Source organism: Mytilus californianus, unplaced genomic scaffold (assembly GCF_021869535.1).
Source record: "Mytilus californianus isolate M0D057914Y unplaced genomic scaffold, xbMytCali1.0.p SCAF_4, whole genome shotgun sequence".
NCBI classification, from domain to species: domain Eukaryota; kingdom Metazoa; phylum Mollusca; class Bivalvia; order Mytilida; family Mytilidae; genus Mytilus; species Mytilus californianus.
In genome coordinates, this window is record NW_026262690.1 from 122,217,990 (window position 1) to 122,341,098 (window position 123,109).

Here is a 123,109-nt window from a genome sequence, read left to right on the forward strand (position 1 = left end):
TGTGTTTATTCAACAAGGGTTTAGTTAAAATAACTTTTTTTCTGATAAGGTTTTTTACCATTTTGTGTCCGTTTATTGACCTCCTTTTTTTTATACTTTTTCTGTTTTTATTGTGATTTTTTTTTGAACAATTTTGTTGTTGGCACATTCCTTAATCAGAGATGCTGAAAACGTATCCACTCAAACGATTCTGTAATATTAATGATAAATCCTGCTACCCTTTTATGTATCATTATTTATTTAGCTCACCTGGACAAAAGGATCAATTTGAGCTTTTCCCATCACTTGGCATCCGTCCGTTGTTCGTCAGTATGACTAAAGCCAGCCCCCACTACCCACTTGCGTTGATATTTACTTCAAAACTGTGAGACGACTGTTATAGGAATTATTACTATTAAATAACGAGTTTTACCAATTTTTTGTGTTTTTGCATATTATCTTGAGAACTATAATAGATAGATAGAAACTATGGAAAAGCAAAACTGCAAAATAGGAGCAGTAAGACAAAATCTACCAATAAGTCAAATTGTTGAAATCATCATGTTACTCCTTATTAGAGTTATTGGCCTTGAATGACAATTTTTACCAATTTTTTGAGGGGTATTTATATGTATCTATCATCTTGAAAACTTTAATGGATATATAACAACTTTCAAAAATAAGAATGATCAGCAGGACAAGATCTTCCAGTAAGGCAATATAGCTGAAATCGCGAGTTGACTTCTAATAAGAGTTATTGCATTAAATGACAATTTTTACTTTTGTTTTGCGTTTTTCCCTTTTACCCAGAACGATAGAATCTTTAAAAAGCAAATAAGATCAGCAAGACAAGATCTGCAAAAAGGTCAGCATAGACGAAAATGTCAGTATAGACAATAGAGAGAAACTAATAACAGAAAAAATAGAGAATGTGTCCATGGGACACAGATGATGCCCCCGCTCGCATATAACGTTATAAAGAGGCATTAATCTAGAACATCAAAAGTGACGCCACCCAAAATCGAACTTGATCTGTGTTTTGTGGTAATAAGCATTGTGTATAAGTTTCATATCATTTGGTTGAGACAAACTAAAGTTAGAGAACAAAATCCAATTTAGGGACATATGTACAAGGGTAACATTTAATGCCCCCTTCGGTGACGGCAGGGTCATAAAAATTATCAGCAATACAAGATCAACAAAAAAGAGATTTTAGTCAGGACTCAAATTATAATCTACAATGTTGGAGAGTGTCCATTGTATGTATTGCACATAAACCTAGGTGAGTGACACAGCCGGGCTCTCTGGAGCCTCTCGTATTATAAAACTCGTACAAGTAAAATGATACACTGTACAATCTATTATGTGAGTTGAAATAAGATTTGTAAATTTTGCTATGTTTATAACTTCGACGAGAAAGTAAGGCCAGATAAATCTGAATGTTAACCTAGATGGAATGCATATGACTAATATGAAAGTTGAGGTAAAAATCATTGGAATAAGTCCGCTTGATCTTTGTTGCAGTTTAATATTTAAACTTTTCTGACAAAAAAATGGAAAACAATAAACATATCGACTAAAATATTTATTGTCTTGAATAGCAATATTATATTGGTATCAAAGTGTGTTCTGCAATACAGTTTTTCAGTCCATTCTATGAAATTATACGTATATATAATTGCAGCTTTTTATAACCATTGGCTGTTCGCTCGTTTCGATAAGCCTGGCGATCATAAAAGACATTTTCTTAAAATAAAATACATTAAAAGAGTTTTTTTAATTTATCTAATATATTTAATGACTCTACCGTTCATAACTTTATCAATACCTATTTTGATAATATAGAGTTAATTCCTGTTATTTCGTATACGTGTAAACAAAATACCAGTATAAGTTTAATTTTAATTACACGTTAGTAACATCAGATGTCAATGTAGAAAATAAAAGCTCCTTCAACACGAGACTGTGCAACATTTAAAAGAGAGGCGAAAGATACCAAAGGGACATTCAAACTCATAAGTCGAAAATAAACTGACACCACCATGGCTAAAAAAGAAAAAGACCAACAAACAATAGTACACAAAACACAACATAGAAAACTAAACTCTTGGTTTAATAGCTTCCTTGTGAGCAGCAGCTAGCCCTCTATCAAGGAAATCATGATAGGTTATACAAGCCCTGGAATATCGTATCAACTGAGAGATATATACTCCGTATGCAGGCGCTGTTGGAATATTGCTGCATAGAAATGGAAAGTGCACAATTGGGAAGCTGAAATCATCTCTTTTTTGTCGTAAAGTTTTGTTTTCAACCGACCCTCATTGTCTATTTCTAGATGTAAGTCAAGATATGGGGCAGACTTAACTGTATCTGTTGTATCCTTTATCTCAAGTTCGATGGGATAGATGCGTTCAACATAGTCACCAAATTTTGAATTATTTACTGAGAGATCATCATCTATATAGCGGAAAGTAAAGTTAAAGGATACTGCTAACTTCTTTTCTTTCTTCCTAAGAAGTTTCTGTATGAATTCAGCCTCATATGAATATAGGAACAAGTCGGCAAGAAGAGGGACATAGTTGGTTCCCATGGGAATGCCGATTGTTTTTTTGAAAAACACGTCCTCCAAGCGTAACAAATATGTTGTCAATCAAGAAATCAAGCATCTTGATAAAGTCAGTATCAGAGAATTTTTTTATTGAATCAGAGTGATTTATTTTTTACAAAGTAGGATTTATCCCTCCCTAAGAAAAGATACTTGTATCTACGTTGGCCGTTCTTTTTTATGAAACAAAGCAGGACCAACTCTTTCGATTTGTGTTTTAATTTGGAATGGAGAATACTTGTGTAAAGTGTAGAAAAGTCAAATGTTTTAATACTAAATGCAAGATGAAAGAGTCTTAGATTGTATGTACTCTAAAAAATCTTTGGAATTTTTCAGTATCCACATCTGATCCACGCCACCTCTAGAATAGGCAGTTTCACAATAGCTTTGAAGCCCGGCTTTGATTGCTGATAAAATTGATGTTAATAATTTAGAAAGAGGTTTCGTGGATATTTAAGTTTAGATATGACCCTTTTGACCATGTTATTACAGCACACCTCAACATCGTTCAAAGCTCGTTCATCCTATAGTGGTGTAAACGGAGAAAATCCGATAAAAAAACTGTTGACACAGAGATATACCTCGCCTGTCGGCAGACAATAAAAAAAAAAGACAATGGATAGCAAAACTGCTAATCAGTTCAAAGTAGCTGGACCATGACCTGGGGACAAGGTCGGCCTCAAAATAGTCGTAAAACTGACGTGTACTGATAGCAATACGACTTTATAGAAAATATCATTGATCTATCACAAGTAGTTCCTATCAAACTGGCTTAATGAGAAAACTTAACATTGAAATTTCTAATCAATTCAAACTGACCTAGGGGACAGGGCCTAAAAATACTAGTAATCGCTAAACTGATATGTACTGATCGTAATGCAACTTTATAGAACATATCATTGATCTATCACAAGCACTTCCTATCAAACATACTTAAGCAAAAATCTTAACATTGAAAATTGTTAATTAATTGAAAGCCGCTGCACCATGACCTAGGGGACAGGGACTCGAAATAGTCGTCAAACTGATATATATTAATAGTAATGCAACTTTTTACAAAATATCATTGATCTATCACAAATAGTTCCTATAAAACTGACTTAAGCAGAAAACTTAACAATTGTTGACGCCTCCGCCTCCGCCGTCGCCGACAACGCCAACGCCGCCGGACAAGCAACATCTATGTCTCGCTTTCCACGACTTTCGTCTTTTTTTAATTCAATGTATGAATATTTGGAATTTCACTTATATTTCATTCCGACAGCAAATTTAGAATCTGTGAGTATTGCCTGGCAATACATAGTCCCCTACCGGCTAAAATTCTTGTACTGGAAAAAAATGCTAACTTGATCTATAACTTGTCATGGTGTAAACTATATAACAAATATCAAGTCAATATCTTCAAGCATGACGAAAAAAAATGTGGAAAATTGATTATTTGAGTGAATTTTCTACGTCCAAGGACCATGACTCTGCACAAAATATACAGACTGGAACAAAATTTAAACTTGATCTGTAACTTGTCATGATAAAACTATATACCAATCATCAAATCAATATCTTCCAACATGACGAAAAGAAGTGAGGAAAACTGATTATTTGAGTGAATTTTCTATGTCCAAGGACCATAACTCTGCACAAGATCATTAGACCGGACCGAAATTCGAACTTGATTTGTAACTTGTCATGGTAAAACTATATACCAATCATCAAATCAATATCTTCAAGCATGACGAAAAAAAAGTGTGGAAAACTGATTATTTGAGTGAATTTTATAAGTACAAGGACCATAACTCTGCACAAAATCGTCAGACCGGAACAAAATTTGAACTTGATCTGTAACATGTCGTGATAAAACAATACACCAAATATCAAATTAATATCTTCAAGCACGAAGAAAAATGTGTGGAAAACTGATTTGCCGGACTGACGGACAGACAGACAGACAGACAGACTCTGGGACCAGAAACAAATTTCAAGTACTCTCAAAGCGTTTTGTGTTCATACTGATCGACAACGCAGTCAATAATGTGGTATGACAGAAGTTTTTCATAATGAAATTATACATTCCTCTACATTTAAGGTCGTGCGATGTACTTAGAATCAAATAGTATGCAATCCCATCATTACCATCATTTCAACTTTAAAGGGCCCCCTTTGAACATTTGAAGGTCAATGCTATTTGTATTGGCTACCTAAACTATACAACAACAAAAATCCGTCAAGTATCGTTTCATATCGGATTTTAGAAAGTGTCCTGTCTTTTTTAACATGTCCCCTTACTACAATTGAAAAACTTATCGCTAACTTTTGTAATAAAGCATATGGGAGTAGTGGAATAAACTTCTTTGTAGTGTAAAAATCTCTGGAAATTTTAATAATGGTCATTTCAAGATTGGCAGTTATGACTTTTCGACTTTATACACTACCCTTCCACACAATCTGATCAAACGGAAGATTTATTATTAAAAAAATGATCCTTTGAAAAATCATTTGCTGTACCTCATATAAACCCTTCTAATGTAATGAAAAGAGTTAAATACATGCATGCCAGATATATATTTACTTAAACTGCGATGAAATCATTAAAATTGCTCCTTGGTGATATCTATGTACAATTTGACATTCAAGTTTATCGTGTATTCTTATGGACACTTATTGCGCTACTTTATTAGAAGATGAGTTCCAGCATTTTATAGCCAAACTCACCCCTTTGGTGCCACATGTGGAAAAATAAATAAAATCTTCACCTGCGATCTTTAAATGCATAACAATATTATTGTATGTCAAAGAAAACACACATAATAGAATATTGAAATAGACTGCTAAGTGGTGTTTTTCATGGTACAAAAGTAAAATTAATGATTGTCATATATAAAGTGACAATGTGACAATTAACCTGTCATTTCATCCGTCAAGTCATAATTAGGAGACGTAAACGTCACCCGGTCTGTTGCTCACGTCACACGCTTATAACACGACACTTAATGACAATAATAACAAAGTCATTATTTACTAACTAGACCCTGTTATACTTATTTTGAACCTTTAAACAAACAAGACGCCACAAAATCTATTTAACGTCAAAAGTTGGTGCGATATGACGTGTATTATCTCAATAAAGTGTCCATTGTTAGTATGGTATTTAATCAGAAAAATAATGTTCTCATAAAATATATATATAGTGAATACAACATTAAATTAAGTCTGCATTACAAAAAGAGTGTTCGAAGACAAAAACTAGTTCTGAAAATATAAAATAGTGTAACATGACCTTAGCAAATTACATTCAGCGGCAAAATGATTCTACAACACTCTCCAAAAATTAAGAAAACAAAGGAGGGGGTGCGGGTAGTTATATGTTAAATAGAGATCAATACTGGAAATATAGATTCCACCACTGCATCAAGTGTGTTACGGTATTTTTCCACTCGAGACAGTTCAAAACTTTTAAAGCTCGAGGCTTGCCGAGCTTTTTAAATAATTAAAATGCAGCTGTTGAGAGCGGAGAAATATCGTAATACACGACTTATAGAACACGTGTTGTGCACAATTTGGAAACAAATCAAACGATTCTATCAAATCGTGCTTTTTCAGTTATATAAAGGTTAATTCCAGTAGGTTCGGTTGTTCATCGTTGATGCCATATTGTCACATAGGAAAGTCATTTTGCTGAATTTGTGTGTCAATAGATATAAGAAGATGTGGTATGAGTGCCAATGAGACAACTCTCCATCTAAGTCACAATTTGTAAAAGTAAACCATTATAGGTCAAAGTACGGCCTTCAACACGGAGCCTTGGCTCACACCGAACAGGAAGCTATAAAGGGCACCCAAAATGACTAGTGTAAAACCATTCAAACAGGAAAACCAACGGTCTAATCTTTATAAAAAACGAGAAACGAGTAACACTTATGAACCACATCAACAAACGACAACCACTGAACATCAGGTTACTGGCTTAGGACAGGTGCAAACAAATGAAGCGGGTTTAAACGTTTTAATAGGCGCAAACTTTCACCCTACAAGTTTGGATTGCGGTCTCATTAACGCAGCCTGTCAGTAAATCCACTGAAAAAAATGGCTGCTGCAGCTTCCTAACGAGAGCTCAGACAATGACCAGAAAACGGCGATGAAATGGTGGATGGTATGTTTAGACTCCTACACTTTATATAACAAATGAAATGTTAAGCATGGACAAATATGTTCAAATTAAGACCGTAAATCTACCCTCCTTATACACGACCTTCATATGAACCGCAGTGCAAAAGAAAATGCTGAAATCATGGTAGAAATGATTTATCGTTATATAAACGGAAACTATACATCACAATCACTCATATAGCTAATTAATACAATAACTAAGATAATTTGTAGTATGTTTACCAAGATTTTTGTAAGATTTTGACACATTTTATGAGAATCACTTATCTGTATTGGACTACATCGTGTTCTATAATTCTGCTGTTTCTGCATTAGTATGATAAAGAGATATAAAACCTGCGCAAAATAAAAAGTTTGGAAACATGATAGCAAGTTCATTCCACACGACACATATGTGTGTATGTTTCTTTTCTTTTAGGTATTAATCATAATTGTTGTTATTGAAAAAAATTCTTATGTTAATGATGCATGTAAACAGTGATTTTTATAACAAAGTAGACAGCTTATAATTCTACATTTATCTATTTAATTTTGATGTCAATTGATCGGTGGAGAAATCAAATTGAGACAATATCTATATCAATTGCTTAATTTTTCCCCTTTTCTACTTTTCATTTTTATGTAGCAACATTCGAGTAACATCTATATTTTAGAATTATATCTAGGTGAGCTTGTATTTCCAAGTAGGGCTTCCTTGATATAGGAGAAAGCTAATGGAAGAACTAAGGGTTGTTACTAGCAAGAATAAATCCATCCCATTGAACGGTTTATGAACACTATAATGACTTAACGATGGTCTGCATTGGTGGGGTTTACAGAAAAAAGAAATGGAAAAAAACAAGAGAAATGTTGGCACTGCCTACAGATACTCCTCAAACTGTTAGCTTTTTTTTAAATCAGTTTTTTTTATAGAAAGCATCCTTGAAACAACCTTCTGACACAAAAATCAATAGGCGTCTTCCTTTTTGCTATGTCTTTCATTTGCATAAGTTTCTATTCAAATGAGAAATGAGAAACTTAAGTTACCATCCAAAAACTATTTTCCACAAAAATTATATTGTACGGAAAAGCAACCTTGAATTTGGTCCTGTTTACCCCAAAATTATTAATTAACCCCTTCCCTGTACTATAAGTTTCTGTCCAAACAAACAAGAACATTTTGATTATAAGTTCAGCGTTTTAATGTATCGGAAAAAAATCGTCAAAAGACACGAACCATTGAGCCCAAGCACTTTACCGTTAGTCTTCAAAATCGGTTAAAGTTAACATCTGTTCCTCAGTGGTCGTGAATCAACAACAATCTGTCAATCTTGCTGGTTTATAACATCGGTTAGACCGTCCTGTCATTCAGCTATTATAAACTATATTTCAAAAAAATTACAAAAAGACAGAAATAAGATTTATGCAAAAATCCACATGATCGTTAATACATCGGTTTTAGGTAGCGCTGCACGGATGTCGTTCCTGCCACCGAAATTGTATTTTATTTTTTTAACAGATACTTTATAAGTCACACAGGTGACAAAATTAGCCTTCACCCAAACATTTTCAATGGTCGGTGTATTTTAATTCACTCCCCAAGAAAAAAACATTCATTTCGTTGACGTACATGAAGCAAAACGTTTCCTAAAAGTTCCCATCTATAGGAACACTGTTGTTTACGAGAGCTTAGACTTTTCAGTCAAACTTTGACCTTAACAGCCAGTATCGTCTTACATTTGATTGGTCATTCTGTCAGATAGCAGACGATCTCTTACTATTTTAATCACACCTGTCGACAGATAGTCATTACAAGTGATTACTGACAAGAATAAAATATTTAAGGATAATTTACTCTGCAATTAGTAAATTATCCACCAAAAGAAGTATTCTAATTGATTGTAGACTGCATGTCGGCTAATTGTCAGTTGTACGTTCTTTGACATCGCTATAGTGCAAGTATTTCCATACCTTCAACTGATTATTAATTCTGTGATAAATAGATATACAAACTAACCTTGTGTACAACGAAAGGTCATCAGTTTAACTCAAAAATCCAAAAAAAAATTGAATAAAAGTACAACATATGGCAAACAATTTTGCCAGGAGTGATGTATGACCAGTTAGCGAACTCAGAAGTGCAAAATCGAAGAGTTGTTGTTACTTAGTGCAATAAAAGTCCAAATGTTATACATGTTAGAACTACAATAGAATTTTCATATTTAACATATATTCATAAGATGAAAAAGCTTGATCATTTGGCTGTTGAAGACAATTTGGATAAAATAGTGTAATCCTTACATGTTTTTATTTTGTAAAACACCCGATACCAAAAAGATATTTTTGTGTATCTGAATGTTTTTAATATGCAAATATTGGTTTTAGTGTTAAAATTGTCCTCTTTTTTTAAATCAAATAAAATTGCAGTTTTAAACCATCTTTAGTGCTTTATAATTTTGTCATGTATTCCGAATATACAAGATTGTCGATCGCAACGTACCTACAAGAAGCTGTTATGCTGTAATTTTAATAAAGTTTAAAAAAAAAGACTTTCGCAAGAGGGTCTGGAGTTGGAAAGTGGGGAGGGTTGACTCTCGGGCCCATTTTTTCGTCGGAACCCCTCCGGGCCGTGGATCAGCCATTGACTTTTTGAAGATTGCCCTGGGAATCAAGCTTTTTTCGTTTGAAGGATGAACACAAATCGATTCTTTCACCGTTTGTTTAACCGATAAAGGAATTAAGAATGGTTGATCATGATTGATAGATTTTTGGTGTTTTGGTAGAGGAAGCCGGAGTGTTCGGAGAGAACTACCGACCTTTGGCAGGAACACTGACAATCCTAGTCAATTAAGATTGGAGTTGAACGCACCGGCAACATGCGGGGCTCGAACGCGCAGCCTCAGTGTGGACAGGCTATTGGTACAGTAGTAGAACTACTTAGACCAGTCGGCCACCGAGGCCCCGACAAAGGATGAAAAATAAGTCACTTAAAACTAACGTCTATATTAGAACAACAGAAAATCGGACTGTATGTTACACATCATTCCGCTATCGTAAAATTGAAGGCGTGCATTGACATAAAGTCTCAATGGAGGAAAGGGATGCCCAAGAGGTTTTCTGAAAGCAGCCAATAACTGTCGTTGATACGCTTAAAACAGAATCGTCACAATGAAAATTTGCGTCTAGATCATGGATGTCATGATTTTTTTACATGGTTGAGGTTTTTTTTTAAGTCAGGGAGCGTTTTACCTGATAGAAAATACTTGGCGATTGAGGATGTAACATCGTTTAAGTGGTCATCCAAAAGTTTGTTTGGATTTCATGCCATTCTGAAAAAAAAAAACCGTAAAAAACCAAAAGGGTTTTCATTGTTCCATCGTGTGTATTTCCGCTTTAAGGGGGTTTAAAAATCAGAATATATATTTTTTTTTCATTTTTCGTCATGTAGCCTTGAAACTGGCATACAAGGAGGGACAATTGCATTGCGAGAAGAAGGTGTTATGTTGAGGGCTTGTGTAAGCATGAATATTTTTGGTCGCAATAAGTATATAAACTGTTACACAGAGATACGTCTCGCCTGTATGTAAGTTTGCTAGTATAATGCTAAAAGCTTACTTTTATATCATTTGATGTATGGTGTAGAGTCAGATGCTAACCCAGGATTTTGAAAAAGAAGGGGAGGGGCAAAACTAGACACAGTTTGGAGTGGAACAGGTAAGAATTCTGAATTAACCATAAATGTAGCTCCAGAAGGGTGTGGGTACCCTGTCCCCCTGAATCCGCCTCATTGGCAATCATATACTCCATCTTATTTTTATAATGTTGAAAAAATGGTAATACTTTAACATGTATATAGTGAAAAACATACAAAGTCAGTGAATCACGATGGAAGGTGCAGGGCCAAATAATCTCCATGGAAATAAGAACTGGCAGTGCTAATACAGCTGCATACCAAATACCATTGACTCACCATGATTAGTTTTTTATCGTAAACTGACCTTATCACAAACATTAACGTGTAAACTATGCAAAAACGATTCACCTGAGTCAATAGACAGAGGGAGCGGGCCGAAATATCTCTAAGGAAATGGGTCGTACAAAATAAACCGACCGTGCGAGGGCTTTATAGCCATTCAAGGTCGTTAAAAAAACCATAAGTACAAAAAAATGCTAATAAAACTGCACACCAAATACCATTTTCTTACCGTTTAAGTTTCACTTGAATTGACCATATCATAAACTTTAACATGTAAACTAAGAAAAAGTTTCAAAGTCAATAGACCATCACTGAGGAGGGGACAAATGTAGTTCATGAAAATGATGAGATGTGCCAATGGTAATACAACTACATACTAAATATCACTGACCAACTGGTTCCCCTTTAACTGACATTATCACTACTTGACCTAATACATTGTTTCTGTCGCTGATGGAAACAGTACGCCTTAGTCTCGCCTCCGAGCGCCGACTACGTTAAGGCGAGATAAAATGTGTTGCAAACATGTATTGTTCAACCAAGTTCAGCATACTAAGTACACTAGGTTCTTTGTTGTTTATATCAGGGCGTGTAATAAAGTTTGTTGCTTCCTCCTCTTTTTATTTCCCAAACAAAATATATTGGTCTTACATTTTTTTTACATCTCGTACAAAATTTTTTTTTAAAATTTTTATCAAATGTACAAGAGCGTTCGATCCAATGAGAGAGGTCGTTAGTTCGATCTTGGGATGATCTCTGGTCAAATCAATGACTTAAATTTGGCTAACTAAACTCAAAGAATAGACTCATACTCATGCGTTTTGGTTGAGTTACAACTGCCAAATGAGCTAGCTAGCCTCATGGTAAGCTACAACTAAGCGCGTCAAAACTAGCACATAACAGGGTTCATAAGTCGAAATACATCACACTGGATTCAAATTACCCATCCATTTTGAATCTTCTGAGAATATATTAAACCAATTTAAATGTGATTGATTCAAGATAAATTTTAGCAATGTGATTAGTTTGTCATTTCCAATTTATATTTCAGACAAACTCTGTTTCCGAAGCAAAATCGTTGAAGAAATATTTTTGGTTTGAAAAAAATCTTTTATTAATTAACGTAATCACTCAACGCTCTTTCTCTCTTTCTGAAGAATTCATCACTAATCTATTCAATATGTGCAAAATTGTTTGGTATATGTATAAAATGTATCCAATTAAGAAAGCTGCATAGTTTCTACTTGAAAAAAGTATCTATTAAAAGATTTTTTGACCTAAGATCTTACTGTGTTAATGCTTTTCGATTATAAACATTCAAAAGTGATGTGTAATGCTTTCATTATTATCTGTTTTCAATACAATGTTGATTCACATGTTTTTGTCAATGGTCCAAAAAGCTCCGCCCCTTACAATAGAAAGCCAATGAAATCCTGTGAAGATAAATGTTACAACCCATCTTACATATATGGAAGAAATAATGAATGAAAGTTAGAGTGGGTTGTCCCGGAAAGTTATAAACATTTTGTCTGTTTATTGCGTGACCTCCGCATTCTTAGCGAAGTAAAAAAATATGTGCGTAATGTTAGGACGTATATAAATAACTGCACCGAAAAAATCTGCCAATGTTGACGAAAAATGTTCACAAGAATGGATGTTATTCAGTCTGTATTGGGAATTTATTCTTTAACAGTGAGTACATTATTTTACACATAACAAAATTATAGTAAACAAATAAATTTCTAAAATAACTAAGCATAAAAATTTATTGAAATCTGTATTGATTTAAAATTTTCGCACAACTGGCTTATATGTATTAAATATTTTTCCTGTAGAATTATTCAATTAAAAGGAATTCATGTATTACGTAATAGTACATTAGTTAAAATAATAAAATTCTTTGATTGTTTTTCGCTACAACACCCAGGGTGGACACTTAATGTTGGACTGTTATTCTCGTTTTGTAAATAAAAACAAGATTAAACTGTGTGGGGAACATTGACACTTCTGACACCTTTTAAGTTTTATCAAAACTTTCTCCCAAATAAATGAATGTTTTCTTTGTACAGTTACTGATAAGAGGTTGTGCGAGTTCTCTGGTGATTGATATTAGACCTAAAAATGGAATCTGGGACACTGCAGAAAGACCTTGTGCAAAGAAATGTAAATACGGTTACGAAGCTGATGTAGAGGGAAACACTATGTGTCAATGTTTAGACCCGTGCGCGGTAAGTCCTTGACCTCATGTTAACAGGCTTTAGAATCAACAGTTTCATCAATTCTTATAAACCCTTGTCACCAAACAGATGGAGAGAAAGTAGATATGTCATTTAAACCATATGAAATGGACATAATGGACATTCTGGATGAAAATAAACAAAAAAATGTCAGTTTGCACTGTATCAACCAATGGCCTTGATTTTTTTTAAAGGCCTTGACCTTACTTTGTTTGAATCACATGTTTTCGCTGGATACTTTCCAATCACTACACCCACACTTTATTACTCTGTCAAATTTAGCTATTATGTCAAGGAAAATTAAAATTGTTTACAAAATATTGGTCTGGGTTAATGATGGGATTAGCATCTTACCTGTAAAATACGTCGAATACTTTTATCAATTCGCCCAGGAATGTTTATATTAATTGATAATTACAGCTATTCTATTTCACATAAAATAGCTTTAATAGGATAATTATGACACTGGCGGCATTTGGCAGTGATTTTTATGTAGAATTGTAATTATCTGGCAGGTGTGTAGGAAAACGATATCAAGTTTTAACTCACTTAACACGTAAATTGTCGATCAATTTTCAAATCAGAAATGATGACGAGTTAATCTTTAGGAACTTTATGTCAAGTCATATCTGTCTATGTCTTACTATCTTCTTTATTTCTCTTCAGCATATTTATTGCCCGTTTGAAGGAACAAAATGTGTCGTACGTAGGACAGACCAATTTTGTGTCCATGGTCAATGTAAATACGAGGCAACGTGCAGAACAGGTAACTTTAGTCTCAGGAGAGGATATTTCTGTTTTTTTATATTTTCAAATTTAAAAATGTTTTTCATATATTATTGAAGCCTATAACATTAACAAGCTCGTCGAGCTTTCCATTATTTCGTAATAACTTTCATTATGTGTAAAACTGTGACATTGCTTAACGTCCAGTGGTAAATATTTGGGATATACGTCAGTTCACGTTAATACGGGCCATGAGAGAAAACGTTAGGAATGTCAAAAATAGAAAATCAGAAAAATTTAGAATGATTATCTACAAAGTTCTGATATCAATTTTATTGTTGTAATATCTATTGATTAGCGTAAAAAAGGCGTTGGTCTCGTTTCTTCTAAGTAAAGAAATGGACTGCTTGAAAATCTATTTTATTTCACATTGATTAATAGTATTACGTACTAGGTCCATGGTACATTAAGGCGTCAGTTCTACTATGGTTGCTAAGACACCAAAGGAAAATGTTTATCGATCATCAATTGGTAACTACTACATTTAATGTGAAAAACTAATTTATTTGGATTGATGCTTATAAAGAAAACTTTCCCATAAACTCCGTAGGAATCAGTACATCAGTACATTGACCCATAGATGGGTTTATACATCTATGATTGACCTTAGTTTATTTTTAAAGTCCATATTGACACTAGTTTCCAGCGCACAGATACCGATTACTATTAACGAAGCATCTACTAAAATCTCACGACAACAACAGAGAGTTATAGTCTCCGTTAGGGTACAACATTTTGACAATAATCTGTCGTATAATAATATAAAGTCACAAGACAACAACAGAGAGTTATAGTCTCCGTTAGGGTACAACATTTCGACTTTAATCTGTCGTATAATAATACAAAGTCACAATTTTGTCACTTTCAGTGATGTATCAAATAATCTTAAAACTCATTTGAAATGAAATACATAACGTATAAAATTACAATTGAAACGAGTGGTTTTCTCGCTCTCGTTTATATTGTTTCACGTTTTGTCATCTCAGAGCATTTTATAACTTACTATACGGTATGGGTTTTGCTCATTGTTGAAGGGCATTTCACAAATACATGAGCTAGCTCCATAAGACAACTGTCGGTCAATATGGACTATTCTATGGACCAAAAAACTGTTAAATCTCATCCAGCAGAGAGTACATTGTTATGATATTTTATTACATTCAGATCGTCAATCGGCAACGGTATCTTTAAATTAAGTGTAACAATAATAAAGTGTTCCAAACATACTTTATTTACTTACGTCACTAATATTATTACATAATTTATTTCAGTTTCCAATCAAAGACGGAAGAAGCTACAAAAACTGAACAGATATAGATTAAACAAATACAAAAATGAAGTGTATTACGAACTACAGAGGGATAGCAGTGACACAAGTGTGACAAATTTATGTTCCCGACAGCCTTCCATAAACAGTAGATATAGCTGTGATCGTAAACAAAAGGGATATTATTATGATGGTTTAAAAGACGCTTGTGTTCGTTTTAAAGGGTGTCACCAAACAGGTGACTTCTTCGGCAGAAGAAAAGATTGTAAAAGATCATGTATGAAAAAAGACAATTCCATAGGTATGCATAATATTACTGTACATTGGATTTTACACAATTCCTTTATTTATAGTCATGGTTGCCTCAGTATTGCCTTCAAGACATTTGGAAGCTCCTTTTCAGAGTCATCTCTATAGACACAAAGTTTTGGGTTTTGGAGAAAAAGTTGAGTCTAAGGTTCAATTCCGCCCCATAAACCAGATAATGCTTTTTTTTACTAGTATGCCGATTGCAAATTCAATAGGTGGTCATTTAAAACCCTTTTAGACCGTAAGTGACATAATTTACACATTCTGGCTCCTTAGGAACGCCGGGTTGTGGAGGGCAGCCGTAGCCACAGGCTTTTCCGATTTTGACAAGTTTCAGTATTCCATACAATGAGCCGTACCTTCTGCGTCATATCAATTACAATATTCAAATTCGTATGCTAATAGGAAGTTATTTAGTCTTGTAAATGTTGTTTAACACTAATGTTTGGGGAAGCTCTTTGTCATTTTTTATCAAAAGTACAAAGAAACTTGCGTGGGAAGTGTGTCATGTCAGGAATATAATAGTATGAATGAGTAGTCTATGATATCATGTACATGATGTAGTGAACATCGAGCATGACATGTATGCAGATCTTCACTTCTAAAATGCAAGATAGTGGGTTGAAATTACTTGTGCGATTGACACAAAGAAAAATACATAGGGCAAAAAAGAAGAAGAATTTCCGTTACTCATACGAGATAACATTTTGTTTAGACCTTTGATGGGTTAACGTTTGCATTGTCGCATTGCAATCTCGTCAGTCTATTCTGTGTGCCCAGTGTTGCGGATCCAGGACTTTCAAAATGGGGGAAGGGATCCTTGAGGAGCCCACTGTAAAAGATATGTTCCGGCCTCGTCCCCAGTCCACTTTTGGGTCCGCTTATGAATTGCTATATAAATCCAGTCGTGAGAAAATACGCCATTTGGAACTTTATATCGCTATTTCTTTAAAAGTAATTAGAAATTTCCATACAAAATGTTATAAGAAAAAAGGTTCGTCCTGAATATGCATGAAATATTTGCGTCTAGACGCAAATCAAACAAAATTAGATCAACTAACTTGTCTGTGTTAAAAATATGTAAAGGTATGTAGATATATTTTTACCAGAGACAAGTGACACCGTACCAACTGCCTTAAAAGGGAACCAGAAACAGGAATCCAGGGGACATGTACATATATGATTAGTGATGGGGAGGGGATGGTAATCTATCACTTGAAAGCTGATCGGTGTATTGACAAACGAGGAAAGAATGCAAATTACACCCCCTTTTAATCATTTGATAAACATATACGATAGAATGACAAATCAATTCTGACCCAGTGCTTCGTCATTTATGTTTATACAACTGTTGAGATGGAGTTATCATCCGTAAACATGATAAACATTGCCCTTGTATAGAAATAAACACCCTAGGCCAAACTAGGAACGTAACAATTTAATGAAATATTTGTTTTCAACAACTCTTGACAGATGTTTCTATTTACTTATAAGATAGTTCACACCTTTTTAGACCAGTGGTCAACAAAAACAACCATTTAATGCACTCTCATATATAATATGACTGTTTTTATCTCTCGAATGATCACACAAATACTATATTGGATACCAATCATTATATGAGTAGATTTAGATAGCAATAAACACTATCACCATCACCTTTTTCGCTCATATAAGGATCGAGAGACAGAAAAATAAAGACATTTTATTACACATGCTTTAAAAACTAAATAAATGTTTAATATTGTAATTACCAGTATGCATATGAAAAGCACGATATATTTATTATCCTCAGAATTACACAGTCTAAAAATACGGAATAAAATATGTACACTTACGCCACCTGACAGTACACAGTGCACGAGACAAAGACGAGTGTGGCATTTTGATAGTCGAAAAGGACGCTGTGTTAAGTCAAGAGGTTGTCATTACACAGGAAACAGTTTTAAGAGGAGAAGTCAATGTAAAAATACTTGTAATAGAAGAAAATCAAAGAAGCAGCAAAGAAAACAGAGAATAAGATTTGTAAGTTAGGTGAGTTTAGTTTTTAGATCATGTAAAAAAAAAGTACATAAATAAATAAAAAAAAAACACACACACACACACAACCCGCCCCCCCTCCCCCCCCCCCCAAAAAAAAAAAACAAGGCAAGGGGACATCGCACACAGTTCGAGTCGTCAATTACTTGATAAAGTTAAATATCCCATATACCATATTAGGAATATGTATTTTACAGAAGTTATAAATGGCACATAGCTGAGAGGGTGATAGTTCTAATGAGTAAATGGGTGATGGCTCGAGAAAAAAACATTGTTAACCGAGACAGAGATATTAATCTGATCTATCATCGTTTCAGTTATGTGTTACTTCACGGTCTTTGCATTTCTTTTACCGCAGCTGAGACCGTCAAATTCCTAATTGACGAAGGAATCTATTAACACAGTACTATTATTATTAATTATTAATTTTCTCAATTTCAAGACGTCCTTCTGCAACTCGTTATATCAATGTTTTTATATTTTCGTTTTTTTTTTTGCAGAATACACAAACTAGATGAACAGGTTAAATTTCATGACATTGACCATTGTCCGACTTGATGTCACACAAACCAAAATGTACATTTGAAATGTACGACGACGAACGTCATCATGGCGGAATATAAAACGGACACGGAGTCCATTTGATTCTATGAATCGGAGACAGGAGCAGGGATCCTGCATTTACGAGAGCAGCTACTGTGAAATTCCACATAAACAATGAAGGGCGTACTTCAGTGATAGTTTTTTTACTCCATTGTTATTTTTGACTTATTTATTTACTGTATTTTTGTAATAAAATGTGATAATTATTGTTTGATATATATGTTAAACACTGCAAAATACTTAATCAATTTAAACATAGATTTCTGACAACTATCCAAGCTATTTTTAATTTCTTGGCACTCCCCCTTTATCTATTATAGTTATTCATTCTGTGTGTACACTTAGGAACTTGCTTTACATGATAGAAATGTATGAACACACAAATGACATTTCGTACTAGAAAAAAAAATGATATATCAGCTTCGAGAATATAACAAATGAACATAATATGTTGCGATAATAGATTTTCCAATTATACATTGCGTCTAAAAATACCACTGGAAATTTATTTTAGGAATAACAGTACCGTATTTGAAAAGTTCCAATTAGTTGACGATTACAAATGATGTTTTACTAGGACCACATGTAAAACGAATATGTACGACCATCAAATCCAAAAATTGATAGTGACATTTTTTTAAATACAGTAATGTTATTCCAACTAACAAATGTTCATTATTTTACATTTGAAATATTTCGAAAACGTCCCTGATTACGCAGCGTTGTTGACAAGGACTCCGTCGGTCAATGATATGATTGACGACAGACGTCATCCAATAAGATATGACATTACATGTCGCATTGCATTGCGATTTAAATCGTCAATTATATTGTTTATTTTGCCACTCATCTCAAGGTAACATTGAACGAGGTTCTAATTTTTACTGTTCATAAATGATTAGAAGATATTTCACTCAGTGAAACCGATCTCGGAAGATGAATAAATGATGGGTAATAGGACACAAATAACGAAAGGTTCAACAACGCGCAATGATCTGTAATTATTTACCTTCGATATTTTGTAAACATAGGGTCATTTGACAAAGGGTTATTATATAAATATAAGATGTGGTATAATTGCCAATAAGACAACTATCCACCCAAAGAGCAAACGTTAAAGATGTGAAAAACTTCTGGACACCATACGACCTTCAACAATGAGCAAAACCAATACCGTTTATTACAGCTATAAAAATGTCCAGGATGACAAAATGTAAACTGTTCAAACGAGTAAACCAACAACTTGATGTATGCTGAAATCAATTATATGGCAGATAGTATGCAGCAAAGGACAGCCAGTGTATCACAGGCTTTTGATTTATACATATAAAAGCATGAGAACATGGAGTAGATAATAGTTTGGTGGTGCTTATCGCCACTTTTATATTTTTGTTACTGGGTGAAGAATATGAAAGTACCCGGATTTAATCGCCTACCTGCGGCGTACAATTATCAAACCAACAAAACCAAGCTTCTTGTTTATGCAAATGACCTTTACAAACTAAACAAAATGGTAGACTGAGCGTACGACTCTATCTGTTTGTGCAAATGACTGTACAAACTAAACAAAATGGTAGACTGAGCGTACGACTCTATCTGTTTATGCAAATGACTGTACAAACTAAACAAAATGGTAGACTGAGCGTACGACTCTATCTGTTTATGCAAATGACTGTACAAACTAAACAAAATGGTAGACTGAGCGTACGACTCTATCTTTTTATGAAATGAATTCAGCTAGCATGTTCGTCTTTAGGGAATGAACTTAATTGTTCCAAAACAACCTCTTGTTGGTGAAAAAAATATCGTTAACCTATATATAAACCATTACAAAGTTCTTTAAAAATTAAAACAGCCTGTTTGTGTCAAATAAAACAAACGGTATACCAGTCAAATAACGCCTGAACAGTGTATATATATATATACATATGTTTACAACAATTTCTAATAAGAAGACTCCAGTTTGATTGATTAAAACGTTTCCAGTGACGACTTTTTTGAAAGGTTCTTTCTTGAATAGTCCATTTCCGTAACCGATGGTGTTAGGCACGGGTAGTCCATTTCCGTAACCGATGGTGTTGTGTCAATTCTAGGCACGGAATAGTCCATTTCCGTAACCGATGGTGTTGTGTCAATTCTAGGCACGGAATAGTCCATTTCCGTAACCGATGGTGTTGTGTCAATTCTAGGCACGGAATAGTCCATTTCCGTAACCGATGGTGTTGTGTCAATTCTATGCACGATACAAATCAATGGAATGTACAACACTCGGTTGTTGTTCGATATTAAGCGTAAAAAAAAAGAAATACTATCTGATGCTTGGTATCTCAAAAACCGAAATGTCTCAAATTGACCAACACACCTAACTCCTTGCAGCAGAGTAAATGTAGATTCTATAACTTAAAATTGAACAGAGCGATCAGTGCATGAATCGCTCGTTGTCATCATTTCGAGAAAAAAAGATTGAAGTCCTATTTGAGGTTTCGTTCTCTCGCATAATCATTCACAAATGTCATGGTATTTTGGGAAATTGTTCTGGATTTTGCATGAATTTCATATCAAAATAGTCCCTTTTTTAATATAATAAGTCTTGCAATTTACAGGATCGTCGAGCCTTCTTTCTTCGGTATATAACTGTGTATAACTTTCATTTACAATCAATTTACGAACGGTATACCGCTCTCGGTTTTATACATTGACACTAGGGCATTGACAAAATAATCCATATCAACTTTGTTTTTCATGATTTTTTTTGTACATAAATCAGGCCTTTGTTTTCACGTTTCATTGTTCATTTGGTCATGTCGGGACCTTTTATAGCTTGCTCTGCGGTATGGGATTTGCTCATTGTCGAAGGCCGTACGGTGATGTATGGTTGCCCAAATCTACGTCATTTGGTCTTTGGTGGATAATTGTCTCTGGTGAATAGTTGTCTCAACGGCATTCATACCACATCTTTTTTTAATTTTTATATAAGAAGGTACAATAAAAAAATAAAAGTATAATCCTCTCCGATAGATATTAAATATTGCTTACACGGTACAACTCAAAGCATAAAGTTCCAGACCAAATACCAAGTTTTTCCTAATACAGGCACTGAAGAATATTTAACAATACGGTTACGGACGGACGAACAAGGTGATTGTAGTTTACCACTCACTCCCAGTGGATAAAAAAAACCTAAAAAGTAACGTTATCATATCAACAAACTATAATGAATGAAAGGATGCCATCAAGTCAAGTATACCTAAAAGATTGCTTAAATGTGTTGTAATTTTATAGTAGATTAAGCATGAAATTTCTATCCTTCAAACATTTCTGTACACATTTTACGCTGTAATTACTTGAAATAGCGGGAGATTTTGTATGAGGGTCATATATCCAACCTTCGTTTGTTTTAAGCACCCAGAAACTAAAATTTTTTTTTGGTATATTTACTTTCTGCTGGTGTTTTGTTGTAAAGACTGTACACTTTGTCAAAAGCGCATTCGAAATTGAGCAAAGCTGTGACATCTGCATAAAACATACACTATATTTGACGAATTGTGGCATGAACAATTTCACGTAACGTCAACATCATTAAGATAATAAACTAAATGCATTTTTAAATTAAGATCGTAGGGGAAATACTTGCACTTGACTCTATCAAGTTAAATGAAGTTCTTATCATTCATCAGTACCTACGCCTCCACAAAGATCACTTGTACCGACTTGAAATATTTGAAGGGTGTAGGGGTCAGTATACCCTGGTATCCTGTTCCGCTCGCACCTGTTCACAGTTATCTGAACTTAAAAGTACGTTTATTTTTTTAATCTGATTTACCGTGATGGGTTGTGGAGTCAAAACAATTAGCGATACTGAAGTCCATGACATCGGGGTGAACTAAAATAACATGTTTTTTTCTTGTTGACCAAGACCTTCACACTTGAACGCCAAATTCGTAAACAAAATAATTTCATAGAACTTCGCGTTACGATTTTGAATAATCTTGGCATGTATATCCTAGAGTTTAATTTGATGTAATTCTCATTAAAACCTCCCCTTCATTGCACTTAAAATTGTTTAATATATAAACATCCGCTCTTGATACTATCATAATCCGGCATATGAAAAATACTACAAAATTCTTTTTGTATAAAAGCCTATTATAATTACCATGTCGGCAAATTTATAGATCAAAAGAGAGACAAAGTAAGCATTAAATAAGACAATTCGGAGTTCAGCGCTGCTTGAATCTTCAGACGAATTCTGTCCGCCTACAGAACTATGTTTGACATTAGATTTTGGATTACGGTTAAATGGAAAATATGACAAATTTGCCAGTGCAATTAAGAGGCAGAGCCAATTTCCGAATTTCTTTCATTTGTTGAACAACACCCGACATTTGTTAAGAACTAATGGAATTTGAACAAGAATGCACGCGTTGTCGTAATAAGCATACATCCACTCATAATCTAAAGTATCGGAAAACTGGAACTATGTGTCTAGCAGATCCGAAAATCGAAAGCACACTACAACTGATCTCTGTTGAACTTCAGATCAAATATTAAATCATTTTGTTCAATGGTATTGGGGAAATATGTGATATCAATTTTTAAGTTCATTCTACATATTGAAGATTTTAAAGTCAGACAAACACGGAGTAGGTATCTAAAGTGATCACACGTTGCAACTCATCACTGTCAAGCTGCAGACTAAGTCATTCTGTGGAGATTTTTCTGAGAAAAATACGGACGAAAAAAATTGTTGGACAAACGTACGGACAAGATGATTGCAAGTTAGCCCCAACTATAGAGCCCCATAATATAATATTTAGGAGTCTAAATAATGAACATTTAATATTTTGCAATAATTTTACAGATATCTATATATACTCAAAAACTCATTCAGTGCTAAACTTTATTGTCAAAGACAGTTTTGTACGTATACTTACTATATAACGGTTTTGTAAAAAAATATTAAAGGGCATATTTAACAAAAAAGAATTGATTTGTATCTGAAAAAGTTTTGGTTAGGGTAAAGTATATCCTTCTAATGGATTTTGCGATAATAAGTAAAACTCAAAGTTGGCAAACATTTACCAAAATTGAAGCTTTTTAAGCCATCTTTATGCGTTTGAAATTTGTTGACATGATATTCTGAATATTTCAGGACTTCCTCAATTCATTTCAGGGTATCACTTAATCGAATTATGGAGGTCCTGAAATATTGAAGAGGCCCTCAATGATTTTTGGGTATCCTGAACTTGAATAAAGGAGGTGTTCGGATATTCGAGGAGCTCCATAAGTTCAATATTTTTTTTTACTAAATCGGCGCCTCATAATATGTACATGTACGTTCTGTCATTTTAAAATAATTCGCTATAGACAGTTACAAAAAAATTATCTGTCCAATCAACATTTCTATCAGATGGTATCACATCCCAAGATATCAATGCTACATGATCAGATAGAACTTCACAAAGTTGAGGTTTTTGTTTAGATTTTGTGGTTAATAAAGAATTCTATCAATTTTTACATTAACTTTATAGAGGATAGGATCTCCAATAAATTACGGATTAAGAATAACCTTTGATTGAATATCTTAAATTTTCTAAATTCCACGAAGTTAATATTCAATTAAATTTCCCAAAGCAGTTAATAAAACTGCCATATTTTTATGGCAATTAATTACATGGAAAAAGATAGAGTATCGCACGCGTAATAACTCTTTGATTTATAGCCATTAAAGTACTATACATGACTATGGTTTATTATGTATACACACTAAACAACAACGTGTAGTTCAACAACAAGATAAGGAATGTACGATTATGTTTTCATCAAAATTTAATTCAAAAATATCATTAAATTTTTCTTAAAGTTATATCGGGAAATGAATATTAGAATTGGTACGTTTCTTTTGTTCCTAGACATACTAAACCAGTGATCAAGATTATTGTGCAGAATTGGAGGCCTGGGAACAAATTGTATACAGTTGAAAGAATCAGAGTGTATATACTTAGAAACTCTTTTTTTATAAATTACAATAAAAATGAAGTCAAATAACCTACTGTTGCCAATGAATTTGAAAAGCATTTTTATGGTCTAACTTACATAAAGCGACTGATTAATTGATTGTTGTTTGCGAAAAATCCAGTGGCAAATATTTCAAGCATCTTCAGGACAAGAACAGATTAACAATAACTATAATAAATAATATAGTGGGCGATCCGGATGAAAGGATTCCATTTTTACTGAAACTGGAAAATGAGGGTATGTTGTATAATCCATATGTGGCAGAAAATGTCGCAAGGGTTCTTTAATGTGCAGAAAGCGTGTATAGCAACTTACAAACTTTCAAACGTGTGACAATATAATTATATACCTATAAAGGTTTAAACTACACGATGTGTTAAAATGGTAGGTTTTTGCCTCATCGCTATTTACACATAGTAGCTTCCATCACATATATACAACACAATTTATACTAACCTTGATATCTAACTATTAATATGTTAATATCTTTATTAATTGAAAGTAAAAATGTTATGTTTCAACCTCGTATTAATCATAACTGACTTTCCTACATATACAAGTCTGAAGGCCATGTTGTAACCCTAGTAACACTGACATGGATGGATCTATGGGATACATTAGTGTTTTATGTCCAGTGGCATGTATAAAATGCATACGCAGGACAAAAACATGTTGATGTGATATAATTTTAAATCCCGAATTGTACTTGACCATTAAACTGAGCCAGATTTTAATGTGCTAATGATAGTTCAGAGCAATACATGTTATCCTACTTGAAAATTTTATTCTGGTTCAGACCAAACCAGTCTTTGCTTTTTTTAATGATGCATGCTTAGTGGAGTAGCAACAATTATTAAATTTTAAATATAAAAATAAGGAGATGTGGTATGATTGCCAATGAGACAACTATCCACCAAAGTTCAAATGAAGTGGATGTAAGCATTTCAAGTCTTATTTTACCTAGCCAGGGATAAAATTCACAACCGCCCACGTGAACTTATACGATGTTGTTCACAATGACATGGAAAAGATATACTACATTTTTGTTCAGTCATATTGTGAACATTTAACAGCCAACGATAAACAAATCTTAAAACTTTTGGACAAATTCAGTGGACATGTTCGTATTACCATTGCCACAACTCCTTCTTGTTCTGGAGTATGATCAAAGAACACTCATCACTAAATTTTTACTTGTAATGAGTAACATGAGAGATGATACTTGTGGAGCAGAAACTACTTACCCTTCCAGAATACCTGATCTCACTCCGGATTTTTGATGGGTTTTATGTCACTTTTCTAGCAATAATCATAAGAAAATCAGTTGTGGAAAAGCAGTCGACGATAAAACGTGTTACAAAAAAACACTAATAAAAGTAAAATAATACTTGACAATATAGTATCAAAGAATGCATGCAATTACTGTCACTATCCTTAAAGTCTGTCAATAAAGATTTTGCACCTTTCTTTGCTCTAATATTGGCTGCTGTACTTCCAAAAAGAGTTTATGTAGTAATGTCATGTACAGTTTTAGCAAAATCCAACTAGAGGCTCTCAAGAGCCTGTGTCGCTCACCTGACTCTACTTTGATTTTAGAAATCATGTAAAGATAGATAAAAATCATAACAGATACCCAAATAATGATTGAGGCCAAATTTTGATTAATATTGGTCCCGTTATTTAATAAGATATCCTGGTGGCCATCTTGAACAGTAAATCGGCAACAAAGTAGCAACACTTGGTCAGCACTTCATAAGGAACATTCATGCCATGTTTGGTTTCATTCCATTCAGTGGTACTCTAAAAGAAGACATTTGTATGTATTTCCCATAGGGTCCTATGTTAAACTAAGCCCCCCCCCCCCCCCCCCCCCCCCCCTAGCAGCCATCTTGGATGATGGATCGACTGCAAAGTAACAACACTTGGTCAGCAACTCATAAGGAACATTCATGCCATGTTTGGTTCAATTCCATTCAGTGGTTCTCTAAAAGAAGACAATTGTATGTATTTCCCATAGGGTCCTATGTTAAAATAAGTCCCCCGCTGTCGGCCATCTTGGATGATGGATCGGCTACAAAGTAACAACACTTGGTCAGCATCTCATAAGGAAGATTCATGCCATGTTTGGTTTCATTCCATTCAGTGGTTCTCTAAAAGATGACATTTGTATGTATTTCCCATAGGTCCTTTGTTAAACTAAGTCCCCTGCTGTCGGCTATCTTGGATGATGGACCGACTGCAAAGTAACAACACTTGGTCAGTACCTCATGAGGAACATTCATGCCATGTTTGGTTCCATTCCATTCAGTGGTTCGCTAAAAGAAGACATTTGTATGTATTTCCCATAGGTCCTTTGTTAAACTAAGTCCCCTGCTGTCGGCCATCTTGGATGATGGACCGACTGCAAAGTAACAACACTTGGTCAGCACCTCATAAGGAACATTCATGCCATGTTTGGTTTCATTCCATTCAGTGGTTCTCTAAAAGAAGACATTTGTATGTATTTCCCATAGGGTCCTATGTTAAACTAAGTCCCCCGCTGGCGGCCATCTTGGATGATGGATCGGCTACAAAGTAACAACACTTGGTCAGCACCTCATAAGGAACATTCATGCCATGTTTGGTTTCATTCCATTCAGTGGTTCTCTAAAAGAAGACATTTGTATGTATTTCCCATAGGGTCCTATGTTAAACTAAGTTCCCCGATGGCGGCCATCTTGGATGATGGATCGGCTACAAAGTAACAACACATGGTCAGCACCTCATAAGGAACATTCATGCCATGTTTGGTTTTATTCCATTCAGTGGTTCTCTAAAAGAAGTCATTTGTATGCATTTCCCATAGGGTCCTATGTTAAACTAAGTCCCCCGCTGGCGGCCATCTTGGATGATGGATTGGCTACAAAGTAACAACACTTGGTCAGCACCTCATAAGGAACATTCATGCAATGTTTGGTTTCATTCCATTCAGTGGTTCTCTAGAAGAAGTTCAAAATGTAAAAAGTTAACGCCGACGACGGACGACACCGGACGCCAAGTGATGAGAAAAGCTCACTTGGCCCTTCGGGCCAGGTGAGCTAAAAAGGAAAGTGAACAGTCTTAATTATCTATTCAAATAAAAGGGGATGACAGGCTTTAAATCAATGAACACAGTAACACAACAACAAGAAAACAAACCAAAAGTCCAATAGGAATAAAAGGGGATGATGGGCTTTAAAACGATGAACACAACAACAAGAAAACAAACCAAAAGTCCAATAGGAATAAAAGGGGATGATGGGCTTTAAATCGATGAACACAACAACAAGAAAACAAACCAAAAGTCCAATAGGAATAAAAGGGGATGATGGGATTTAAATCGATGAACACAACAACAAGAAAACAAACCAAAAGTCCAATAGGAATAAAAGGGGATGATGGGCTTTAAATCGATGAACACAACAACAAGAAAACAAACCAAAAGTCCAATAGGAATAAAAGGGGATGATGGGATTTAAATCGATGAACACAACAACAAGAAAACAAACCAAAAGTCCAATAGGAATAAAAGGGGATGATGGGCTTTAAATCGATGAACACAACAACAAGAAAACAAACCAAAAGTCCAATAGGAATAAAAGGGGATGATGGGCTTTAAATCGATGAACACAACAACAAGAAAACAAACCAAAAGTCCAATAGGAATAAAAGGGGATGATGGGCTTTAAATCGATGAACACAACAACAAGAAAACAAACCAAAAGTCCAATAGGAATAAAAGGGGATGATGGGATTTAAATCGATGAACACAACAACAAGAAAACAAACCAAAAGTCCAATAGGAATAAAAGGGGATGATGGGATTTAAATCGATGAACACAACAACAAGAAAACAAACCAAAAGTCCAATAGGAATAAAAGGGGATGATGGGCTTTAAATCGATGAACACAACAACAAGAAAACAAACCAAAAGTCCAATAGGAATAAAAGGGGATGATGGGATTTAAATCGATGAACACAACAACAAGAAAACAAACCAAAAGTCCAATAGGAATAAAAGGGGATGATGGGATTTAAATCGATGAACACAACAACAAGAAAACAAACCAAAAGTCCAATAGGAATAAAAGGGGATGATGGGATTTAAATCGATGAACACAACAACAAGAAAACAAACCAAAAGTCCAATAGGAATAAAAGGGGATGATGGGATTCAAATCAATAAACACTGTAACCCAATAACAAAAATAATAAAAAGAAGCATCAGGATTTCTAGAATAGTTTAATCATCATAAATGACTGTTTCATAATCCCTGTATTCTGTTCCATTTTTAAGTAATTATCTTGGATAATTTGACAATTGGTTCGACTGTTTTTGACTTTTTTTGCTGGAATGTCTATATTTGGTCTACACAACACTCAGTCACATTTTAAGTGGTGAAAAATTGCTGATCTTTTTCCATTAATTCCTTAAGAATGTCATCCACTTCTGATGTAGGAAATCTGTCAATAAACGACTGTACCAGTCCATCTGCAGAAGATTCGTAACTTTGTAACTTCACTGTAGGTCCTGGAATATAAAATCATAACATAACAAAATTAGTCATAATCACTATATGCACATATTAAAAAAAACTGAAAAATATAAATTAGGTGTATAAATAAATAAGAGGCCTCCATATGGGAATAAAGCAGTATTTCAGAAATACACTGATAAAGCAATGGCACATCTTAATAACCTGTTAAATTTATTTAACACTCCTAGAATCAGTTGATATAGAGATTGACAAATTGAATAGGTACTTGTCTATTGTTGTATACTGTATGTTGATCTTTATAATTGTTTTGTCAATTTGTTGCTGTTTTATTAATGCAGGTATATCCCACATCTCCTTTTCTTCATTAACGCAGGTATATCCCACATCTCCTTTTCTTCATTAATGCAGGTATATATCCCACACCTTCTTTTCTTCATTAATACAGGTATATCCCACACCTCCTTTTCTTCATTAATGCAGGTATATCCCACATCTCCTTTTCTTCATATCAACAAGGGTAAACATTTTGTGGAATATGCAAAATTTGTAGTCAGTTTATAGGTGAATAATATAGGGAGGGCTCAAGTGACTTTACCTTATATTTACACCTGAAATTCACCTAAGAAAAATTTTGTTCTCTACACTTAAATGTTGTATAAATCAGGTCTTCAGTAAATTAAATAGAATTGACCTTTTGACATTAAATTTGGTTAACACTTTTATGATGTCAGTTGTAATTGTTAAAGAACAACTATTATAATTTTTTACTGTACAACAGAATTAACTTCAACTAGTCTGATTGTAGGATTCTGGCAAGTCGAACTAATTACTTTCACCTCTGATTAGATGATTTGTGAATAACATGATAATGAGATCATTTTTATCTTTGGAAATTGCAGACATTTGGAGAATGTCTATGAATAAAAAGCAGATTCTATTTTAAAACTTATGAATAATATGATCTATATTTACAGGAAAGACCAACCCTTTAGTAATGTAAATACTTTGTACTTATGTAATACTTTGTAAACCTACTGTGTACATCAGAACTTGATTAATAAAAAATGTGGCTATCTAATCTATAGTGACAAGACATAATAAGGAAATCCATGTTTGTTTGAGTGGCACTTATGACAACTTGTACTGCTAAATATACCAGCTACTTATACCGCTGAATCACGGAAAAACTTCCTCAATTTCTCACACCTAAATATCTTTGAAGTAAAGAGTAGGAAAAAAAACTGCAGTTACACCTAAATATATTTGCAGTATAAAAGGATAAAAAAAAATCTGAAAAACTATAGCAATCATGTTTTCCTGTTATGCAGGAATTTGTCAATACTACTGCTGCTTTTTTTTTAATTACCGTATATCAAAATTTATATCTGATGATTAAGTTACTGTGAGTTCAGAAATTTTATATTGCGAGGTTTTTATTAATGCGAATAATGTGACTCTTTGAGTATCATATAATAAGAACTTGCAAACTGATATCTTGTATATATATCCATAGGTAGCTTTTCCTAAAATCGCCATGATAAAATTGGCATTTTAGTTCATTCTTCAAAAATCGCAATAATAAATGCATGCAATAATTTCTGCTTTTACAGTATACCATATATCAAAACTGAAAATTGCTTAGAGTTTCAAAGTTGTGGATAAATTTAACAGAGAGTATTTAAGATCTGCATTTGAAAAGATGAAGACTAGGGAACGGAATTAAAAAAAAACTCTAACAAAATCCAGCTTGGTCAGCATATCTTACTAGGGAACAAAAATGCGCTCCTGGAGCAGCTGGATACAACCGCAGAGGTCGAACTCTGAACAGTTGGGGCAAGTATGGACACAACATTCAAGCTTGATACAGCTCTGAATTTGGATAGTGATTTAATATTTGACACATTATAGATTTCTGACACAGAATAAATGTGGTCAGATAACTTAAAAATTTGAAATGGGACATTTAATCTACTTAATGGTCCAATATCCAAAATCTAATTCCATGATTAGATTCAGCATATGAAAAAAAACCATGAATTCAAACAAAGTTTAATTTTGGACCCTTTGGACCTTAATATGAACTAATTTGAAAACAAGGCCCAAAATTAAAAATCTGAATGCACAGTTAGATTCAGCATATCATAGAACCACAAGAATTCAGTTTTTGATGAAATCAAACAAAGTCTAATTTTGGACCCTTTGGACCTCAATGTAGATCTATTTAAAAATGTCCAAGTATCCAATATAGTAATACATGGTAAAAACCTCAAACAATTCAAGACTTTAAATTAATCCTCATTGAAATTGGTTAAAAGATTTGTATTTATTTTCAATTGAAGGTTTCTTGCTGTTGTGCAATACTTTGCTGTTGCGCAATACTTAGTAAATCTGTTTACAAACTAAATATAATAATTTACACACCCTATTTGGTGTATCTCCTGCCATATCAGTATTTGTTGTTTCTTTAAATAGATCAGAAATAATTTATGTTAGAACCAGCTTAGTCAGTATTAGAAAAGTCTTGTTTTTGGCCCCTATTTGGCCTCTAGTTTCTTAACGATTAAAGCCATAACCCACAAAATCGACCCAAACCTTCTGTGTGTGGTATGGAACCTTGTGGTACAATTTCATAGAGATCCATTGACTAATACTTAAGTATTATTCCGGAAACCAGAAAAACCTTTTTGATGTTAAAATTGCTTAGACTAAACTCAACATTATCAAGCTGTAGACCAAATATAAATGCACTCCCCCACAGAAGCCAGGAAAAGTCTGATGGAAGTTTTCTTCCTTTGGTCTTTCCCATGGATGGATGGATGGATGGACAGACGGATGGAGTGGAGCGATTACCAGACCTGCATTCGCCTTTGTTGATACAGGTAAAAACATAAAAACTTTGGAGAAAGCATTTAAACAAACAAAATAAAAATTTCCAGTAATGGACATATCAATGTTTGAACAGGTAAAAAAAATTTTATAAAGTACATAAAAATTAGAGTCAGATCTGCTAAATAGAGAGATACAAAAAAGTTGAATTAAAGGGCAAGTAAATAACAGAAAAATTTTCATGCATAAAAAAAGAATAATACCTAAAAGTTTGGTAAAAGGTCTAGTATAAAACAGGAAAATCTCTACTGATAAGCTTTGCTTATTGTTGAAGGCCTTACGGTGACCTATTGTTGTTAATTTCTGTGTCATTTGGTCTCTTGTGGAGAGTTGTCTCTTTGGCAATCATACCACATCTTAATTCATTTTTTGTAATTCCATATTTTAAAATACTGCCCTTGTTTCAGAGGGCGCACCACGGATATAAACAAGAAAAACTTGTGATATATCATTTTTTAGTTTATAACAATATCAACTTTCCCTCAAGGTCAGATAAAAATAAACCATATATATAAAGAAATGTTGTTTATATTTTCTACTTTTCTAATTTATTAACATGTTGTTATAACTTGCTAAATAAAAATATGGTAAAACATGAGAGGCTTAAATTATAAACACATGTTTTTGAAAGGATGTTGTTGTAGTAAAGTTAACCTTGACCAAGATATGGAAAAGCAAGCCAAAACTATACATACATATCACCTTTGATATCGTAATCAAACAAATTGCCCAATTGGGGTCATTTATTTCATTGATATCAGAGAATTAAATGTAAAAATAATCACTGTTAAAAGTGCACATCACCTTTTGGAAACGTAAGGATATGTAACCAGTTGAAACAGAGAAAAGTGAAAGTGCTGGTTTATATTAGTTTTATTATTTTATGGTCTTATATAAAGTATAAATATAGCTCTGTATCAGTCTGAATTCAAGAATCTAGTGAGTGGTTGTTTTTATTTATCTATAAATTTTATATATCACTCAGTGAGATATCTGACAGTCCTTTCTCATTTCTTTTTTCACAGTGATGAATTCGTTCCTATTTTAGAGTATTTTTTTTTTAACAGAATCTGAGTTGGTGAATCGATTGCTCAAATGAAACAATTTGATGAGGATTAATACAAAAAAAGTTTACCCAAGAACCACATAAACAAATATGGAGGATTTATTTCTATTCATAAAAGGGAGACTAAATTTCATGGACAAGAACCATCAACAAAATGCAAATTTCTCTGTAGTCTTTATACTAAGAATTTATCATAATCATGAACTCAAGTTATCATGAGAATACATTTTTCATGAAGCCAAGAAAATTGGTTTCCATGAAAATACAATATAATTTGTATAACTTAAAGTTTGTTGTATAGCTTCTGTGATCATCTAAACAAGAACTCACAGTTACTAGTAAATTGACTAATAGAATAGAATAGAATAGAAAAGAATAGAATAGAATAGAATATTTTTATTTCCCAAATTACAGGGCCCATAAAGGGCATAAAATCAGTTACAATTGATTGACATAATTCATATAATATATTTGATGGTTATCTCAAATATGGCCTGTTGTCACTTTCAAAGTTTTCTTTGACCAATAAAAGTTGGTCAATCTTTTTAAAGGATTTTTAATAGTGACAACCATCAAAGAAAGCTTTGATCAAAAACAATGACAGACCTTGATAGAATAGAACCTCATCCTATTTTTTTGAAACTTGGATGGGCTATGATGAGAGAACTAGCCAATCATAGAGCAGTTTAGGAATGATGCAATTTTTGTTTGCAAAACAAGAGCACATGGCAAAATTGGCGGATGAGTTCAAGCATGAGTAAAGTTTTATTGAATTTATTATGATCAGTGGTTCAAATTTACAAAGAAGCAGATTGAATGTTGCTTTGAACATTCCAAAATAATTCCTAAATTTGACCTCACTGTAAAGTTGTTAAAGGAGAGTGTTGAAAGTACTTCTTTGTCATCTTCTTAGCAAACAGTTTCTTGTCCCCTTTCTCCTCATTTTTGAACGATTTCTAATTCGCCTGCTCAAAATGGTAATACACGGAATACACAGTGAAAGTGCAATGCAGTTCATTGGAGCCATTTTTCTCTGTGAAAACATGGAACTCCTGCCTTTTCTATGACCAAGTTTTTGATGGAAAACTGATAGTGACAACAAGGTTTTAATAAAGAGCTGCCCCACAAGTGCATGATAGGCCCGTCGGCCTTTTAGCTCGTGTTTATGCTTTAAAAGAATTCATATGACCAACTAGAAATACTGTGAGCACTGCTCAAATAGACTCCCGAAAAAAATAAATGGGGAATGTGTCCATGGGACACAGATGATGCCCCCGCTTGCATATAACGTTATAAAGGGCCATAACTCAAGAACTGTAAAAGTAACACTACCCAAATTTGAACTTGATCTGAGTTTTGTGGTAATAAGCATTGTTTAGAAGTTTCATAACATTTAGTTGACGTAAACTTAAATTATTGAACAGAAACAAAAAATTCAGCAATTTTTCCATTTTTAAAGGGGCATAACTCTAGAACAGTAAAAGTGACGCCAACAAAATTCCATCTTTATCTGTGTTTTGTGGTAGTAATCATTGTGCATAAGTTTCATAACATTTGGTTGAGGCAAACTAAAGTTGGAGAACAGAAACAAATTTTCAGCAATTTTGAAATTTGTAAAGGGGCATAACTCTAGAACGGTAAAAGTGACGCCAACAAAATTCAAACATGATCTGTGTATTGTGGTAATTAGCATTGTGCATAAATTTCATAACATTTGGTTGAGGCAAACTAAAGTTAGAGAACAAAAACTAATATTTCAGCAATTTTTCCATTTGTAAAGGTGCATAACTGTAGAAAGGTGAAAGTGACACCACCAAAATTTAAACTTGATCTGTGTTTTGTGGTAATAAACATTGCGGATAAGTTTCATAACATTTGGTTGAGGCAAACTCAAGTTAGAGAACAGAAACCAATTTTGGGACGTACAGACGTACAGACGGACAAGGGTAAAACTTAATGCCCCCTCCGCTACGGCGGGGGCATAAAAAACCAACATGTATACACATTAGTACCCATTGACACAAAACATGAATAAGTTGGCACTAATAAGGCTACCTCAAGTTTAACTAAGTTTGTGGTCTTGATTTTTGAAGACTTTAGATTTGGCATTTGCTGCTCCTCCACCAATCAAGGGACATTTAACAAGTCTAATTAGTGACATGTCTTCTTGCAAACTGATACCTTTTCAGCTATCATTTTTAAAGTGTTCCAGACTTTACACACTGTACAAGGCAGGTAAACTTGATGCTGGATGTTAACCATCCATCAGTCAATATATCTATTCCCTCTCCCCCCCTCCCATCAACTAATATGTATAGCACATTCAAAATTTTTGGTCAATGCATTTGCTATTTATAACAATGTTTCCATATTCCTTTGTGTAAATTACTTTATAGTTTAGTCAATTTCTTATATCCCATTCTTACCATCCAGTAAAGGGGTGATTATCTAAATTTAGATTGGAAAAAAATGAGGACAGAGCACTTTAAGGACAAGGAGAACTTATAGGAGTGAATATAGACATAATTAATATAGTCATTATGAAACACAAATTTTTTTTTTTTTATTCCTAATAGTTCGTTGAAAAAATGAAATCAACTCTAAAACAGCTTATTATATCACCACTATCGGTACTGCAATAAATTACCCTAATGATTTCATTAATATCTGAACATATTGTGTAAATTGTAATTCATCAACAGATATTTTAAGTACTTGAGATGTTTAATATAGTTTTTCCACATGTAGTTAATCTATTTCATAATTCTTATATCAAATTGTCAGAAAAAAACATTTCTAGAAATAAGGTTAGGCCATTGAAGTTGATTTTTTCAGAAATGATTTCTTTTGACATGTGTTTCAATAGGAAGTAGGTTTTTATTTCTTTTCATCTTTTGATGATTGATAATTTAGAATTCTTATATTAAACATGCTAGAACAAAACAAAATATTTCAGGAAACAGGGTTAGGCCATTGGACATTAATTTTAGATAATTAAGAATTCTTTATTTAACATGCTAGAATAAAACAAAGTATTTCAGGAAACAGGGTTAGGCCATTGGACATTAATTTTTCTGAATTTAAAAATTCAACAAGTTTATGAGATATAAGAGATTTTTTTTTACTAGTTTATGGGATATTAGACATATAGATTCCACCACTGCATCAAGTGTGTTACAATATTTCTCCACTCAAGACAGTTAAATTTTAATATTTAAAGCTTAGGCTTGCCAAGTTTTTTAAATAATTAAAATTAAACTGTTGAGAGTGGAGCAATATCGTAATACACGAGTTATAGTGGTGGAATCTGTTTCTATAATGATTTTTAGACGATATCTAAACAAAGTTTATCCTTCCTTTTCAAAGATTTGCTTATGTTCTTTTTATGTGACGTCATCAAGCATGGTCGCCTTTTTTCATGACGTCAAAATAGAAAATTCAGAAGAAACCAAGACAATTTGATGTCATAATTGAATTTCGACCAATCATTTGCCGAGAACAAAGTTTTCCCTAGAGATGAGAAATATTTTTCTCACACCGATCAAGAAATGTGAAAAAAGCATGAAAATTAGTAACCTGAATAATTCAGTCCCTCCCCGTGATCGACTCTCCAACTCGCGAGGGCCTGAATTCTTTATACAATAAAAACGCGTCACGAATCCAGGATTTTGATTGGTACTCTCTGTGAGAAAGAGCCAATCAGCTAATAGCTTAATGTTATCGAGATAGGTAAATCCCGAGCTAATTCCGAATGATTATTTGACGATTTTGTATTGACAAGGCCTTCAGGCGTTAATGTAGCCATCGTAGAGCAGTGGAATATAAAGACTGAATTATTAGGGTTAGAAAATTAGAGAAATAAGATTTTTATCTTCAATTCACTTCTAATGACGACTGTTGAATTTTCAAAGGCATAATTTAATCAGTCTAAAATATTTCACACCTTCTGTACTAATAAGCTGATGACCGATTATATTGATATATTTTCTAATCCTTGAAATTAAATGCATTATAAAAATTATGCATATTTATATGATTTGATTCAACGTCATAGTAAGTTACATGTTTATGTGGGTTTTACATTTCCTATTTTACAATTTCAAAATAAGTCTTAAAGGAACCTTACTCAGTGAATTTTAGAATAAATAATTCAAGAATTCAACATTAAAAAGTCCATTTATAATGGAATAAAAGGAATAACTAATCCAAGATTTCAAATATTCAATGAGTGACCATATTTATTCACGAATGCATGTATCATATGAGTTAATTATTAGTGTTGTTCAGTCGTAAGTTGAAAATTATTCAATATTTAAATTCTTGGATTAGTTCTTCCATTTATATCATTAAAAATTAACTTTTAATGGAAATAAAGTTGAAAATTTTGGAACTATATCTTTTTCTTAACATTCTCAATTTAACTTGTTTTGATGCAAGGCCTTCAACAATGTCTTGACAACACCCAAAGTGAGGAGTGAAATTATCTGACTGATTTCACAGGTGTTAGTCTAAAGGCCTGTTTTGTTATTTCAAAGGACCAAAAAGTTGAAATATCAATATTTAGATGAAAAAGATGCTATAAAAATTTTGCTACCACTGTTTTAAGCTTTACTATTATTTTAACTAAGGGCAAGAGTATTTGTAATATTCAATTTCCTATAATTTAATCGGCCATCTGTCCATCAACTAACTTGTTCAGTCTCATCATGGATGTGTGACCAAAAGTAAATCAAATAATTCCCTTGCAATGGTATTTTTTTACTAAGTGTAGGCATCAATGCATGAACTTAGAACAACTTTGCTTCTAAAGGAGCAGGTTAACAAAGGGCTAAAATTGACCCTAAGATTTTGATGCTTTTTTCTAAATCAGGCCAAAATATGTCAAATTTAACATCGATGCAGTGGTGATCCTACTATTAGTACAAAATAAGTTATTTTTGGCACCTGACATTGTAAAATATGAAGTTACGACCCTTTAATTATGCATTATTTGTAAAGTTACATCAATTTTGGCCCATAATTTATGACAGTATTTAGCATAGCCCCCATCCCTAATCCAGAATTCTTTTGTTTCTAGGAATTCAATATTAACATAGGCACCTTTTATTGCAGAACATTTTGGATTGTGGGTAGCGGGTAGTGTTTTTCTAAAGCTTTTATGTCCTTAACATGCAAAAAAACATCGTATATTAACAACTTCTCCAAAATGTGCTGACTTTGGAGCCTATTTTATCGGCATTAAGGCTATTGAAATGGTCCCATTTAAGAACCAAATTGTGATCTTTGTGATAGGTTATGATGAAGTTGAAATTCAATGGCATATTTTGCCAAAAGCGAACCTTTTAACTTTCAGTACTCTTAGGATGCCAAGTGATTAAAAACATAAAAAAAAATTAGCAAAGGGTTCCACAAAACGTAACAAGTGAGAAATCTGAAGGGTAGAAAATGGTTCATGACTTTACTTTGTTACACATGTTACATTATAATTGAAACTATTCAATCATTGAAGATGGGAGATAACTCTGATTGAATCTTGTGCTAGTTCATAAAATTAGGAATTCTGGTCATTTATTTTCATTTGAATTAAGAAATTGCAATGTCAATAGTTAAAACAGAAAGATGGCCATATATTTCCTATTGAATTTGAAGAGTGTAATGAATAGAAAAAATTATAAATGTTGGACAATAACGGTTATATATCAAAATGTGAGAACCAACCAAAAGAAAATATTTGAAAACATTGAAACATATTGTAAATCAATTTTACTGTAGAGGTATCCTAATTTCTCATCCAAAATTGATTGGTTAGTTTTCTATCCATTAACAATCATGTCAAAAACTTTCTGTTAATATTTTGGCTGATTCTAGCTTAATCGAGTAAATGTTTACTTACCCTCTACTGTGGTATTATGCTGAACCATCATTTTTCTGGGAGTTTTACGAGCCAGAACTACACTTCTCAAACTGAGGAAATGTGGTTCTTCATCATCATGTACTTCAGAGTAATGACCGTACATAGCTGTAGCTGCCTCTACATCACCTGTAGACTTGTATACCTGTAAACAAAGGAAGCTAGAATTAGTGATCTAGTGATCACAGATACACCTCCACATCACCTGTAGACTTGTTTCTCCGAAAAGGGCATAACTCTAAAAGTAGATAGGTTTCGATTGACACAATTTGAGCAAGTGTTTCTTCCCTTTTGTTTCCATTATGAAGGTCTAAGAGTGCAAATTTCTTCATAAATCAGTGGAATACAACTTATTATACAGACTTAAGAAAAAGGGTTTCCCTGAACAATTTTTTATTTCTTTTAGCCTTGCTTAATTCATCACTACAATCTAGTAAGGACCTGTCATCAGACTTGTATGTATAGCATGTTTCAATTTGGTTAGTCCATTAAGAAAATCAACCCATTATCCATCTAAAATGGCGGACAAGGAAAAAATAACATAAACTCAAATTACGTCATTCAAAACCTATCTATAGTATATGTACATAAGACCTAAAGCCCTATCCACTGCTAACACATTGCTTAATTTTTCAAGGAAATTCCCATTTATGATCATCCAAAAACATAAATAAAGGGGTGCCACACAAAATTTTAGTTCTGAGATAGTCAATTTTTTCCATGTCTGCTTTAATTTTCACCTACAAAAGTCATGTATTAACATCAGGAATATACCGGTATGCAGTATTGGGATCAGTACAACATTGCCTGCATGCAAACATCAACTTATGGATGATATCATCTCACAGTAGGTTTAAATCAGAGTGAGTAAAAATAGAAAAGTGACATCAAATTTTTAAGTAAGAATTTATATCAATCATTCTTTTTCTCTATTCATCTGTGTAAAAAAATAAGTGGATACATTGAAAAAAAATTATGCGATAAATCTTTTTTACAACCTCTGCATTGAAAAAACAACTTTTTATGAACTCCATTAATTGTAAATTTAAATCTATAAAAACTGAACTTTACAAATATTCTAAAGTCATTGGCATACAATTTTCAAAGATTTGGCCAAGTATTACTTTAACTCCATTGAAACAACCCACAAAATAGTCTTATTTGTCAGACGATAAAGGAACCTTGTTCTTTAACAGTAAATGTCAAAATCAATGTTCAAAATAATCTGCATTTGAATTTTTTAAAAATTGGTTATCTTTTAATATGTTCTAGAAGTGTGACAGATATAAGAATCATATCCTAGTTCTGCTGAATAATGGGAAGAGTATACATAGCAGTTTTTGTAAAAAGTAATTGATACCATAATATCATGATACTTCCTTTTAAAACATTTTACCTGGAGTTTTCGTAGGAAATTTCCAATGGCTGGTTTTCCGACAGGTAAAATCTTAGTACGATCCAGTTTTAAATGTATATCTTCTTTTCCATCATCTCCTGTTGTCTTGGTGATTGTTATCAGACCTTGTCCAGCTTCTATCATTACTCGTAATATAACATATCTGCCATTCATATGAGCCTACAACAGAGAGGTTAAAGGTCATTTGTATCCATCATTATCAATTGTCTTTGAGACTGTGCCGATCAAATGATACGTTGATTTTATCATCATTATAAAAATAAAAAGGTGTGGTATGATTGCCAAAGACCAAAGGACAAGAATATAAATAAACTGCTTTGCTAAGCGCAGCTGGATACGCCTGCAGAGGTCCAACCCTGAACAGTTAGTGCAAAAATGGACACAATATTCAAGCTTGATACAGGTCTGAATTTGGATTGTAATTAAATATTTGACATATCAAAGGTTTCTGAATAAATGTAGTCAAAGAACTTGAAATTGGTTATATGAATTGAATTTATATTCAATTAAAGATTTCTTGCTGTTGTGAATACACTGTGCTGTTGCGCAATACTAAGTAAATCTGTTGTCAAATAAAGTTCAATTTCTTCTAAATGACATATTTGAAATTTATGAAAATCAATAGGGAGATTACATCAATAGCTATAAATAATTCACCAAAGTTTCATGAGAACTGATGAAAGCATTTTTGAGTTATTGTCGAAAAACTGGAAAATCCCCCCTTTTTTAATGAATAAAACCCTATAACTCAGAAATGTAAAATGTAAAATTTATAAAATTCTAAAGGGAGCTTACATCAACAGATATAAACAATTCATCAAAGTTTCATGAGAATTGCTGAAAGCATTTTTTAGTTATTGTCAGAAAACTGGAAAATCCCCCTTTTTTTATGAATAAAACCCTGTAACTCGGAAACGTAAAATCTAAAATTCATGAAGATCGAAAGGGAGCTCATGTAAATAGATATAAACAATTCACCAAAATTTCTTACAAGTTGGTGAAAGCATTCTTGAGTTATTGTCGGAAAACTGGAAAATCCCCCCTTTTTTAATGAATAAAACCCCAAAACTCGAAAACGGTAAATCTGAAATTTATAAAAAACGAAAGGGAACTCACGTCAATATATATAAACAATTCATTAAAGTTTCATGCATATTAGTTAAAAGTTTTTTTGAGTTAATGTCCGGCATGTTGACGACAGATGGACAGACGGACGGACAGACGGACGAAAAGACAGTCAACGGTATACCGTAATACGTCCCGTAAACGGGTGTATAAAAACTAAAGATAATCCATGAAACAATACCCCTCTTGTAGATGTACCTCATAACTGGTGATTTCCACTCTTTAATTTAGCCATAGAAATGGTCTTACATTTACAACCTTTTTCCGTTTAGACATATAAATTGCAGCGATATACTAAGCTTTCATTGGTTTTCAATATAGTGATATCAAATAAGCATACCTGTCTCCAAGATCCAGTATCTGGGGAATAGAAATATAATACCAGTAAACCAGCTCTAGCCATGATTAACTAGTTAACATACCTGTCTCCTAGATCCAGTATTTGGGGAGTAGAAATCTAATACCAGTAAACCAGCTCTAGCCATGATTAACTAGTAAACATACCTGTCTCCAAGATCCAGTATCTGGGGAGTAGAAATCTAATACCAGTAAACCAGCTCTAGCCATGATTAACTAGTTAACATACCTGTCTCCAAAATCCAGTATCTGGGGAGTAGAAATCTAATACCATTAAACCAGCTCTAGACATGATTAACTAGTTAACATACCTGTCTCCAAGATCCAGTATCTGGGGAGTAGAAATCTAATACCAGTAAACCAGCTCTAGCCATGATTAACTAGTTAACATACCTGTCTCCAAGATCCAGTATCTGGGGAGTAGAAATCTAATACCAGTAAACCAGCTCTAGCCATGATTAACTAGTTAACATACCTGTCTCCAAGATCCAGTATCTGGGGAGTAGAAATCTAATACCAGTAAACCAGCTCTAGCCATGATTAACTAGTTAACATACCTGTCTCCAAGATCCAGTATCTGGGGAGTAGAAATCTAATACCAGTAAACCAGCTCTAGCCATGATTAACTAGTTAACATACCTGTCTCCAATATCCAGTATCTGGGGAGTAGAAATCTAATACCAGTAAACCAGCTCTAGCCATGATAAACTAGTTAACATACCTGTCTCCAAGATCCAGTATCTGGGGAGTAGAAATCTAATACCAGTAAACCAGCTCTAGCCATGATTAACTAGTTAACATACCTGTCTCCAAGATCCAGAATCTGGGGAGTCGAAATCTAATACCCGTAAACCAGCTCTAGCCATGATTAACTAGTTAACATACCTGTCTCCAAGATCCAGTATCTGGGGTGTCGAAATCTAATACCAGTAAACCAGCTCTAGCCATGATTAACTAGTTAACATACCTGTCTCCAAGATCCAGTATCTGGGGTGTCGAAATCTAATACCCGTAAACCAGCTCTAGCCATGATTAACTAGTTAACATACCTGTCTCTAAGATCCAGTATCTGGGGAGTAGAAATCTAATACCATTAAACCAGCTCTAGCCATGATTAACTAGTTAACATACCTGTCTCAAAGATCCAGTATCTGGGGAGTCGAAATCTAATACCAGTAAACCAGCTCTAGCCATGATTAACTAGTTAACATACCTGTCTCCAAGATCCAGTATCTGGGGAGTCGAAATCTAATACCAGTAAACCAGCTCTAGACATGATTAACTAGTTAACATACCTGTCTCCAAGATCCAGTATCTGGGGAGTAGAAATCTAATACCAGTAAACCAGCTCTAGACATGATTAACTAGTTAACATACCTGTCTCCAAGATCCAGTATCTGGGGAGTAGAAATCTAATGCCAGTAAACTAGCTCTAGACATGATTAACTAGTTAACATACCTGTCTCCAAGATCCAGTATCTGGGGAGTAGAATTCAAATGCCAGTAAACCAGCTCTAGCCATGATTAACTAGTTAACATACCTGTCTCCAAGATCCAGTATCTGGGGAGCAGAATTCTAATGCCAGTAAACCAGCTCTAGCCATGATTAACTAGTTAACATACCTTTCTCCAAGATCCAGTATCTGGGGAGTAGAAATCTTATACCAGTAAACCAGCTCTAGACATGATTAACTAGTTAACATACCTGTCTCCAAGATCCAGTATCTGGGGAGTAGAAATCTAATACCAGTAAACCAGCTCTAGACATAATTAACTGGTTAACACACTGTCTCCAAGATCCAGTATCTGGGGAGTAGAAATCTAATACCAGTAAACCAGCTCTAGCCATGATTAACTAGTTAACATACCTGTCTCCAAGATCCAGTATCTGGGGAGTAGAAATCTAATACCAGTAAACCAGCTCTAGCCATGATTAACTAGTTAACATACCTGTCTCCAAGATCCAGTATCTGGGGAGTAGAAATCTAATACCCGTAAACCAGCTCTAGCCATGATTAACTAGTTAACATACCTGTCTCCAAGATCCAGTATCTGGGGAGTAGAAATCTAATACCAGTAAACCAACTCTAGCCATGATTAATTAGTTTACATACCTGTCTCCAAGATCCAGTATCTGGGGAGTAGAAATCTAATACCAGTAAACCAGCTCTAGCCATGATTAATTAGTTAACATACCTGTCTCCAAGATCCAGTATCTGGGGAGTAGAAATCTAATACCAGTAAACCAGCTCTAGCCATGATTAATTAGTTAACATACCTGTCTCCAAGATCCAGTATCTGGGGAGTAGAATTCTAATGCTAGTAAACCAGCTCTAGCCATGTTTAACCAGTTAATATAGATTAAATCATCAGCAGTGTCTTCTTTGTGCCCAAATATTCTGAAATGGTCAGATAAATGTATATTAATTTAATTTTGCTAACTTAGTTGTATAGTATCATTGCCTTGAAATACTAAAATAAGCAATAAACATCTTTAAAATAACAATAATTTCAAAAGGTCAATAGCAAATAATGGCAAATAATATCATCTACTTTTAAACCAAGAAACCTTGAGGTAAATTTTTATAGAGTTTGGTTTCCTAAAAAAAGTAATCACGTGGTTTCTTAAAAATGCCTGCATAAATTAGTAGTTTCAACCAAGTTTAAATTTCCTTGACATACAAGTATTTGCCCACATTCAATTGTACTAAAACATTATAGTTGTCAAAATAAACTGTTATCACAGAGATCTGTCTTTTCTGTGTGACCTAATCACAAACTAAACAAGAATGACATCGCCGCTGATTATGATGCATGAAACAGCACAACTTAGTTTGGATTCAATGATTTTTTGTCACAGACAAGACAAAATAAGAAACGTCTAACAGTTAATAATATTTACTTTCAAAAAACAAAATTCCCTCTCTAATATCTCACATAAAATACAATGGGCCTCACTTCCTGTATGATTTGTTTTCTTCAGGTAAAAACTGCTTTTTGTGGATTCAATATTCATGATATTATTAGTAGGATACCAACTTTCAAGGATTTCGTGGGTAAAGGTGATCCACGAATTTAAATGTTCAACAAAGTACACATTTTCTATAGGCTTGTATGCAGATGTTGGCTAAATAAAAAATCCACGAAAACTCAATTTTGCTTCCATCAACGAAAACTGGTACCAACGATTATAAATGAATCTACAGTACTTCATAGGTTGAGGCTAAGGTTGTAAACTTACAGGTAAAACAATGGCCTTACCTGAGGGCATCAGCAAAATTTACAGGTAAAAACAATGGTCTTACCTGAGGGCATCAGCAAAATTTACAGGTAAAAACAATGGCCTTACCTGAGGGCATCAGCAAAATTTACTGGTAAAAACAATGGTCTTACCTGAGGGCATCAGCAGACAAACACAGATAGATGCCAACACATTCAGCTCTACATTCTTCGTAGGTCGAGGCTAAAGTTGTAAACTTGCTGTCCCACGTCTCATTTTGATTGTACCATTTGGTAATCTAAATATAATTAAACATTGTTACTAAAAACAATATACCAATTTCATGCTTCAAGATTTTATCTTATTTAATCATTTAAAGTTTGGTCTTATATTCTATATTTAGATCAGTTTCCTTTTTAAATCATCAATTTTAAGTCAATCTGTTGATACCATCACACTAGAAAATAACTCATTTTCATCCTCTTTGAGATTTGGTCTCATTGGTTGAGGGACTATATTACTGATATGAAAGAGACTTTAGATATGCTAACATATAGACCAAATTTATCAAGATAAATGTTTAGAGAAAAAAAGTATAAATAAGGAGTGTAAAAAATACTGTACTACTTTATATTAGACAATATTTAAAAAAGCAATCATCATAATAACTAAATATATACTGACTTTATCTTTAGTTTCTGTATGTTCTACGGTGTCTATATCAAAGTTAAACTTTCCATCTTCTCCCTAAAATATTTTTTTTTAAAAAACATGTTTTTTGTTATTAGTTTAGTGGCAAATTGAATGAATATTCAGGACGAGAAATACCACTGCAAATTGGGGCGGAAATATAGAATATGTAAAAGGCAACCTATAAACCCCTAAAAAAAGTTGTTGAATGTGTTATTTGGAGTAAATTGTTTTTTATTGAATATGTTTTTCTTTGTCCCTTTTGTTTTTCCACTGATCGAGATTACTTAGGGGAATGTTCAGTGTTCAAAAACTAGTTCAACCCTGTCTATGTTAATGTGCCTGTCCAAAGAATCTCATCAGTAGTTGTCTTAAATTATATCTTAATATAGTGTTTTTGTTGTCCTTTAAAAAATTTAGAGTTAATGGCAGATCTTTGTTAACCTTCTGTGAAATTGATTTTTTTTTCTAGACCTGAGGAGATTTAGAGCTAGCCATATGTCACCAAACATTTGTCTATTGTTGGATACTGAATGATTTTCAGTGGAATTCAGTCAAGATTTGTGCAGAGCATAGTATCTAGAGTGAACTCTTATCTAGCACTGATGATCATATAGTGACCATTGGATGTTATTTTTTGAAAAATTGTGTTGTTAGGTTGCTGTCATATTTCCATGAATTCATATTTAGAGGAAATACAAGTTCAATCAATGATATTTACAGGAAACCTGCAAACTCTTTGAAAATTTATAAAAAAAGCAGTTACAATTATTGTGTAACTTATACTCATCACATTTTTCGACACAATTCGAACTGTGGGCTAATGCTCACAAATGCCTGCTACAAGTATTTGGTAAACAGGAAATGGAAGAGCAATGAATGTGAAAACTCATGACACAGTAAAGCAATCTCAAATTAATGTTGAAGCCAAATTTTAGGGTGCTCTGATATAGTTCCTCAAAATTGTGATGACATTTCATGAGATGGACAAACACAATTTTGGAAGGATAGACAGACAGGGGTAACAAAAATTCACACCCTCCTCAATTGTAGTAGGGATTCTAAAAGTATCAAAAAATTACTACAAATAAAGTATTTTATGTTTATCAATATTTACCTTTATGAATAACTTCCCACTGCCATGGCCAAGAAGTTCATGTAGACCAACTTGAACTTCAAAAGATGGTATCTTTAACTTAATAAACAGTTCCTAAAATGGAAGGAAACATTTCTTTACATTCATACTTTAAACTGACCAAAAGTATGCTCAACATCAACATATTTTCATAAAGTATGATCTCTGTGTTGATAGAGCTGTGTTGTTGGGTTGCTGTTGGTATAAGTTAATAGATAATATTATTGCAATGTGTAAATTAATATCAAATTTTGATGCTTCTTAAATAAGAAATCTAATAACATTGTTCTGTGACTGATCCTATATAAAGAAATTCAACTGGTATTTCTTTATCACATATTTCTAATGAGAATTTTTAATCATTTTTATTGAAATTTTTGAAAATATATCATAGTTTCAGACTTCATAATTAAATAAATCTCCTATTTAGCCAAGGTAGATAACATAACATTATTTTTCAAATTGGGGAGAAATATTTCCAGATGAACGAAAAACCCAGAAAAGTACTTTGAAGAAATGACATTTCTTTTATTTTGCCATGAAAGTGTTTTATCAAAATAATCCACAAAAATATATTATTGTCTATCACTTCTATAAATTTCATAAAACCTGTTTTGTAGTATTAAATGTCTTTCTATCTTAGGTTTACTTACAGTATCTTCATCATCAAGGAAACTGACTTTAGTATCTTGATATGCAGCAATTAATACATTCCCTAATGACACATTCTTAAAACCTTCTGACTGTCTGATGTCATCATCTGTATAATACAAGTTTGGCAATGTAATAAAATCTCATGGTTGTCAAATAATCAAATTTTAATATCATGAGAAAGTGAGAGGGGTTTTCCAAAAAATGAATAAATTATTTCTCAATTATGATAAAAAATAAGACTTGCTATATGTCATTGAAACACACAAGAAACAAGAATCTATTGTAAAAATCACATCTTGACATCTAGATGTATATTAATTTTTTGTGTCATTAAGTAGCTTTCTCAATCATGTAAACAAACATCACTTTTTATTGTTCATTCAATTTTCTTAATTCAATGTTCTTATACATGTATTATATATATATGTACTTCATATTTTTTATTTGGTCCTTTTTAGATTGATTGATTTTTGATTTTTGGTGTTTTAACGCCACTTTTAAGCACCGCTTTTGGGCTATTTCGTGGCGGCCAGTTTTTATTGGTGGAGGAAGCCGGAGTGCCCGGAGAAAACCATGACCTTCGATAGGAAAACTGACAATCCTAGTCAATTAAGACTGGAGTCGAGTGCACCCGCACGAGCGGGGTTCGAACTCACAACCTCAGTGTTGACTGGCTAGTGATTACAGTAGTAACTACTTAGACCACTCGGCCACCGAGGCCCCGTCCTTTTTAGAAAGGATGAACATAGAATATATATAACTCTCAGGGGTAAATATTTCAGTCATACCCAGGAGAACATGTTTTATTATAAGAATATAAACCCTGCTTAGTTGTAGACAGACACTCAGAAGTGTTTTGCAAAACTATATTTGTTTCCATTTGTTTATGCTTACAGTTAGGAATATTAATTCCAGCGGGAATTCCTGATCCTCCGAATGCTAAAACATCCAATGATGTGAAATCGGGTTTCAAAAATTTATCTTTCTCATATGCTGCCGGCCATGGAAGTAATGCCAACAAGTGTTCAGCATTGTTCACTAACTCAGCAAACTGTTTACTCATTTCCTTGTTAACAACTGCTGCAAAACCTGTCAAAAGAAAACAAGAGTGGACACACTAAAATGTCTTGCCTGCTAAAAAAAAAGCATTAAGTCCTTTATAGTATTAGATACTTACCGTAGGCATTGCAACCCCCAGTCTTCCAATTATTTTTTTATGTAATTCATTCATTGGTTCACCATGAATATTACCAAACTTGAACATACATTATTGATAATAGAGTTGTTTTGATTTCACTCATAATTAAATGATTATTTCTTTTTACATTTCTATTTCTTTGAAGGAAATATTGGGTATATATGTCTAAAATAGTGAAAACATAATTTTGAACTAGTGCTGTCATTAAAATTTGTGCTGATGTCAAAACAACAAACTCTATTTTGAGAAAGACAAGTTGTAATAAAAAACAATAAAAGTTTCCTTGAAACCCTGTATCTTGCCTGTCATCGACACAATGTAGAATTGCTATGTCTAGCTTCCATGACAAAACGTTGCAGGCTCGACAAAATGGTTTACATATTTTCCTATGATATGAAATTGGATTAGAACTTGATGTAAATTAAAGATACAGTACTATATATGCATGTTTGGTGCAAGTGCAGAAAATTAAAAAAAGAACCACTTTGCAGGATGTAGGACAAACAGTAGTTTGTTTACTGAGGGCAAACAATATAGAAAAACACAACCAAACTTAATGCAAATGTACTACAGAATTCAGTCTTGTATTGTCTGCTGTTTTTTACTTTATGATTAAGATTGCCAGGCAGGGATGCAGATTATAGAGTACTATAAGCAAGAAATAGGAGAAAAACTTGATTCCGCGATGTTTGTTATTCAAATTGTAGAGGGAGCCCTTATTTCTTTTCAAAGCTATTAATTTACCTTATCCATATTAATATGCAATTTATATTTCAAATCCAATATTAACTGATATGTATCAAAATCAAATGCTTCTTTACAAATTTCTCATTTCATAGCATTGCATAATTTTAACTGGAATCCACTAATTAACCATGCTACGAAGAAAGTAAAGAAGTCAGCCGGGAACCAGCTAAACATAACGATGTATAAACTACAAAACGTAATTTGTTATTCGTTCAGTTTTGGTGTTTCATACTGCTGCATGTGTTTAATTTTTAGTTATAAAAGGTCCTTTAAACATTAATGTGATAAATATATCTGACAGTAATTCACTAAAGTACGGAACTGTTTTAGTTTCAAAGTTGTATTCTTTAGTGATATCTATTAAGTACAGATTTTCTACACACTCTCACTGTATTTGTTTGCCATTTACAGGTCCAATCCCACGATATCCGGTTTGGCTTATTTTAAGACTCGTGAAGTGATCTAGAATCATTTTCAAGCATCGTCTAATTGATATGGAAACAGTGTTTTCCGTGAAAATACAGCAAACGATCACACACGCTTTGAAATTACTGGAGTTACCATAGACGTTTTCAACAAGTAAAAAAAGTTTTTTTCCTGAATTCCCGGTGGCGAAAAGGGGGTTGCAGACAATGTAACAGTGCGGACTTTACAAGGCCGATTACGGTATGTTTTATTCTTTGCCTTTACTTAACAATTGGAAAGAGATTATAATATACCTTCAAATTCTCCTCTAACACCAAAAGGATCTCTGTAGGATTCTATAAAACCTATATATCTGTAATATAAAACAAAATCTATGTGTAGATTAGACGTAAGTAAATTAAATAAGTGGAAGATCAACTTATTTTTTTTTTTTAAAGATTTATTATAATGTCATATTTTAATGAGTAGGTCTTCAAATAATATGAAAAACATTGAAAATGATTTTCTTTCTTTGAATCAACATTTGCACTCAACTGTAGAGCTGATATGACCCAGTTATTTAACTTACGTTTCTACAATTGGACCGATATTTTTAATCCAGTGCCTAGACCCATCTTTATGAGCTGGGATAGACCCTGTAGTAAAACTTTTGATATATTCTGTCAACATCTGTTTTTCCAAGTCATTTGCCACATGTTCCTAAAAATTACAAGTAAAATATAGGTAAAATAAAGGTAAAATATAGGTAAAATATAGGTAACATATAGGTAAAATATAGGTAAAATATAGGTAAAAAATAGATAAAATAAAGGTAAAATATCAATATAGGTAAAATATAGGTAAAATATAGATAAAATAAAGGTAAAATATAGGTAGAATATAGATAAAATAAAGGTAAAATATAGGTAGAATATAGATAAAATAAAGGTAAAATATAGGTAGAATATAGGTAAAATATAGGTAAAATATAGGTAAAAAATAGATAAAATAAAGGTAAAATATCAATATAGGTAAAATATAGGTAAAATATAGATAAAATATAGGTAGAATATAGATAAAATAAAGGTAAAATATAGGTAGAATATAGGTAAAATATAGATAAAATAAAGGTAAAATATAGGTAAAATATAGGTAAAATATAGATAAAATATAGATAAAATAAAGGTAAAATATCAATATAGGTAAAATATAGGTAAAATATAGGTAAAATAAAGGTAAAATATAGGTAAAATATAGGTAAAATATAGGTAAAATAAAGGTAAAATATAGGTAAAATATAGGTAAAATATAGATAAAATAAAGGTATAATATAGGTAAAATATAGGTAAAATATAGATAAAATATAGGTAAATTATAGGTAAAATATAGGTAGAGATATCATTTTTTCTGTTTACTTATAAGAGAGAAATGAAATGATATCAAAATTATCAGTACACTAGAGCTCGCTTAGATTTTGTCATTTCCACTTACTCACCATGGACTGTCCACTCTTGCCCATTCAAATTAAATCTCAGATTTTGTAAAAAAAATTGAATAGAAATTTTTCTACAGTTTTGTATTTTTAATTCTTATGATGAAATAAAAAAATAGTATGTGTACTCCAGGGGACTTTCTAGAAGTTTGGTCACTCTATGCCCACTCCCACCCTGGACAGATGGACAGGACAAAATCATTCTGTGCTATATATATATCTTTACAATAAATTAATCCTATGAATTCAATCATTTTGGAATTTACTTGCCATTCTAAATTAAACTTTCTAGGATACATTTGATGCCAATTTTTAAATTTTCATGATTGAGTGTTGACACATCAGACTTCACAACTAAGTTAAATGTAGCTTTTATATCAATTGATGACAAGTATTAACACTACCACAAGCCAGCAAGATTTTAAGACAAGACTAGACAATAGAAACAAGGATTCTGAATAAGTGTTCAACATCCAGTGACCTGCATATAAGGACAAGAATGTATGAACTTTGCTTTGTTCTATACCAACATACTGAGCTGGATTTTAACGTATAGTTCACGGGGTAAAATTCCACTGGAAGACAAGTTTGGAACTATGTAACAATAATGAAACTACAAGTGATTTCAAGTACAGAAAAAACATACCTTGGCCTTTCCGAGATTCTCTGCAACCTTAGCCATTAGTTTAGAGTAATCTCCCCTGGTTACTGTAAATGAGCAGGACTTTGATGTTGATGATGTGAACTGGTGTGTACCTAATATTCCTTCAGGGCAACCCTCAATGGAACCTCCTATCAAAAATAATGTTAATTGTACAAAATTACATGTTGAAACTTACAATTGAACCTCTTTAATTAATGAAACTAATCCATATCTACTTTTCTAATCTTTTGACAACTTTAGTCAATAAAAACTCATTTACATGTCTATTGCAATTTGTTCTGTTGTGCTGTTTATCCTTAGGTTTACCCTACATTTTTAAATAATAAATCATAATTAAAACTTCTTGGAATTAAGGATTCTTTTGACAACCTTTGATAGATCTTCATGTCAAAATTAAATCTACTTCAATTACTTAATTCAATCTCAATTTAACCTTCAGAAGAAAAAAAAATAAAATCAGTGGAAATTTCCTATGCATTAAATTGATTTATTCAACGAGAAATACTGTTTGTATACAGAAAAAATTTGTAAGGGTTCCACGGAACCCAGTGTCTCGCCTACTTTTGCTGTTAATCGCAGGCTCAACAAAAATGAGGAAAAAAATTAATAAAAATATTCCTCTCTATACTATCTTTTGATTGTAAGTAGCTTCTGTCCAAGTTTGGTAAAAATCCAGGATGGTTTATGAATCTAATAAATGTTTTAAAAACTTAAACTGCAGACTAGTATGTAATGCTGGCTGGAAGAAAAACTAAGTCCATTTATAAGTAAACTACGGAAAAAATGGAACAAAATTTTATCAAAATTTCCTTCTAGATACTAGCTTTTGATCATAAACAAGCTTCTGTCCAAGTGTGGTACAAATCCAGGATAGTTTAAGAAAGTTGTTAAAATTTTAAAAACTTTTAACCACAGAGTGAATGTAATGTTAACTGGCAGAAAAACTAAGTCCATTTGTAAGTAAAATACGGAAAAAATGGAATTTATTTTTTACAAAATTTACTTCTGGATACTATCTTACGATCATAAACAAGCTTCTTTCCAAGTTTGGTAGAAATCCAGGATAGTTTAAGAAAGTTATTAAAATTTCAAAAACTTTGTAATGTTTTCTGGCAGAAAAACTAAGTCCATTTATAAGTAAAATACGGAAAAAATGGATTTTTTTTTTTACAAAATTTACTTTTGAATATAATCTTATGATCATAACCAAGCTTCTGTCCAAGTTTGGTAGAAATCCAGGATAGTTTTAGAAAGTTATAAAAATTTCAAAAACTTTAACCACAGAGTGAATATTTGTGGACGCCGCCGCCGCCGACGGAATGTAGGATCGCTATGTCTCGCTTTTTCGACAAAAGTCGAAGGCTCGACAAAAATGAGATGAAGGTATAAATTCATGACATATCAACCCAACAACTACTGGTAATATTTATTATTCTATGGAAACAATTTTATATGTAAAATTCATGAGTAAAGATTTACCACTTATTCAAGTGTTCAACAAAGTAAAAATTTCCTGCAGGATTGTTTGCATAATTTGTTATAACATCAAAAACAAGTATTCATGAAAAAAAATTTTTCCTCAATCCACAAAATTAAATGAATCAAACAATTACCAAAACTAAAATAGCGTTACCTTCAGTTAATGCACTGGCTAGACGAACTTCATAACAGGTTTGTCCATTCTTTTCTGTCTTAAATAATCTGGTATTATATGCACTTAGATCCTGTAAAAATATGAACTTAGCATTTGCACTTGAATATCAAATTAAAATCATGCAACTTAATGTCTACAATGAAATGTTAAGATTTTATAATTTTATTTTACACAATGTAAGCAGGAGATGAGGAGGAGATATTTGTAAAGTATCAGTTTATTTATACACCTTTGATTTGCATGAATGAGTCATAACGATGAAAAATAATCCAATATAGCAAATATTTTTTAGTTTAAATTAATCAAATAGTAAAATAATACCAATTTTATTAAAAATGTGCATTTGAGTATAAACTGAATTCATTTTTTTTTCTCCAGTTAACAATTCTAGAGTTGCTTATTAATATTTATCTTAACTTTATAGGATCAGGCAAATTTTCAAATATCATTTCTTCTCAAATGTAAATAAGATGTGATGTTTCACCAACCTGTGTGCAGGATATGGTGAAATTACTTTTTCTTTAAAACCTTTTTGTGAAAGGTAGACCAAACAACTAAAATAAAGGTAGTGTGGTTTAAAGGAACGACCGCAAGTCCAGTTATCCAGAAGTTAAACGAAAGCCTGTTGATGGAAAGTATAGTGTAATTCAAATACAAAGTATAAAGTACTTACTTTGCTATCAATAAATTCTTGAGCAAGCTTCGCATCATCTAGATTGCAGTTACTTGAATAATAGGTTGTGGTTCCCTACAATAAAAAACAGGTGTGTCAGAAGGTAATACTTAAAAAGCTATAGCTAGAAAATATCTCATTAAAATTATGATTTTAAAAATGATCTTTGAATGTTGTTTGGTAACCTGACATTAAAAAAATCAATTGTTTCATCAAATCTTTCATTTATTTCTGCACTGTACATCTCATTTATTCACACTGAAATACTTTTCCAAAGGCAATTATAACACAAGACTTTCAGAAAAGCATAAATACCTTAAAGCCGATCATACTGACCTTTTCTCCCAAACCTAATTCTTTTTGTCTAGTAACCAATGAAAACATTCTGTCTGACACGCTATCCCATAATGCCTTTATGCCTTTTGGATCATCAACTGCTGCTTTACAGCATAATACCAAGGATTCAAATTTGTCCTGTAAAGAGATAATTACAAATAAAATATTGATCTCACACATTATCCCATAATGCTTAGGGCTGTTGCCATGGCTGCAGATTTAAATGTACGGATGGGAAAGAGAGAGAGATGGGAGGCACTCAAATCAATTAAGTGTGGGTGTTGCATTTTCTTAAGAATTTTGTAAGAATTATAAGTAAAATGAAAATTTTATATTATAGGTGATTAGGGTCTGAAAAAGTGCCTCTCATCTCCTATGTGTTAAAATCGGGAACAGCATTTAGATATGAGAAGTATCATTAACTGCTGTCTTGATACTAAGGATTAAATTACCATTTTTTGTGAATTGAGGGAAAACATTTTTTGGGAGGATATTTGATTTTGTGTTTTGACAAATTCTGCATACAATATTAAAATGAGGAGATGTGATATGATTTCCAATGAGGCAACTATCTACATATAAATCCAAATGATGTGGATGTTAGCAAATATAGATCACCTTACAGTCTTCAACAATGAGCAAAACTAATACAGAAGTTGTGGTTTATCTGAAAAATATGTATTCACTAAATCCATGAAAAAAGTGATGATATTTAACCTTCTACATAATAAACAAAATTTACACGGCTTTTTATACTTTTAGAAGGTATCAAATTTTGACTCATCCAAATTGGATTCAAACAGAGTAAGTTTATATAACTTGCTGTATTACAACTTTGTGATAGCACTTTCAAGTCAACCTAGCTTTGAAACAAAGAAAGACAACTGAATTTAGAATACTAACCTTAGGCACATTGGGAATAAATTTAGTATCTCCAAATGCTTTGTAGTTTCCTGAATTGGCATAGAAAGCAGCACAGTAGATCATTATGGCCTGAAATAAAACAGCATTGCTATCCTTAATTGTTTTAATGGGTTATAAACAGTATGGATATCTAATCAAAGCTTTCAGTATTCAAAAAGTATTATTTATTATTTCATATCGGTTAAGAATTAGCTTCTCTAATTGGATAACAAGGGGCCACATGACATTCTTCATTCTTTAGTAAAAAAATTCCATCGGTCTTTAACAGAATAAAACGGACCAGAAAACCGGTCGTTAAGAGACTTTTACATGTTAATGACCATTGTGGCGTGGTTTCTCTGTTTAGAGTGATGTCAATTTTATATTGAAGTTGTTGAATTGTTTACCATATGTTTTTCGTTAATTATAAAATTATAGAAAACTTTATTTTGTATTCATAAACTGAAAAATTGCACTTAAATGAATGGCAGTGACTTATAGTTAGATACGAAGATGTGGTATGATTGCCAATGAGACAACTCTCCACAGAAATTAAAAACTATAGGTCACTGTACAGCCTTCAACAATGAGCAAAGCCCATACCGCATAGTCAGCATTTAGATGTGTAATTAGTTTTGTAATTTGAATTTCCCAAATAATCTGAAATGGAGTTTTCAATTTCAAAATTCTTGTATTACATACATGACATATATTATTATTCTACAATTCAATACTGGTAACGCGATCATTTCAACTAGACCAATATGGCAACTAGATGTAAATATACAAATGTCTTCTCTTGGATGTAGAAAATTATATAAGACCTTCAGAATTGCTACTAGTCTGGTTGTTCAAAACTTCAAAATCTCAATTTTTACTTGAATAAAAACCCAAATAATATGGAAAAGTCATTAAATCGAACTAATAGATCCATGAATCAATTAATCCCTGATAGGTTTATACCTGCCATTCCTCCTCTGTTATCCCTTGTTTAATTGCAAGAGATTTCACTTCACTGATTGGCTGTGTTCTAAATATCTTCTGCAGTAAAATAAAGATGCCAGGAGATTCTGGAGATGTCTGTTAAATAAAAAGATAAAGATGGTAGGCTGAAGACAGATGAATTAATTGGCAATTATGAATAGCAAGCAATGTTCTATATCATATTTGAATTGCATTTTTTTATGCATGTTATATGAGGATATTTGTAATATATCGTGGTTCTTTGTTTCTGTCGTCTTCTAAATAAGAAGTCAGCATTTTAGCAGTATGAAAACTGACAAAACATATTCCTGGCTTTTACTTGAGTCATCACATAACAATATCTAATGCATAACACCTTTTTATTTTGGACTTGTGTTATCAGTTCATCTGGTGCCAAAGTTTCACAATGAGGAAAGTCCCCTTTCTGGCAGACCCGTGTTGACAGATTATTATATATGGACCAGGAAATTTAAATATCAGTTCATCCAACAACGGAGCGGAAGTTATACAATGAACTAAGTAACTTTTAATGTAAAACCATGGTAACAGTTTACTATACCTGGACCAGAACTATGAGTCCACCATACCATGATGCCTGTGCTATGTAATGAGCATACAGTCTTTCTTTTGGTGTCAGACCCTCAAAGGCTGTGATACAATCCAAAAGACAGACCCCTGTGTCATTTGGGATAATATACTGAGATATGTCTGTACTCATTCTACTGCTGAAAAAAGAAAAAAAGTCATCTTGTATCTAAAACAGTTAAAATGTGTTTACACTTCACAAAAAATTTAATGCGGTAAAACATGTATAAACTGTATCATTATGAAAGACAAGCCTTTAAAATGTTTACCAATTAATTACCAAGGTTGATATAACAGCTATAAATGTATCATCTTAGATCAGTATATTTGGGAAATATCTGCAATATACAAAACCTTTATATATTTAGTTAACTTCTATGTCATTTGGTCTCTGGTGGAGAGTTGTCTCATTGGCAATCACACCACATCTTCTTATTTTTAGATGTATTCTTTCAGACTGCCTGACTGAAAAGAAAATGGCAACAGTCATATTCCATGGTCTTCTATCAGTCTATTTTGTCATTTTGTGGGAGTTGGCACAGTGCCAACCGTATGGAGTAGAAAAGAGGCAGAAGATATACCAAAGGGATATTATAACTCATTAGTTGTTCCAAACTGACAATGCCATGGCGAAAAATAAAAATCGACCAAAATACAAACCCCACCAGTATACATGTATTTCATGCACAGATAAAAATTGGATATCATCATTATGTTAAATGTAGGTAAATGTTGTAGGGTTTCCCTTGACCTGGATTTGGCTGGAAGATTTATAAGGTCCTTCCATTTTTCTTTGGTGCAATAGTAAATATAACTCCAGATCAGTTGGTAAAGTGGTGGCATATTTTTCTAAAAGTATATATATCAGAGGGATACATTGGGATACATGACTTCTTTTCATTAGTGGGGCGAGTTGGTGGGTATTGATACAGCAGGATTAAAACCCATGTTAATTAATGGGATGAAATGCCTTTATCCAGTAGGGTTTAACTTCTTTTCATTAGTGGGGCGAGTGTAAAGGCCTTATTCAGAGGGATTAAACTCGTCTAATAAGTGGAGCCAGTTGGTAGAAAGAAGAGACAATTTGGACTTGGGCGATTTGACATGGATTCAGACAAACTCAATAGTACAGAGAGAAATTAACATTCAAGATGTACATTTGTGTTGAATATTTCAAACATAGAGATGTTCTCTTATAACAATTCAGCTACAAAGTAGAAAGCATTGAAAACAAGCATTCTGAGAGTATTGCATGGCAATACATAGACCCCTACCAGTTAAAAATTCAATGTACTGGAACAAAATGCTCAATCTATAACTTTTCATGGTAAAACTATATATACAAAATATCAATTCAATATCTTCAAGCATAAAAAGAAAGTGCGGAAAACTGATTATTTGCATGAATTTTCTAAGTCCGAAGACCATAACTCTACACAAAATTATCGAACCAGAATAAAAATTCAAACTTGATTTGAAACTGGTCATGATAAAACTATATACTAAATATGAAACCAATATCTTAAAGCAAGAAGAAAAAAGTGTGGAAAATTGATTTGCGGCATTGACAGACAGACAGAAGGACGGATGCAAACCTAAAGTCCCCTTCGACTTCATCAGTAGGGGGGACTAAAAATAAAATTAAATATATATTCAGGACAAGAACATGTTAATGTAGGATGAATATTATTAAACACTGCTTTGGACAAAATGTTGGACTAGACCAACATGCTGAGCCAAATTTTTTAAGCACTAGTCCACAAGGTAACAGTCTGCAGAAAGACCCTACATGGACACATAACTCCGACTCCCACTCAGAACCAGTCTTTGCTTTTACCCTTTTAAATGCTGATTGATTAGTGCCAATATAATAATAATAGTGGGACTTGACAGATATATAGCCCGTTAATAGTCTATGTGCAATTAAAAAAAAAAAATTTATACCCCTACTATCCAAAAACATTCGTAGACGATTAACACCTGGCTATATATCTGACCTGTAGTCAAGCCCCTATGGAAGAAGCAGCAAATACCAATATTTAAAGTCTGTGGTTTGACCTGGTGTGGGTTCAAACCCACAACCTCCCTTAGTTGAGGCCAACTAGCTGCCGAAACAAGCACATATGGTCCACAAATTTTCAAAAATATCACAAGAACCTATGACCCATACAGATAAAATGATAGGATGGCCAACTGCATGCATTGCTCAACTGGCCGCCAGTTGAGCAAACAGTTAAGGGCCAGTTGAGGGCTAGCTGGCCGTCAGTTGAGCATATAGTTGAGGGCTACCTGGATTTTTGCCATGCAAATTAGGTAGCCCTCAACTACCAATTGCTCAACTTTATTCAAATTAGTTGAGAAAGGTTGAGCTCAACTACAAAAAAATCAAAGTTTGAATGCTCAACTTTTGCTCAACTACATGAAAACCAAAGATCAATTGCTCAACTTTTCCTCAACTTAATGGCCAGCTTCAGTTGAGGGTCAGTTGAGCGACATCTATCCAACATACAGTGCTTGGCCAGGTTTGAGTTGAGCTAAATTGCTCAACACCTAGCCCTCAACTATTTTGCTTAAAACAGCTAGCCCTCAACTGTCCGCCACATGGCCCTCAACTTTTTTTCTGTAGGGGAGCTACAGTTCCGCAGCTAGAGGCGAACACACTACCAATGTACCATGATCGAGATCACTGATTTGGTCCACCTAAGATTGAAGATAACTCAAATGACCTCCATGACAATGCCAATGGTCCATGACCATGTAGTAATGTTTTTTTGCATATCTTATTTGACTTAATGTAAATTGGTTTCACTTGGAAATTATGTAGGTATTGAAAAACGGGATTTACAGAGAGAAAAAACGGGATGCTGGTCGACTGACAGACTGACATAAAAAAAAGTCACTTCTTCTTCTTTCGTTAATCAGCAACGGAAAAATACCATCACGCTGATGCTGTGTCATCAAGTGCAGGTGCTGACATATTCGGACCCCTCTACAGATCTTTAGAGGATTTGTAACAGCATACATTTAACTTCTAGTATAGCTATTACAATGAAATATAAGCTAACCACGAGAAAACTTTGTAGACTTTCACTTTAGGTAGGCACTTGCAACAAAGTCCCGGAAGTAAAATAAGTTGAAGAGGGGAAACAACTCTGTACAAACTGTTGGATGACAACAGGATGAATGTCAACTGAAAAAAATACTTATAATAAGCATGTAACATCAAGTTTTATTATAAAAAGTGAGAAGATACACCATGATCTAACAAGTAACAAAAGGTGATAATCGAAGCTTATGGTTTTGTGACCATAATTTATGTATTGAACCCCTCCCCCTTTTATAAATATTTTGCTAATATTATTATTATAAAATGTTATTTTTCGCGTGTCAACTATGACATATTGGAAAAGGATGCATTTTTCAACTCATTTTTATCATTAGCTTGAAAACGAGAGCAATCTACCCCAATTTTATTACAATTTGGCTTGATTATGGATCATTAAGACATTATGACGTATGAAGATTAAATTTACTATTAGTACCAATACACCTTATCGCTATTTATTCCTATCTGGATAAGTTCTAAAATTACACAACTTTTCAAACCAGTTGAAGCTATCTGGGGCCTAAAAATTTTCAAAGAGACATGTTTAAACCATCTTAAGCACATCAAACAAAGCATTTTCATTGACATGATTTCAATTTTTCTTTTAAAATTTGCTTCTTAAACTATCAAAATTTTGAAATGTCCGCTTTCCAAACATTTTTTCCCTCAGCTCATTGTTGATAAGTTTTGTTTTGTTTCGCTTGACCTCAACAGGAAGTTGTCTAAATAACTGTTTTCCCGGATGGAATTTCTTTACATTGATAAATATACCACAAAAGTGCTGTTTTTTATCTAAAATTATAAAAAGTTAATAAAAATTAAATTATTTTCAAAGAATTGTTGCACTTATTTAGAGCATAATTATAGAAATAAGATACTCCGAATGTTTTTTCATAAGTCCTTTTGTATTTATCTATTAGAACAAAAAAGTTAGCTTGTCTATCAAATGAAAAGAAATATCTGAGAAAACGAAATTTTTAGTTAATGTCTAAAATTTCCACCCCATTTATCTCTATAAGAAGCACATACAGGTATATTTTTTATTGCATATTTGAATTGACTACATTGTAGGTGATAAATAGCTTGTATGCAACTTTTCGTGAAAAAATCACAATGGGATCTAAACTGTATTGTATGCCCTGAAAGAGGGTAACCCAATTAGTTTTCACTAATCTTACTTGTGGGCCCTCATGAAGTAAGTACAAAATGATTTAGAACATACAAATAAACTGAAGCAGGAGCAATTCTGCTGGAGATTCGGGGATGCAGACCACAGCTTATACTAGCTTATTGACTGATTGAAACGGAGACGATGAATAGCGACCAAGAATAAAAAAATGAGCCAATGTGGAGATTTAATTTTGATTAGATTGATGAGGGGCCTGATGGGTTATTTTTGTTCTTCGTGATCGGCGCATTTTCGCTATCGTGATCCGTTTTTTCTACAGATTTATTTTTTTTTATATATTTTCGTGATCCGTGATCATGGAAATTTATTTTCTGTGAATCGTGATTGACAAAAAAATCAACTTGTGAATCATGATGAGATCCCCCCCCCCATCAGGCCCCTCATTGATTCCAAATCGGTTATATGAAATGTTTAAGTTTTTCGAAGAAGTTTATAAATGATTTGCAACGATGAAAATTCTAAACTTAAGAATATAAATTAATATCTTTAACTAATGAATTCAAAATACCAATATCTATTCAATTTAACAAATATGTACTGAATAAGCATCATGTAAATTATAAAATAAAGAAATATGAAATTTGGAGTTTATACAAGGGAGATAACAATTACATTATAATGCTGTCTGCCACATTTTCATTTTCATTAGAAATCATGTAAACTGTAAAAAATGCCAATATCTGCATCATATGCCCAGATATGGTCAATATGTCTTATTTTGATAAATTTTTTGTAATTTCTGTTTTTCTTTCTTGAAAAGTAATCTGACAAATATCGTTTTGTACCTGTAAGACCTTTTATTCACAATAATTGTGTTTTGTCCAAACTCATCTCCTAGGCCTCAGACCACAATTATTCTTTCCATTGGTTATAAAAAAGAAGATGTGGTATGATTGCCAATGAGACAACTCCCCACAAGAGACCAAATGACACAGAAATTAACAACTATAGGTCACTGTACGGCCTTCAACAATGAGCAAAGCCCATACCGCACAGTCAGCTATAAAAGGCCCCTAAATGACAATGTAAAACAATTCAAACGAGAAAACTAACGGCCTAATTTATGTACAAAAAATGAACGAAAAACAATGCATTTCTTTGTAAAAGTCAAATTGAATTAAAAAATTTGCACCGCATCAAACATGAAATAAATTTAACTGCTGATTATGGCAAGCCGTTTTACAATTTATTCGAATTTCAAGATATCTCATATAATATATAAGATATCTTATATAATATATAAGACATCTCATTTAATATATAAGATATCTTATATAATTTCATTTAATAAGATATCTTAAAAACTATATAAGATATCTTATAAACTATATCAGATATCTTATGAACTTTATAAGATATCATAAACTATATAAGATATCTCATATAATATATACGATATCTCATATAATATATAAGATATCTTATATAATCTGTTTTTTATAAGATATCTTATATAATATGGAAGATATCTTATATAGTATAAGATATCTTATATACTTTATAAGATATCTTATATACTTTATAAGATATCTTATATATTTTATAAGATATCTTCTAAAGTTTATAAGATATCTTATATAGTTTATAAGATATCTTATATAGTTTATAAGATATCTCATATAGTTTATAAGATATCTTATATAGTTTATAAGATATCTTATATAATTTATAAGATATCTTTAAAAAAAATTATATGAGATATCTTATAAACTATATAAGATATTTCATAAAGTTTATAAGATATCTCATAAACTGTAAAAGATATCTTATAAACTATATGAGATATCTTATAAAGTTTATGAGATATCTTGAAGTTAGAATAAATAGCAAAACGGCTTGCCATAGCTTATAGACGATTATTATTCTAATAAAATATGCTTATCCCAGGACAATCCATCAGTGCTTTTTCTTTTGAGAGCCCTATTAACATGCCAATGGTAGGATTTGAATCTTGAATAAATGACGAAGGCTAATTTCTTCCCTACTTCCATTTTGGCCAAATCACTACTTTCACTTTCAACAATAAATTTTTTCCACATGTTTTACTTATTTCAATATATATGCAACTGATAGGACCACTTAAATAGTAAACATTTCAAAGAAAACAGTAGTCAGAATATTCAGGAAGAAATACCCCATATAATAATTTGGAACTATATTCCTAGACCACGAACATTTAGGGAATTAATTGTGGTCTGAAGCCTTAAGACAAATGATAAATTTCATAAATAAAGTCTGAAACTTAAATGTCTATCAAATTTATGTACATGTATCTGCAACAATAAGCACACAAAATGCAAATGTCATAATAAATAAAAATGAATAATTTGTAATGACTAAACATTAAATCAAATATATATCTGTAAAAGTTAAATAATGAGACTGTTCAAGGGAGACCACAATGTTCATCAATCTGCTACAAAACAATTAAAAACAAACAAGCAGTTTATATACATAAGATTAATATGATTCATAGTCCTCAAAAGCTTATTATAAATTGCAGAAAGATTTTTTATCACTAAATCCTAACATCAAAACAAGTATTCTTCATGTTTTTGATCACACAATGAAACATATTTTATTACATGGTAATGAAGTATGGAGAATGTTTAATTCTCTTTCCTCCAAATGTAAGAAGGAATATGCATCTTTTGAAAAATTATATTCAGGTTTACCCTGTGAGAAACTTCACATTAAATTTAGCAAATTTATACTTGGTGTGCACAAAAAAACAACAAATGTGCAGTGTTATCTGAACTTGGTAGATTTCCAATTTATTTTAATATTATTAAAGGGATGCTATTGTATTGGTATCCATTAGAGAATTTAGGAGTAATTTTCCTCTATTGAATAAAAAATCATGGTATGGTTCAATAAATGTTTGTATTGAAGTTAGTTGGAATTAATTGTACAAATGCTTGAAATATTCCAATTTATGAATCTAATTACAAATTTAAGAAGTATATACAAACCAAGCTATCAACTGTGTTCATTAGCTACTTGAAAAAAACAGTTAGATAAATGTTATGACGGTAAACTGAAAATATAATATCATATACATGTTTAAATCAAATTTTGGTTTTGAGAAATATCTCACACTGATTAAGAATTTTTACAAGGTTACATATTTCTTCACATAGGTTACAAATAAAACTGGGTAGATATCAAGGTATTCCCTGCCACAGCAGAAAATATAATAAATGTACTTCCAGCACTGTGGAAGATGAGGCTCATTTTCTTTTTGATTGTACAAATTTTAAGGATAAAAGAGATGATTTGTTGACATTTCCACATATATATATATTTAGCATGCCAGTTAGTCTTTAAGGTATCATCCCCTGGTGTCAACTGCATTCAAGTTACCTATGTTGCTACCTTTTATGCTTTTGATATAGGTAGGATAAAGACATTTTCCACATATATATTTAGTATGCCAGTTAGTCTTTAAGGAATCATCCCCTGGTGTCAACTGCATTCAAGTTACCTAAGTTGCTACCTTTTATGCTTTTGATACAGGTAGGATAATTAGATATAGGAAGATGTGGTATGAGTGCCAATGAGACAACTCTCCATCCAAGTTACAATTTATAAAAGTAAACCATTATAGGTCAAGGTACGGCCTTCAACACGGAGCATTGGCTCACACCGAACAGCAAGATATTTTCCACATATATATTTAGCATGCCAGTTAGCCTTTAAGGTATCATCCCCTGGTGTCAGCTGTATTTACAATGTAGGATCCCACACTGCTATCTTACTTGTTGCTGACACGGGAAGTGCTGTAAACATGCTGAATCTTTTGGGCTTGACAACTTTATGTATATCTTTTATTTAACTATGTATTTTTTTTTTCTCAATATATATTATCAAAAACCTAATAGCAACCACATTTGCATTGTGTATTATAAAAGCTTAAGCTGCTTAAATATTTACTTAAGAAAATATATTGATCACTTGATTTTACTGAATGTTATTTGTGTTATTCTCAAATTATAAAGTTATTGTCATGTCAAATGAGGGTGGTAAAGGGTTATTTTCGTGCAACATGTTTTGCCATTTTTATTTCACGTGCAGCCGTGAAAAAGGTTCGTTATTAACCGTGTTTCGTGAAATCAGTAAAAAGATCAATGTGCAAGAAATTTTTAATTGTTCGTTCATCGTGAAATGGCAATTTTATTTCACGTTCTTCCGTGCGGATACCACCCTTTACGCCCCTCTCAAATGTGTATGCCCTTTGGGGTCCTTTATAATTATTGGAATTAAATATTCTTCTTCTTCTTCATAGTGTACATTTTAATTAATAATCTACATTTGTATATATCTCTGTGTGACTTGATGAAGATGTTTGAAGCATTTAGATTTAAATAAACATTAAGATTTTGATTTTTTTATGTTCTTTAGTAAGCTATTCAATAGAATTGCAGAACTGTATGCAAAAGATTTTTTCATTTTATTCCTGTTTGGCTGAATAACTACCAAATTGTTTTTTCAGACGGATCTTAAATTTCTTTCATAAATTTCAGATTTCTGAGCACACAACTTTTTCATAAAATCGGGAGTTTTATCGTGCAAGATATTATATAATGATATGAAATTCTGTCTCAGAAACTTAACCAATTTAATCTGTCAAAAAGTTCTCTCGATGGTGTAAAGAAAGGGGCATCTAAAATTATTCTTGCTGCTCTTTTTTGAAGTTTTATTAATGTCTGGAGGTATTCTTCATTACAATTACCCCATACTGTGCAATAGTGGTCAAATATTGGTAGAATATAAGAATTCTATAATAAAATTTTACTTTTGTGGTCTAAGTATTTCTTGATTTTTGCAAAAATGAATAACCTTGAGCTAATGGTTTTAGAAATTTAATTGATTTGCTCTTTCCAAGTAAGGTGGTGATCTATTTTAATTCCTAATACCTTTTATAAAATTGAGAATGGAAATGGGGAATATGTCAAAGAGACAACAACCCGACCAAAGAGTATTCTCCCGGACGTTTTAATAATTTTATTATCTATACAATTATAATGAATTATATTTATTTGCTTGTCCAATATATTTTTCCTCTGGGGAGAGAAGTAATTGTAATATCTGCCTCAGATTGTTTAATAATAGTAGTACATGTAGATACTTAGCCAGCCGTAATCGGTTGAGCTAGGGAAGTATTTATATAACTCAGTCTGTTAAAGCGCTGACTTTGAACACAGAGGTCACAGGTTTGAGTCCTGGAGGAGACCATGTGATTTTCTAGTTAAAGTTATACTCCCCAGTTTACTAGTTATAAAATAGGTGCGGATCCAGCCATTTTGTAAAGGGAGTGTTCCGACCCCAGTAACACCATGAAACGTTCACTAAATTAAGAAAAAAATCAAATGAAAGGGGGTTCTAACCCCTGGAACACCCACTGTATCTGCTAATGATATGATAAATATACTAAAAAATTGGCTAAGTGAAAAAAGTATAAAAAGGGACAATATACACAAAATATGCTTGAGAGATTTGATATGACTTCAAAAAATAACCTAGAAAAGCTTATTAGTGGGAACACGCAGATAACAGTGAATAGCAGTGATGATAGTGATAGCAGTGATGAGCATTGTGAAATAGTGTCTCGGGGGACAATAAACTTGCTTTTGTCCTAATAGCCAGTAAATAAGTGTATAATATTTGTGGGATATGACATAATAATATCTGCCTCAGGTTGTTTAATAATGACACAAAAACAGGTTTATATAATGAAGCATCATAAGCATATCAACTGGTTAAAAATGTGACATCTTTAAATCAACCAATTAAAACTTGTTTACATGTTTTCCATCATATTCTAAAACCCATTATATTAAACGGAAACACCCTTAAATACTATTCAAATAGCTTAAATAATTTTTGGTTGGTAAGGGTTCCTCCCCTTGGCCCTCAGCTAAGGATTTGCATTGGGCCTAGACCACATGCTAATTGTTCTGGAAAATTTCCATAATATATATGTTGGCAAGTATGAAATATATTTTCAAAATGTATTTGTTTATCTATGGATGAAAAGTTTTTTAACACGTAATATCTTTAATTTGAAAGAATTTGAAAGGTTGTAAATAAATTAGTTTCTTTTATATTTCAGAATAAGAAGATGAATATCTATAGAAATTAGGATCAAACAGGCATGAGATAGTTGAACATCATGGATACCAGTATCAGTGGTCACTCTTCCACCTCTGAAAGGGATGACATTGAATGTCAGCTACAATATGAAAATGTAGGATCTGTAATGTTCCAAAATGAAATGCATGCTGGGAATTTTCTGAAGGAAATGAACTTACTGTATGAAGATGATTTGCTGAAGGATATCACTCTTTGTGTTCAAGGTCAATCATTGTCTTGTCACAAGGTCGTCTTGGCTGCTGCAAGTCCTTATTTCAAGGCCATGTTTACATTAGATTTAAACGAAAGTAAACAATCACTTATTGAGCTACATGAAATAGATTTTGAATCTGTTAGTTTTATTGTTGACTATTCTTATACTGGTTCCATAAATATTCACCAGGAAAATGTACAGAATCTATTAGGAGCTGCTTCCCTGTTTCAGATTTTACCAGTGCAAAAAGCTTGTGCCAAATTTTTAGAAACACAAGTTGATAATTCTAACTGTATAGGTATATTCAATTTTGCACATATTCATAATTGTGATAGTCTAAGACTAAAGGCTAGAGAACATATTGAGAAAAATTTTACAGAAGTTTGTCGAGGAGAAGAATTTTTATGTCTGTCATTAGATAAAGTAGAAGATTTGATATCAAGTGATGAATTGAATGTTGATCGTGAAGAGATTGTTTTTGAAGCAGTTATGACATGGATTTCAGAGAAAGAAGAAGATAGACGATCTTTTATTGGTGGTTTGCTGCCCCATATTAGACTTGGACTTCTATCTGTCAAATATCTGAAAGACAATGTCATGAACAATAAATATATTCAGGATTCTGATACTTGTATTAATCTTCTAGAGAGTTTGATTAAATTAGAAAGTAATCCTGAACTTTATTGTGGCAAACACAATTTCAGTCTGGCCTTGAGGTCTGGAATGATTAAACCAGAACATTGTATTCTTTTTGTAGGAGGGACTGATCATGGTCGACGGAACACTTCTATCAATTGTTACAATCCATTAACTAGAGAAACATTTTATATGGAAGATTATCCAACTGCCAAACGCTTAGGAGATTATGAAGTAGAAGATTTATCGTGTGTTGTTACCGAACAAGGAATGTTATACTCAGGGGGTGGTAACTACATTTATCATGACTTTCCTTCGGAACATTTCGATTCTGACGATTCTTTTGATGATTTAGAGGAGAGAATTGTTAGAAAAGACTTCTACTGCTATGACAATGATCACAACAAGTGGCTATCCATGGCACCAATGCTGTTCCCAAAGTCAAACTTTACTTTGGCAAGCTTGGGCAAGAAAATTTACTGTTTTGGTGGAGTTACCGAGAACCAACATCCAACAGAAATTATTGAAGTTTACGACATCGAGAAGAACCGATGGAGTTATCAGGGTATGTTACCTACAACACTTGTAGACTTATGTTCAGTTGTATATGATGAATATATATTTCTGTTAGGTGGTAGAACAGGTGTTGGTGCTCATAATCTTGTCGTAATGTACCACCCAACAAAAGGAAACTGGATTTCCAGAGCAGGGATGCCAACTCCACGATTTAAATTTGGTGCATGTTTGGTGCATGGTGAGATTTACGTAGCTGGAGGCCAGATTTACTCGCATGCCTCCCAGACAATAAGTAGAGAAGCTCTGAAATCAGTAGAAATATTTAATATATCAGACAATCAGTGGCGACAGGGTCCAGATTTACCAGACGAAATGTACAATGTAGGACTAAGCATGGTGAATGGTGCTCTATATTGTTGTGGGACGGTAGAATATAGAAGATTAACCAGAATATGTCGTTATAACATTGTGTGTAAACTTGACTTTGCGACAAATCGTTGGACCATTATAGAACAATTGCTGAGTACTTGTCAGAACTTCCATTGTATATCAGCAAGACTCCACACACGGAAACTATCACAAGTCTTCCGACCTGATGTTGATACATAGCCTCAAATATACATTAGGAAGAATTTTTTATTTTTCAATATGTACAACAAACTCTGTTCTTAAATAGTTTTCATTTAAGCTGTTTCTGTATAAACAATGATAAAAAATCTATGTATTCCTTGCACATTTTTACATCTACATCAAGAAAAGGTATAAAAAGTTAAATACATTTCTTGCATTTTTAACAGTCATAACAAAGTTATGCAGCTCTTGATTATTTTTACCCGTTTAAGACGATTACTTTTACTCGTTTAAGACAAATTAAGGTTAAAATGTAATCCTAATAGAAGATTTAACATACATGAGATATATATTGAAGTCAAAAAAATTTTAAAACATGACTCATAGAACTTACAAAATGTACATGTACCTGTTTTATTTTTCAAATTTCATTTGAAATTGATTGTAAATCGGTAGAATTTGATGGTAAGAATTTTTATTTTTCTGCACTTATTTCAACATAACCATGATAACTAGAACTTTTTCTTTTTGCAATTGCTGGAATTTTTTCCCAGTTGCTTATTTGGAAAGAAATAATTCAAATTGTGACTTGAAAATGTTTTTTTTTCTTTCTTAAAGTCGGATGATTTATCTTGTATGACTAGATACATTTGAATTTGATCTAGTCATGGTAGTCTTTTTTCATGTTTATTGGAGAATTTGAAACTATAACAAAACTAAGGTGCCAAATGTGTAATTAATCTTGTGAATGACTTTAATTTGAAAAGAATTGGATAATGACCATTAGGAATGTACTGGTACAAGGTATTCAGTGGTATTGATTATCTATTTAACATGTTTAAATTATAGGCCAAGTAAAAAGATATGTCTGTTTAGGGTAAGTTAAGTTGGTACATGTAGGTAAATAAATACTTATATATATAATATAGGTTGATTGATTGATTTATTATAGTTCAACACCAGGTCAGCTCACATATAGACTGTAAACGGGATCAATTTGGAATTAAAGCAAGCACAAACATACCACATCTCCTTATTTTATATTAAATGACCTCCTGATGGAACAGCCTGTTGAATAAATTGTTAATTTCCTATTGTTTTGAATATGCATGAAATATTTGCCACTGAACAAACGATCAATGAATGAATCAATTTATATTTGACTTAACCTGTACTTGTTTTTTAGAATCTTTGTAAGTTGTACATGTCTGTTTTACTTGGTCTAGCTGATATTGGCCTCACTTTCATGGTTTATCAATCAAAATTTGTTCAGTTTCTTAATTTAATTAAGTTTTGAATAAGACTTAGAAAAACTGTAATATTTCATTTATTGTCTGTTAAATGTATCTGTGGTAGTTTTTTGTCTTCTGTAATTCTTAAAGGATTGATACTTTCTCGGACTGATTGATAATTATATTTTAATCAACATGTGGCTTGTTTGATCTCAGTTGTTGATTGGTCAAAATTCAATTATGACGTCAAATTTCTTGATTTACTCTGAATTAACTATTGTGATATATCATGAAAAAAGCCACCATGCCTGATGACGTCAATTAAATAGAACACATCTTTTTGAAGATCATTGAAAAAGAAAGAAAAAGTGTGCATACATATTTTCTAAAAATCATTTAAGAAACAGACACCACCATGGAATCTTATGCAATATGATAATGACATGTATGATATTTCTACACTCTTGACAGTTAAATTCCAAAGACATTATATTAGAAATAATCAGCAAGCCTCTCATTTCAAATTTGAAAATTGAACTCTCTTGAGTTGAGAAATATAGTATCAATCTCAATGCAGTGGTAGAATCTATATTTCATTTAAATTGGATTCATGTTAATCTGACTTTTATCCTATAGATTTTTATGATATTCAGTCGTGATGATTAATTATGCGGGCAAGACATTACTATGCATCCACTGTTGTTTATTTTGACATATTATTTCCTTTACTGTCACTGCCTAAGACTTAATTGTCTTTTTGGGAGATGCATTTTTTTTATTGCATTTAAGAATAAATATCAGAGTGTATTTTAGAATAATTAGGCTATAATAATACTGTAAATTAGATGTGGCTTGTTGATATAAATGTAAATTGTGTGGCCTAAATACAATTTTTTTTATCAGACTTTCCATTTATATAACTAGATTCATATGATTTTATTGTATTGCAGTACATTTTTCACAAAACTATTCTGATTGATTCAAAATTTATAAAACGTTGCTTTATAATGGGAGATAACTCAGTTGATTGAGTTTTTATAAAAGACTGTATTGAAAAATTATCTAATTTATAATGTTGTGGGAAAACACGTTTTCATTCTACTAACATGAGTGCTGTCTTGTGTATAATAATTACATAATATGAGAAATTTTGTATAGCTTTTACTAGCCCGAAAACAAGCATGGTGACCTATACTTTTTTTTTATTGTACCTGTATCTAAAAAAAAAATATATAACTACATTTTGTAAAGCATACACAAATTTGAATCCAATAAAACTTAAATTAAGTCATTAGGTAAAATTCAGTAATTTTTTTGTTTACCTAGAATGCAATAGAGAATTTTTACCTACAGAATTTGATTCTCAAAGAAGCTGCCTTTCACAGATGGAAATATTAGGACCTTACGATCTTCCTCACTGTTTATACAGGGTGCATATGTCTCATGAAAAGATTTGTAGTATCATCAATACTTAAGCAGATTCAGACTGGCTCTAGTCAAGGTGCACTTTATAATAAGTGTTGTAATTGCCACAAGATTTTGTAGTTAGCCCCTGACATTCTGGCTTATAACACCTATAAAACTGACCACTATGAAATTGTACAAATTATTATATAAATGGTATTTACCTCTAACAACAAACAAACAATTATCTCTCTAGGGATAAGCTTTGGGTGTTTCTAAACAATTCAATGGTTTATAGTGTGCTATTTTTTTCATTTTCCCTAGTGCTTCCATAATCATATTGTTGTTATAAAAAATTTTTGCCAAATTTTTATGTCTGATATTTTATGCGTTATAAAAAAAAGTTTGCATCCTCTACTTTTAACTGGATAAAATGATTGCACATGTATGGTAATTAGGTGGAGATTCCCTTAACATTGATTTCCTTTATAATCCTTACAAACAATGATAATTTTGCACAGCTAGTTATAGCTAGAAAACAAGCATGGTGACCTATACTTTAAATGACACCTTTATTTTTGAAAATAAATATGTAGACCTTACTGAGAAGTCAGAATGATATGGTTTGATTTACATTTGTATTTGTTGTTGTTTGTCAACCTGTTAGTGTATCTGCTTTATCTCCATGTGTACACACTGTTTACTTCTAAGAATAATGTCAACTTAGTAAATAATATTTCTGTGGATTTGATATTATTCCAGAGGAACTAATTTTGAGAATTTCTTTAGTAAAGGTGAACCAGATGTTAGCAATTTCAACATTCTACAAAATTCAAATTGGATTGCATGCATGAAAATACATTTTCTCCTTAATCCATGAAAGTTGCCCAGACCCATATTGAACCTCTAAGGCAACACTCATCATAAAAAAAAAAAATTATATAAAGTGTTCAGCCTTTTGATATTATGGAAGCCTTACTAAGAACTTAATTCTAAAATGATTAAAAATACAAGTATAAATTGAAGTTCTTTTGGTGATTTTTTAGCTGAAATGTCATTTTGCTGTGAGAAGAATTAAGATCTATGAGGGTCTGAATGGGGTTTACAGAATAGAGATTAATTGTCCAATCGAATAAAAATAAAAATAGAGAATACTGGGTAAACAAATAAAGAGTATTGAAAAATAGCTTAAAATATCAAGAATACAGAAATCAAGACCCCATCCAGACCCTCCTCTATTATTCAAAATAACATTACAATAGCATTCCAAAATATAACAGATGTCTGTCCTCTTAGTCTTTCATTAAAAAGAAGCAAAATCTTGCTGACACATTTTCAAAATGATTTTAGTGAAGAATGTTGCAAGTCTTCAGGTTGTCAGCTTATCAATTGTAAACCTACTTTGGTAATGTATTTTATTTTTTTCATGCTGTCAAACATTTTAGACATATGTTATATTTGTAATACATGTACCATCAAACAAAACATTAAATGAGAAAAATTAAAGAACTGTGTTTATATTTTGTAATAACTTTTATATGATTCGCATGACTGATTGATTGAAATATCAATCAGTAGACATCAAACGGATTTAGTATAAAGACTTCATAAATCATCTGAGAAATGCTCTACTTTGTGCAATGCCAAAGTATAAGTAATACAAGTTTGGTTATCTCCTGTTTAACATGTAAGACCAGGACTGTATTCCTTAAAACAAAATCTTCAGGTAGTACTCCATAACTGTAAAGCTTCATCAATATATCCATCTAGTCATTTATGATCAGTGCTTACATGAGCCTATTAAATAAATGAAAACATATCACTTTTTAAATTTCATACATCCCAAGACGCACTTTTCTGGATTTACCTTCATCAGCAACACTCAAACCTGAATATTTGAAAGCAAAGGATGTATAAGAACCCAAAAAAGTGAAGAGCTAACGTAAACCAAGAAGAACCAGCTAAGGTCAACTTTGCGAGAGGGAGGTAAAACATTATTTCTTTATAATTTTTAAATGACCAAATTTAGAAAGCTTAAAATGAATTTCTATTATAATTGAAGTTAGTAAGCTTGTTTCTATCCCCTTTAACATGTAGAATCAAACAATATTCCTATATCCACATCCTCAGGTTGTGTTCTACAACTGTTTAAGTTTCATCAATACCTGTTCAGCCTTACAAGAGGTGAATTGCTTATAAGATGCAAGGACAGACAGACATACTTCATCTGCTCCACCTGCAGCTTAATTGTTAGTTGTACATTTCTGCATGGGACTTGAAAGGTGAGGTGTACCATAAACATACACTGGCAACACTGTGTTCATTATAAATAATGCAATACCAGTCTCACAAAATGATTCTTTTAAAAATAAAAAGCCAGTAGTATCCTCAGGCAAACCTATTTAACCTGCCACATTCTCTATGTGCCTGTCCCAAGTCAAGAGACTGCAATTCAGTGGTTGTTGTTTGTTGATGTATATCATATTTGTTTTTTTCCTTGTTTTGTACATAAATGTGGCCGTTAGTTTTTTCGTTTCAATTGTTTTACATTTGTTATTTCGGGCCTTTCATAGCTTGCTATGGGGTATGGGTTTTGCTCATTTGTTGAATGTCGTACAGAGAGCTAGTTGCTAACTTCTACATCATTAGGTCTCAGGTAGAGAGTTGTCTTATTGGCAATCATACAAAATCATCTTGATTTTATAAGAATGTCATACTTTATGATTTCCACAAAAATTTCTGAAAGCAAAAGTTAGATGTCCGACAAGTGTACAACACCAGAAATAAATTCAAATAAAGTAACTGAAAAAATACAAAATACATCTGCAAATCATCATTATACATATTACACTTACTTATGCAACTCTAATTGTTAACGTAATGTATTGTAACGTCATATCATTATTACACTTATTGTAGGCATAATGTTTCTAGTCAGTATAGTAAACAGGGTTTGAAATATACACACGTCTTTCTATAATTCACACAAGCGAAGTACTACCACTAAACCCAGACAATACACAAATGTACCAAAACTCAACTCTTTCCTACAGACATGATTTCCACCAAAAATGAGGAAGAGCCATATCATTTAGCTGACAAATCAAATGTTGACCACAAGATATGAATACAAACTTAAATTCTGTGTAATAGTGAGGCGCAAGATACCAAGGGATAGTAAAATTAATAAGTGGAAAACTAAATTGACAATGCTGTGGCAAGAAAACTAAAAACAACTTTAAGTCTCAGCCTACAAAACACAACATAGATAACTAATTTAACTGACTTACTCTTATCACATGCTGACAGAATCTTTAACACCAACGTAGTTGTGTTGAGATTGCATGCACATTACCATTTGTGCAAATAAACATTTAAATCTTGAACCATGTCCTAGTTGTGTTAGATTAAAGTCATCTGTTTAGTCTAGGACAACACTTGTTTATCAAATCAAAATTACAAATAGACTGATCCCATTGATCTAGGTCCAATGAAATCAAAAGACTCTTTGCTCTTATTCCAATTAAATCAAAAGACTATTAGATCAATGATTTTTAGTGTACTTTTACTTCTTTGTCTTATTTTTCGAAACTAACTTTACTTTATAACTATATATTTAACTATATAACTATACTATATAAAAGGTGGTGTGGTTTAGATGCCATTGACAGCAACTCAATCAAACAAATGTCCAAATGTTTCTTTCTAAAGGTCTGCGGATCTCTTTTGGGACTCCGGTTCCTACAACTAAAATGATTGGCCATTAGGATATAGCCATGAGTGCTGAAAGTGGCGTTAACACACCAACAATAACTCAACCAATCAAACAACCAAAGATATTTTTTTTGTTTAACCTTTTTATTTCAATTTTTGTTTATCACAGTTCTTCGATATAAATACAAATAATGATTATACACCAATCTGTATTAATCCATATTAGCTACGTGGTAACAGAATTATACATGTTTGTGTAGCAACAATGCACAGATGTTAATGAAATACTATATTCACAGTTCCCATATAAAAAAATCCCACAAGTTTATCAAATATTCCACATGAGATTATCAATTCTTCACATTATCTAACATCTGTTTATCAATTCTTCACATTATCTAACATCTGTTTATCAAATCTTCACATTATCTAACATAAGTTTATCAAATATTCACATTATCTAACACTTGTTTATCTAATCTTCACATTATCTAACATTTGTCTGTCAAATCTTCACAGATTCCACATGATTTTTTCATATCATAGTTATGTTTTTCACAATATAAACCCACATGAGTTCATAAAATTTTATTCTAAATGAGTGTATAAGGTTGGACGAGGTTTTCAATATAGGTACACATGAAATAAATCCTTATAAAAAAGGTATAAGCTCATTTAATATAGACAAACTCAAAAATAACGTTCAAAGCTTGAGATTTTCATCTCAGCATAATTTATATTTTCTAACTATTGTATCTAACTTCAGTATAAACTCAAACGATAGTAAAGAACCTATTATAGAACTCTGCTGTAGGTTGTTCTCTTGGTGTTTGTCTTTTATGTTCTATTGTATCTTGTAAATATTCAGGATCAAAGTTCAGATCTATCATAAAAAATATGGAGAGATGTGTCCATAGAAATAATCAACTAATTAGAAATATTGAATAGTAAATATTCTTACAATATTCATTGATATCTGAATAACGTTGGTAGAATATAGGTTTTTAAAATGATATAAAACCTAACAATTTAATAACATTTGGAATCAAATAAACTACTTAAAAGAATATACCCAGTACAAGTACGTGTATTAATGTCAGATGTGATATGGCACAACAAACTGTCAAGTTTATAAACAATAATTTTACTGTTGTGAGATCCAGGGTGCATATCAGTGAACAAGTACTACAGGTAATTTCACACATAGATTGCAATAGCATTTTTCCTTACTGTGCTATCAGCACATAGCAGGATATTGAGGGAGAATTTAGGGATTGGAACCATTTTATCCAATATAATCAGTCAGGGGACTTACTTAAATGAGTGATTTTCTAAATCACTGATTCAAGTAACATTATGTCCATAAAGGTTGGAAGTAAGAGTTGTCTTTCTTTAGTAATCACCTATTTAAGTAGTACAAATTAATCACTAGACTAAGTGATTTAATTTTATTGTAGCTTTTAATATAGAATACTAATGATCCAGGGACTAATTATGTTGCTAAAATTATCAGAACCAACATTTGTGTTGATAGGATGACCGGGTCATGTCAGGTGATGACCTTGTACTAAATCTAGGATAATGACATAAAAATCACTTGTTTAAGTATCATACCTCAATTTCCTTCCAAAAAATCACTTCTTTAAGTATCATTATTTTAATAACCCCCACTAATTTCAACACCCCCGAACAGTGAAATTTTGATCGCGAACAGTAGAATTTTATTACATAATCTATAAGATGAAACCTTGAATTTTACAGGAAAAATACTCCCACTGCTGGGAAAAATCTGTCAAGAAAGTATCAGTTCATTATGTAAAGCCATTTTTATAGCATTTTTTCAAATAAAATAGAATTTGCAGCTAAATGATTGCATCAAAGGTATAAACCTTGCTGCTTAAAAGAAGCAAATTTTTTTTTTTTTTTCAATTTTACTAATGAAAAAATATTATCTAAACCTATGTGTTTAAAATTTTGGTAAAACTACAAAATCACAATTTGTGACAAAACTTCGAATTTGCTACTTAAATTAGTGATTTAAAAATCACTTATTTCAATAAGTCCCCTGACTGATAATTAAAATTAGTTCTCCCAACTTGCTCCTCATTTTCGTTCAGTTGTTTATATAAACAAATGAAAGAAAATGAGGAGAAATGCAACCAACTGAATAAAAATAAGGAGCAAGTGAGGAGAACTAGATTGCATTTTATCCCCTATTCTTTGAAATTATATTTAAAAGCATAAAATTAACCAAAATTATGCTGGAACAACTCTTTTCTTCAAATTCCCAACCTTTAAAAAACAGTTCTTGATCCAGATCTGCAGCATTAACACAGTTGGAAATCTAATGATCCATACTGTTTGTAATACTATGCCCCTGTGTACAATGACAAAAAATAAATATATAACAGAAATACAGGATACAATAACAAAGGTCTTTTATGTTGAAGTTCTTGAACACATAATAATGATCCTGCACTGTATGCTGCCCACATTACACCAAGAAGCTGAAATTATAAAATATACACATCACAAGCGGAAGATTCAGAGAGGGCAGGGTTGCAAAATTATTTATTTTGAGGCTTATCTAAAGTAGAACCTATTGAATTCTATTTTTTTATGTGTTCTAGCTATTACGTTTACCTCAGTCAGCTATGAAATGTAAAACATCATAGTTCTTTAACAGTCAGTAAATAACACTGCTGTATATATACTACACAAAATTAATATTTGTATTACTTATAGAAGATTATTGGCAAACTATATAGACTGGATCAAGGGTAAATATGGTACTATGGTGATCAGAGGCAAAGCAGATATTTTGAGGCATGGTGACTTATACCTACTTTTATAAGAATTCCAACATAGTACATAGAACGGAACAAAGGTAAAGCTGATGCTGTGATGACCAAAGGTAATACTGAGTAACCAATCACACCAAGGCACTGGGAATATGATACCTGAAATAAACCATCATCTGTTATAATAAAGTGTGGATACACACAAATATCTTGCCAGTATATTAGATGTGAATACTACTGGCAATGATGAAAAGGTTAAAAAGTGTACATCTTATAGCCTACACTAGTTACATGCACTATGGATTTTGTCATTTTCACCAATCTATGGTGGGAGTCGGCAGATTAGTGGACAAAACTTGTAGGTGTGAACTACTGTAAACCAACTTATTTTCGCGGATACTTTATTTTGCGTTTCACCCTTTCTAACACACTTAGCGGCAATTAAAGTTCGCGATTCTCAAATATTCTTGATGTAGTTGAATAAGGAAAGATCCAAAGTTTTACATATTCGCGACGATTTATATTCACGTTATTTTTCTACTCGCGAAAGTAGCAAAAATAATTCGCTCGCGAAAATTAGTTGGTTTACAGTATGTAGTGAACTTGTCATTTCATTTTAAGACTGGCACATACAATATCTTTGAGTTAGGTTTTTTTATTTACATGTATTCAATTTTAACAAAATCTGAAATCTAATTTGAGTGAATAGGAATGGCTATCCACATTTGAAGGTTCAAACTCTTTACAAATTGGGATTTTCAGTCATAACCAACTTTGTTTACGTTTTAACAGTGTTCCTATAGAATTTTATTTATGATCTAAGAAGAAGAGTTTGTCAACAAGACGAAAGATCTCGTAGTTTTGGTGACTGCATACGGGACAATATCAGTGAATTAGTGTACAGGAAGACAATAATTCAATAGCAGTACATTTATGAAGATTTTGATAATATAAAGGATTTTCTTTTACAATACTTGTTTTATCATTAAACTTAGCCATTCAGGTATGTAAAACATATTCAACTTCTTTTTTAAATTTGAAGTTTCATACGACTTTAACATTTCTGCAAATAGATTTTTTCCGTCAATGGATATATAAAAAAGAAGATGTGGTATGATTGCCAACGAGACAACTTTCCACAAGAGACCAAATGACACAGAAATTATCAACTATAGGTCACCGTACGGCCTTCAACAATGAGCAAAGCCCATACCGCACAGTCAGCTATAAAAGGCCCTGAAATGACAATGTAAAACAATTCAAACGAGAAAACTAAATAGTTCATTTTTCCTTAGTAAAACCAATTAACATTTGTAAAAAAATGATTTGTTTGGTATTCAGAAAACCTGAAAAAAAGTGTCAAAACTGTTACGTTCTTTCTATCTATTGAGGCATATCTGTCTATCCTTAATCTTACCTCTCCACCAAGAGCTCTTGCTAACAGGAAGATAATTAATGATCCAAATATCCATATAGTTATAATCCATGATATAACCTGAAAAATAAATAAACATTCTAATGGCAGATCTTTAATAGATTTAAGAAATAATTCATGGGGGCTTGAATTTATCGTGATTTTACCACCGGTTAGCCCTTTATGCTTAATATTTTACCACGAGCAACGAGTGACATGAATTATTCTATTCTAATAGGACAAAGACAGCAATTCTTTTGGATCGAAGCAATCTATGTAAAGGAAATTTTTGCTGTTCCTGTAATTGAACACACTTTTAATATTGACGTAAACGACGAAGAAAATTGAATAAGTGAAATTCTTAAAAGATATACAATAACATACAAAGACAGATTTGAATGAATTTAATTGATCATCTTACTTTCATTTATTAAGAAGATATGGACATATACAAATTCATACCATTGTTTGTTTATGTTTTGACAACTTTCAGTTTCCCATTTGTGCATTTCCCTTTAAATCCTTACATTCTTACGACATCGTACAATGACATCATTTACACCATATGACGTGAGATAAATCATTCATAAAAAGCATACAATGTGGTAGTAGGATTGGAACATCCAGAGGCATAGAGTCCCATTATTTTTAATGATAAAATATAGAAGATATAAGTACAGGAATATTACAATATTCTCTGACATGTTTTTACCATATAATACCAAATAGATGTATAGTCCTTTGGGAAAAGTTTCTGCAAATGAAATAAATATGTGCTCATTTGTATCTCTTGAAAAGTACCCTTCATAAAAGGGATAGTCATTACATTGAGAGGTTACCCCCTCATTTGAGGGGTTGTTCCCAAGCTGAGAAATATGAACAGGACTTTAAATGGCTAATCATCACAGAAGAAGGATATTACTGTTCTGTGTGCCAAAAATACAGCACTAAAGCTAAGAACAGGACAGAAACTTGGATCAATAATTCATGCATTTGCAGACTTCGCAGGAGGAGGGAGTCCTGCATAAGCCATCTGCTATCCGAGATGTGCAAAACTAATTTGTCAAATGAAAGGTTTAGGCAGTGATAGCAGAAGAACGATTCAATTCCATTAAATGTGAATATAATACTAATCATTCTTTTTGTGACCCCCACCCACAGTGAAAAAAAAGCGGTTGAAAATGTAAAAAAAAAAAAAAAACCAACACCCGGTTGAAAGATATTTTTTCAAAACACCCACCTTATCTTAGTGGAAAATGGTTAACACTGGCAAACTTAAGTTAGAGAACGGAAACTAAAAATTCAAACTTGATCTGTGTTTTGTGGTAATAAGCATTGTGTATAAGTTTCATTACTTTTGGTTGAGGCAAACTCAAGTTAGAGAATGGAAACCAATTTTGGGACGTACGTTCGTATGTACGTAGGTATGTACAGACGGACGAGGGTAAAACTTAATGCCCCCACCGCTACGGCGGGGGCATAAAAACACACTGGAGTTTTCCTCGTCATGTTACATATGACAGGTGCCATTTGTGGAGCTGGAACTGCCTACTCATTATTCAATTAGTTCACTTACCAGTTTTGTTCTATTTCATCGTTATATTGTTTGTGTGTAGGGTTTTGTGGATCGTTGTTTGTTTTCCTTTTTGGCCATTTTGTTTTTTGTGACAAGTTTTTTCTTCTTTGACTTATAACTAAGACTGATTGCCAGCTTGGTATCTGTTTTTTTTTCACTAAAGTTATCTAATTCTAAGTTTCATGATGGTCATGCAGTTTAAATAAACTCATCATAGATACCAGGACTAAATTTTGTATATACGCCAGACGCGCGTTTCGTCTACAAGACTCATCAGTGATGCTCGAATCCAAAAAAGTTAAAAAGGCTAAATAAAGTACGATGTTGAAGAGCATCAAGGACCAAAATTTCTAAAAGTTTTGCCAAATACAGCTAAGGTTATCTATTCCTGAGGTAGAAAAGCCTTTGTATTTCAAACATTCAAAAGTTTTGTAAACAGTTAATTTATAAATATGACCATATCAATGATAATTCATGTCAGCACAAAAGTGCTGACTACTGGGCTGGTGATACCCTCGGGGAATTAAAACTCCACCAGCAGTGGCATCGACCCAGTGTTTGTAAATAAACTCATCATAGATACCAGGACTAAATTTTGTATATACGCCAGATGCACGTTTTGTCTTCAAAAGACTCGTCAGTGACGCTCGAAAGAAGAATTACAGCATTTGTTGAAAGGCCTCAACAGTTTTTTTTTTTTTTTATAAAATTCATTGATGATTCCCACATGTTCCTTGAAAATTTGTAGTGGTTTTTGAGCATAGTCCTTGAAGGATCTCCAGTAACTCTCAAGATGATGAACCACAATAAAAAAAAAAACGTTCACTTAATGTATCAATATTTTCCAGAATGGTGCTCATAACATTCAACCCATAACATTTTTTTTCTGACACACATTCATGTTACAAGAAAGAATTACAAATCTGAATAAAGAGCTGCGCCATGAGCGCATAATATGTCTGTCAACCTTTTTAGTGGGTTTTTGAGTTATTGCCTGAAAACTGGAAAATCCAAACTTTTTTATGAATAAAGTCCCAATACTCCAAAACGTAAAGTTAGAAATTTTTAAAAATCGAAAAGGGATCTCATGTCAATATATTTAAACAATTCACCAAAGTTTCATGAATATTGCTTATAGTCAGAAAACAGGAAAATCTCCCTTTTTTTATGAATAAATTCCCATAACTCCAAACTAAAAATCTAAAATTTATAAAAATCGAAAGGGAGCTTTGAGTTTTGAGTTATTGCCCAAAGTGTTGATGACAGACGGACAGACAATGGTTTTTCCATAATAAGTGCTGTAAACGGGTGTATAAAAAGTATTTGTTCAGTTAAAACAGACAATTTGATTTAATCTTTCCAAATTCAATGTTGTATATTGAAATTAACCCAAAACAATTTATAACATGTACACATTTTAGTGATGATATAAAGCAACAATGAAGTACCAGTAGTCGAAGTCAAACCATGTTTTTATTAACATTGTAGATGTGAACCCAATAATAAAATCACTTTGCATTATTTCATAATTTAATAGCTGATAAGCTTTTTAAAGAACCTCTTCAGTGTTCTGAGTTCATTATTGTTTATAGGATGCACTTTATGAGACTTTTGGTTCTTTTTTTCTAAATTATAAACTTACTCTGAACTGTCCATATAATGATACAAGAGAATATAACAATATAACCACAAGAGGTCCCCAGAAATCTGGACTCTCTCTGACCACATGTCTGTTGAATCCTAGTTGTGGTAATGGAAACAAAACACACCTCAGTTTGTAGTAAATGTCCTTCAAGTCAATGTCAAGTTCTTCTCTGTAAAACGAATCAAACAGTTAATGACTCCCTAAAGCTTGGAAGCTATGTGTTTTTGTGTGTCTATCCTTATTCAAGATTATCATTTTAAGTTTTCATGGTGTAGTCTACATAAAAAGAAATGTAGGGTAAATGAAGACAGCAAGCGAACAGGAAAACTAAAGAAAAACATGCAATTTTACCCAGCTACATATTTATGACAAGTTTATGACCCAAAGCTAATCAACGGGCACAACCGATGTAATAATTTGTTGTTACAGGTAATCAACGGGCACAACCGGTGTAATAATTTGTTGTTACAAAAAATCTGCTTATATGTCAGGTCATAATGATCCTCAAAATTAATCAATTTGTAGAATCTGTTTGTTGGCATTTTAATTTTAATAAATTTATCATACTGTCACAATTTCCAAAGTTTACCATAGTTTCACTGAAAGGCAAATTGTAATGAAGTCATTATGAAACATTGCTTATCTTGAAATCAGTTAAAACAAAGGCCTTGTAATATAATCCTTCCAAAAAGTGGTATTTTTTTCGCAACCTGTAACTTGAAAACGAAGCTAGGTGTCTTAGAATGACTATTGTATTGTAAAAATTGCATGATGCAAAATATATTTTGGCAAATTATGACTAAATGCTGTCTGTTTGGTTTATTACTCAAATACTACCTTATAGAATCACAACTCTGGATTAACTATTTTGAAAATACTCAAAAATGCAGGTAATTGTAAAAATTTTACAGGAATTAGTGAATTGCCTAGATTTTTATGATAAAAGTCACAAGAACCTTCTAAGATACCTTATCTAAAATCATCAAAATATATTTGATAATTTGATTTTTTATAGTGCCAATTTTTTAGAAGAACTTATTTGATGAACCTGTCTAAGTAGGAGCAGGTATACATGTACACATTTTTATTCATTTATATAATTAGAACATACAAAAGTGGTTTCAGATCATCTTCATCCACATCATCATCTTCTTCTAAAAGCCAACCAAATCCTCTGTTTTCTAGAAATGCTGATGCTGGGCCTCTTTTTCTGACACCATAAATATCTTGTGATGGAGTAGTTTCTGTAGGTTCTATAGAACCCTCTATTTCTGCTGTGCCTGCAATAGTAAATGTGTAAAATAAGCTATACTGTACGAGTACATATATAGGATACAGGTAAACAGTCTTACACTTAAATTGCAAATCTGTCTCAAAATTTGAAGATTTAGGCAAAGAACTAGACCGATTGTGTACTGTTATTGTACAATCCAAGATGGCAGTATACAGTGAATCTACCTTAATATTTTTATTCTGTACATTCATTGACATATATAACATGCATAAAACAATATAGATGTCAAATACAATTTGCATCAAAAACAGGACGTATTCTTCTCTATACTATTGCCGATTAAAAGTGCTTGTATGTCATTGCTTTTATTCAAGAAAATTTTTATTTAACAGATACTTTTCTTTAACATAAAAAAAACCTCAAAACTTTCTTCTCTAATAAAAACATAAATTTGAATACATGTCAAAACAAGCATTCTGAGAGTATTGCATTGCAATACATAGTCCCCTACCGGGTAAAAATTCATTATACTGGAACAAAATGCTAACTTGTTCTATAACTTGTCATGGTGTAAACAAAAAGAAAATATCATGTCAATATCTTCAAGGATGACTAAAAACAGTGTGGAAAACTGAATATATGAGTGAATTTTTTCAAGTCCAAGGACCATAACTCTGCATAAAATTATCAGACCGAAACAAAAATTTGAACTTAATCTGTAACTTGTCATGATAAAACAATATACCAATTGTCAACCAATATCTTCAAGCATGATGAAAAAAAGTGTGGAAAACCTATAACATTCTAACATTAGTTATGATTAATAGTTCGCTAAAATTAGATATGATGTAATATAATGTATATCTATTTTCAAATTACAATCAAATATAATTAATAGTTCCAAATATTTTTTCTTTCATTTGTCACAAACTAATATAGATTTGTAATTTATCTATAAAATGTCAACAACTTTTATCTACACAATGTTATTTAATGAAATATATACCTTAATAAAAATAGATTATTATCTAATTAAAGGATTTCCATGACTTAATAAAAAAAATATATATATATATACATGTAGCATTCAGAAAATTAGTTCATACAAAATAACATATAAACCTGCCACAAAATTCCTCAAACAATTTACCAAAGAATGTCTTTTAAAAAATGAGTTATCTCCCTTTGTACAGATATATGTTTAACATAGTACTCTAAAATTAGTTATGGAGTTTTTTTATGGACCATTACTCTGGACTAAATCATCAGACCGGAACAAAATTCGAACTTGATCTATAACTTGTCATGATAAAACTATATACCAAATATCAAATCAATATCTTCAAGAACGAAGAAAAAAGTGTGGAAAACTGAGTTGCCGGACTGACGGATGGACAGACAGACAGACAGACAGAGTGCAAACCTAAAGTCCCCTTTGACTTTGTCGGTAGGGGACTAAAAAGCATACTACTTTGTGACATGTTTTTTTGCCAGCTTGCATTGTGTGTTTAATACACAAGAATCCCTTGTCAACACCACAGAATAGCAATAGGGAAAACTTCATCTTGCCCCCTTTGTCGTGTTTGAGGAGTTTTTTCATAATTAATCCTTTTGGTCTCATTTACAGCAGCTTAGACATCTATAGCCAACATAAAATTGAGAATGGAAAGGGGAATGTGTCAAAGTGACAACAACCCGACCAAAGAGCAGAAAACAGCCCAAGGCCACCAATGGCTCTTCAACACAGCGAAAGGCATGCTTTAGCTGGTCCCTAGATAAAAATGTATACTAGTTCAACGTCACACTAAATTCCCAAACATATAAATGTACCAAAATTAAAAAAACATACAAGACCAACATTATTTATCTCTGTTCCACCGCCAAAATTGTGAAGAAATAATTTTGAGTCGCAGTGTCTTCGCTTATTAACATTTAATATTTCGTTTAGCAGATTTTGTTGTTGTTGATGAAATGCTTGACACTTATCAAAACAACCCCACTTGCAAGGGCATGCTGATCCGGCAGTAGAAATGTATTCTAAAATCGGCTAACAGGATCAGCCTCAAAACATTTTTTTACAGTTGCCAGGTTAAAAAAATTTATGTTTGACAATTGGCCACCAACAGTGAAATTTAGGTCTCCTGTGGACTTTTTAGGTTGCCCAGGCAACTGTTTCAGAAGTCTTAATTAAGGGCTGTAATATCACAGATCTCGTATTATAGATGTTTTTGGGGCGGAAATATGAAACTAGAAGAATTCTAGTCAAATCGGCACCTGGTTAAATCGGCACCTGGTCAAATCGGTACCCGGTATAGTCAAATTGGCGCCTAGTAAATTTGGCAACTGGTTAAATCGGCACCCGATGAAGTCATTTCGGCACCCATGTTAGATATGTTTAATATACGTTTTTTTTCAGTATTTTAAGCAAAAAGATTAAAATAAAGAAGGGGTTAAACAAGTATTGACTTATTTACATTTTTAGGGGATTTCTGTATGTATTTTTTTTTTGTCAACTTAATGTGTATTCAAGGTTTGGATATTTTTTATGCATGTTTTAACTAGTTGAGCATTTTGCATGATTGTTGGTTTAATGCTGTTTAAAGTTTCCTGAAAAACCACCTTAATTGCTAATTATTTTGATGCAAGTTTGATTAGTGATAGTAATGAAAGGAACTCATAGTTTTCCCTTTTATTGCATCTAATTTTCTCATAACTAAACAACAGCTTGGGTAATGGCTTCATTGTTTATTAAGTTTTTGAAGAAAAAACAGCAATAACTACCTGTATATAGTTAAAACAACAAACATGTTAATTATGTAATTGATAAAGGTTATTAATTAATTAATTGAAAAGAAAACTAATCAAAACATCAGTCATAGAATGTTGAGAAAACTTTAAACAATAAATTTTTTTATTTATTTTTAAAGATGTAATGAATGATAAAATCCAACCCCAAAAATAATCATAAATAGAAAGATCATTTATACATTTTTAGAATTATTTATATATATATATTATATCAAATATTATTGGATGCCGAATTGACTTTAAATAGGTGCCGATTTGACTAAATGCCGATTTCACCAGGTGCCAATTTGACTTTTTCTATGGGTGCCGATTTAACCAGGTGCCGATTTGACTTGTACCCCGGAAATATATGCCAGTCGACTGGTATGCATTCTACATTGTGTTTATGAAGAATGCATATCAGTCGACTGTCGACTGGCATATATTCCCCCCCTCCCCAACAAAAACCCAAAACATCTATGATACGAGCCCCTGTGTTTAGATCGACAAACATTTCCATGATTCATTAAATTTGTGAAACTTTATATATTATATGTGAACAAATATTTCACTATGTATTGCTTGTACAATGATTATTTCTGATAGTATCAGAATCTCCAGAGACAAGATTAACTGAAAAATTATGTGACAATGTGTTCTAAACCACTTTTCTCAATATTTGAATCATTTATAAATAGGTAAAAAAAAAAAAAAAAAAAATCTTGTATATAAACATTTTGATGGGGGACATTAAACAATTACCGCCAGTTTTGGATGAATGTACAAATTGAAATTCTTCAGATGAACTTTGACTCCCTTGATTTGGTGTGTAAGTGTAAGAATTTTCCATATCGACGGAATAATTTTCGGCACTCGAAAAATTTCCCCCACTGGCGGCCATGTTAGATTTAAATATTCAGTTTCGTACTTGACACGTCAAAATAAAGAATTTTGTTTCAAATATTGTAAACAGCTAGTAAATTTATTAAAATAATCTTATTTTTCGATTTCTTTCGGGTGAAAACATGTTGTTCCTGACTAATTAACACCTCATTTTATACGAAAATAAGATTATAAATACAGCGGGAATCATGAAATTGAAATGAAAATCCAAATAAGATTTTTCTAAAAATAACTCACTTGTCAACAGTTATTCTACTTTAATTTTAAGCAGGTTAATCAGGGTATTATATTATAATCTTTACACTTTGTTTGCGGCATTCAAACTAGCAGGTCATGCTTCTTTTTTGTACAAAAAGGGGGAGATCTAAGTCATTGGCCATTCCCTTGTTACCTTGTCAAAGACACCCCATAGAAAAATTTTCAGGCAAATTTCAATCCCTCAGATGCTCAGGTTAAACCCCTCAGATGCCAAATTGTATAATGCATAATTTGTGACGTTACAATTTCCATTGAAAAAGCATGCATAGTACAAATATTCATATGACGTACGAAAACATATCACTACAAACCAGTAAAGTCTGAAATGGCCTATATCTGTACTCGACTGTACTGATTTTTACTCTACCAGTCTGAATTGGTCTGAATTTTACTCGACATTACTCGACCCCAGTCTTAACCATACTCGACCGTACTGATTTGTACTTGACCCTTATCTTTGCCATTGAAAATAGTCTGAACTATTACTCGACCAGTCTGAAACAGTCTTAACCCATTCTCGACCTGTACTCCACCAATTTTTTCAGTCTAAACCATACTCGACCAAAGGTCTGAACAATACTCGACCAGTCTGAACCATACTTGACCAAAAAACCTATATTTTTTTTAAATGTTAGCTGTTAAAATTAATTTCTTTTTTTCTGACAATGAAAACAGCCACAATAAAATAAAGATATATATAAAAATATATTTTTACATCCTTACATGATTCTCAGATTTATCAAATAGAGATAGTTAAATTAAATTATCTTATATAATAATTTAATTATATTAATTTTAAAGTTTTAGAGTTTTGTTAAACAAAAAATTTTCTTTTAACTAAAAACCACACCTTTACTGAGAGTAATAAAACCTTAATAAGGTGCTTCTTGTTTGGCATGTGTGTTTTTTTTTTTAAACTTAATTTTCCTAAATTCCTAAAGAAAAACTATATAGTGGTTTCATGGTTATATACAATAGTTATATAATTATCTTTTTAATGAGGTAACAACAGCCAAAAAATCACTGAAATTGTTTAACCTTATATTAGAAATATATCCATTTTTGTTATAATTTGGGATATATTATATATAATATATATCAAAAGGGGATAAAAAAATTAAAGAAATAGATAAATTTTTTCTTCTGATTTATAAAGTAATACCTCCTGCTTGGGGCAAACTCATTAAAAGATCACACCTGGTCAGAGAGTATTAATTTCTAATTAACATTCATTAAAAATTGCAACATCCTGTAAAACTTAAATCGCAAGGCCTTTTGAATTCACTAGATAAGTAATACACGAGTTTAAGAAAAAAAGGGCTTTCTTTTTACCTGTAAAACACACATGTACTGAGATAAATAAACCTTATTAAAGTGCTTCTTGTATGCCATGTCTTTAATTTTGACAAAAGTTATTTAAATTTAATTGAAATAAATTTTTTCTGCAGCTTTGGAACACATTTCCTTTTTTAAATGGTTATCAAGGATTGCTATGGAAGTTCTATTATCATGATTATCTTAAATTCTTGGTTTTACAAAACAAAGGTGTTATTTTTAAAATTTATTAAGTTGCTTTATATACTATTTTAAATATATTTTAATAAAAAAAATGTTCACTGCATTATTAACTAAACTCAACTGACACCATAAATCTATACAAGGCTTAAGCAGTCAGGGGTACTACTTAAACAAGTGATTTCAGAATCACTTCCTCGAGGGATTTTGGCTGTGAAATATTAAAAATTTTCACACAGACTTTTTAAAATCACTGAAACAAGTAATTTTAGAAGTTAAATTGTAATCACTTTAATAAGTGTTTATAACATTTTCTTGATATTTTTCCCACAAGCTTGATTTTTTTATTGGTAAAAAGACAACAATTCCATTGAAAAAACAACTATGTACATGCAGAAATTTTCTTTTGCTTGATAAGCCTGACACTTTTACAGTTTTTTTAAAATATGCAAAAACTGGAATAGTTTGTAGATCAGGTCATAACCTTGAAGTAGATCATTCTAACTTTAAAGAAAACCAATCAGGTTACCTAATATTGTTGATCTTTGTCTTATAGTAAAAGTAGTTAATGAATATTTGATTACAGAAAAATTCCCAAGGGTACTTTTAAAAGCTTTAGCGCACTAACTTACTGCCCAAGCGCACTGGTGAAATTAATATACAAAGAAAAAGGGATAATTGATTTATGTAGGAAAATTATAGAAAAGATTGTGAAAATATGGAAAATCAATGAAATTAGCATTTGAAGATCAAAGAAAACACTAAAATCACTTAAATAGGTGATAACTGAATTTATCAAATCACTGAAATAAGTGATGATGAAATCACTTGTTTAAGTAGCACCCCTGACTGTTAAGTAAATGGTGAAAATTGTCCAGTAACCATAAAATATATCTGAAACATTCAAAAAAATTTGAATAACATTGAAAATGTTAGTCCCAATTCGGTTTGAGATTATTTGATCAGTTTGTTTTATTTTTATTTTAAAGGTGATATATATATGTAAGTGTTGATAAATATGGTGTTGAATTTATATTATGTTTATTGTGAAATTTTGGTTTCAATATGCCATATTGAATACATTTTGAATTTCAAATTGTTGTTCAAATTTCTAGCCAGGGGAAATAGCTGTTAAAAACAGTTCCTAAATTGATGAAATACAATAGATAGATACAAAAATTAGGTCTAGGTTGGTTAAGACTTAGTCGAGTATGGTTCAGACTAGGTCGAGTATGGTTCAGACTAGGTCGAGTATGGTTCAGACTAGGTCGAGTATGGTTCACTCATATAAAATGGTTAAGTACTGGTCGAGTACAAGTTCAGACTGTTAAGTATGGTTCAGACTACAGTCGAGTATTATCAAGTAAATTTCAGACCAATTCAGACTGGTCGAGTAAAAATCAGTACAGTCGAGTACAAATATAGGCCATTTCAGACTTTTACTGGTTTGTAGTGTATGATCTGAAGATATGAACCAATTTTGTGCCATATAGTTATATGAATCGGTACCCCTTAGAAATGACTTGATACCCCTCAGAAGAAACCATCAACCCCCCTTTTAAGATATGGAATTAAATGGTCCATTGCTATATATTAAGTTTTATATTTCCAGTTGGTCTTTTCACCACCAAACACCACCGCACACTGCCGAACACCACCGAACACCCCAAAAATTTATATTTTTTGAACTCTTATTGTTATAAATGTGACCTAAATATAATATTTAAGTTATTAATATTCAACAAATAATAAGGTTAAGAGAACAAATATCTACATCGAACAGAAAAGGAGAGTCTATAACACTACAACTCAGCAAACCACCACTGGACACCTCAAATAATTTTTTTTCTTCATTTTTTTTCTTCTTTTATAAAATAGTTGTACAAATAACAAGAAAAGAGACATGAACAAATGTTAAATATTTCAGGTAACTAATATCCTTCATCAGTAATTGATGTCAAATGATTCTTATACACACACAATGTAATCCGGAAAAATAGTGATGAATCAGGAGACGTTTTTCTTTATATGGATTATATTAATAATCTACTTTAACAGAAAAATGATGCATATAAACATCTAAAAAATTGTTAAATTAGACGTAATTTAATTGATTTTACCGTTTTATTGTATAAAATCACTGATTTTCTCAGTGGTTGATGGGTTTTTTGGGTGTTCGGCGTTTTCGGTGGTGTTCGGTGGTGAAAAGACTCTCCCTTATATTTCAGCGGGTAGAAGACCTGGGGCTTTATAGAAGTTGTATACAGAATCCTTATGTTATGAAGTTAACTTGCTTTCATATGTCTATGTCCTTGACCTCATTTTCACGGTTTAGGGACTGCTTAAAAAATTATAGTTTTATCGTGTGATTTTCTTACTTATTATTATAAGTAATAGGATAACTATATTTGGTTTATGGTTTACTTGCAAGGTCTTCATTATAAATATAAGGAGATGTGGCATGACAGTCATCATTGCCAATGAGACAACCATCCATCAAAGTTCAAATAAAGTGGATGACATTGTCTGTCGGACAGGTTTTACTTGACCTTGACCTCATTTCATGGTTCATTGATGAAGTTACAGTAACATTATTAGGGCTGTTTCTCAGATTCTTATAATATTAAGTTTTTGGGTTTTTTGGTCTGTCAAATACTATATTCAAAAGGTCAAGAATATTTGGTAGCAAGTCATTTTGTACCTTGACCATTTCTTACTTCTGCCATTTCGTACCCAAAATTACCATTTCGTATTCACTATTTCGTGTCATATATTTGTAAAAGTTCTCATTTTTTTAAAATATATCGATATAAAACATTTTGAGATGATTTTAATTTTTTTATATTATATTACATGAATAAAGTGCATACTTATACATCCCGTCATTGTGGTATTGTGCTATGGTAAATTTTTGTATTCTTGTCTTTCGCTTTTGCTTATGTGCTTTGTCTATATGCCTTTTTGGGTTTTTTTTATTGACATACATGTATTTGTTTGTTTTAATAGTGATTAAGATTATAACACAATGTTGACTGCTGTACCCCTATTTTTGAATTTTTTACCTATTAAGTCTGTTTGTTTTGTTCACACATTGTTGTCAATATAATGGAATTTTATGCGACTGTCATACAAGTGAGAGGTTTAGCGAGCTATAAAACCAGGTTTAATCCACCATTTTCTTCATAAGAAAATGCCTGTACCAAGTCAGGAATATTCATGACAGTTGTTATCCATTCGTTTGATGTGTTTGAGCTTTTGATTTTGCCATTTGATTAGTGACTTTCCGTTTTGAATTTTCCTCAGAGTTTAAAAAACATATAAACTTCCATGAGGTACGAAATGGTATGCATTTAAATTTTCCATGAGGTACGAAATGGTATACATATAAGTTATCCATGAGGTATGAAATGGTCAAGGTACGAAATGGTCAGGGTATGAAATGGTTTTTGCCAGGGTATGAAATGGGGGGTACAAAATGGTTAGGGTACGAAATGACTATAATTCGTATATTTAGTGTATTGAATGAATGTGCAAAGTAAAGTCTGTCTGGCGAGTATCATTGACCTCATTTTAATGGTTCATTGGTCAGTGTTTAGTTCAGAAGCTTGGTCCTCTTTTAAGATACTATAAGCAATAGGTCAACTGTATTTGGTGTATGAAAGGATTGTAAGGTGTACATGTCTGTCTGGCAGGGTTCATCTGACCTTGACCTCATTTTCATGGTACATTGGTCATTGCAAGTTTTCTGTTTCTTAGGTACTATAAGCAATAGGTCAACAATATTTGGTGCATTGAAGATTGTAAGATTTACATGTCTGTCTGGCAAATATTGTCTGACCTTGTCTTCATTTTCATGGTTCATTGGTATATTTACGCTTTCATGGTTTGGTCTGTTTCTTGTATACTTTAAGCAATAGATCAACTATATTTGGTGTATGGAATGATTGCAATATGTACATAAATTTGAGAATGGAAACGGAATGTGTCAAAGAGACAACAACCCGACCAAAGAGCAGAAAAAGCCCAAGGCCACCAATGGGTCTTCAACACAGCGAGAAAATCCCGCACCAGGCAGGGTTTGACACTAACTAAATATATGTACTAGCCTGCAGGGCTAGTGAATTTATTATTCTACTAGTCCTCTTGTCAATTCACTAGCCCTCCAAGTGACGAAGGCACTTGGATGGTCGTGCCACCGGCACGACCCTATCTAGGAGGGTATGGGGGCATGCCCCCCAGAAAATTTTGATACAAATGAAGCTAAATCCTGTGTTCTGGAGCATTTCCAGAGGGTTTTGAACATGTTTTGTTTCATGAAATTTCACTGGTTTGCTAATAAGAAATACAAAAAAAAAAAAAAAAAAAAATCATATTTTAATCATCTATATTAAGAATGTGTTCGACTTATTTTGAAGACCCCTTTAGATCATTACTTCATCATCATCCTCATTTTACTTATCATTATTACTAGTGTTTTTAATGAAGATGGATAAGTTAAGGATTTAAAATGCACCCACAAAAGAGGAAAGGTTTGCCCTTGCTGTTTTTGTCATAATTCTTCATGTACTCCTTCTTTTCCCTTGTTGTTTCAGTTATTTTTTTTTTGCAGGACAAGATTTTATTCCTAAAAATCTGTATATTTTTTACCAGAGACCAAGGAATTGTATAGTATACAAATCCTTGCAGAGACCTATAATTTTGTTTTTATGACAATAATTCAATGATATTGTTTGCCTCAAATTACATTCGAAATACAGTTTTTTCCCCTAGAGAAAATTCCCAATTACTAAAAAAAATGGCTTAAAATTCCTCCCAATAAGTTGTACATTTTCCCCAAACAGTGATGTTATCGGTAGTAATGTATGTAAATTTCGTATTCATGTTATTATTTTGATATTATGAAAGCACTTTTGAGATCCAGGTTTCTGATTAGAATCATCACGGCGTTTGTAACACACGTGGTTTTCAATGTATTAAGTACCATCATTGTTTCCCTTTCTTTCCCCTCCCCAAAAAGTACCTTTCATGTTAAAAATGTCTGACAATCATATTAACGTGAATAAACTGTACAATAAAGACAGCAAAGGTCAGCAACAAATCCCAGAGCAACAAATTGAAAATTAGAATTTTGTGAAATTCCTAGTTTTAAACAAAATTTTGACTAGCCCGTCGGACTACTGTGATGGAAACTTTACTAGCCCTCCCTAATTTTTACTAGCCTCGGGCTAGCGGACTAGCGTTAGTGTCGAACCCTGCCAGGAGGCAGGCTTCAGCTAGCCCCTAAACAATAATGTGTACTAGTTCAGCGAAAATGGACGTCACACTAAACTCTGAAACATATTAACAAACTAAAATTAAAAAACATACAATACTACCAAAGGCCAGAGGTTCCTGACTTGTGACAGGCGCAAAAATGGGGCAGGGTTAAACATGTTTTGTGAGATCTCAACCCTCCCCCTATACCTCTAGCCAATGTAGGATAAACAAACACACAGCAATACGCACAGTAAAATTCAGTTTTAAAAGAAGTCTGAGTCTGATGTTAGAATAGGTAACAGAAGAAACAAAGCAAAATGACAATAATCAACATAAATTAACAAAGGACTACTAGCAGTTACTGACATGCCAGTTCCAGACCTCAAATAAACTGATTGAAAGATTATGTCTTCATCATATGAAAATCAAGTAAAAATGTCTGTCTGTCTGTCTTAGTTTATTTGAACTTGACCTCATTGTCATGGATCATTGATAATGTTGAATTTATTTGATACTTGTAGACAATTTTTGTCTTCAAGACTATCAATACAAAATCAATCCTGCTCAGTAAAGCAGGTAAGACCTTTCAACGTGTGCACTCTTGTTATATACATAAATAATTATATTTTTTGCACCTTTTGACAAGGAATTTTATTAGTAACAATGACTGAAATCTCTGGGTATCCCACCTATCATTAGATCTTTATTTATGATTCAACAACTTTTGTATACATCTAATTGTCACAGAATAGAAGTTCCTTCATAATATAAGTTCCAAATTGAAACAATATTCTGGAATATTATTTCCACTGGAATAAATATTACAGTAAATGTTCCTAACAGAATAAATATATCAGTAAATGTTCCTAAGGGCTATTCCAGAAAAAAATGTATGGGGGGGTTGGAAGGCACTTTTTTTTAATGCCCATGACCCATACAATTTGATTTTTTTGGCGACCCATAACCCAAACAATTAAATAGAGGTTTGATACCACCACCCATCTAATTCAAACAAAAAATAAAGAAAGTCAATACAGCAGTGTAAGAAATTGATATGGTCTACTTAAAAACTAGTATATTTTTTAAGTATGTATGTCTTAATGACTTTCAACACAACCATTGTAGAATTAGGATACTAAGGCTGAAAAATTTCAATCTTCAGATCTCCTTTTGTTCTTTTATATAATCTATATCAAAATATAAAGGGTAGATTCCAACTGTGGTATGGCTTTTTCAACTGTAAAAAGGGTTAGGAGTTTCTAAGTCAAAAATCCAGAAATCACCACTTTTGTGTAAAAATTCCCCTCCACCAAATTAACAAAAATTCCATGAAATAATTTACAAAGGCATTGCGGGAATAGTATGTCAAATATTTTCAGCAAGTTGGTATATTTCTTATAATTACAATATTCAAATCTAAAATAGTGGTCTATTATGAAATTTTTTTTCTTCAATAAAATGAACTTTTTTTAAAACAAAAAATTCAAAGCTGGAATCCTTTTCATTAAAACATCATTCTCTTGCAGTTGAAAAGTAAAATAAATTTTTTGTGTATTTCAATAATCAGTAAAACGGATTTTAAAGAAAATCCATTTTAAGGGGAAATAACTCCACATAAAAAATAAAAAAACATAAAAATTTTCCGAGATTCATTACTGTTTCATCACCTTTTATAAAGCTATATTTTATTTTATTTATATACAAAAGCTTCCAAATCTTAATAAGTTAATGTACAACCACCCATCTAATTAAATTGTGGAGAAGAACAACTACCCACAGAATTACATTTGCTCCAACCACCACAACCCATGCAAAAAAAGATAAACTGCCGTCCAACCCTCCCATACATTTTTTTCTGGAATAGCCCTAACGGAATAAATGGTATAGAAAATTTGTTCCAACAGGAACAGATATTATGACATTGTTTATAACAAAGTTTCTAGTTGAACTTCTGTTAGGCGGAACAAATATACGTTGACAAGACAAACCCAGCACATATAGGGAAGCTGGTTTTAGGTTCAAATGCTGTGCATTATTATTATGTGAACTGTTATTTTGAATTAAAGCTTTGTAAATCTTACACATAAAAGTATCGTGTCATGTTTATAATATGTTTCATTTGACACACAAAATGCAGACTTAAATTTGGAAGTGAGAACATTTTCGTCATTAAATATAGGCAAGCCAAACAATGGATGAATTCATTACAGAAGTGATTCATAAAGATCTCTCTACCACACAACATATTTCAGCACAGTGTAATGTATGCAAAATGTCCAGGAGATTCTAGAATCCTTCTTAAACATCTAACGACTTGACAGATCAGCATTTAATTTGAAAAAGTCAATAAAACTGACATGACTGATAGCATCACATTTTATCTTTATTTTTTAGGAAGTAATTGGATTTGTTGTCATGGGAATTCAAGGACTTTTACCGTTTCTAAAGAAGATACATGACCATGTGAACATTGCCAAGTTTTCTGGTTGTACAGTGGCTATAGATGCTTATTGTTGGCTACACAAGGGAGCTTTTTCATGTGCTGAGAAATTGGCCCTTGGAGAAAAAACAGACCAGTATGTATATGATTCAATTACCATTGTTTTTTATAAATTTTATATGATTTATCAGTCATACATTTTTGTCGAGCCTGCAAAATTTATTTCTTTGAAGCGAGACATAGCGATCCTAGATTCTGTTGTCGGCGGCGTCAATATTTAGGTTCAGTCTGTGGTTCAAGTCGTTTTAGACATCAATAACTTTGTCAAACCTACATGGAATTTTATGTAATTTGGACAGAAGCTTGTTTATGACCAAAAGACAGTATTCAGGGCAAAATTTTGAAATTATTTATTTTCATTTTTCTCTTTTTTACAGTTAACAAGTAGATACAGTCTGAGGTTAAAAATTTTCAGTCATCAATAACTTTGTCAAACCTTCATGGAATTTTAGGAAATTTGGATAGAAGCTTAATTATGACAAAAATACAGTATTCAGAGCAAAATTTTGAAAATAATTATTTTCATTTTTCCATATTTAATTGATAAATGGACTTAATTTTTTTTTTACAGTTAACAAATAGATATAGTCTATAGTTAAAGTTTGTTACACATCAATTACTTTATCAAACCTTCATAGAATTTTATGAAACTTTTGCACAAGCTTTTTTTATGATTAAGAGATAATGTCCAAGGCAAACTTAAATGTTTTTTTTTCATTTTCAATATTTTTCTGATAGATGGACTTAGTTTTTTACACATTTACAGATAGTCTGGGATTAAATTTTTTTTACATGATAAATTTTAAAACCTTCATGGATTGCTATGAAATTTGAATAGAAGCTAATCTTCAAGACCATGAAATAGCATCTAAAGGAAAAGTTTGATTTTTTTGGATTCTGTATTTTACTGATAAATCAATGTAAATGGACTCACTTTTTAAGTCAACATTACACTTTTACACTGATAGCAGCAATCGCAGGCGAGACACAGGGTTCCACGGAACCCCATACAAATTTTTCTCAATAATTAACATAATTAAGCACATTTGGGTTTTTTCCATGGCTTTAATTGTTTGCAAAAGTATTTCTATCAAAGTTATGCTGCTGATTTTGCATTGACTACAATGTCAGTGTTTCAAATCTTCAGAAAATAAGCTGTTAAAATGATTAAAGATATTTAAGAAATTATTCTTTCATGCATTCTTCTATGCTCATTTTAACATGGGTAGGCATTATATATGTCAATGTCTTATCAATACCTAGTGCAAGCGAGATGTAAAATGTTGACATGTTATAATGAGCACAGAGCTTGTTATGATAGAATTATTTCAATTCTAATATGAAAAGTAAGAACTTTTTGGATATGAAGCAGACCTACAAGGCAGCCAATTTGATTTTGTAAGGCAAACATTCTAGTAGAAAAACCAACAATTTCCCGATAACAAAACTGATCAGATATTTGTAAACTTACTTTTAGAATGTTTTGTTTAATTTACTAACCAGCAACACCAACAATAATGTCCATTTGGATATCTGGCTTTTTATGTGCACTTCATGTTCTATTGGAATTAGAACATGGCTTTGTTTACAAAGCGAAAAGAGCCATGGCATTAATTGCATATGGAAGTTTTACTATGAGTTTGAAAACAACAGCATTAGTTTTGAAAAAAAATAATTGTTACCATGACCATGTTTACCATGTTTTGTTATTACAGTATTTATCCCGAATATTATGTTACATACTGTAGATACATTAATTTTCAAGGGGTTAAAATTTCGTGGTTTTGTCTCTATATAAAATTTCATGGGGATTTAATTTCGTGGTTTCCATTAAATGGAAGTGATATTATATGTAGGTTAAATTTTCGTTGGGGTTTTAATTTCGTGGATATATTCTTTCCACGAAATAAACGAAATTAAATCCTCCACGAAAATTTCTGCTTTTACAGTAGTTCAAAAACTTTGATTACAGATATGTGTACTATTGTATGAAATACTTGGAGTATATGTTAAAGAACAATCTGAAGCCTATCATGGTGTTTGATGGATGTCATCTGCCCTCAAAGAAAGACGTAGAAAAGACAAGAAGAGAGTAAGTCTAATATCATATATCATTCTGGTAGACAGGGAATTTTGAAATACCATCTTGTTTTTAGAAATTATTGCATCATATCCATAAACACAATCTATAAGAAAACCATTTTAGATGGTATCAACTTAAAGCAATATTGCATCACATTATCATGATTATAAAAGGCCCTGGAGAGAACACTAACGAAAGTACAGTACATACTTTTGATTGAAAAAGAAAAGATGCAAAAAATGTCGGGGAAATTAGACTAGCTTTTGGGCATTTCTTGCTTGCTCAAATTGTGGAAATTGCATACCTGTTTAAAATGGTATTTATCATTGACTTGTTATTTGCCTTGTTAGAAAACACAAACTCATTTACCAATATATCCAGACTGTTAACTAAAGCCATGAAATCATACATGAGAAATTAGACAAAATAAGAATTAAATAGATTTGGTCAAGATATATACCAACTGCAAAACACAGTGTAGTCAGAGATTATAACATGTCCAGTAGATATGAATACTTGTAAAAGAAGATAAGAGTTTGGTGTGGAAATATTAAAATTCTTCACTTGTCCAAGGCAAATGCTTAACAAAAATCTACTTGCCTGAAAATTTTTGTTCTTATCCCTACTGGTTGTGCTATTAATGAAATAACTTGTCTGGGACTACAGTGTTCTCCCCAGGATTTTTTGATAGCGCTGGGGTAAGCGCGCGACATTAGATTAATATACCATTTTTACATGATGTTACATTTATTTATAACTACCATGCTGGTTATATTATATTAAATAGACAAAGACCTGCATTATTTTTATACATATGCTTTCACAGAAATAATTAGCAACATTTTAATTATTAAATTTTAAAAAATAAAATGCCCAGGTAATTTATATAATTTTATTTCAATACCACCCCTCCCCCATTTTTTTTGTAAGAGTAAGTATGCACTTTTAGTTGTTTGACTTATAAACTAGTTATAATATATTCTTTACAATTTCATAATTTACTGACACACATTTACAGAAAGTTTTCAATGACAAGATTGGAATTTTTTCATTAACTTTTTTTTACATCTATAATCAAATTACAATTTGGCAATAAAAAATCAGTATATTAATTATTATTGAATATCAAAGGAAGAAATGGAATTACCCTGTCCATAATATTTAAATATTATTAAAGAAATATTTATAAAAGGTTAACATAATAATAATAATAATAATAAATTCTTTATTTAAAGAGGGTAAACTCAGTTAGTTACAATAAACTAATCTTCCCTGAGGCCCTCACATACAAATTACAATACAATCAAAAACAGATATTTACACATAGTTAATTTACAGTCAATTAGTTCAATGTAATATTACTAACATGATAAGATATAAGGCTGTTCAAGATGCACATGTAGTCAAAAAATCAAATAAAAATAAAAATAAAAGAATATACAAATACATTGTAGAAAACATAATCTTATCAGGACTGTGTTAAGTACTTCTTGATACTTTGTTTAAAAGTATAAGTGTTTTGAGCTTTACGCATTTTGTGTGGTAGTCCATTCCATAACACTGATCCAGAGAAAACAAAAGATTTCTTAAATAGCTCAGCTTTTGGCTTAGGAACTATCAGATTACCTTGAGTGACACCTCTAAAGGAGTAAGGATTATTATCTGATTTCAGTTTAAACTTTTGAACTAGGTACATTGGTGCTTCCATATGCATACATTTATATAGAAGTAAATATTTGTGGTATTTGATTCTACTGTCAACTGTCATCCACCCAAGTTCTTTAAATAAGGGGGCTGAGGGGGATAAAGGATCTGCATCTAGAATTAATCTTGCTGCCCTTTTTTTATCTCACCTTGACGGAGTCAAAAAGCGAGACATAGGTATGCTGTTTCCGGCGACGGCGTCAACAATGTATTAGTTTGTGATTAGGTCTAGTTCATGGTGAACCACTAGTGGTAGGTCAATGATATTTGGTATGCAGTTGTATTAGCATTGGCACATCTCATTACCATGGAGATTATTTGGCCCCGCCCCCTCAGTCAAGGTCTATTGACTTTGAAACTTTTCATAGTTTACATGTATTAGTTTGTGATTAGGTCAATTTATGGGGAACCACTAGTGGTAGGTCAATAATATTTGGTATGCAGTTGTATAAGCATTGGCATATCTCATTTCCATGGAGATTATTTGGCTCCGCCCCCTTAGTCATGGTCTATAGACTTTGAAAATTTTGCTTAGTTAACATGTATTAGTTTGTGATTAGATCAGTTTAAGATGAACTGCTAATGTAAAGACAATGATATTTGGTATGCAAATTTATTGGCATTTGCAAGTATTGTTTCCATGGAGATTATATAGCCCCACCCCTGATCATGGTTCCTTGACTTTTAAACTTTTACATAGTTTACAAGTTAATGTTTGTGTTGAGGTTCGTTTAAAGGGAACGACTTATAATAAGTCAATGGTATTTGGTATGCAGTTGTATTAGCATTGGCACATCTCATTCCATGGAGATTGATTAGCCATGTACCTTCAGTCATGGTTCATCGACTTTGAATATTTGCATAACTTACATGTTAAAGTATTGCAATTTTAATTTCAACATTTGCATTATCAAAATTACAAAAAAAGCGAGACATATCTCTGTGATAACAGTTTATGGAGTTTTAAAATTCCAAGATGAATATGTAGATAGAAATCCTAGATATATTTTTTTAAAGATTTTTTTTTATTAAAGGTGGATTATCAATAAAATTAAATTATATTTGCCAATTGAAACATTACTACCACCTCCAAAGGTTGTGTTTGATAATTTTATAAACATTTGAATTCTTGCCACCAGAAATATTTGACAAGATATGACAATACTTGTTTTAGAACTTTCCCTACAAAATTGTCTCCCTTACACAGAACTTCCTGTTAACACTTATGGCTTATAGGTTACAAGAGCGCAATTATTCGTAATGCATTTTCCATAGGGTACCAGTGGTGTTCCATATTTTTTTTCTCGAAGACTACACAAATTAGGGAAAAACGGGTAGCAGTTCCTGTTACTAGAAATGCCAGTGTTGCATTACAACTAAAAAAATATATATGGTCATGTGTCAAAAATTGACTTAAAATGCAGTTGAAAAAGATCGTCTATTTTTTCTTGCTTAATGAAAAAGGCATATTTTTAATGGCCCCCACGTGCAGAAATGGAAGATATTTTCTATACTTTGCAAAATGTGAATTTGATTTTCTGGATTTTTAAAAACTAATTGGATAAGCTTTCTATTAAAAGTAATTCCAATTCTGTATCATCCAATCAGAAGCCGTACAGGATTCTATTCTGAATACCATCTTGGGGTAAAATACTTGCCGGTAAAATGTAAACAAATAATTGCGCTCTTGTAACCTTATGGCTTCAGACCACAATTAATTCCCTTTGTTCGTGGTCTAGGAATATAGTTCCCAATTATTATATGGGGTATTTCTTCCTAAGTATTCTGACTACTGTTTTCTTTGAAATGTTTACTATATTAGTGGTCCTATCAGTTGCATATATATTGAAATAAGTAAAACATGTGGACAAAATTTATTGTTGAAAGTGAAAGTAGTGATTCAGCCAAAATGAAAGTAGGGTAGAAATTAGCCTTCGTCATTTATTCAAGATTCAAATCCTACCATTGGCATGTTAATATGGCTCTCAAAAGAAAAAGCACTGATGGATTGTCCTGGGACAAGCATATTTTATTCAAATAATAATGGTCTATAAGCAGGTAAATTTATTTCATGTTTGAAGCGGTGCAATTTTTTTAATTCAATTTGACTTTTACCAAAAAATGCATTGTAACCAATGGGAAGAATAATTGTGGTCTGAGGCCTTATGGATCATTAAATACCATTCCTTATCCAAGCCATCCTCTGTTTACATTAATTTTAAAACAATATTTAGTTAATATATATTGACAAGTGGATGACAAATATCGATATTTTATATATATTTACACGATTTTTTCATTTTGTTTAATTCTCTATTCGATTTTGAAACGAGCGATGAAAGGACAAGTAATCGTAAAATACGGGCTTGTTAAGAATCGCAGGACAACAGGAATGCTTTCCTTAAAGCCATACAGATTCAACAGTGCAGTTGTAAACGCAAAAAAATAATGAAATAATCCTGGGAACAGTATATATGTTCCTGAATAATCTTAGATGGTTCAAAAGATGGTCAAGACCACTTTGTCAGAGAAGGGTGTAAAACTTCCCATAAATAATTTAGGAATGATTTTTAGTACTATCCACCCCTTTCATGAAGCTTCTGCTTCTTTTTAAAGCGAAAAACTCCAGAGAGAAAAGTTTTTTTGACAGTAAAAGTATTGCAAATGGCGCCATTTTGTTCTTTTATTGAACTGGCCCCTCCGATATTTGACTTCGTTAGGTGAATAAACGATCTTTCAGACAAATGAACCAGTCGACCACGTGATCGGATTTGTACAGAATAATACCGGAAGTTTGAAAATTCAAAAACAATAGCGCTGACATTTGATTGGATAGCGCTGCGGTCTGCCCAATAGCACAGTGCTGAATACCGCAGCGCTAAAATGGCCTGGGGAGAACACTGGACTAGTGGTTAAAACATATTTGATTGTCCAGGAGATTTTGGGACAAGTCAGGCAAGGTGTTATCATAACCCTGCCAGGTATATATATATGCTAATGAAACAGCAATCAAACACACAAAAACAGGTATCTGGATATCTGCAGTTTACTCACATAAAGACAAAGATAAAAATTTCCTGAAAAGGATAAGTACAAAATAGTAGTTGAGATAAGATTAGAAATTATTGTTTGCTATGAAACTTGTGTATTTCAGAAAGAGAAATATGTATAAGAAAAAAGCAGCTCAGTTGTTAAGAGAAGGAAATCGAGCGGAAGCTAGAGAATGTTTACAGAGATGTATAGATATAAGTCCAGAAATGGCTCTCAGATTAATGGAGGTATACATATTGCCATTAAACCAGACTAGATTTTCACCTTTTGTTACCACAAACCATCTTTCTCAAAATCTTTTTTTCCTGGGTGGCCCTTGAAGAAAATCTGCTGGTCCTCACTATTATTTTTAATGCAAAATACCAAAATTATCTGGGTCTAGGAGTAGACAAGACCCTGCATTACACTTTGTAAGCAAGCCTAATATGTGCAAAATGTATTTCAGTCTTTAAGTTTGATTGGTAGAAAACATTATATTGTAAAATCTTGCTTATTGATGCTTGTATTATAGGTCTGCAGAGAAAGGGGAATAGATTGTATAGTGGCACCGTATGAGGCTGATGCTCAATTGGCATTCTTGAGTAAATCTGGTATTGCTCAAATTATTGTAACAGAGGACTCAGATTTATTACTATTTGGTTGTGAAAGAGTAAGTATATGTAGAGTTCTTTAGTATCTGATATTTGACAGTTGGTTCAGGGTCTGGCTGGATCTGCCATATGCTAGATAGTACTCTATATTAAACACATGGAAATACCTAACCATTTTCTTTGGGAAGTACATTTCTGATTTGTAAGAAATAACCATATATCATTTGCCTGTCGACCAATTTTTTGAATGACCACAAAGATTGAATTCAGTATAAAGTTATAGTGGCATAAGGGGCAGGATGCGTAAATACACAACCACTTCCAGTCAGAATTGGGACATTAAATCCCATGCCAAGCCAAGAGAGAGAGAGAGAGAGTTCTAGGCCCTCTACATGTTTAAGAACACTTTAATATTAATGTAATACATGACACAGGATATTAATTAAACAACACTGCTAATCAATATTCATATTTGAAGTTTTTTGAATTTTCAGTATTCGTAGTAACTGAGAAACTGAAGGAAGTCTAGCTGTTCTGTGTTTTGAAATTCTTTACTTGGTAAAAAAAAAAGTTTTGTTGTTGCCACTGTTACTTTTGTTGTAGGCAAAACAGTTATGAATGTTTTGTCCCAGGGAAAATAATTTATCAGATTCTTTTTTTGTCATAGGGATAGTGATCCAGCAGCGGCATTAGCTTACTTCTTAAAAGCTTTATATTTTAGAAGCTAGAAGACCTGGATGCTTCATACTTTGTATATAGATGCCTTATTATATGAAGTTTCCGTCTGTCATATGTCCATTGTCCTTGACCTCATTTTCATGGTTCAGTGACTACTTGAAAAAAAGTCAACATTTTTTGTAATGTTTATTTCTTTCTTATTATGAGTAATAGGATAACTATATTTAGTATGTGCGTACCTTGCAAGGTCCTCATGCCCATCAGACAATTTTCATTCGACCTCAACCTCATTTCATGGATCAGTGAACAAGGTTGAAGTTTTCGTGGTCAAGTCCATATATCAGATACTATAAGCAGTAGGTCTACTATATTTAGTATATGGAATGATTGTAAGGTGTACATGTCCAACTGGTAGGTGTCATCTGACCTTGACCTCATTTTCATGGTTCAGTGGTCAAAGTTAAGTTTTTGAGTTTTGGTCTGTTTTTCTAATACTATATGCAATAGGTCAACTATATTTGGTGTATGGAAATATTTTATGATGTACATGTCAGTCTCACAGGTTTTATTTGACCTTGACCTCATTTTCACTGTTCATTTCTCAGTGTTAAGTTTTTGTGTTTTGGTCTGTTTTTCTTCAACTATAAGCAATAGATCAACTATATTTGTTGTATGGAAGGATTGTAAGGTGTATATTTCTGTCTGGCAGGTATCATCTGACCTTGACCTCATTTTAATGGTTCATTGGTCAATGTTAAGTTTTCATGGTTAAGTTTGTTTCTTAGATACTATAAGCAATAGGTCAACTATATTTAATGCATACATTGATTGTAAGGTGTACATGTCTGTCTGGCATGGTGCATCTGACCTTGACCTCATTTTCATGGTTCATTGGTCAATGTTAAGTTTTCTTGGTTAAGACTGTTTCTTAGAAACTATAAGCAATAGGTCAACTATGTTTGGTTTATTGAATGATTGTAAGATGTACATGTATTTCTCGTTTGGTTTATCTGACCTTGACCTCATTTTTTTGGATCATGTTAAGTTTATGTGTTACTTGTAGTAAAGCTTTATATTTAGGACTATCAACATAAAATCAATAGTTAGTAAGGCGAGACATTTCAGCGTGTGCACTCTTGTTTTAAAATGAGCAGGGTTAATACATTTAGATTTTTTAATAATTACTATTAGAAGGACAACACTTTTATTTATTCTTGGCCTTAATCAAACCACTATTTGATAAGGGACTTACAAATCACTATATTTCTTTTTTTAGGTAATATTTAAAATGGACCATTTTGGTAATGGAGTAATGATAGAAAAAAGTAAACTGAACGAAGTGATGGAAATACAGAATGGTTTCTACACATTTGATAAGTTCCAGTACATGTGTATTTTATCTGGATGTGATTATCTCCCATCTTTGTCAGGCATTGGATTAGCTAAAGCTTGCAAAGTGTTCAAATTAGCCAGACAAGCAGACCTAAAAACAGTAAGTAGAGAATTACCTCCCTTGAAACAATCACTCAAAATGGTAAGTGGAGAATTTTCTCCCTTGTAACAATCAATTATCCTCTTTGTCATAATCAATTAAATTGCCATGAATGTAAGTGGAGAATTATCTCCCTTGTCACAATCAATTAGAATGCTTAGAATGGTTAGTGGAAAATTGTCTCCCTTGTCATAATCAGATAACATGCTTGGAATGGTAAGTGGAGAATTGTCTCCCTTGTCCTAATCGGATAACATGTTTGGATTGGTAAGTGGATAATTGTCTCCCTTGTCCTAATCAGATAACATGCTTTGAATGGTAAGTGGAGAATTGTCTCCCTTGTCCTAATCAGATAACATGCTTGGAATGGTAAGTGCAGAATTATTCAAGGGTAAAAATATTTGTTCATGTCTTTTCACTTATATTTCTTTCTATTTTTAGCTTTTGAAGAAGTTTCCCACCACTTATTTAAAGATGTCGTTGACAGTTACTGATGAATATATAGATGGTTTCATTAAGGCTTACAATACATTTCTGTACCAACTTGTTTTTGACCCTTTAAAGAAAAGACTGGTTCCCCTTCATGATTATGAGGATGGTATAGAGTCCAGTGATGTCCCCTATGCCGGACCGTATCCTTTATATGACAGGGGCTGAAACTGCTTTTTCATGTATAATAATGATATTGACATTTTTTTGGAAAACAGCATTCATTTTCAAGCTTTGATGACTTGGAGTCCTTAACATTTATCAGATATATACCACATGAGAAAGCTTTGCAGATTGCCTTGGGTAATATCAACATTTATACCATGGAGAAATTTGCTAATTTTAATCCTGATAACTTTGTGGTAGGGTTTGTTGTCTGCTACATTTTAAGGTTTATGTAACTTAACAGCTACATGTTTCGCTAAAAAAAATTACAATAAAAAATACTTGTGTGTCATAAACATATCAGAATTTTTGGTGAAAGAGTCACAGTATATCATTATAAGATGTACACATATATGAATAGATTATATAGTAATACATATAAAAAATAAGAAGATGTGGTATGATTGCCGATGGGACAACTCAACAAGAGACCAAATGACACAGAAATAAATAATTATAGGTCACCATACAGCCTTAGTCTGCTATAAAATGCCCCGAAATGACAAATGAATTTATTTACAAAATAATGAATGAAAAACAAATATGTTACACAGCAACAAACGACAACCACTGAATTACAGGCTCCTGACTTGGGACAGACACACACAGAATGTGGCGAGGTTAAACTTGTTTGAAGGCGCCAACCCTCCCCTAACCTAGGACAGTGGTATAACAGTACAGCATAAGTACAAACTATTAAAATCAGTTGAAAAAGGCTTAATTTGTCAGATGGATACAAATAAGAATACATCTAACAAAAAAACAGAGTGAACATGGATGGGTACTTAAACATCTACACAACAGAAAGGCATTAAGTACAGATCTGAGAGTACTCGCAGTTACTGACAGCTAGTTAAAAGCCAAAAACAACTAATGAAAAAAATCATGCATCTAAGACTAAAATATCAATCAGTACACATCCAACATCCAATGGATTTAGTGTAAAAACGCCATAAATGGTCAGAGAAAAACATGACCTTGTGCAATGCCAAGATACAGGTATCGACATTGTAGATCCATGAATGTGCATATGTATATAATAATAATATTTAGTTTGCTTTTAATTTACTGATGATGTAGTTCATAAGTGTTTCTCGTTTCTCATTTTTTATATAGATTAGATCGTCGGTTTTCCAGTTTGAATGGTTTAACACTAGTAATTTTTGGGGCCCTTTATAGCTTGCTGTTCGGTGTGAGCCAAGGCTCCATCTGAAGACCGTATTTTGACTATATTGGTTTACTTTTATAAATTTTGACTTGGATGGAGAGTTGTCTCATTGGCACTCATACCACATCTTCTTATATCTATTGAATTGGTAACCTTTTAGAATAAGTTTATTTAAAGAATCAATAAGTTTACAAGGATTGTGTTTAAATTTCTGGGCACGGTAAACAACATCTCCGTAAAAATGAGGATGTGCTATCCCGTTTGAAATAAGTTTTCTACAGGTACAACCAAACTTCATAACCAAATCTTTATATCTATGGAAGATTTAAGTAAAGGTTTTAAGTAATATTGCATTAATTTAACAATTAACAAATATCAAGAATTTCAAAACATTTTACCAGAATCATATTTGACTATATCAAAGAATACTTGTTATATACGGATTGCAGGGGCAAAAAGTATGAAGCAAAAACTGAAAGCATAAGAACCAAACAAATGTTATGTTGATTTTTTTTAAGGGTTTAATGTTTACTGTGATAGAATAGTTAGAAAATAGTCTTTCTACTGTTTTCTACAGTCACAAATACATCAAATATTTAGTTTAATATCAGTGTATAAGATTTTTTTTCTTACTATTTTGCAGCCAAGTAAAGCCAGTAAGAAGAAATCAAAAAGTTTACACATGCTGAGTATGTGGAACAAAAATTACAGGATCAGACCTAAAACTCACTTAACCGAGACACAGAATAGACCAAATCTGAAAGGAAAGGAAGTAGTCATCAAAACTAAGATACAGACGAGACAAGAAATTGTCAAACCTGGTAAATATGAATAGATATAAGAGGATGAGTTTCATTTTATTCTGCAATAAATGACTGTGACAGCAATCCAACTACACAACCAAACTATATATATATATACATCTAGAGGTCAATATTTGACTTTAAATGATAAAAAAGCATCTTCACAGGTTGTTCTGAGACACTACCTAAAATATTTGTAAGAGCTAGTAGCCTACAAATGTATATGTACAAACATAAATACCAGTCTAAAAACTATAAAACCATGTATTGCATAGCCTATTAAGTTAAGAGTTGTTATCATAAAAAAGCAGAAATTGGTGATGTAACTTTGAACTAGATATTGAACCAAGTTTGGTTGCTTAGATTATTTTTCTGAGCTTGCAGAATGCCAGTGTCTTATTGAGGCAACTCATTATTTGTGATGTCAAAGATTTCAAGTGCATTGTTTATAAATGACAAAGCAATAAACCAAAAAAGAAATATGACCAACAGCAATCAGCAATAAGTTAACTTTGGACAGACAGACACATATAGAATGTTGTGGTTAAACTTATTAGTGAGTGCTCATCTCTCCTTCTAATCTGGGACAGTTTTGTAAAATCACAACATAAAAACAAACTGTAAAAATTAGTTGGAAATGCCTTGGCTATTTTAAAAGAAGGCCAATAAGCACAAAATACAACATATATAAAAACAACAGACACAAAGTACCAAACTAAGAGTACTTGCTTATACGAGAAGCTAGTTCAAAGCTAATAACAACTTGTACCGTAAATTGGGAAAATTTGGCGTCAGGATATTTTGGCGGTTTTCTCTCGAAAGGCATGTGTTTTATTTTGGTGTGTGTAATTTTGGTGCTTCGTCCAATTGATATGTTTAATTTTGGAATAACAGTAGGGAGCAAGCTCATTCATATTTGCCTTTATTTACCGGTTTGTTGACAAAATATCATTGAACTTCTCAAACTTAATCCGCGACAAAGTTTACTTAATGAAAGAATCGGATACGGATGCGATTGCAAATAATTCAGGATATCGTGGTTCAAAGCTGAAAGAAATATGAAATAAAATCTTAAACATTAAAATAATTTTTTGAAAAGATTATTTATTTTTAACAATATCATATGAAATAAATTTCAATCATCTCTATTGCAGTACATGTTAATTTATTGACGATCAAGGATTTAAATTTTAATCCTTATGCCTCTGGCAGTACATGTTAATTAATTAAAGATAAAGGATTGAAAGAAGTTTTGATATTCTTATTAACAATAACGGCGTCTACTCAGCAATAGCCTGGCATATTTATGACATGTCTGAATAAAAATTCTTGTTGTGTTTTCTTAACAATTTCCCAAAAATAACAATTAAGTAAAAATTATATAGTGTTGTCAAATTATACCAGGTATTTATTTGCAAATTTGGCTACGCGATATTAGCATTTCAATTTTTACTGTTTGCTTTATTTTCGTGTGTTTATATTGGCACTTTCATTGGAGGCACCAAATAAACCAAAATAAAACTACAACCAAAATAACCCAATTTACGGTACATAAATCTTGTTCTCACTGATTATGCTTAATTTGGAGACTGTGTTTATTCATTTATTCAGCTGATGATAGCTTGGAAGTTAAAACAGACGGAGAGCTGACTGGTATGTACCAGAACTCACCAAAGAGGAAACTAAGGGAGATAAGTAGCAGTGATGATGAACCAAGCCCTTGTAAAAGACGACGACAAAACAGCAGTAGTGGAGAAGAACTTTCCCCTAAAAAGTGCCAAAAGTTTATGAAATCTCCACGTAAACCAGAATTTTTCAGTTCTTTAGTTGAAGCAGATGTTGATTCATCTATTTGTGACAATTCTATTGCTGAAGAGAAAAATGATAAAGAAAATGATATTACATCTCCACGAAGAAATAGATTTGCTTTAGTGAGTCCTTCAAAGAAAGCTAAATTCAACTTAAATGCGCCAAAGGAAGTTGTGAAAAGCAGGTATTATCATGATTAAAACATTTGTAATGTTTCTTACCAAATTGCCAAATATGGGTGTTTACCCCTGTCACACTTGTTCCTCAACAAGTAAAAGCAAAAAATGTAAAAAAAATCATCAACTTAAAACTAGATACATAAGTTACATCAAATGAATTTTGGATAACAGTGATTCATAACTATTAATGTGGATTCATTATTATTCAAGGGATACTAAATTTTTGTGGATTTCGTGGGTATAGGTGAACTGCAAATGCAAATGTTCATTGAATTACAATTTTTTATAGGCTTGTATGCAGACTTTGACAAAACCATGAATTCAAATATCCTAGAAAATGCAAGTTTTTCCTCAATCCACGAAAATTGGTAACCAGGAAAATAAAAGAATCCACAGTATTGCTTGATTTATTATAGGGATGATTGATTGATAGAGGTGTATGGCATGTATTTACAGACACAGGTTTTTTTCGGTCAAATATTGTAAAGTGGTAGTTTTTGTTGAGTTTAAATGTCACAATTATTAGGGCAAAATCTTGATATTGATGCCATGTTTTAGTTTGTCGTTTTTCTTGCAGCAGGATTTGCTTATACTTCTGGAGCCTGAGAATATTTTATTCTGGACTTTAAATTATGGCCTTATTTACTGATTTAGTGATTTATATTTTTTTGGGGTTATTTTTCAGGTTTTTTGCTTCATCTTCTTCACCATGCATCAAAACTGAACCAGTTGCTGGAGACATAAAAGTGGACCAGAAACTTGAAAAATCTGCCTCTGTTCAATCTGACAATGAAACAAAACAAGAAATTAAGAACATTGTACCTCAACATAAAAAAGACAATTCGAAACCTTCAAATAAATCGGCATTTAGTTGGAATAGGTTTAAGTCATCTTCTCAAAATAGTATAGAATCTAGTCCTCATTCTAGAAATCCATTTAAACGGGTTGTTTCGGAAAAACAAATAAGCTCTACACAAAAAAAGTCATGTCCGATACGCAAGTCATCATCACAGCCATCAATGTCACGATCTGATTCACAGAAAAGTTTAGATAATCTGAGTCAAGTCAGTTCCTATAGCAACTTATACAGCATTGATTCTGACTGTTTTTCAAAACCTGAGGATATGGATGACTTAAGTGATTGTGAGTCTAGCGTTCGGGATAGTGAGACAAATAACTCTAGTCAGAATATAAGTAGTCCAAATAGTATCCAGTCTTCAGGAAGACAGATAAATGAAGTAAATTCTAGTGAGAGTTTAATTAGTCAAGTCATTACAGAATGTCCTGAGGAAGAGGATGAGGATATTATTGTAGTGAAAACAGAACCAGGAACCAGTTCTCAGGTAAGTTATCAGTATATTTACAGATTTTATTTACTTGAATTTTGATGCAAAAAATCATTTGTTTTCAGACATAACATCCATCTTTTCATATAAACTTGTAAATTACCTGTTCAGTGCACGCGACCACTTACATTAAATGTTCACACAGCTGATTTTTGTATCTTGAAGGTTATTTCTGGCCATAGTCCCATTTTCACACTTTTTAGGCCTTCAGCAGCATGAGCAGAACATTTGATAAACATTATTTTTGGTTTACTGAAGCTTTGCCTTTACTTACATGTACAGTCGACTCCACTTAATTGCATACCACTTAATTGCATCATTCGGTTAATTGCATAATTTTCTCCTGCACAAAACCATTTCCCATGAGAGAATGCAAAAGAAGTGCTGTTACAAATTTATTAGATTTCATTCATTCAGTGTTTTATATGTTTACAGGAATCCAAAGTGAAAGTAAAGAATGTACAAAAAGGTTAGTACTTATTTTTAGGAACTGTTTCCATGGTGTTGTTGAGGAGAGTTGTTTCTCTGCCACCATGGTGGAGAGCAAGATGCACAGATTCCTTCATAACTGAATTATTAGACTTGCTTGTCCTTCATGATAGTCAAATAAGAAAATCAACTTGTTTTCCCTTCTAATATGGCTAAGGAAAATAACTCCAACCCAAATTGGAAACTATAAATACTTCAATGAGACAGCATCTCAAAAACACAAAAAAAAAATCCAAACTAAAGGTCATGAGATAAAATTTTAACCAAAAGTAAAGAAAAGTATGGCATTCAGTTACACAGCTGTTTGTGACATTTTTGCCACAGGACTTATTTAAAGAAAAAACCATCAGTCATTAATATATATAAGTCAGGATTATACTGTACTTGCCAAACAGTTTAGACTACAAATTTTAACAGAGTGTTTTCTGAGTCAATTCCAGTTTTTTCTGGGTTTTAGGGATATAAATTTCCTGCCCAGCTTCAGCAAGGTATAATAAAAATTTACACATGGGAATATTTTGGAACTGCAATACATTTACATTATTTACTTACTTTTTTCAAATATCTTTATGAATATAATTTATAGTTGCATGCAGTGTTAAAATTATCATTCTCATGACATAAACATAAAAATTCATCTTTGAAAAATCACAACTTCACTTTGCTCTTCATTGAACCATATCATTTTAACTCCTTGAAGAAATAGTAGAAAATCCTAAATATTGTAATTGCTAGAATCAAATTTGGTCTAGCAAACAATCTTATAGAAAAAAGAAAACAACTTTTTATGTAAGAACGTGAAAATCTACCTGAGATTTGACATAAATTTGTTTATGATCAAACTGATTTATATTTTGAGTTATCACAAGAGAAAATAATCTGTCCTATAATATGTATGATATAATTTTAGCTCCAACTATGTCTGGTTGTCATGTTTCTGGCTTATCAAGGGGAAAGAAGAAGACACCAGCTGTTGATATAAAACAACAAAGTTTAAAGGATATGTTCAGTAAATTCTCAAATAACAGAACGTAAGTAGAGATAACATAGGCAATAAATATATTTCATTTTGCATTGTTTTACTTTCATGTTTCTACCAACTGTTACAAAATTAAAGATTTGAAAGTGAATTACAATTGCAATTTTACATAATTTGCAAACATAGCAAATACTTCAAAATGCATAGTTTTATTTACAATGTATATAAAACTTTTAGAGACATTGCGCAAACAACATTGACAAACAGTAGTGATTTGATAAGATTAAGAAGTTACCAAGCAGCAATAAAAGAAAGTATTAGTTGTTGAAAAACTAGATAACAGTATGGCCAAATGAAAAAGACGTCCACAAAGCAGAAAACTAAAGATTGAGCAACGTGATTCCAACGAAAAACTTGGGCTAAACTCAGGTACTCTGGGAGGATCAGCAGTACTAGTGACACCTTTGTTAAAATACATTGAAGAGTCTGTCTTCAACATTCGACAAGTATATCCAATATTAATTCAAGCTCTTGATTGCCCCGTGTATAGAAAAGTTGTAGAAATTAAACAAACTATGAAAGTTCTGCAAGAGGGACGAAAGATACCAGAGGGACAGTCAAACTCATAGATCGAAAACAAACTGACAACGCCATGGCCAAAAATAAAAAGACAAACAGACAAATAATAGTACAGATGACACAACATAGAAAACTAAAGACTAAGCAACACGAACCCCACCAAAAACTGGGTGATCACCTTCCCCCCAAAAGATATGAAAAAAAAACAAAAAAACATAAGATATGCAATAACTAACCAGGTTCCTGACTTGGGACAGGCACAAGAACGTAGTCTGGATTTGTCATACTTGTTTTTTGTTGCTGTTTTAGCTGTTCTTTAAGATTTTTGACTCGCAAAAGTTAATCTGAAGACATCATTTGTCAAAATATGCATGTTCACATTCTGGTTTCAAAATTAGAACAATTTAATATTATTATGTTACACCTGTATGATGTCAGATAGTTTTATAAGAACAAGTTTTCATGCAGCTATTTTTTTGTCATTCCAGTGAAAAGCCAAAGTTGAAGCATGAAAAGAGTGAAGACCTGAATGCTACTCCTACCACAGACAATAGTGTTTTATCTTTGAAAGGTGGCATACAACGTTGTTTACTGCCATGAACACACATGGACAGTTATAAATATATCTCTTAGAGAACTTAGCTGCAATGAGTTTGATCTCTGAATAGAGCAGTACACCACCTATACATCCAGTTTTGCATCTGAATGTTGTAGTACAACACTTCATCTAAGAGAAAAACACTACAACTGAGAGTACATTGCTTCAAGTTAAAAGGAAAACACTTGAAATAAGAGTAATGTTTTAGCATTGAAAGGTTTTCTATAGTGCTGTCAACCAATATTATATTTTAAACAGCACCGAAAGTGATGTATCTTTCAAATATGATGTACATTTTATGTCAACAATGATAAGCTAAATCTTGGACTAGAACAACACTCTATACTGCCATGAATGATGTTAACATATTATCTTGAGGGTAGTGAAACAACTAAAACTTAAGAGCAAAATTTCATGGTTCATAATATATGGAAATATGAAAGTCTGATTGGGGCATGGTGTCATATGAACACATATTCTTGAGCACATAATTTTTTGTTAACGTCAAACAAGTGAGGGTATATTTCACAACTTCTAGATTGTGACTTGACACAAAACCTATATCAGAACTATTTTGAAATGTCAGCAAATGGCCAGTTTTCTCTTGATGCAATGTTTTTATGAAAATTAGATCCTTTGTGATCTGATATTGAACATTTATCAATAAATTGAAGATTATAGTGCTTATAATTATTTGAAAGTAATGAAATCTGTTTTATAACCACATTATACAGTGTTCTATATTTTACTGTTTTACATGATTTCGTTTTCTTTTATTTGTATGGTTGTTAAACATTTTATATAAAAATAAATCAAGATTTTATTATTGAAACATTTTTTATTTCTGCCACAATCAAAACTTTGTAAAACTTGATTCATGAATACACATAGATATAAAAATAAGGAGATGTCGTATGATTGTTAATGAGAAAACTACTCACCAAAGACCAATTGATGTGGATGTTAGCAACTATAATTTAACATTTATTATACCCCACGCAACGAGTTGCAGAGGGTATAATGTTTTTGACCTGTCCGTCTGTCCGTCCGTCTGTCTGTCCATCCATCAGTCAGTCAGTCAGTCAGTCTCTCAGTCCTGTTTCTTGTCATCGCAACTCCTCTCAAACCACACAACAGAATTTCGCGAAACCTTTTTAGATAATAAGGACATACTATGTAGTTGTGCATTTCGACAGGAAATTACGATTCAATTCTTTTTCTAGGAGTTACGCCCCTTTGAACTTATTTACTTTAATGTACTACTGCAACAGTTTGTCATCGCAACTCCTCTCAAACCACACAACAGAATTTCATGAAACCTTTTCAGATAATAAGGACATACTACGTAGATGTGCAAATCGACAGGAAATTACGATTCAATTCTTTTTCCAGGAGTTACGCCCCTTTGAACTTATTTGCCCAATATACTACTGCAACCTTTTGTCATCGCAACTCCTCTCAAACCACACAACAGAATTTCATGAAACCTTTTCAGATAATAAGGACATACTACGTAGATGTGCATATCGACAGGAAATTACGATTCAATTTTTTTTCCAGGAGTTACGCCCCTTTGAACTTATTTGCCCAATATACTACTGCAAACTTTTGTCATCGCAACTACTCTCAAACCACACAACAGAATTTCATGAAACCTTTTAAGATAATAAGGACATACTACGTAGATGTGCATATCGACAGGAAATTACGATTCAATTTTTTTTCCAGGAGTTACGCCCCTTTGAACTTATTTGCCAAATATACTACTGCAACCTTTTGTATCGCAACTCCTCTCAAACCACACAACATAATTTCATGAAACCTTTTCAGATAATAAGGACATACTACGTAGATGTGCATATCTACAGGAAATTACGATTCAATTTTTTTTTCCAGGAGTTACGCCCCTTTGAACTTATTTGCCCAATATACTACTGCAACCTTTTGTCATCGCAACTCCTCTCAAACCACACAACAGAATTTCATTAAACCTTTTCAGATAATAAGGACATACTACGTAGATGTGCATATCGACAGGAAATTACGATTCAATTTTTTTTCCAGGAGTTACGCCCCTTTGAACTTATTTGCCCAATATACTACTGCAACCTTTTGGCATCGCAACTCCTCTCAAACCACACAACAGAATTTCATGAAACCTTTTCAGATAATAAGGACATACTATGTAGATGTGCATATTGACAGGAAATTATGATTCAATTTTTTATTCTGATACAATTTTTTTTTCTTACACTTATTTTATTTCTCCAATAACAATGTGGGGACGTGGGGTATGTGAGGGCGCTCACTAAGGTTCTTTAATTGCCTGACTTGTTACATGAACTTAAACCTATCGTTGAGTCAAGCTAGTTTTGTGAGTACTTAACCCTCAATAATTTATATTATCTGTGAAAGTTCTTTTTATAGAAACAGTTTCGATGTATATTCAATATCTTCTAAGGTGTGTTAAGGACATATAAATGTTACAATTTAGAAAAGCATATAACCTTTAATAATTCAACATGGACTGGTACTTCATCTTAGGTTTGAATAATACTAGTTTAGATTTTGAAATGGTATAGAAAGAAGTTGTTGTTTTATATAATGCTCTAGAAATACAGAGGGCAGGCTGGAGTTGCTAGAGGTCACAGATCATATAATCTTGTGTACATAAATTTTAATGAATTAGATTTTGCATTTCTTTATTCTGATATAAAAAAAAAACATTGCCAATCAAATTTGACTGCAAGTGTCATTTCTTACCTAGATAAGTCCTTTCATTCATTCATTCATATCATTAATTCCTCATAAATGAGACTAGATGAACATACAATTAGTATATATAAGTAAATGTCAAAAAACGAACAAAATATCAGTATGAGAACAAAAAGAATTAATTAAAAACACAATAGATATTAAAATGACTGTTTATATAACAGCAATATTTAAAGTATTGATGCAGTGACATATCATGTATTGGCACATCTAATATCACTGTCTCAAGGATCTACTTTATCCTGCTACACATAGAAAAACGTGTGTGAGACAGCTTGAGAAACTAAACAGATCTGTATTTGAAAAATTTGTGTTGTTTTCTACCGAGTAACTTTTGAAACAGGATTTCGTCGTCATACATGCTTAATTCACAGTAAAGCTGTACTGGATAATTGTCACTTATAATGTCCCACCAGACTTCACGTTGTGCATTGGTACTGGGGCAATTGCAGCAAGCGTGTACATAAACATCTTTAAAATTCCTTCTATATTTATCACATGTATTAACTGTTGTATTTGGTATTTCAGTTACTAATTTAGTGATAAACTAGGAAATTTTAAATCTCCTTATAGGAACTTGAGTGTTTCCAAAATTCCACAATAGTCACTGACTTGTGTATATTCTTGAAACATGTGAAACTGTCCTCAGAATTAACCCAGTTTAACCAATTGTTTAACTGTGTCCCATCAACTGCACTATAAACGATTGACTTCCAAATTTGTTTTGAAGGAAATGTTCTATCTTCAATATAATCAAGAAGGTAACTAACAAGTCAATACTGTTTTAGAATATCAATGATATCAGGAGTAAATCCAGTGATTCCTTTGAGTGTCTATAAAACAATCTGGAGAGAAGTAATCTTTTAAAAAGAAATGAAATGTCAAAGGTACACAGTTTTTGTAAGAATATTTGTTTTTTTTGTCAATATATCTTGTAATTGGATGAATATCAAGAATACTAACACACATATCAAAGTCGAAGTTTGCAAGTCAAGAATATGTTTCACTATAAAATGTTGAAACTGGTTCAAAGTAGCGATGTCATAAGTTAACATGTTATTCCACATTTCACACCCATACAAAACGCTGGGCAGTACCACAGTTTTATATAGTTTTATGATGGTATGATACTAAACCCCTAACGAGAGGGATTGTACTTGATTTTCATATGATGAAGACATAATCTTTCAATCAGTTTAATTGAGGTCTGGAGCTGGCATGTCAGTAACTGCTAGTAGTCCTTTGTTCATTTATGTATCATTGTCATTTTGCTTAGTTTCTTTTGTTACCTATTCTGACATCGGACTCAGACTTCTTTTAAACTGATTTTTACTGTGCGTTTTGCTATGTGTTTCTTTATTCTACATTGGCTAGAGGTATAGGGGGAGGGTTGAGATCTCACAAAACATGTTTAACCCCGCCGCATTTTTGTGCCTGTCCCAAGTCAGGTGCCTCTGGCATTTGTTAGTCTAGTATGTTTTTTTAATTTTAGTTCATTTATATGTTTTGGAGTTTAGTGTGACGTCCATTTTCACTGAACTAGCACACAATTTTAGTTAGGGGCCAGCTGAGGACCACCTCGGGGGTGGGATTTTCTCGCTGCATTGAAGACCCATTGGTGGCCTTCGGCTGTTGTCTGCTCTTTGGTCGTGTTGTTGTCTCTTTGACATATTCCCCATTTCCATTCTCAATTTTATTAGTAATACACAAGGATTAGTTGTTTGTTTGGATACCATTTCTTGCAAAATACTACTGCCTTTTCTGCATGAACTTTCAGTCCTTTGATTTGCTTTTTATCGAGAGTTTAGCTCAATACCTAAGTGCAGATAATATTTTGTAATCAGAATACGTTCAGTACCATTAACCATGGAACAAAAAGCATTGATCTCTTTTACATTTTAATACAAAAAATTGAATAATACATGACTTATTAGCATTGAAACAAAAATATCATTTCTTGGAATATTGGTAACAAACATTAAGCATATGTTGCAAAGATACTAGTGATGTGGCAATACATGATATGTCATCAGCAAGAGCTGGTGCACAACAGTAAATATTAAAAATACCTGTATTTGGATTAAATTTTTCAAGATCACAATTTAAATCATTTATAAAATTGAGAATGGAAATGGGGAATATGTGAAAGAGACAACTTACATACTATATACAATAAACCCGAGCACACACCACCTTGACCTTGTAATACATGAAAGAAATCTATTTGAAATTGATTTACAGTTACTACACTTTTCGTATTACAATGGCAGTCATTAATTATTAACCATAGTTTACCATTTACACCTAGTTTAAACAGCTTGTACATTAAACCTGGTCTCCATACCTATCTATGCTTTCCTCCTATCCAGGAATGCTACAAAAATTTTACTAAACAATTCAATATTATGAAATATTGTTTCATGTAAATTAAAGGATGCAGAAAGACATCAGAGATATTTTTGAAAACCTTGTTGCTGAAGGTTCGGAAAGATGCTTTCATCATAGACATATAACAACAATCTTGATTTAATCACATGCTAAAACACTTTGAGTACACATGGCAGAAAGGTGATTTGTAGGGAACTGTCAGGTGAAGTCTTAGGCTTATTGTTGCTTTTAAATAATGGAACAAGAAGACCAATTTTCCAGCCATTAGGAATACAACTTTTGCACACAACTAGGTTGAATAACGATGGTTAACATCGAACAACAGTATGACCACCATACAACAGATGTTCTTGTTGGATTTTGTCATGGCCACTTGCTTTTCTAGGCTCTAAGAGTTTAATTATACCGGTACCATCTTTATTGGATAATACCACCTGACAAATAATGGTCCTTGTCATAACAAGATTTTTTTATGTTTTATTGTAATCAAGTTCTATCTGCTGTTTCATGTCATAACAAACTTCATCACCGTCATGCTGGTAAAGTAGTCCATTTGAAAATCTAATATTAATGTAAAATGAATTTTTATGCCCCACCTAGGGGCATTATGTTTTTAGGTCTGTGCGTTCGTTCGTCTGTCCCGCTTCAGGTTAAAGTTTTTGGTCAAGGTAGTTTTTTTATGAAGTTGAAGTCCAATCAACTTGAAACTTAGAACACATGTTCCCTATGATATGATCTTTCTAATTTTAATGCAAAATAAAGAGTTTTGACCCCAATTTCATGGTCCACTGAACAAAGAAAATGATAGTGCAAGTGGGCAGGTTAAAGTTTTTGGTCAAGGTAGTTTTTGATGAAGTACACATGTTCCCTATGGTATGATCTTTCTAATTTTCAAATTAAAGTTTTGACCCAAATTTCACGGTCCACTGAACATAGAAAATGATAGTGCGAGTGGGGCATCCTTGTACTATGGACACATTCTTGTTTTACTTTGTCCTGTTGTTTCCTTAGTTTTCTATTTCTTCAGAAAATATGTATGAATTATAACAGATTAAAAGTAGCAATTTTGATTGACTGCCATATTATTCCATGAATATTTTGATATAGTAAATCCCAATGCTACCTGATCTGAAAACTGAACACTGAACAATATATCTATTTCAAAAAAGTGAAACATAACCTAAGAATTAGACCACAAACTTCTTGAAATGAGATATTCATACGCTTACTTAATGGCATTCCATTTATAAACAAGAGGCTATGGTAACAGCAAATGGGATATACCTGCATGAAAATGATATTTGCAAATCTGGACCCTCAATCAAGTAAAAAAAATAAATTAATTTTTGTAGAGTTCAGAAATGGAAAGGCCAAAATCAATCTTGACCTATTAATCATAAGTGACATTATATTGGCATTTAAGAGAGTATATAAGTACACACACATTTGTTCAGCAGGGGTAGGTAGGCAGAAATCATGAAGTCAATAATGAAAGAAAAATGTTTATGAGATTATAACCTTATTTAATACAAGAGTGCACATGCTGAAATGTCTCGCCTGCTTTACTAACCATTGATTTTATGCTGATAGTCCTAAATATAAAGTTTTACTACAAGTATCACATAAACTTAACATGATCATAGAAAATGAGGTCATGGTCAGATAAACCAAGCCAGAAATACATGTACACCTTAAAATCATTCCATACAACAAATATAGTTGACCTATTGCTTATAGTATACAAGAAACAGACAAAACCATGGAAACTTTATATTGAGCAAAGAACCATGAAAATGAGGTCAAGGTCGGATGAACTCTGCCAGACAGACATGTACCCCTTACAATCATTCTGTGCTTTAAATATAGTTGACCTATTGCACATAGTATCTAAGAAACAAACTTAACCAGGAAAACTTAACATTGACCAATGAACCATGAAAATGAGGTCAAGGTGAGATGATAACTGCCAGACAGACATATACACCTAACAATCATTCCATATTACACCAAATATAGTTGAGCTATTGGTCATAGTTTGAGAAAAACAGACCAAAACACAAAAACTTAACATTGAGCAATGAACCGTAAAAATGAGGTCAATGTCAAATAAAACCTGCCAGAATGTACATTGTAAAATATTTCCATACACCAAATATAGTTGACCTATTGCATACAGTATTAGAAAAAAAGACCAAAACACAAAAACTTAACTTTAACCACTGAACCATGAAAATGAGGTCAAGGTTAGATGACACCTGCCAGTTGGGACCTGTACACCTAACAAACATTCCATACACCAAATATAGTAGAACTATTGGTTATAGTATCTGAGATATGGACTTGACCACGAAAACTTAACCTTGTTCACTGATCCATGAAATGAGGTCGAGGTCAAGCGAAAACTGTCTGACAGGCATGAGGACCTTGCAAGGTACGCACATACCAAATATAGTTATCCTATTACTCATAATAAGAGAGAAATTAAGAATACTAAAAATCTTAACTTTTTTTCAAGTAGTCACTGAACCATAAAAATGAGGTCAAGGACAATGGACATAT

At 32.4% G+C, this 123,109-nt stretch overlaps 5 protein-coding genes across 8 annotated transcripts; 3 read left to right on the plus strand and 2 right to left on the minus strand.

Annotated features, from left to right (window-relative positions):
• Positions 1-12,242: 12,242 nt before the first annotated feature.
• On the plus strand, positions 12,243-18,152 carry LOC127739287 (uncharacterized). 2 transcript variants are annotated; one of them, XM_052250952.1, is made up of 6 exons: positions 12,243-12,395; positions 12,773-12,931; positions 13,607-13,706; positions 14,998-15,294; positions 17,098-17,336; positions 17,843-18,152. In XM_052250952.1, exons 1-5 carry the CDS (start codon positions 12,342-12,344, stop codon positions 17,334-17,336), a joined length of 849 nt encoding a protein of 282 aa, XP_052106912.1. In that variant the 5' UTR covers positions 12,243-12,341; the 3' UTR covers positions 17,843-18,152. The 2 variants fall into 2 exon arrangements, with proteins under 2 accessions (XP_052106912.1, XP_052106911.1); XM_052250951.1 differs by having other exon boundaries at positions 17,098-17,327.
• Positions 18,153-28,206: 10,054 nt separating this feature from the next.
• Positions 28,207-59,736, minus strand: LOC127739288 (dipeptidyl peptidase 3-like). Of its 3 annotated transcripts, none has more exons than XM_052250954.1 (19): positions 59,649-59,736; positions 56,558-56,723; positions 55,978-56,094; positions 55,015-55,104; positions 54,112-54,249; positions 53,776-53,850; positions 53,082-53,172; positions 51,431-51,576; positions 49,882-50,012; positions 49,607-49,665; positions 47,837-48,031; positions 46,942-47,048; positions 46,271-46,363; positions 45,148-45,210; positions 44,637-44,761; positions 43,522-43,642; positions 39,741-39,920; positions 38,327-38,489; positions 28,207-28,513 (listed from the first exon to the last, which is right to left on the minus strand). In XM_052250954.1, the coding sequence occupies exons 2-19, from the start codon at positions 56,714-56,716 to the stop codon at positions 28,374-28,376; spliced, it is 2,193 nt and encodes a 730-aa protein (XP_052106914.1). In that variant the 5' UTR covers positions 56,717-56,723; positions 59,649-59,736; the 3' UTR covers positions 28,207-28,373. The 3 variants fall into 3 exon arrangements, with proteins under 3 accessions (XP_052106914.1, XP_052106915.1, XP_052106913.1); XM_052250955.1 differs by having other exon boundaries at positions 56,558-56,720; positions 59,649-59,723; XM_052250953.1 differs by having other exon boundaries at positions 59,429-59,722.
• LOC127739289 (kelch-like protein 28) lies at positions 59,731-73,091 on the plus strand. The gene is made up of 2 exons (XM_052250956.1): positions 59,731-59,861; positions 66,991-73,091. Exon 2 carries the CDS (start codon positions 67,051-67,053, stop codon positions 68,983-68,985), a length of 1,935 nt encoding a protein of 644 aa, XP_052106916.1. The 5' UTR covers positions 59,731-59,861; positions 66,991-67,050; the 3' UTR covers positions 68,986-73,091.
• A 4,148-nt stretch (positions 73,092-77,239) lies between these two features.
• LOC127739290 (protein YIPF4-like) lies at positions 77,240-87,660 on the minus strand. Its single transcript, XM_052250957.1, has 6 exons — positions 87,516-87,660; positions 83,844-84,012; positions 82,730-82,901; positions 79,515-79,592; positions 78,143-78,256; positions 77,240-77,803 (listed from the first exon to the last, which is right to left on the minus strand). Exons 1-6 carry the CDS (start codon positions 87,652-87,654, stop codon positions 77,666-77,668), a joined length of 810 nt encoding a protein of 269 aa, XP_052106917.1. The 5' UTR covers positions 87,655-87,660; the 3' UTR covers positions 77,240-77,665.
• Positions 87,661-87,841: 181 nt separating this feature from the next.
• On the plus strand, positions 87,842-116,217 carry LOC127739291 (exonuclease 1-like). Its single transcript, XM_052250959.1, has 14 exons — positions 87,842-87,927; positions 97,080-97,261; positions 99,158-99,277; positions 104,127-104,250; positions 104,535-104,672; positions 106,568-106,783; positions 107,225-107,415; positions 107,538-107,634; positions 109,249-109,426; positions 111,020-111,401; positions 112,082-112,739; positions 113,178-113,211; positions 114,142-114,262; positions 115,278-116,217. The coding sequence occupies exons 2-14, from the start codon at positions 97,101-97,103 to the stop codon at positions 115,387-115,389; spliced, it is 2,532 nt and encodes an 843-aa protein (XP_052106919.1). The 5' UTR covers positions 87,842-87,927; positions 97,080-97,100; the 3' UTR covers positions 115,390-116,217.
• Positions 116,218-123,109: the final 6,892 nt, after the last annotated feature.

What these genes read in the sequence shown, in the direction of transcription:
- LOC127739287 (XM_052250951.1), top strand. Translation starts at nt 12,342, where the DNA reads ATGTTCACAAGAATGGATGTTATTCAGTCTGTATTGGGAATTTATTCT. An exon ending in AATGTTTAGACCCGTGCGCG is followed by an intron (nt 12,932 to 13,606) that starts GTAAGTCCTTGA and finishes ATTTCTCTTCAG; the next exon opens with CATATTTATTGCCCGTTTGA. An exon ending in GAAAAAAGACAATTCCATAG is followed by an intron (nt 15,295 to 17,097) that starts GTATGCATAATA and finishes TATTATCCTCAG; the next exon opens with AATTACACAGTCTAAAAATA.
- LOC127739291 (XM_052250959.1), top strand. Translation starts at nt 97,101, where the DNA reads ATGGGAATTCAAGGACTTTTACCGTTTCTAAAGAAGATACATGACCAT. An exon ending in GATGTCCCCTATGCCGGACC is followed by an intron (nt 107,416 to 107,537) that starts GTATCCTTTATA and finishes AACATTTATCAG; the next exon opens with ATATATACCACATGAGAAAG. An exon ending in TTAATCCTGATAACTTTGTG is followed by an intron (nt 107,635 to 109,248) that starts GTAGGGTTTGTT and finishes ACTATTTTGCAG; the next exon opens with CCAAGTAAAGCCAGTAAGAA.
- LOC127739290 (XM_052250957.1), bottom strand. Translation starts at nt 87,654, where the DNA reads ATGGCCGCCAGTGGGGGAAATTTTTCGAGTGCCGAAAATTATTCCGTC. An exon ending in CATTATATGGACAGTTCAGA is followed by an intron (nt 79,593 to 82,729) that starts GTAAGTTTATAA and finishes TTTATTTTTCAG; the next exon opens with GTTATATCATGGATTATAAC. An exon ending in CAAGAGCTCTTGGTGGAGAG is followed by an intron (nt 78,257 to 79,514) that starts GTAAGATTAAGG and finishes GGTTTATTTCAG; the next exon opens with GTATCATATTCCCAGTGCCT.
- LOC127739288 (XM_052250953.1), bottom strand. Translation starts at nt 59,607, where the DNA reads ATGTATGCTGTTACAAATCCTCTAAAGATCTGTAGAGGGGTCCGAATA. An exon ending in TTATTCCCAATGTGCCTAAG is followed by an intron (nt 54,250 to 55,014) that starts GTTAGTATTCTA and finishes ATCTCTTTACAG; the next exon opens with GACAAATTTGAATCCTTGGT. An exon ending in GCATAATACCACAGTAGAGG is followed by an intron (nt 28,514 to 38,326) that starts GTAAGTAAACAT and finishes TTTATATTCCAG; the next exon opens with GACCTACAGTGAAGTTACAA.
- LOC127739289 (XM_052250956.1), top strand. Translation starts at nt 67,051, where the DNA reads ATGGATACCAGTATCAGTGGTCACTCTTCCACCTCTGAAAGGGATGAC.